Here is a 144,179-nt window from a genome sequence, read left to right as displayed (position 1 = left end):
GAGGATCATCATTTAGCCTGGAGAAATAGTTTGCTGCTTTATAAGAAAGCCCTCCGCAAAGCCAGAACATCTTACTATTCATCACAGATTGAAGAAAATAAGAACAACCCCAGGTTTCTCTTCAGCACTGTAGCCAGGCTGACAAAAAGTCAGAGCTCTGTTGAGCCAACCATCCCTTTAACGTTAACTAGTAATGACTTCATGAACTTCATTAGAGAAAAAATTACCAATAATCATCTCACAGATGTAATATTATCTACAGCTACTTTTAGTACCATTGATATTCATTTAGACTCTTTTTCTCCAATTGATCTTTCTGAGTTAACTTCAATAATTACTTCCTCCAAACCATCAACGTGTCTTTTAGACCCCATTCCTACAAAACTGCTCAAACAAGTCCTGCCATTAATTAATGCTTCAATCTTAAATATGATCAACCCATCTCTTACTCTACATTACCTTGGCCTCCAGTAACACTGTGAGGAACCTTGGAGTCATTTTTGACCAGGACATGTCCTGCAATGCACATATTAAACAAATATGTAAGACTGCTTTCTTCCATTTGTGTAACATCTCTAAAGTTAGAAATATCCTGTCTCAGAGTGACGCTGAAAAACTAGTTCATGCATTTATTACTTCCAGGCTGGACTACTGTAATTCATTATTATCAGGAAGTCCTAAAAACTCCCTGAAAAGCCTTCAGTTAATCCAAAATGCTGCAGCAAGAGTCCTGACAGGGACTAGAAAGAGAGAGCAGATTTCTCCTGTATTGGCTTCCCTTCATTGGCTTCCTGTTAAATCCAGAATTCAAAATCCTGCTCCTCACATACAAGGTCTTAAATAATCAGGCCCCATCTTATCTTAATGACCTTGTAGTACCATATCACCCTATTAGAGCACTTCGCTCTCACACTGCAGGCTTACTGCAGTGTGACAGCAGGTTGTTTGCACTGAATAAATGGCTTATATCAGCATGTACTGACCACTCAGTGCATTTTATCAACAATTTTAATATTTTTTGGGAGCGCAGGCATCTGTTTAAAGCAAATGGATTTAATTTTAACAAGTCAGGGGTGAAACTGTTCACCTCCAACCTGTTTTATTCCATACGTCATCCATCTGTGCTTGGTGCCAAGGCTGAGATAAACGAGGAGTTATCTCATAAAGAGGAACAAACAGTACTCCAAGAACAGACAAAGCCCAGCAGAAACCTTGAGGAGGAGCCTCATCTGCCCCCGCCCCGGAAGAGCTTCAGAAAGGAGAGACATCAGAGGCAAGAAGAGGGGTCCCTATTTGCCTCCAACTCTCTCAACAACACCAACGACCAGGACCAGGTCCCCCAAACCCCTGACAGGCCATCACCCTCCTCCCTCTCCCTTTCTCCCTCCTCCCCACACCTGAAATCCACTGAGGAGATGATGGAGCGGGTCAATGCTGGGCTCAGATCTACCCCCCAGCCCAACCCCTTTTTGTCCCCCATAAACCCCCCACCAGAGCAGCCAAAGGTTCGCCATCGAGCCCCGCCCTCAACAGAGCAATCGAAGTTACATCGCCCAGCCCCGCCCCCCTTAGTTCCACCTTACCACCTTCATGCTCTGTCTCCACAGTCTGATGTGTGATGTGTGGAGGGTCCAGGCTGTGAGGATTATGACAGTGGTGACTTTTCCCAGGAGAAGCTGGGACCCTGTTTACTAGAAGGTTTTAAAATTTCTGTACTTTTAGGTGACAGAAGGAGACGTGTGGCCTGGTCAAAACACAGAGAGCTGCACTCTATAAGAGCTTTAAATATAGTAAACATACCTTCTGTGCCACAGACTGCTCCCAAACACGAGGGGGCAAATATTACCTCTAAAACACTTAAGTTGGCTTTATTAAACGTTAGATCTTTAGCTGGGAAAACATTTTTAATTAATGATTTAATCACTGAGCACAGCCTTGATTTTATGTTTCTAACTGAAACTTGGTTGGACCAAAGTAACAGTGGAGCTGTTCTCATCGAGACGACCCCTCCTAACTACAGTTTTATCAGTGAGGCCAGGGTGAGCAGGAGAGGAGGAGGGGTTGCTGTCTTATTTAATGAATCATCTCAATGTAACCAGCTATCTCCTGGAAGTTTTCAGTCTTTTGAATATGTGGCGTTACAGCTGAAGGCCCCATCCAAAGTTGTGTTTCTTAATGTTTACAGGCCTCCCAAATACTGCACAGACTTTTTTAATGACCTCAGTGAACTGCTGTCTGTGATCTGTGTTGATTTCGACTGTGTAATTATTGTTGGGGATTTTAACATCCATGTGGACAACCCTCAGGACAAAGGGACTAAAGACCTGAGTAACACTCTGGGCAACTTTGGGCTGACTCAGCATGTAACAGAGGCCACACATAATAGAGGACACACTCTTGACCTACTGATCTCCAAGGGCCTGAGCATTTCAAAGGTTACTGTCAGTGGCAGCTGAACTTCATTCGACCATGGCCTGCAATGACTTTGCCAAATTCTTCACAGAAAAAATCCAAAAGATTAGACAAGCAATTGGTACATCAACAGCAGATCCAGGATATGTACTGTGTCCACCAAAAAACTGTTTAAACACCATCAAACAGTTTCACCCTATTAACAGCAAAGACCTGGAGGACATCTTAGGTCAACTGAACTCCTCCTCTTGCTGTTTAGATGTCCTGCCAACAAGTTTTTTCAAAAAGGTCTCAAAGACTTTGGAGTCAGACCTGTTACAGATCGTAAACTTTTCTTTAATATCAGGTGTGTTTCCAGAACCACTAAAAACTGCTGTAATAAAACCTATACTGAAAAAGGACAATCTTGACAAGACACAAATGAATAACTACAGGCTGATCTCAAACCTCCCATTTTTAAGTAAGATCATTGAAAAAGCAGTTTCTCAACAGCTCAATTACTTCTTAAAACAGAATAACTGCTATGATGCCTTCCAGTCAGGTTTTAGACAGAACCACAGCACTGAAACCGCTCTGACCAAAGTGTTTAATGACATATGTCTGAATACAGACAGTGGAAAAATGTCAGTTTTAGTTTTACTGGATCTCAATGCAGCATTTGATACAGTTGACCACAACATATTACTCAAACGACTGGAGAACTGGGCAGGTCTTTCAGGAACTGTACTAAACTGGTTCAAAACATACTTAGAAAACAGGAAATACTTTGTATCAATAGGTAACTTCACATCTGAGCAGACAAGTATCACATGTGGAGTTCCCCAAGGTTCCATCTTGGGACCCCTTCTGTTTAACATTTACATGCTCCCACTGGCACAGATTATAAAGAACAACAAAATAAACTATCACAGCGATGCAGATGACACACAAATATATATCACAATGTCACCAGGAGACCGAGGCCCTGTACAGGCTCTTGGTAAATGCATTGAGGAAATTAATGACTGGTTGTGCCACAATTTTCTCCAGCTAAACAAAAACAAAACTGAAGTAATAGTCTTTGGAGCCAAAGAAAAACGATTACAGGTCACCAGAGAACTTCAATCTATACACCTAAAAACCACCAACCAGGCGAGAAATTTGGGTGTAGTGATGGATGCAGACCTAAACTTAGAAAAACACATTAAGACAATAACAAAATCAGCTTACTATCACCTCAAGAATATATCAAGGATAAAAGATCTGATGTCTCAACAGGACCTGGAAAAACTAGTCCATGCATTCATCTTTAGCAGGCTTGATTACTGTAACAGCATCTTTACAGGTCTACCTAAAAGATCAGTCAGACAACTACAGCTCATTCAGAACTCTGCTGCTCGAGTCCTCACTAAGACCAAAAAAGTGGACCACATCAGTCCAGCTCTGAGGTCTTTACACTGGCTGCCTGTCCGTCAGAGGATAGACTTTAAAGTTCTGATGCTGGTTTATAAAGCTCTGAATGGTTTAGGACCAAAATACATCAGTGACCTCCTGACCCAGTATGAACCTTCCAGATCCCTCAGGTCATCTGGATCCGGTTTTTTATCAGTTCCCAGAGTCAGAACCAGACACGGAGAAGCTCCATTCAACTTTTATGCTCCATATATCTGGAACAAACTCCCAGAAAGCCTCAGATCAGCTGAAACACTCCGTTTATTTAAATCCAGGTTGAAGACTCACCTGTTCTCAGCTGCATTTGAATAAAACACCAAATCCACACTTTTAAGCTTAAATTTCAAAACTTACATTTTAACTACTGATTTTATCTACTGTTCTGATTTTATCTACTGTTTTTTTTAATCAATTTTAAATCATGCTTTTTATTTGTTTTTGTTTTTTAATGTCTCTGTAAAGCACTTTGAATCACCTTGTTGTTGAATTGTGCTATATAAATAAACTTGCCTTGCCTTGCCTTACTTGTTGTTCCTAGAGTATTTAAAAGTAGAATGGGAGGCACAGCCTTCAGTTTTCAGGCCCCTCTTCTGTGGAACCAGCTTCCAGTTTGGATTCAGGAGACAGACACTATCTCTACTTTTAAGATTAGGCTTCAAACTTTCCTTTTTGCTAAAGCATATAGTTAGGGCTGGACCAGGTGACCCTGAATCCTCCCTTAGTTATGCTGCAATAGACGTAGGCTGCCGGGGGATTCCCATGGTGCATTGAGTTTTTCCTTTCCAGTCGCCTTTCTCACTCACTATGTGTTAATAGACCTCTCTGCATTGAATCATACTTGTTATTAATCTCTGTCTCTCTTCCACAGCATGTCTTTATCCTGTCTTCCTTCTCTCACCCCAACCGGTCGCAGCAGATGGCCCCGCCCCTCCCTGAGCCTGGTTCTGCCGGAGGTTTCTTCCTGTTAAAAGGGAGTTTTTCCTCCCCACTGTCGCCAAAGTGCTTGCTCATAGGGGGTCATATGATTGTTGGGTTTTTCTCTGTATGTATTATTGTAGGATCTGCTGTACAATATAAAGCACCTTGAGGCAACTGTTGTTGTGATTTGGCGCTGTATAAATAAAATTGAATTGAACTGAATTAAATTTAATTGAATAACATCAAGTTGAAGAAGCTGATAAGCTGATAATACTTAGGTAGTGTTAGAAAAATGACCAACAACATTATCCACAGCAGCAGACTGGATTGTAGTGCCTCTTGTGCGTAAACCTCTCAAAGCACACTGGAAGATGGAGTTATTCAAGAAATGCAGACAGAATTCATGATAACGTTTTTCAAACCTGATGCATCATTTTGGTCTTCTGTTGCTGCATGGTCAGTTAATTTTGGATGGAACATGATGAATATTTTGTTCTCAACAGAGACATTCCTTGTCCATGTACGTTAACGGGAAAGAAAGAAATGCATCCTTTTTGTTTACTTCTTTTTGTTGAGTTTGTTTACCTGCTTTTTCTTGTTTTATCTGTGTTTTGTGCTCACAGAAATGTTTTTCTGACATTTCTGTGGATACTACACACGTCTCTATTTAAATACCAGGCCTGGCAGCAGTTTCCCATGAAACTGAAGAGACATGTCTCCTGTCAGCTTGCTGGATGAACAGTGATATGTGTTTATGCTGAAGAGATATCCACACATCCAAAAAATGAATCAAGATAAATGTTGAAAATTTTGCAGCATGTGAAGCGGATGCTTTAACAAAGTCAAATAAGAATTAAATTCTGAGCTCAAAGATTACCATGTTCACACTGATGGTAAATGGCCTGTATTTATATAGCGCTTTAATAGTCCTAAGGACACCAAAGCGCTTTACATATCCAGTCATCCACCCATTCACACACTGGTGATGGCAAGCTACATTGTAGCCACAGCCACCCTGGGGCCCACTGACAGAGGCGAGGCTGCCGGACACTGGCGCCACCGGGCCCTCTGACCACTACCAGTAGGCAACAGGTGAAGTGTCTTGCCCAAGGACACAACGACCGAAACTGTCCAAGCCGGGACTCGAACCGGCAACCTTCCGATTACAAGGCGAACTCCCAACTCTTGAGCCACGATCGCCCCAATTACTGATGTAATTGTCATAACTATACTTCTTTAGTCATCCTACACAAAGGGAATACTGGCTGGGACATCAAACTTGGTTGCTCAGACTGATCATACTGTGTGTCTTCCACTGCACGCTACACAAGAGTATACCAAGAGAACTCCCCAGGACAGAAGGTGACCCAGTACAATTGTAGAATTTTGACAAAACCACTTTGAGACTACTGTTTTCAAGTCACATAGTTTTGTGAGCATGGAGTATTTATTTGTAATTCAATGTCCTCTGTGTAGTACGCAGTGATTCCAAGAAACATTTAGCAGCATCTGTTCTCTTGGTCACAGGGCACAAATATTGTGTAAGACTAAAAATGTTCACTCGCTATGTTGCTGTGGAGGAGTGCTGCCATCTAGTGGCAAATACAGAGCCCTAAGGAAAGAAGGCATTTAAATATAACAGAAGACGAAGAGGCTATGAGAATAAAGCCCTTTTTGGATAAATCGAATGTATATTTTTGAAGAATAGGCGCAGACTGTATTCAGTCCTGTTACAGGTTGCTTTGTGCTATACCAATGGTGAAAAACAACTTACACCATCTGACTGATCTGAGTGTCACTCAGTCCTTGTTGCACTGAGATCTGATATTCAGCCTGTGTCTTATTAAAAGAACTATCAGCATTTATATAAGTCAGTTGCTCTTTCATTTCACTGATACTGTAGAAGTTAGATACTTTTATCTCAACAACATAGCATGAAAAAAACTGCATGCAGAATTTTCCGAACACTGTTTTGTAGTGTTCTCTGACAACTATCAAAGAGGAATTCTACACTATATACGCACTATATACTATATACAATCTGGTGTAAAAAAAAAAAAAAAAAAAAAGTAAATATGTAAATAAATACATGGGACTGTGTTATCGGTGCGTGTGTGACTTCAGGGTGGTTATGGTCTTTGGGAGGAAACTGTTCTTGAGTCTGTGGGTTTTTGTGCTGATGCACCTGTAGCTCCTCCCTGAGGGAAGCAGGATGAACATGTTGAAACCAGGGTGGGAGCTGTCTTTGATGATGTTTTGCTGCTCTTCTGAGGCAACGGGAGGAATAAATGTCCATCAGGGAGGGGAGAAGGCAGCCGATGATCTTCGGTGCTGCCTTGACTACACTCTGAAGCCTCACTCTGTCCGTCTTAGTGCAGCTGTCGTACCTGTGATGCAGTAAGTTAGCAGGCTCTCAATGGACGAGCAGAAGAAGGTCAGCAGCAGGTTGGAGTCCAGCTTGTACTTCCTCAGGACCCTCAGGAAGTCCTAAAGATCCCGTTTGGATCTTTAGCTATCAGAATTGTTGTCTGAAGGCCAAGAAAGATGCCAAGCGGATTTACTTTACCAAGTGGATCATCATGGCCTTGCCATATTGGTCCATTTGATTGACCTTTATTATAATTATGTATTTATTTTATTTGAAATTTGGTTGTTACAGATGGGACAGACATGACTGGGGGATAGGACAGGGAGAAAGAATGAAAGAAAGAGAGGGAGAGAAAGAAAAACAGAGGGGAGAAGAGATGGTGAGAAAGGGGGGAAGAAAAAAAAAGAAAAACCAACAAAACACCTGGATCACCTGTATGGAGATAAGAAAAAACAGAAGAGAAAACAAACAAAAAAGAGCAACATAATAAATGCAACACCATCACAATAAACTAGCTAACAGTAGATAACAGATACTAAATATTACATGTTGTTGTGTAGCACGCAAGATTGACAGCACACAATGTGCTTTGAGGTAGCAGCCAAGAAAGATGTAGTTTGTATCTGTGAACACCTGTGTGCACACCTGTGTGGATCAGCACGCTTGTATTCAAAAGGTTTCTCCATGTAACGATCTGCTAGGGAGTGTAGAGAGCCATAGCCCCGTCCCCCAGGGCAAGAAGCAGGTATGGAGGAGATCCAGGCCCCAGACATCCAGAGGCCCCAGAATACGAGGACCACCCGGGGGGCAACCATGCCACCCTCCTGGGAAGAGCTCAGGAGAGCCCCAAAAGAGCGGTCACCCAGCAGCCACGGAGCAGAGGCCAGAGGGGGTTGCAGTGACGTGCCCGCGGGCTGTGCCAGAGAGGACCGGGCCTCAGGCCCAGAGGCCCGGTCTCTGGGCCTGAGGCCCAAGAACCACCAACACACCAACGTCTGAGGGCATCAGCCACTGGCAGGGAGTGTGGTGAGGGGAGATAGGCCTCCATACCTCGGAGAGCCTGAGATGTTCCCAGAGAGGTGGAGTCTAAGACCCAAGCTGACATATAGACACAGACGATCAGGCGCACGCAGGCACAAACGTGCATTCCCACCCCCATATACACAAGCAAATACTCGGCACTCACCCGACGTGGAGACAGACACAAATAGACACTGTACACACATTCACACTCCCCAAACATACTCTATATCCCAGGTCCGGGTACCCCTGCCCGGACAGAGGAGATGTAACCCTTCTCTCTGGGGTGGAGGAAAGCAGACCGCCTCCTTATCTGCAGTAGCAGGGAGGCCCCAATCCAATGGCCAGCACCTCCTCCCAGCCCCACAGCCCCGACGGTTAACAGAACGGGGGTGAGCTGTTGTGGTGTTTCAAAGTGGGCGAAGAAGATGTTTTCCTCTGCCAGCTGCACTCTCAGGTTTTCTGTTTTCACAGTGCAGCCTCTGTGGTTGATGAGGTCTTGTACTCCCTGCCACACTTCCCGTGTGTTGTTGCTGGACAGGTGGGACTCGATGATTCTTTTGTGGTCTGACTTGGCTTTTTTAATTCCCCTTTTCAGGTCAGCTCGAGCAGCCCTGTACAGAGCTCTGTCACCTGACCTGAAGGCTGCATCGGGGGCTTTGAGGAGTGTGAGGGTTTTTGGTTTGGGAAAACCTGAATGCTTTTGTCCACAGTCACATTTGCAATACAGAACTTGATATAGTGCAGTACTGATCCTGTGAAAGTTTCTAGGTCCTGGTGTTCAAATATGTCCCAGTCTGTCTGTGTGAAGCAGTCCTGCAGTTTGGAGAGAGCATTTTCAGGCCAGGTTTTAACAGTCTTTGTGGTGGACCTAGCACTGCGTCTGAGGGGGGTGTTGGCTGGGAAGAGCGGGAGGGAGAGGTGGTCGGACTGGCCGAGGTGGGGGAGGGGTATGGCTCTATATGCATGCTTGATGTTGGAGTAAACATGGTCTAGTGTCATGGTCCTGAGTCGCTGACCCAGCATCTTGAGTTTGTTGTTATTATTTTCTGGGGTATTCTGATTTTGTATTCTGTTAATTACTCTGGCAAATTCCTGCTTTACTTTGTAGATCCATGTGTGACTTCAGTGTATTCTGCTTGTCTCCCTGTCATTAGGTTCAGCTGTGTGTCATTTCCTGATGTGTGCCATTTCCTGATTATCTTGTGTGTGTGTATTTATAGTGTGCGTCTACCTCTGCTCCTCGTCGGTTTGTCTGCGTTAGTTGGTGTTTCTCCGTGTCTCTCTGTTCTCATCTTGTGTTCCTCTCCATGTTGCGTGTTCCAGCTTGTTTAGGTTCGTGTCTTTGTGCAATCCTCGCCACCCTTTTTTCTGTTATATTTCACCCATTATAAATAAACGCTCACTTGCATCTAGCCGTTTCCTGCATATTGGGTCCTTTTTCCTACAAACACCACACGGCTTGCCCCGGCGCCCGTGACAGTACGAACCGACCACAGTATGGACTCAGCGGATTCGGTGCGGAGCGTCGCTCACTATTTTATGGGACCCGGCTAGGCTAGAGGGCCTCCATGCTGCCGTTCATCACTCGCGACCTACCCTTCAGGCCACTCCTCTGTTTCCTCCACTCAGACGCCTGTGCCCTGGTCTCGAGGAAAGTGCTCAAGAGAGCACCGGGAGGACTACTTCGAGCCCGCGAGCAGCCAGCTCATGCCAGCACAGGCGTTTTATAAGATTTTGGGGATTATCATTGTTCCACCCAGTTCACCCAGCGGTCCCATGTCGCCATATCACCCCACAGCCAGATTTCGAGACTTCAGTGCGGCTGGCTGTGGTGAGTGTACAGGACACTGATTATGTTGTTTTGGACTTTGTACTCAGGGGCTAAGTGTTTTGTGACAGGGGCTAGTACTTACTGTAATTTCCTCGTTTCACCTGCTCCACTTCTGTCAGTGCAACCTGTTCAGCCATCCTTTCAGTCAGCCACTCAGGTTTTACCCTACTCAGCTGCCCAGCAGCCATCAGCTCAGTCAGCTGCCCAACCTGACTGAGCCTCCCAGCCTATAGCACAGCCATTAGCCTCCCGAGTAGCTCAATTATCTTTCCAGCTTCCTGCCTCGTCATCTGTTTGGTCTACAGTTTTGCCACCTATGTAACCACCATCCTCACCTGCCTCTGTACTGGAACCTATGGCAATACAACCCTTTAAGGACTGCTTTTCTAACTCCCCTTCAGAGCAGAGAGACAAACATATTAAAACTGAATTGGTTCCTGAAAAGCTGGCCAGTTTAGAGACAGTAACTCGCTCCAGGGCCTCCCCAAGGGCTGAGTTTCCGCTCTCAGCTATCTCTGGACCCCTGGAGGCTAAGAAGCCAGCTGAGGACTGGACCCGACTGTCGCTGCTTGAGCAGGGTCAGTGCTCTGCGCAGCTGCTGCCTGCCTCATGTGTGCCAGAGGCCCCCGTGCCAGCTGGTTTTGCCTCGTGTGTGCCAGAGGACTCCGTGCCTGCTGGTTCTGTGACTGTTCCCGCTGGGGGGTCCGAGGAACCGTTTCAGCCTCCTCCTCCTCTTGGGGGGGGGGGGGTCCGAGGAACCGCTCCAGCCTCCTTCTTCTGCTGGAGGGCCTGAGAAGCCGCTTCAGCCTTCCGTCTTCGCTGGGGGGTCCCAGGAACCCGTCCAGCCATCGCCGTCGCCTGCAGCTTCTGCTGGGGGGTGCAAGGAGCCTATCCATACAGCGCCACCACCTGAGGCTTCCATGTTGTCGCCTGCAGCGCCGCCACCTGCGGTCTCCAAGAATAACGAAAAGGCCAAGGCAGTGCTCATGATATGAAAGAGGAAATGGATTGACAATGGTATGAGCGACAGACGCTTCGTAACATCCGTGACTCACTGCTGATGCTCCCCAGCGTTAGCAAGCGATGTGGAGGACTCTCACCCCCTCTGCCGTCGGTACCGGAGGAACTCCATCACCGTGATCCACTCTGGAATCTTTCGAAATGGAAGCGCTGGAGAAGTGGACATATACGTGGCACGTGCTCTGGGAAGCGTGTGTGGGTCAGACCTCGGATGTGGCGGATCCTTACCATTGGCGACCCTGGCTTTTTAGGACTATTTGCCCTCAAACAGCGCTTCCTTCTTCCTGTTTACCCGACGTTATCGGCGCACGCTCACCTGACGCAGTTTTATTGGTCGCCATGCCAACAGGAGGTGGAGCGAATATAAACAACTTGCAATTACTGCATATCCAACCTGCTACCACGGATGGACAGAGAGTTAAATTAGCGCTCTTAAATGCAAGATCTGTATCAAATAAAACTTATGCACTTCGGGACTTTTTTGGTACTCATAAGCTGGACGTCATGTTCCTAACTGAGACATGGCTGGTGAAGTGCCACCCTTGCTGGAACTTTGCCCCTCCGATGCCAGTTTCTTCAGCTCCCCCAGGTTGTCTGGGAGAGGGGGTGGGGTAGCCTCTATCATGAAAGACTGTTTTAAATGCAAACAAATACAAAATCCTGGTATTTTTACCTCATTTGAGTCCCAGCTCCTGACTTTAAGCTGTCCTGTGGTTCTAATTATAGTCATCTATTGTCCACATAAATATAATGACTTGTTTATTTTGGAATTTTGAGACTTCTTGACATGTTTCATCGCTCACTATGAAAGGATTCTTATAGTGGGGGACTTTAATATTCATCTGTGTTGTGAGGATAAACCCCTGGTCATATTAGCCCCGAAGCATTGCTTGGAGTTAAATTACATCTACCTGATGTGTTGGACCCTATTTTTACCGAGGAGTTATGTGTGGACACCTTGACTGCGAACCTTAATAATACACTTCTTGAACTACTGGACTCTGTTGCTCCTGTAAAGAAGTTAAAATGTCAAAAAAGGAACCCTATGCCCTGGTTAAATAGGAGCTCTTAAATTTGAGAAGAAATTGTAGAAAAGCAGAGCGTCACTGGAGATCTTCCTGACTAGAAGTATCTGTCCAGGCTTGGAAGGACTCATTGTCTTTTTTTCAATGAGCGATGTCGACAGCGAAAGCAAATTATTTCTCAAATCTCATCATGAGTCATAAACATAACTCAAAACTCTTATTCAACACAGTGTCGCAACTTACAGAGACTAAGTCAACTTTGCTGTTCAAATTTGACAGCTCATGACTTTCTTATGTTTTTCAGAGACAGGGCTGAAACACTTAGGAATCAGATTACTCCCTCCTCGAGCTGTTCATTAGACTACTCAGCTGCTTTGCCTGTTGGTGCTGATAAACTGTTCTCTGACTTCAAGGTTATTTCCCTGTCTGGATTAACTAAGGTTGAAACGCAGCTTGATCTTTTACAGGTCTACAGATGGTATCAAATGCAGCTGCTCGCATTTTAACAAAAACTGGGAAATTTGAGCACGATACCCCTGTGCTGAGATCTCTTCATTGGCTACCTTGTCAGGTTCGAGCAGATTTTAAGATCCTGCTGCTCACCTACAAGGCCTTAAATAGATTGGCACCTTCATACCTCTCGGACCTTTTGTACTTTTATGTTCCATCCCGTGCTCTACGATCTCAGGACTCTGGCCTTCTAAAAGTTCCTAGAGCCTGAAAAAAGACTATTGGAGAGCGTGCTTTTTCTTATCGTGCCCCATTTTTGTGGAACAACCTCCCTCAAGATATTAGGCAGGCATGCTCTGTGGAGGTTTTTAAAACTAAGTTGAAGACCCACTTGTTCACTCTATCCTACATGTCTTAATTCTGTGCCTTTTAGTTTTTAAATTCTTATTGTTTTTAACCTGTATTGTGTTTTTTACTTGTTTTGCTATGTATCGCTTTTATTTATTTATCTTTTTAGTTTCAAATAGCTGTACAGCACTTTGTTTGAAAGCGCTTTATAAATAAAGTTATTATTATTATTATTATTTATTTATTTATTTATTTTATTTTTTTGTAGTAGAATTCCAAAAATTATAGCAGAGCGCTGGTGTTTAGAATACGGTTAAAGAAATATTAAAAAAAAACAGATAACTGAATGATTTCTGGACAGGCTGGAGTGTTCACTACTGGTTCGAATGTTTCTGCTCCTGGTGAAAATGCTTTCTTTCCTCCTTGTATAATAAGATTTTTATGTTAGTTTTAATTTAAAGTTATAACACATATGAACATTAGAGAAATACAGACAACCAAATGATTCTGTTCAAGACATGTTCCGGTGAGATATTAAACTCCGATGAATCTATGCAATTGTGAAACTTAACTTTAATATAAGCCAAACCAATTTTGCTCAGGAACAAATAAATCTGTGAAATAAACATCTCCCGATAGATATAACCTGCTTGAATTATGCCCGGTATTTAACCTCCACTGAGCGCTAAGACTCAGCAGGGGTTTTGAAAACTGTGTGCTGAGAGCTCAGGACACTCATCTTGTAGCTGACAGTTAGCAGAGCTCTTTGATAGAGCAGCATGAACTGACGTCTCTGAAAAGATCGGAGCACTTTTGATAATAAGCTCTATCTATTAGTATCATTAAATAAATAATAACGACATTAAATAATTAAATAAAATTGGAAAAATAGTGTGAATAAATAATTGAATAAATATTTAAAATTGACATTTAATTATTTATATAATCAGTTAATTAATTATTTCCAATTTTCATTAATTTATAACACATTTAATTAATTATTTAACGTATTTAAGTGATTTTGGCCCTCCATACCATTCCGGATAGATGTGACAGATATGTTGGGTGTAATGTTTTACTGCAGACAGGGCAAAATGTGAAACAGAAAACTAAGAAACTCAAGGAGTTTAATGAGTATAATAAGCTTTATAACGGGAACCTTTGTTGAAGCCTTTCAGTTCCTTACTTTCGTTATCTGCGATATATACCGTTCACAATAGATGATTGGGGGTCGTCTCCGGAGAGATGAGCGGAAAAACGACACATCCGGGGATTCTGAGCGTACTCGGGCGGCGACTGATGACGTTGACTGATCGGGATTGGGCTGTGGGTTTGTTACAGTTGTCGGCTTTTCTAACTTCAACGAAACACCAGCTGACGTGTGCTGGTGGTAAATTGTTTTTGTTTAGGTGTTTGTTGCTGTTGTTGTGTTTTACTTAGTTTATTTAATCAGAAAAAGATTAATGTAACTTCAGAGGAAGAAGCGGCAGCGTTTGTTCAGGAAGTTTCGCATTCATTAAACTTCTCTTCAAACTATGGCGTGCGCGGGGAACGGCATATCAGGTAAGCTTGCCTTACCGGCAGATTACTTCTTGTGTCATTGTTGCCTTTTACTTCGCCTGCAGTGTAACTACGGAGAACACGTTTGGGGCTGACCTGTCTTGTTTTTACTCTTCCACAGATGAGAGAATCGGGGAAGCCCTGATCAAAGAGTGAGTTCCGTTCTGTGCTTTCATCGTTGCTCTTTTCCCGGTCGCTTTGCTTTTTAACCACCTACCACAAAGTGGTCAGTAATGTTTTACAACAAATCTTTTTTGGATCCTTAAGTTGTTGGAGCTCAGTAAAAAATGATTACGATTTTCGGGTTACACTGCTTTTCTTAGTAACTAAGAAAAGCAGTAAAATTATGTCTTTCATTATTAAAACAGTTGATTGGCTATAGAATTATTCAGTCATTAGACATTTTTAAAACATATTTATTCCTGTGTTAGTGAATAGCTCATGTGCAGATATTGTATTTATTATAACACATAATAATACATTTTAACCTAACCCTGTTCAAGTCCTTATCTGAAGTTTCATTTTCATCTTACAGGAACTGCAATTATCTTTTCACCGTAAACTGCACCAGTCATAAAAAACTGTGTGTCATAGAATTATTGGCCTTTTTCTACAGGCTAAATATAGATGTCAAATCTCTTAACATATCTAATATAATTTGTAGTATTTGTTGATGCATGCTCAATCATCCAGGTACGTAAATCCCAAAAGGTTGATTCTGTTCATCTGGACGTTTTCAGTGGGACAAATGTTTCGTCACTCATCCAGGTGACTTCTTCAGTCTGCAGGTTTCCCGGTCCATTCTTCATTCGCTACGTCCAGATGAACAGAATCAAACTTTTGGGATCATTTGTAGTAATTGTACAGTACTTCATATTCCATCCTGACATATATACTATCCTGGAATCAGTTATTTATTGTTTAGAACATCTTTTGAAATACCTTTAAAAACACTCTTTGTGTGAACTAACACCAGGGTTTGACTACACAACGAATTTATGTTGATGAGGCTGACATGCCAACTGCAACCTCCCTGGTGTTTGGACATTTTCCTGCATTAGATACATTTGGGAACATTGATCCTATCCCATTTTCCTGCATCTGAGTCCTAATCCTAAAAAGCCTTTGCTCCAGGGCTATTTCTTATATCAAACGCATATTGATTTTCATTCATCCTCCTGTCTTTAATCTGAATTGCCTCTCTGTTTCATGAAACACTTTCACACTTATATTGGATTATATATAATCGGTGCGCTCTCAGAATGTTGGTTCTTACTGACAACTGGCTGCACCTTTGTATATAAACTAGCGCACTGTTAGTAGATCACCCTGTGATTGTGACATCATAGTAATTTTCCTCACTTAGTAAATCTGTCTAATAGCATATACAAAATTAAGTACATATTATTTTCTAATATTTACCTGCTTTGTAGTTCCTGTAACTACAGTAACATTCTTTCGACCATCACTTATCCCAGCTGAATTTTTAAGTAAAAATTAATTTATGTTAATCCTGTAGAGGGCAGTACAGCATTAGTAATGAACACTGATTATGCAAAACCTTAAAGTAAACCTTCAATTATAAAAGGTCACTACTCACAAGACTTAGAGCCCATGTCCATTCAGTGCAGGCCCTTTTCTAGCTACCTTGTGAGGGCGTCCATATTGCTGCTGGGGACTTTAATAAGGCATGTGTGAAATCTGTACTCTTCAAATTCCACCAACATGTGTCCTACTAGTGGGACAGATCCGCGGCGAATGCCATCACTAGCAACCTCCACAGAGCACTGAGCCATCTGTAGAACAGGAAGAGCTACGTCAGGATGCTCTTTGTGGACTACATCTCAGCATTGAACATCATAATCCCAGACATCCTTACCATCAAACTACCTTCAGACTCCCCTTGCTACCTGCTCCTCGATCAATATCCCCTTTTAGTAGCTACTCCAGCAGTCCCCAACCCCCGGGCCACGGACCGGTACTACTCCATGAGTCGTTTGGTACCGGGCCGCGAGAGTTGAGGCTCGGGTGTGAAATTTATGGTTTTCAGGGTTTTTATCATTAACTCGCTTTCCCTGGGTCTTTTCCCGTGCTGTAGTTGTGTGTCTTATTTTGAAAGAAATATGTACGCGTTACCATAGCGACCAGAGAGCATTGAGGGGCAGAGAGGAGGATGTTACTCTCAATGTTGTTGGCGCATTTCAGGAGGAAGCTGCTAAAAAAGTTACACAATTACACAGTGAATTTGTGTTTATTATGATATTTACAAAATACCACAGTTTTTGTCTTGGTTGTATCATTTTATTTTGGTGTATTTATCCTCCACACCTTAAAGGCCGGTCCGTGAAGATATTGTCTGACATTAAACCGGTCCGTTGGGGAGATGTTGGGGACCGCTGATCTTCTCGGATCAACTGGTTTTCCATTACAGAAGAGCACTGTAATGTGCATGGCTGTCGTCATAGCAACACGTCAGAGTGTCCCACGACGTAAATAACATGCGACACAAGCGCTACAGCAAAGGTGGATTTCAAGGCAAGAATATATCTGCTGCTCGGTCTGTGGGGATCAAGGTGTTGTTTTTCAGCCATTTCTCTCGTTTCCAGGTTTCAAAAATGACGGTTTTGATTTTCGTGAGCGGGACGCATTGACTCATGACTTTTTTAGTACCTGCTCACCCGGGAACCAGGTACTAAAAAAGTACTTGGTACGAAGTCAAATATGCTGATGACGCCACCGTGGTAGCGCTCATTTCTGATGAAGATGAGATGGCGTACAGTAGCTGTGCAATTAGCGATGCAATCACTGTATTTTATCCAATAAAATAATCTCTTTTCCCAAGCACATCCAAACAGTTCACAACATCTAATCACATCAGCTGATTTGTGTTATTGCTTTGTGTTCATACCTAAATACTAAGAGAAAGATCACGTGTGTCCTCATTAAGACAGTGATTTGTGCTGGTGATATAAACCTACAGGCCTGTAGGTTTATATTGTTAATCTTTAATTATGAGACAGTGTGCTTCAGAGTAACATGAAAACAATGTAACAAGTAGTATAATGAATTTCTGTCTCATGGGTGTAACTTACTGCATTCCTTTTAAGATCTCTGTAAGATGTGTAATAACTTTTTTTAGTAACGACGCTAACACTGAAGACAACAAAGAGGGGAAATGCGTCTAACGTGAACAAACATTTGACCACGGAGTCTTTGGCATTCTGCTTAGAGGATACAAATGTAATCTTTACTAAAATTGATCACAGTATGTCTAGTAAGGCAGATTATGGACATCGTGGGAGGGGGATTTGATATTTAGTGGACTGGGGGAGGTATGGGTCAGAGGAGTGTTCCTAGCTTCCATATCACAGGCCGAAAACCAGCAGACCTGAAAAACACTCCCCCTGTGTTCCACCTGCAGACAGCGTTTACATTAAAATCTGCCTTTGGTGACTTTTTGGCAGCAGCTGTGACATTCAGCAGTGCCCTCATCGTTTTGACACACAAAACAAAAACAATAACTACAGTACACACTAACTACACAAGACAGCACAACCCACTAACTACACTCTAAACACTAAACGCCACAAATCTCTCTCGTCTCAAAACTCGCTATGGATATCGCTCGCTTGCTCTCCCTCGCCACCATCACTTATAAACTTTCTCCTCTTCCTAAACAACCAAATGTCACAAGTTGCCATATTATTTTTTGATTGGTTAACATGGTACATTTTTCCACCAATAGGAAAGGGATGTCACGTGTTTTTGTTTTGTTGTGCTTGCGAGCGTTGTCCTTAGAAAATGCACTTTTAACCGTTTCTTTCCACAGTAAATGTGTAATGTAAAGTGTCAAAAACCTTAATGATTCTGAGTGGGAACACTGTTTAGCTAATATTAGTCTAAGAAGCCATTTTAAGCTCAGAGTTAGGGTCACGGGTACCTGCTACCTAATTGTGTGTTCTCTAACAGAGTCATAGAGGAAGAGCTGAAGGATGTGCCCTCAGAGGATGTCCCGCCTCTCACTCCACTGACTGTGGAGGTGAAGACTGAGCAGGAGGAGAAGCTGGTCAAGCAGCTGAGCAAAATGATACGTATCGTCGGTGACAGAGTGCAGCAAGACCAAGAGTTTCAAGAGTGAGTTTTTCATCCTCATGTTAGGAGACTGCTTTAGTGCAATAATACTGTAGATTATTGGATAAATGCAACAGATTAATGTTGGCTCAATAAGCATTTACAGCGTATAGTTTGAGTGTTAAGTAGAGATAAGTAGACGCCCTGCTGATGGAAGTTGTGGTGTACAGAGAAGTGTTTCATGTCTCTGTCATAAACTAAAAACGTCTGTCAGTCAGAATGCAATTTTAAGGGCTTTAAGTGTTTTCAAAAACAGGTTGCTTAAATTGTGGCTGTTCTCTTATGCTGTTCTGTTGCAGTGTGATAGATGGTGTGGCTTCTGGCTCTGGCTCCAAGTCAGAGAGATTCAGACAAGTGGCAGACAAAGTGTTTGAGGACGGCATCACCTGGGAGAGAATCGCTGTGCTCATCTATGTAGCCGGCAGGCTTGCTGTCAAGGTGAGTTGGTTTCAGTTTCCAGGACACCTGAGAATCTAAAGCAGTCGTTATTGTTTTAGTGATTTCATTGTTATTTTATCATCATTAGTAGGGATGGGAACTGAGAACCAGTTTTCTTCAAAAGCAGTTCCCGGTAGTTCAGGTCCTTTGAGTTGTTATTCAGCTTGCCTATCAATTCTGCTTATGAGTTCTGTGCTACAATCAGCTGATTTCAGTTTGTGTGCCAGAGGAGCAAAACAGTATAGTAGTCTACAGTAGGTCTGCAATGATTTACGGCATAATGGATGATGTCGACTATAAAAATGTGAATTTTATTGTCAACACATCATAGACTAATACCACGTAAATGTATTTTTGTAACTGCAGTACACTACAGGAAGCTATTGGGGGAGTAGCGCTTATATTGTCTGCCAAGACTGCACCAAGAAGAAGGCACGATCTGATATCCTCGTGTCGGTGTTGTTCCCACATCATCATAATAAATGTTGTTCCATGTTCAACATTGCAAGTGACCAGTCACATTGTTGTGACGTCATACTTTTGCGACGTCTTAAAAAAAAAAAAAAACTTGTGAGGAACCGCCGCTGTCCGCCATTCCAGCAATTTGAATTCTTTGCATTTCAGGATACTGTTCTTTAATAAACGGTAAGCATTATACATATTGTCCTTGCAAAATTCGAATTTCATAAATAAACGAATCGCTTGGCTTGCAAAAAGTATGACGTCACAACAATGTGATTGGTCACTTGCAGTGTTGAACCTGGAACAACATTTATTATGATGATGTGGGAACAACACCGACACGACGATATCAGATCATCATCACAAACAGCAAAACAGGAGGACAGAAGAAAATGGAAACTGAGATTTAAAAAAATGTGAAAGCATTTTGCAGAAAATAAAGTTAAATGCAGAATGTCCAAAGCACTGCCCCCTGGAGGTGCGACGTAAGCTTTACAGTCAGTGCGTCACATTGATTCTTTGTTTATGTTAATGTCTGTATAGTAATGTTTATGTTAGCATACCTGCTCTTAAATTGGCTGTAACTATAATTAAATTGCATAGTCACAAAGGAGGAGAGAGGAGGGCAAGCAAAGAGAACCCAGAGAGTTATTTAAAACTTCCAACATGACAAGAAACTCATTTCTCAGAATTAAAGTTGACCTCATGCACCTGTGAATGATTTAGCTTAAATTGCTTAGTGTACATAAGTACCACAACTATTGCCTGCAAAATATCCCAAATTTATGGAGATGTAGGTCTCACTGAGACACAAAATCAGTGAAAGAGTGTTGTATGATACTGAGAACTGATAAATGACATTTCAGAAGAAGAGCTATAAAATGTTCCAAATGAACAGTGTGTCCATAGTCCCACGTATCCAGTGTGACACACCACTCTCACCCATGTTTCTTACCTTGTTTTGGGAGACGGTTGCAGTACCATAACTTCACCTGTGTGTTCATCCATCAGATGGTCGAGGCTCACCTCCCTCAGTCGGTGAGAGAGGTCCTTACCTGGGCAGTGAACTTTTTCAAAAACAATCTCCTGGGCTGGATTCAGGAACACGGAGGTTGGGTACGTTATACACCAATATATCTTCACTGTCTTTTTCCCTGAGACCCCATGTTTGAGATTATACACAGGTGTAGATAAAGTACTGCATATTCGTTTTCGTTTCTTATTTGTTTCTGTACAGCGGGTTGTTGCATTGAGAGACCCCGTTGATGCCAGCATGAAAATTTGGAGTTGCCAGCTTATGTTTGTGTGTATATACAGTGGCTTGCAAAAGTATTCGGCCCCCTTGAACTTTCCCACATTTTGTCACATTACAGCCACAAACATGAATCAATTTTATTGGAATTCCACGTGAAAGACCAATACAAAGTGGTGTACACGTGAGAAGTGGAACGAAAATCAGACATGATTCCAAACATTTTTTACAAATAAATAACTGCAAAGTGGGGTGTGCGTAATTATTCAGCCCCCTTTGGTCTGAGTGCAGTCAGTTGCCCATAGACATTGCCTGATGAGTGCTAATGACTAAATAGAGTGCACCTGTGTGTAATCTAATGTCAGTACAAATACAGCTGCTCTGTGACGGCCTCAGAGGTTGTCTAAGAGAATATTGGGAGCAGCAACACCATGAAGTCCAAAGAACACACCAGACAGGTCAGGGATAAAGTTATTGAGAAATTTAAAGCAGGCTTAGGCTACAAAAAGATTTCCCAAGCCTTGAACATCCCATGGAGCACTGTTCAAGCCATCATTCAGAAATGGAAGGAGTATGGCACAACTGTAAACCTACCAAGACAAGGCCGTCCACCTAAACTCACAGGCCGAACAAGGAGAGCGCTGATCAGAAATGCAGCCAAGAGGCCCATGGTGACTCTGGACGAGCTGCAGAGATCTACAGCTCAGGTGGGGGAATCTGCACAAAGTTGGCCTTTATGGAAGAGTGGCAAGAAGAAAGCCATTGTTAACAGAAAACCATAAGAAGTCCCGTTTGCAGTTTGCCACAAGCCATGTGGGGGACACAGCAAACATGTGGAAGAAGGTGCTCTGGTCAGATGAGACCAAAATGCAAAACGCTCTGTGTGGCGGGAAACTAACACTGCACATCACTCTGAACACACCATCCCCACTGTCAAATATGGTGGTGGCAGCATCATGATCTGGGGGTGCTTCTCTTCAGCAGGGACAGGGAAGCTGGTCAGAGTTGATGGGAAGATGGATGGAGCCAAATACAGGGCAATCTTGGAAGAAAACCTCTTGGAGTCTGCAAAAGACTTGAGACTGGGGCGGAGGTTCACCTTCCAGCAGGACAACGACCCTAAACATAAAGCCAGGGCAACAATGGAATGGTTTAAAACAAAACATATCCATGTGTTAGAATGGCCCAGTCAAAGTCCAGATCTAAATCCAATCCAGAATCTGTGGCAAGATCTGAAAACTGCTGTTCACAAACGCTGTCCATCTAATCTGACTGAGCTGGAGCTGTTTTGCAAAGAAGAATGGGCAAGGATTTCAGTCTGTAGATGTGCAAAGCTGGTAGAGACATACCCTAAAAGACTGGCAGCTGGAATTGCAGCAAAAGGTGGTTCTACAAAGTATTGACTCAGGGGGCTGAATAATTACGCACACCCCACTTTGCAGTTATTTATTTGTAAAAAATGTTTGGAATCATGTATGATTTTCGTTCCACTTCTCATGTGTACACCACTTTGTGTTGGTCTTTCACGTGGAATTCCAATAAAATTGATTCATGTTTGTGGCTGTAATGTGACAAAATGTGGGAAAGTTCAAGGGGGCCGAATACTTTTGCAAGCCACTGTATATAGAGATTGACAGACCACGTGACTTTCGCGCATTGCATGCCGGAAACCCGTGGCAAAACAATCAAAGTACCGCATCAAATGCAAGCATTTGCAGCACCACAAAACGTTCATTCGCCGGTTTCAATACCTTCTTGCTTTTTCTTTGCCCCCCAAAAGAGGAATGTACAAAACAAAGGAGAACAATGCCGGTCCGTACAAAGACAGACTCGACGAAAAGGCAAAGAAAAGGTACGAGGAAAAAATCAAAGGAGTGAAAGGGTCAGACCCTTACGAGCACACAGAGTGGACAAAAGACGTTAGCGTGCTGCCCAACTTTCACCACGCTCAGATTTATAATTATACGGTTCTTGGAGTGAGTGCATACACTCATGAAGTTTTTAGTAACTTCAGGTCACTGCAACAAGCCCAGGTACAGTTTACCGACGGATGGGTACAGGACCTTGAAATGCACCGTGTAGAACACAAGACCATCGTACGTATCGTAAGTTTACCAGTCTCACAAATCGTCTTCATAAATACACATTCGTTAACCGTTTATTAATATAACCTTTGAGCTCAACGGTAATTAATTAGTAGTGGAAATAATTTCTGGTACGCATTACAGAAATGTAGCAGTGACAATAATATTGTATGTTGTAATCGTACTGGGCAATTAGTGATACAAAAAACTGTTTTATCCTGTGAATAAAAGTATACGTTTTTGTCAATGTACCGTGGTAATAACAGAAGCGAAACGCAATATTCTGTCAGTACAATTCACTATTTATGCACAATAAACAAAGGAGCATAGCGCGACAATTTCTGTTCAGCGCCAGACTTGCTTGTAACCTATATCACCAATTATGTTATGAAAAATGACGTATTAACTACTACAAAACACTGACCTTTGTGGAAATGCTTGGAGCAGACTAACATGTGAGCTGGAGTGTTCTGGGACATTATATTTGGTCTTTGAATGGCTGCAATCCAGGCCATCGGTCGGCTCTTTTTTACTTCGGAAACATGGCTTGAACAATTTCTCTTCAACGACGTAATCCAATAACAACCGATCTCTTTACCCGTCGGCTTCCCGTGGCTGTCATGCGACCGGCTATTGCAGTTAATAATACAACAGCTTCTTGCCATTTTTTGTTTCTTTTTATCGCTGTGTAACTGATTTCAATTGAAAGCCTGCTTGCGCTAGTACCTCTTGCCACTGATACCCACAATCCTTTGCGGTTTTACCCCTCAATGACGTCACATTTTCAATCTCTATACCAGTCAGGCATAGTATTATAACGACTTACATCATATTATGTTGGTCAATGGCATGTATATGATCAAGTAATATGTCTGCTGAAAGCAAAGATCTCAGAGATTCTTCCCATAATCTTTTGAAGACCATAATCAATCATTTTTTGAAAAACATCATCATTAATTCAGTCTTTGTTGTCTTGCTTCCAAAACTTAAATCCACTCCGTTATGACCACATTTCCTGAAAACGCCATCCAAATGCTAAACGTCAGGTATTAATATGTAAATATGGACTGAAGGTTTGCAAATGTCACAGTTTTCGTTCTTGTAATGTAAATTATAATATCACATAAATACACTGTAAAACTCCTAGCTTCGTCTTTACTGAAACCTCTGTAATCCTGCTCTGTTTCACTTCAGAAGCATCAGTCTTTGCACAAATAATGCCCATATGCTGATTCATGGTTTGCTTGAGTTTTTGTCGACTACAGCATATTTTCTAAGGGGCTGAAAAAATAGTTCATGCATGTATTACTTCTAGGTTGGACAACTGCAATTCATTATTATTAGGCTGTGTTAAAAACTCCCTGAAAAGCCTTCAGGTGAGTACATTGCTCCAGATTGTGTCCATGTAGAGGAGGTGGCTGACATGTGCACCAGTCTGTAATCAGTAACCAGTTTGGGGACGTCTAGTCTTACAGTCTCAACACACTGCTCTGTCTACCAGGAGCTTTTCTCGGTCTGGTTTTCCTCTGGTGTTTCTGCCAGTTCCTTTCTGGGTCCTGCTCATGTATTGAGCCATGAGCCTGTTCAACTTGCGCTGTCCTTCATACTTAAGACTCTTTCTTGCATGGAGATTGGCCACTCTGATGGGTCTGGATCCTGGAGTTACGGGTTGCATCCTTCTCCACTATGCTCCTCCAGTATTGCTCTCTCTACTGATCTCCAGCCTCGGTGGGGCTGCTGTTCTCATATTGTTCCCCAGCCAATGAGAGCACACGTCGGACGCTTCAGTAATCACAACTGCTGTAGTGGAGATCAGCTGGTTGGTTTCAGTGATAGTCGCATTACAGATTGTGTAAATTATTTACATTTATTTATTTATTAATAGGTACCTTTAAAGACCCTCAATGGCACCTTGAAAACTTTGTGGACATATCGGCCACACTGAGTGAGTGTTTTGTATGACACTGAGAACTGATAAATAATATTTCAGAAAAAGATCAAAGATCACAAAGATCTTGTCTGACATGTTGTTTTTCCCTTTTCCAGCTGCTTCACCAGCTCCTTGTTGCTGCTTCCAAGCTGAAAAGCACAAAAATCTGAGTCAGGTCCATAAAACCAGTTATACTCAGCCATAAGTATGGTTATGTCATTTTATAGCACAGGAGCTCACCATTGTTATCAGTTACTAATGTTCACAGTTTAAAGCCCAAACGCAGCCTCTGCCTACCTGTATTCCATTATTAAGTTGGACAAAAAACATTCCCATAATGCATAGCATTGATGATGTCACAATCCCCATCTGCATAGCGGCTGCTGCACTGCATTATGGGACTTGTATGAGTGGTGTGGCTGTGGCATGCTTTCTCTCTGTATAGTTCATACATTAATAATTCACATATGAATTTCAGTCACAGGTTGGATACAGATATATTCGGCCTGCGCACCTTGACATGTCTGATCTAAAGGAAATTTTTCAGTCTAATTTTTTGTGGTCATATATACAGTATTTTATTTTGAGGAGTTGTTTTATGTATTTTACTTTTGAGTATGTTTATAAGTTACACATAGATCTTTAGTGACTGATGTTGCACAAATGGAAGCAATGACTATGTATGTGTATGTCCACAGATCAACAGCTTCTCAGAGTTGGCAGCTGCATCCATCCAGAGGGTGTCGTCAATGAGCTCTCACAGCTACGGCCTTATCATCATCTTCCTCGCTGGCATGTCTATAGGAAGCTTCATCACCTGGAGGCTGACCAGACAGTCCTGAGTCTGACACACACACAAAAACATTCATATTCGGGACCGGAGTCTCTAGTCTGTTTTTGAACACATTGGTATAATGTCTCTAAACCACTCAGCTCTTCTTTTCAATCTTCTCTTATCTATGCAAACAAAACTGAAAATCCAAAAACAGCAGTGTTGTGGGGGGAAAAGTGTTTATTGTGTAACGATGCAGGGTCTTCTGAACCAAATGACCTGGTCAGACATCCTGTTTCTAGTCAGAGGAGGAAAAAAAGTGAAAACCTTTTTTAAGCATTTTCAGGTTACAGCTGCTGCCTGCTGAATTTGACTTTTGGCAATATAGTGTACATGAGAAATGATGATGGTATTTAAAGCACTTTGAGTGCGCTGGGAGAGTAGAAAAGCGCTACATGAGAGTCAGACCATTCACCATTTATATGTGAGAGATGGAGACAGAAATAAAGTGTTGCACCGCCTCCATCTGGGGTCTTGTCTGGTATTGTAGATGCAGCCTTTAAGGACCATGTGCTTAGAGCCATGATTAGTGCCTCTGTGCTGTCCTTCAGTCCAGCTTGGTCCAGCCACTGGTAGGATTTCATGATATCAGCCACTTCTTCACCTGCCATGCAGGGCCTATCCCTTTCTCAGGTTTCACACATCAGTTGTAGTACTCATGAATCTTTGCTGTTTCATCGTGGATAGTGGTTCTGACATTCACTAGTCCTTGGCCTCCTTCCACTTAGCGTACAGTTTCAGGGTGCAGACTTGGGGTGAAACCCTCCATGCATGGTAGGAACTTCCTTGCCTTGATGTCAGAGGCATCGCCTCCTTTAGCCTGCTTATTATCCCAGCAGTGTACCTGACGATCGGCAGGGTGTAGATGTTGATCTTGGTCTTCCCATTCAGCTAACTCCTCAGGACGTGCCTTACTCTCTGCAGGTATTTGGTAGTTGCAGCATTCCTACCGGCCTCTTCATGATTCCCATTTGTGTGGAATTCCCAGGTACTGTTCTCATTGTCTGCGATGTTGCCTTCTGGTAGTTCGATTTCCTCAGTTCTGACTTGCTTCCCTCTCTTTGTTACCGTCAGACTATGTTTCTCCAGTCCGAGTGACATTCTGATGTCATTACTGTAAATCCTAGTGACATGGATCAGTGAATCACTCATATATACTTCTTATATACTGCAGTCAAAGCACTTCTTATTACTTGACATATTCACCCATTCACATTCATTCATACAATAATTTTTTTTCTACGTAAGGGCTTTCTATCCAACACTCATACACATTTATACTCAGATGAATGCACTAGGCGTTCGTATCTTGCACAAGGATATGCATATATGTAGAGCTGGGCGATAGAACGATAATGATTTGTATTGCAAAATACAATTTTTCTCGATAGAAAAATTAAACTATTGCGATAGGCCTCATCTCTCTTGCTCTCTTAAAAAAAAAAAAAAGAACAGCCAATCCAAATTAAGTAGCGCAGAGCCGAACCAATCACAGCCGCAGCGTCACGTCACGTGACTTGTTACGTACAGCACAAGTTCCAAGCCGCACATGTGTATTTGTTTGGGAAGCAGCCAGCCGCCGTGCCACCCGGGTAATGGAGGAAATGAGTGTGCCGACTAGAGAAAAATCAACCGAGAGCGTGAGCGAAGGTTACCGAAGAGAAAACAGATGCTGGCTCCAATGCCGGAGAGATTGTCGAACGGAAGGGCCATAGAAGTTCCGTAGTGTGAAGGTATTTCGGCTATTTCAAGTCTGACAAAAAACAGAGTAGCGCACTGTAAATTGTGCCGAAAGCAAGTCTGGAAATACAATAAACCGGTGCATGCTCAATCTCTGACTGAAAGCGCCAATTCGTCATTCGGCTTTTGTCAGACTAAAGTTTATTTATTTTTATATTTATTTTATTTATATATATATATATATATATATATATATATATAAGAATGTTCAGTTAGCATCTTTATTTTAAAACTGTTTGAAAAGCTAAGCTATACAACAAGGAGAGATTGAGAATTTCCTTTTAGTTCTCAGTTTATTTGATATTGACAAAAGTTAGTCAGTTTTCTCTGTTCTTCTGTAAAACAAACTAAGATTTATTTTTAGAATTAATATTTTGTTTCTAAGTGGAATTGACAATTTAGTAGTCTGTTTTGTTTGTTCTATTTTGAAACTTAAACGCTTTAGCGGCTGCCTTTTGTGTAGTTTGCAATATTTGCCTTTATTTATCTGAAACTGAAGTCTCATGTTCCTTAAGTACATCTACCCTGTTGAACTTATTATGGAAAATAAATATTTAAATCAAAACAAGCTGCAGATTATTTCACATTTTACTTGTGAGCAACGGCACATTTAAATCTTACAAATATAGTTATTTGGCTTATATGGTGATATATATCGTTATCGCCTGAAATGAAAAAAACATATCGTGATATGAAAAAATCTTATATCGCCCAGCTCTACATATATGTTGAACCATCAAACTTCCAGTTAGTAGTTGACCTGTTCTGTCTCTTACAGCCCCAGTGTTATGTTCTGTTTTTCTGCACTGTCAGTATCAGTATCAGACAGAGTGGAGTCATACTTTTCAATGTGCTGCTTTATTCTGTCATTAGTTCCATGTCCTTTCCTTTTATTACTGTTTGTACATATTTTGTATGTCAGAGACAAAAAGCCAGTGTTTTTCTTTTTCTGTATTGCTTTTAATGAGAAAAAAACATAAATAAAGCCTCGATAAAGGACACCGCTGTGTATCTATCTCTTCAAGTCTGAGTATAATGATAAATGACAGAGTTGAGCCTTGCTTGTGATGTCTGCCACAAACTGAGCCGAACTCCAATTCTCCTGTTTCCCTAAGGATTGTGAAGGTTAACACTAAGTCGTCTTTGTTTTTTCAGAGAAAGGGAAATTTTGCTGTGTCCAAATCTTTTCAGAGAAATCTAGTTCTGAATGTGGACCCAAAAACTGTTGTACAACAGTATAACATGTTACAATTGCTAGAATTTTTTTGTACATTGAACTTCTTCCATGTCAAATTTTACCCATATCTTACTTGAACTGACCCCAGTGTGGGTCAGATCAAGGAAAATGGTGATTTTAGGAAATCTTAAAACTGTGAAATGATGTCTCACACTCCAAATTTGCCCAGCTTCCCAGAGAGATGGGGACCAGCTAGTCTTTAAAGGATCGTGGGGAATCTTCAAAGATTATAATACTAAAGCAGCATAAGCAGGAATATGTATGGGGTGCATAAGAGATCATACAGAGGTCAGAGGATCACAGACATGAAATCTGATCAGAATCAGAATCTCGTTTAGTGACCATGTATATGCGCAAACACATACAAGGAATTTAGTTCCAGTAGATGGTGACTCTCAAGCACAACAATGTAAATCACAACAATATGTAAATGACACAATACACACATATGTACGTGTATGTATATATATATATGGGGCGTCTGTATCCAGTAAGGGTCCTAAGGCTAGACCCCCTATGCTAACCGAGCCTACCGCAGACAAGTGCGATAGGAGAAGGATCGTTGAGTGCGAGAGGAACTGACCTGAAAGATAGGATCATGGCCAAGCTTTAAACCTGGATCCCTCGTAGCCGGTTACCAAGATAACGTGAAGTACCCTCAGAAGGTCTGCTAGATGATGTTAATGCAGCACTACGGATGATACCTACAACCACGATTACCGACACTAACAAGCTGATCTACAATACGGCAGCAGTGATCAGTGAGATGCTTGGCTACAAGTTGAACAGCCACAAGGGGCAGTACCCTCCATGGAGAAAGAGGCTAGAGGGCAAGATCAAAGTAGCACGAAGGGAGCTTAGCCAACTAACGGAGTTGCAGAAAGGCGCGACAAAGAAGGTGCATAAGAAATACAGCAAGCTGTCCATACCTGAGGCCTTGGAAACTGCCAAGGAAAGACTCACAGCCTTGGCCAGCCGCTTGAGAAGGTACACCAGAGAGATAGAAGGCAGGAGAATAAACCAGCTGTTCTCCACAGAACCAGCAAAGGTGTACTCTCAGTGGCAAGGGAACAATAAGAGAACAGCACCACCAAGGCTGGAGACGGAGCAATACTGGAAGAGCATATGGGAGAAGGATGCAACCCATAACGGCAATGCTCAGTGGGTAGTGGATCTGAGGGCAGACCATAGCGACCTCCCTGAACAGGGTCCAGTAACCATCACGGTGGCAGACATCCAAGAAAGGGTCTCCAGTATGAAGAATTGGACAGCACCAGGGCCCGACATGGTTCACGCCTACTGGCTGAAGAAGCTGACTGCACTCCACGAGCGTCTGGCAGCACAAATGAACCAGCTGCTAGTTAACGAGAGACACCCGGGACCGGTCCCATCCAACTACCGACCAATAACCTGCCTCAGCACCACATGGAAGCTCCTGTCAGGCATCATATCGGCTAAGATGAACAGGCACATGGGTCAATACATGAGCGGGGCACAGAAAGGGATTGGCAAGAACACCAGAGGCGCAAAACACCAGCTACTGGTAGACAGAACAGTCAGCCGAGACTGCAAGACCAGACTGACCAACCTGTGCACAGCCTGGATTGATTACAAGAAGGCCTATGACTCAATGCCCCACAGCTGGATACTGGAATGCCTAGAATTGTACAAGATCAACAGGACCCTAAGAGCCTTCATCAGGAACTCAATGGGGATGTGGCGTACAACACTAGAGGCCAACTCCAAGCCCATAGCACAAGTAACCATCAAGTGCGGGATCTACCAAGGAGATGCTCTGTCCCCACTGCTGTTCTGCATAGGCCTGAACCCCCTCAGTGAGATCATTAACAAGACTGGCTACGGATACAGACTACGAAACGGAGCGGTTGTCAGCCACCTCCTGTACATGGATGACATCAAGCTGTATGCCAAGAGTGAACGAGACATCGATTCACTGATCCACACTACCAGGCTATACAGCAATGACATTGGAATGTCGTTCGGACTGGAGAAATGTAGTCGGATGGTAACAAAGAGAGGGAAGGTAGTCAGAACTGAGGGGACTGAACTACCAGAAGGCAACATTGCAGACACTGAGGACAGTTACAAGTACCTGGGGATCCCGCAGGCGAATGGGAACCATGAAGAGGCCGCTAGGAAAGCTGCAACCACCAAGTACCTGCAGAGGATCAGGCAAGTCCTGAGGAGTCAGCTGAACGGTAAGAACAAGATCCGGGCCATCAACACCTACGCCCTGCCCGTGATCAGGTACCCTGCTGGGGTAATAGGCTGGCCAAAGGAGGAGATAGAAGCCACTGACATAAAGACAAGAAAGCTCCTGACCATGCATGGAGGGTTTCACCCCAAGTCCAGCACCCTGAGGCTGTACGCTAAGCGGAAGGAAGGAGGCCGGGGACTGGTGAGTGTCAGCACCACAGTCCAGGATGAGACAAGAAACATCCACGAATACATCACGAAGATGGCCCCAACTGACAGCGTGCTCAGTGAATACCTCAGGCAGCAGAAACCCAAGAAAGAGGAGGAAGGCGAGGAACCATCATGGAAGGACAGGCCCCTGCACGGTATGTACCACCGGCAGATAGCAGAGGTGGCTGATATCCAGAAATCCTACCAGTGGCTGGACAAAGCTGGACTGAAAGACAGCACAGAGGCACTAATCATGGCAGCACAAGAACAAGCTCTGAGTACAAGATCCATAGAGGCTGGGGTCTATCACACCAGGCAAGACCCCAGGTGCAGGCTGTGTAAAGAAGCCCCAGAGACAATCCAGCACATAACAGCAGGGTGCAAGATGCTAGCAGGCAAGGCATACATGGAACGCCATAACCAAGTGGCCGGCATAGTGTACAGGAACATCTGTGCCGAGTATAACCTGGAAGTCCCGAGGTCAAAATGGGAGATGCCCCCAAGGGTGATGGAGAATGACCGAGCTAAGATCCTGTGGGACTTCCAGATACAGACGGACAAAATGGTGGTGGCTAACCAACCGGACATAGTGGTGGTAGACAAACAGAAGAAGACGGCTGTAGTGATCGATGTAGCGGTTCCGAATGACAGCAATATCAGGAAGAAGGAACACGAGAAGCTGGAGAAATACCAAGGGCTCAGAGAAGAGCCCGAGAGGATGTGGAGGGTGAAGGTAACGGTGGTCCCCGTGGTAATCGGAGCACTAGGTGCGGTGACTCCCAAGCTAGGCGAGTGGCTCCAGCAGATCCCGGGAACAACATCGGAGATCTCTGTCCAGAAGAGCGCAGTCCTGGGAACAGCTAAGATACTGCGCAGGACCCTCAAGCTCCCAGGCCTCTGGTAGAGGACCCGAGATTGAAGGATAAACCGCCCGCAGGGGCGAGATGGGTGTTTTTTTTTTTTTTTTTATATATATATACGTACATATGCACACACACATACACAAAGGCGTATAAACCAACCACAAATAACCAATCTAAAGCTTATATACATAAAATACAGGATTACAGAAATGAAATGAATACCACAGAATGTACACAAGGTGTAGTTGCAGTCTAGCAGTGTGACAGTTCAACTGTTTAGGAGGGAGATGACGAGGGGAAAGAAACTGTTCTTCTGTCGGGTGGTCCTGGTCTGCAGGCTTCTATACCGTCTGCCAGAGGGCAGCAGGTCAAAGAGTCTGTGTCCAGGGTGTGAGGGATCTGTGATTTTCCCTGCCCGTTTCCTGGTTGCTGAGAGGTGCAGGTCCTGGATGGAGGGCGGGGGGGCGCCGATGATCCTTTCTGCTGCCCGTACAGTCCACTGCAGTCTTCTCCTGTCCTGTTTAGTGGCTGCACCATACCAGACTGGGATGGAGGAGCACAGGACAGACTCAATGACTGCAGTGTAGAACTGGATCAGCAGCTCCTGTGGAAGACTCTACTTCCCCAGTTGTCTCAGGAAGTATGAGGCAGCATGTTGGGACATCTGTGGAGTTTGCATGTTTGACTCAGTACTCTGGGTTCAAAGAGGGTCAGCACCTATAAATCGGAGGCTCTGGTCCTCAGCCAGAAGAGAGTAGAGTGTCTATTGTGGGTCAGGGATGGTTTGCTACTCATCTAGCAATTTTAGCAAGCACAGTCATGGTATGCCAAGAGGAGCACTGTAGACTCTCTGTGGGCTCTACTTGTTAATCTTTTCATTTTATTTATTTATTTATTTTCAACTTGGGTGAAGGCCAAGTTGACGAAATCAGGAGACGAAAGCAGAGGAATGGAAAAACAAAAGAGAAAAGAATGGAGTGGGGGGGAAGGGGGGGTCAAAATAATTAATTAATGAACAAGAGAAAACCACAGAAGAATAAATACAGTAAAATAAGCCATGAGAAGAAGCAAATACAATGTAGTGTGACAACATGAACCAAAAACCTAATGGTTCTCAAACTGAACTCAGATTCAAAGCCAAGGTAAAAAGTTACAAGATGGGATTTAAAAGACTGTGTAGACTCTGAAGTAGGAATATAAAGTGTATCATTGCCCCTTTCGGGTTATATTTGTTGGAGAGTTTGTTTAAATAGCTGGGCGTCATACTATTCAAAGTAAATAAAAGGCTCTTAAAATCAATACAAAAACGGACAGCGAGCAAGTTTAAATCTGCTAAACTGGACTGATGTGATCATGGCGTCTAATACCTGTTAAAGAACGTGCAGTGGTATTTTGGACTAACTGAAAATGATGGCAAGATGAGAATGGGGAGAATTGCAGTAGTCTAATCTACAGGTGATATGTTTTTCAACATCGTTTGGAGGAAGATAAGATTTTGCTTCGGCAATTCCACGTAACTGATAAAAGCTGCTCTTGACAACTGGAGACTTGCTTCTCTAATTTAAATGGGCAATCTCATAACACTCCAAGATTTCTTACAGTCTGAGAATGATGACAAACAAGTGGACCAAGGTAGGGTTGGGCCATATTATACTGTTCACGGTAATACCAGTACAATGTTAGGCAACGATAAGAAAATGAAATATCGCGATAGAATATGGGTAAAACGCACATGCGCAGTGCCTTTGTTTTCATACGCACATGGCCAAAAAATCATAGCGGTAACGGAGAATGAGAAGGGAGAAAGCGGATCGTTGAGTGAAACGGATGAACCAGAACTGGTTTGTAAAAATGGTGCAGCTTCAGTGATGTGGAACTGGTTTGGTGTTTGTCCGTCAGATACACAACAAAGCACTTTTTTTTTTTTTTTGTAGAACATGCAAGCGGGCCGTCGTTTGTCCGTATTTGTCGGACTAAGGTGCTCGTAAATCTGGGAGTAATCTGGGTCCTAAACTCCGTCCCCTTCAGGTCCCAAAGTCAAACGAACACTGCGGCATCACTGAGAGTTAAAAACTGTCTAAATTCTTTCATCTTTAATAAAACGATCAGCATTGCTGCATTACCAGGTGTAACAATTAAGTTTAACATCCAGGCATCCATGAAAACAGGATTTATTACATTTAACGGAGTTAGAAGTTAGCAGGAAGTTAGCGGAAGTTAGCTTGCTAGTTTTGGTAGTTACCTAAGCATGATACAGCATGTTCTGACTGAGAGATTTCTGAAAAAATTCAAACGTACAGCTCTGCTATCACTTCCAACATAAATGAAGACAGGAAACTAAACAGCAGTGACGTTTGTAAGGTTACTGAAGTTGGTCTAGGTGGTATATAATGATGTGCTACGCGATCGCTAGCGACACAGCTATGTTAGCATAAGATAAACAGTGAAGCTGGAGGATGAATGCTAACACTCTCCACTCGATAAAAGTTAACGTGAAGGTTCCTGATGGTTAGGGACAAATGCAATCGCATGGCAGGATGCTGTAAACGGACCAGTCCTGAGGTCCCATTGAACTACTGGCCAATAACCTGCCTCAGTATCACAGGGAAGCTCCTATCAAGCATCCTAGCGCCTAAGATGAACAGGCACATGGCTCAATACATGAGTGGGCCACAGGAAGAAATTGGCAAGAATACCAGAGGCGCAAAACACCAGCTACTGGTAGACCGAGCAGTGAACCGACTGCAAGACTAGGCTGACCAACCCATGCACTGCCTGGATTGACTACAAGAAGACCTATGACTCGATGCCCCACACCTGGATCCTGGAATGCCTAGAACTATACAAGATCAACAGGACCCTAAGGGCCTTCATCAGGAACTCAATGGGGATGTGGCGTACAACACTGGAGGCCAACTTCAAGCCCATAGCCCAAGTCACCTTCAAGTGCAGGATCTACCAAGAAGATGCTCTGTCCTCTCTGCTGTTCTGCATAGACCTGAACACCCTCAGTGAGATCTCTTACAAGACTGGCTATGGATACCGACTACAGAGTGGAGCAGTTGTCAGTCAACTCCTGTACATGGATGACATCAAGCTGTATGCCAAGAGTGAACAAGACATCGATTCACTGATCCACACCACCAGGATATACAAAAATGACAATGGAATGTCGTTTAGACTGGAGAAGTGTAGTCGGATGGTAACGAAGAGAGGGAAAGTAGTCAGAACTGAGGGGATCAAACTACCAAAAAGCAACATTGCAGACACTGAGGACAGCTACAAGTACCTGGGGATCCCACAGGCAAATGGGAATTATGAAGAGGCCGCTAGGAAAGCTGTAACCACCAAGTACCTGCAGAGGGTCAGGCAAGTCCCAAGGAGTGAGCTGAATGGTATGAAGAAGATCTGGGCTATCAACACCTACGCCCTGCTCGTGATCAGGTACCCTGCTGGGATAATAAGCTGGCCAAAGGAGGAGATAGAAACCACTGACATCAAGACAAGGAAGCCCCTGACCATGCATGGAGGGTTTCACCCCAAGTCCAGAACCCTGGAAGATGGCCTTAACCGACCAGCGGGGAATTTTTTTTTAATATATATTTTAAAATAAATTCAATTCAATTCAATTTTATTTATATAGCGCCAAATCACAACAAAAGTCGCCTCAAGGCGCTTTATATTGTACAGTAGATAGCACAATATTAAATACAGAGAAAAACCCAACAATCATATCATATGACCCCCTATGAGCAAGCACTTTGGCGACAGTGGGAAGGAAAAACTCCCTTTTAACAGGAAGAAACCTCCGGCAGAACCAGGCTCAGGGAGGGGCGGCCATCTGCTGCGACCAGTTGGGGTGAAAGAAGGAAAACAGGATAAAGACATGCTGTGGAAGAGAGACAGAGATTAATAACAGATATAATTCGATGCAGAGAGGTCTATTAACACATAGTGAGTGAGAAGGTGACTGGAAAGGAAAAACTCGATGCATCATGGGAATCCCCGGCAGCCTACGTCTATTGCAGCATAACTAAGGGAGGATTCAGGGTCACCTGGTCCAGCCCTAACTATATGCTTTAGCAAAAAGGAAAGTTTTAAGCCTAATCTTGAAAGTAGAGATAGTGTCTGTCTCCCGAATCCAAACTGGAAGCTGGTTCCACAGAAGAGGGGCCTGAAAACTGAAGGCTCTGCCTCCCATTCTACTTTTAAATACCCTAGGGACAACCTGCAGAGCGAGAGCGAAGTGCTCTAATAGGGTGATATGGTACTACAAGGTCATTAAGATAAGATGGGGCCTGATTATTTAAGACCTTGTAAGTGAGGAGCAGGATTTTGAATTCAATTCTGGATTTAACAGGAAGCCAATGAAGGGAAGCCAAAACAGGAGAAATCTGCTCTCTCTTTCTAGTCCCTGTCAGGACTCTTGCTGCAGCATTTTGGATTAGCTGAAGACTTTTCAGCGAGTTTTTAGGACATCCTGATAATAAAGAATTACAGTAGTCCAGCCTGGAAGTAATGAAGGCATGAACTAGTTTTTCAGCGTCACTCTGAGACAGGATATTTCTAATTTTAGAGATGTTGCGCAAATGGAAGAAAGCAGTCTTACATATTTGTTTAATATGTGCCTTGAAGGACATGTCCTGGTCAAAAATGACTCCAAGGTTCCTCACAGCATTACTGGAGGCCAAGGTAATGCCATCCAGAGTAAGAATCTGGTTAGATACCATATTTCTAAGATTTTCAGGGCCGAGTACAATAACCTCAGTTTTATCTGAATTAAGAAGCAGAAAGTTAGCGGCCATCCAGGTCTTTATGTCTTTAAGACATTCCTGCAGTTTAACTGCCCTCTCGCCCCTGTGGGTAGTCTATCCTCCAAGCTTGGGTCCTCTACATGAGGCCTGGGAGCTTGAGGGTCCTGCGCAGTATACAGTTATGCCGTTTGGGTTGCGTATTGCACCTGCTATATTTTAGCATGTCATGGCCAGGGTACTTGCTGGAATGAATAACTGCGATGCCTATCGCATCACTTACTTTAAACCTCACTAAATTTGAATTTGGCAAAGCTACAGTCACATACCTGGGAAAACAAGTGGGACAGGGATAGGTACGTCCAGTGGAGGCGAAAATTCAGGCTATTGTTGAGTTCCTGGCTGATTTCTGGGGATGTGTGGCTATTATAGAGGATTCTGTATAAACTTCTCTAATGTTTTAACTCCCTTCACTGATTTGGTCAGCCCAGCGAAACAGTTTCTTTGGACTCCTGCTTGTCAGAAACCAATTTGGGACTGCTTGTCAGCTCATACGCTTCACAAAGCATATGAGCGCATGAGAAACCAAGTTACCAACATATCACTACCACATTTCACTAGCTGGGACCACATCCTAGGTAACGATGGGCGATGAGGGATGAGGGAGTATGAACTGGTCCTGCGGTTTGGGGAAGGCCTCGAAGGGTACTGGCAACGGCTCCCAGGCCGGGCAGATCCCCATGTACTAACGAGAAGTGAATGAAGGAAAGGAAGAGAGGAGAAGAGAGGGAAAAGGGGGGGGAAGGGTGGGCCATGAAAATGAGAACAGCAGGTATTGGTGAAGGGGGGCTTTTATAGCCTGAGGCTGGAGTGGGTGAGAAAGAGGAGTGGTCCCACTCCTGAAATTCAGATGATATCTCCACAACAAACTGGCGGAGAATGACAGACATCAGTCCTCACATACACAGCAAAATGAGTAGATGCAACAGGTCCAGAGAAGCCTGAGAGGGCAGCTGGGTCCACAGGCACAACACAGCCCAGCCCAGCCATCTCTCACAGCCCTGAGAGATGGCTGTTTGCTTGTCGATATTCCAGGCTCCGCTTCCCTTGGTAATCTTCTAATTTATGGGTCATATATCAATTAACAGTATCCTCTGGTCTCATTCATAATCACTTTCATCACTCACCTGGAAGTCACTGCCCTGAGTGCTCCAATTGCCACGTGGACCACTGTTGGCTTCACCCCCCACATCTTCTCAAGTTCCTCTCTCAGACCTTGTTATTTCTCTAGCTTGGTATTTCTCCAGACTGCATAGAGGGTCATTAACACTGCCCAAAAAATCTTTGGCTGCCCTCTGTCACCCCTGGAAGCTATCCCAGTTCTTCCTGTCCCAGGAAAACCAGAGCCATCACAGCTAGGTATCTGATCATCAGCATGGTGTAGGTATTGATTGCCTTGATCTTGTTCTTTCCATTCAGCTGACTCGTCAGGACTTGCCTTACTCTCTGCAGGGATTTGGTTGTTGCGGCTTTCCTAGTGGCTTCTTCATGGTTCCCATTTGCCTGTGGGATTCCCAGACTACTTTCCCTCTCTTTCTTACCACTCGGCAACACTTGTCCAATTCGAATGACATCCCAGTGTCGTTGCTGTAGATCCTCAAGCGGTAGATCAGTGAAGTGAGGTTTAAATTCACTCTTGGCATACAGCTTGATGTCATCCATATAGAGGAGGTGGCTGACAATTGCTCCATTTCATAGTTGTTATCTATAGCCAGTCTTGTAAGAGATCTCACTGAGGGGGTTCAGGCCTATGCAGAACAGCAGTGAGGACAGGACATCTCCTTGGTAAATCCTGCAGTTAATGGTGTCTTGAGCAACTGGCCTGAGTGCCCTTTAGTTGTTGTTCGGCACATGCCCATTAAATACAGATAAAGGCTCTTAGGGTCCTGTTAATCTTGTACAGTTTACGCATTCCAGGATCCAGGTATGAGGCATAGGTTTTCTCGTAAGCAACCCAGGCGGTGCAGAGGTTGGTGAGCCTGGCCTCGGAGTCTGTTCTATCTAACAGTAGCTGGTGTTTCGCCCCTCTGGTGTTCCTGCCTAATTCGTTTTGTGCCCCGCTCATGTATTGAGCCATATGCCTGTTCACCTCAGCCACTATAATGCCTGATAGGAGCTTTCATGTTGTACTGAGGCAGGTTATTGGCTGATAGTTGGATGGGACCTGTGGGGATCATCTGGGATCAGGACTGTCCAGCAATCAGTTAGCCATTCTGGGTATCTAATCTACTAGCAGTTGGTTCATTTGTGCAGCCATGCACTCATGAAGTGCAGTCAGCTTCTTCTGCAAGTAGGCGTGAATCATATCAGGGTCTAGTGCTGTCCAACTCTTCATACTGGAGACCCTTTCCTGGATGTCAGCCAGTGTGATGCTCACTGGGAGGTTGCTGGGGTCTGCTCATAGATTCACAAGCCACTGAGCATTGCTGTTATTGGTTGCATACTTCATACTTCGAATATTGCTCCGGCTCCAGTCTTTTTTCCTGCCACTGAGAGTACACCTTGGCAGGCTCATTAGAGTGCAGCTGATTTATATACCTCTTCAAGTGGCTGGCCAAGGCTGTGAGTCTTTGCTTGGCAATTGTCCCGAAACCAGCTATAGCTGCTGTCTGCTAGGCCTCATCTTTGTAGTGGACCTTTAGACTACTTTTGTTATTGGTGTTATTTGTTTTGGGTCCAAAAAACGAACATGAAAGCAGCCAGAACGCTAAAGTTCTAAAATATAGTGTCCAAAAAGCAAACGGGTGACAGCACAGTGGCTATGGCAATCTTGTATCTACACATTATGCTGTAAAAATGTGACATGAAGATGTGTGCCTGAATGACAAATAATCATTAAGAAAAACAAAAAACAGGACAAATGTAAAAAATTTTGGCATTTGCTTTTAATTCTTTTATTAACTTTTTTAAATGATTTTTTTATTGTTATTTTGTTTTTAGTATTATTCTTTTTTTAAAGGATGATCTATCAATTCGGAAGGAGAGCTGCTCAGGCAAATCAGCATTCACAGCATTCATACTGTTTGACAGCAGATTTTTTTTTTCACAAATGTTGAATTTTCATAGTTTCACCTTTGTTCTTTTACATGTTTCAAAACTAGAAAAAGGTAAATAATTAACATTCCATTCAGATATATTTTATACAGTTCTTGATTCTTTTTCTCTTTCCATTGCAGTGACAACAAAATCAGATCCAAGATCAGCTTTTTAGAGTATAACCTAATTTATTAATGTAGGGAAGCCTCTCATCTTTCTGTTGCAGTCATCTTTCTTAGCTCTGCCTTTTCACTATCGACAAAAAAGCAAAAAAACAAAAAACAAAAAACAGAAAAGTGGAACTGAAACAACCTAAAGCAGATGCAGTTCTTTAAATAGTAATAGTATTTTAGCTGCTGATGTCTCATCATGAGGACAGAAACACAGAGTTTTGTGACAGAGTCCACCCTACCAAAAGAGAGACTGACGTTATTTTTTTGTACTTTCATGTTCAGAGACTTCTGAATTAGATGAGTCAACTATCTAAACCGTATTTGTCTTCAGACAGTGCTGCTGCCTCTGTGGCTTATAAATTACAATATTATATTATTTGTTGGTTACAAAATTTCTTTTAAAATCTGACACAAAAAGTAAGAAAATAGGACTGCTTTTTGTCAAAGGAGGGGAGGCTTCCCTTCACCAGGTCATTCGCATTATGTTAACGTCATTATTTTGATGTTTCTCATGCATGCATTTGGAATTAACCTCCAAAAATATAATACAAAAATACAGGAACAAGGGATGCAAAAAGAAAAAAAAGCTTCTTCTTTAAAATAACTGAAGGAAGGCATCAGGAAAGAAAGAGAACAAAGAGGAGAAGACGTTTAAGATAGAGGAAAGGCAAGGCGCATGGAATGGAGATGTTGCTGCAGAAAATATGGATTGAAGTTTTAGACCTTAACATGCTAAAACTGACACAAAATGTTCTCCATGCTAAGCATAAAAGTCTATTTCTTTTTTTTTTATCACTGTTTATGGTTTTAAGCTAGTGGACTTAATTATCCAAATAATATATCCTAATGGCACTAGGACAGAGTAACTAACCATGGTAAGTCTGTTTTTACCAGTTTATTTAAAAAAAATCTAATAAGGCTAGACCAGTTAATACAGCCAGTGTACAAAAATGCTACATCAAATCTAGCTAGTCAGATCATTTGAATATAAAATCTAATTTTGTTCCTTACAACACCGACATATAATTTTAGATCACTTTACCCAGACTTGGAGAGCTAGCCAAAATTCACTAAATATCCTGTGAGCAATCAAGCAATTATCTTTGGAAGTGGTGATGGTGTATTGACTTTACTGACTGTCAGAACTGCCTGTGTCTTATCAGTTTGCTGGTAAGCTGTAGATCTGTTTGCAAAAAAACCATTCACTATTGTATCCTGATACTGTCTTTTATTAGGCCTATGAATTTATAACAAGCCTGTAAGCTACATGGTGTGCACGACACCTCAGAGTGTCATTTCTCAGAGTGTCACAGACACCAGTATTTTAATGCTTCAGAAAAGAGAAACCACCACAATGAAGATTTTGGAATGAACATGTCTTCGTCTTGTCATATGATCTTTTGACTGACCAGGCCAACGTAGAACCTATTTGCCTTTCCCTCAACATTTTATTTGACTTTGTACTTCTTCTCTTGCACACTTAATTCGTGACACTTTTTGAACTAGCCAAAGGGTGCCTTCAATTAACCTAATCCTCCAAAACTGATAAGGGTGATATTTCTTTGTCTATTTGTTATAACACTTTTCTACTTTTTAGAAACATGTCAGCAACCTCGTTAATTCTCATTTCCATGGAAGACTGGATGCAGTACTTGATTATAATACATGTCAGACTGGCTACACTCATTAACCATACTGAAATGAAGAGAATTTAGAATCTATAACTATCCACGTTTTCTCAGTGTTGGCACTCGAAATCTGAATTCAGATCATGAAAGTCATGTATATCGGTTAGACTTGGTGAGACAAGCAAAAGGAGTTTCACCACAGTGTTGCAAAAAAAAAGTTTATCTAGTCCAGACCTAAACTGTCTTAATAATCCTGCTACCTCAGCCTAAAATATGAAACATATTTATGTAAACCTCTGCTCTACATGGGTTAAACTTTTGCACACAAGACCTTTTACCACACCTGAGCCCTGTCACACCACTCACTTTATAATTTTGTGTTCTTCTAGGATGGGGCCAAATGTACACTACACATTGAAATTTTAACCCATGTCTCAGCCCTGCTGGATTAACTAACCAAAAACCTGACTTAGCTAACTACTTAAAATACTTGTATAGGCTACAAAATTCATTATGGTTTGGGTTTAAAGCAAAAGCAGCACTATTGGCTAGCTTAGTGGTCCATCTGGGCAAAGGGACATTGTCTAGTTCAGTCTGCAAAGCATTCCTGTCGTACATGTTTTTATACACAAACACATCAATACCTACATATGTACATAACTGGAAATCCTGAAAAATAACATAAACCAGGGAGCCCTGTTCCATTATTACTTTATCCTAAGAACTTCCTATGTGTTTCTACAATCTCACAGTCTTTACTGGCTTTTAATGCTTCATTATGTTTTTAAGTGGGTTAGTGGACAAGTGGTGGCCTGGTTGACACAACATGGCTGATGAATTATGGGAGTGGTTGGCGATGGTGATGAGGTGATGGGGTAAAGCTCACTGTGATACAGGTTTGTGTTCATGTCCCAGAACCTTCCGAAGCATTTTTTCATACGTGTATGGATTAGACATCATTTTGGAAACACTGAAAAGCAAAATTTTAAAATATTCACAAACTGAAGATGTCAGAGAACCAAATATCACCACAAATTTTACTCGTCAAAGACCCATTATGCAGTTTTTGGACTTGTGTTAGTTTTGGAATAGAATCAAAAGTATTCCAAGCCTCTGGACATCAAATAAAACATCCAATCCAGTTTATTAGGGTAGCATAGAGGACCTATCAGGGCTTCTGTTATGCTACCTTCCAATCAAAAAGGCTTTGAGTAAAGAAGATCACGTCTCCAGTGAGTACAATTGGCATAAGTTTTAAAAACTAATGGATGGATGTTTATCTTGGTGTAGCTACAATACAGTACATAAAATCCCCTTATTCATTTTGACACGGCTGAAACTGAAATAATATACAGTGTTAAGCAAACAACTGATATAAAACACTGGAACCAATTCTTCTTATCCTGTGCAATATCACTAAAGACAGAGATGCTAGCGCATTGAGTTTAGTCAGAAAAATCTACTTGAAGCCTCCAAGTAAACTTCCACAGAGCCACATGTACTCACTGAATTCCTCAGATTTAGTGTATACTGCAGCATCCTAACATCCTGATGTTTTGATAGAATACTATATACCTGAGATACCCTGGGTTACCACCAAAATTAAGAATCACCATAAATTATATTGAAAAAAGTAACATTTATTATAAAACATATTGTTATTATCATCCATAACCTCAGCTTCAGCTACCATGGCTGCTAAGCAATAAATGATAAATGTATAGTTTAAATGGATATATACATACATTTTTATTAATCCTAAATATCACAGCAGTATTTCCAAAGCAGAGTCTTGCTATTGATTAGCAAGGCACGGGAGAGCAATAATCTAAAGATATAGTACATAAATTCAAATCTCTCAGGATAACGATCAATCATTTTTTTTCTACGTGGCCTCTAATTTTAGCTCTGTAGCTCTTATATAAGCAGACAGGTGAGTTTAGCGATTTCAGCAGAAAGTGCATGCTTGCTTGCCTTCAAACAAACAGATTTTTTCAAATGTTTCAATTTTGACATTTTTCATAGGAAACATGTTTTTCATTATAATGTTTTGATTTGATGTTTGGTGTCCTACTGTATGTCTGCCATAGAATAAAAAATCTACTCACAGAATTTGAGGCCTCAGGCATCGCCATGTAAAAGCCCACTCCTACCCCTCCATCTACCCCAGTCAGAATGCAGTCAGACACTTTAAAGAAAATAAGAAGATGAACATGGTCATCTTTTTCTTCTGTTAAAGTTTTGGGCCTCTTACTGATATTTTTAACTTTATTTATTGTCTCTTTTTTTAGTTGTTTTTAGTTCTCTTTACAGTTATTATGAGCCTCCAACTGTCATTGTAGTCATTATCATCATCACTGTAGACTCTCTGGGTCTATTTGTGGGTAAGGGGTGTTCTATTTGTCTTTTTAGTTATTAAAATCTCTCTTTAGTTGTTTTGTACGCCTTTGTAGTTGCCTTTTTTGTCATTTCTTTCACGTTCATAAAATAAGAGATTCTAATAATAATGTAATGCAGCTCAGGAGGTGGAGCAGGTCATCGACTAATCGGGAGATTCAAACCCTGGCTCCTCAGCCTGCATTTCAGATATACTTGGGTGAGATGATAACCCCAACTTGCTCTTCACTGCATCGATCAGAGTGTGAATGTGAGTGAATGTTGGATAAAAACACTTAGGCATGGGAAAAAATAGCTTCTGTTATCAGGTGAATGAGGCATGCTGTATAAAGCGCTCTGAGTGCTCGAATAGAAAAGCGCTATACGTATGAACCAGTCCATTTACCCAGCATCATGAGCAAAAATCAATGTATAATAGAGACAATACAGACCAATTCATATGAATGAAACAGTATAAAAATGAGAGGCACAATTAAAATCCAGATAATTTAACAAACACATATTTCTTATAATAATCATTTTTCTATCTATCAGAGGAGCATGTCTTACACTTGTGCATACTCTGCTCCTATAGTGTTTCACCAGACTTTGTTTGACTCAAATAGTGTATTTTGGCACAATTCTCTTTAAATATTTCAAACAACAGTTTTCCCAACCTCTTTTTACTTATTAACTTGTAGCCTAATTTTTCAGTTGCTACACTATTTGCTATGACAGCCTACTAAAAATATCATAAATGGACTCATCAAGCGAGGTCATTAGTAGCCAGTACCTTTGCAGGCTGTTTTTTTCCAAGAACTATGGAAACTCCAGGTATAAGTTTTATGAAATGGGCTCATGGATAAGAGTAATATAAATATAGTGATTACATATTTCATTCAGTCAACAAATATTCAAATATGCAACTTGAGAAACTCCACTAAGGTATTTCTTTTTCTTTTTGTCCCTGAACCATTGTGAAAATTAAAGAAAGAGGTTATTCCAGATCAAGACAAAAAGATACACCAAATATACCAGGGACTAACAGTGATGATGGGGTTGTGTATTTCTCTTAAAGAGTCATTTGTCCAAGCTACACCATGAAATCAAACATTTGCAGATGACATCTTTCAGTATCTGTCAGACTGTCCCCCTCATGAAGTGTTAATTAACACTTGATGAGTGAGGCATTGTGTACCTTTTCATCTGATGAAGTCATCTGATCAGCTTGGATTACTTTGAGAGTATGTACAAACAAACAAATAAAGCAACAGTAGACCTTCTCCTAAAGTAACCTGAACCCCACACCTCTGATGGTTCTTTGGAAGGTCCTCAAGACCTTGGAAGCAATATTTAGGTCAAGGACAAAGTTCCAACTAAAAGAACAACATAACCTTTTCAGTTTGACTGCACAGGATAATGACATCTTTGAATGGACAACTTTCAGTCCTGTGTCCGGAAACAGTAGTGATTGTAGAGATTAACAGCTAGGGAATCTAGAGAGGCTTCAATAAGAAGAAGAAATAGTAATAATAAGAAAAAGGCAGAATAGCAGCCAGGTGAAAGGTTGAAGCAATAGCAGAATAAATACTTGCAAAAGTTGAAAAGGACTCCTCTTGGATTTAAGAAAGCTATATTATTGGGTGTCCTAAGACATCTTAAAGAGAACTACACAGGGTTCACCTTTTTTTTCTTAATGGTGTTTTACCATGTTAATCAAATGGATGAAATCGTTATTCCTACACACTTATCTGTACGCATTCTATTGCATATAACGTAACATTATTACATTTTCACACACACACAAAAAAAAAACAGTTTCTAGCCCTGTTATTCATGAGAGAAAAGAGTGACTTGCAAAAGTCATGCACATTATTCATGCTGATAAACAATGTCAGAAAAATGAATTTCTAATTTGCAATCGTTGCCATTTTTTTGTCCCTCAAATAGTTTCTAAAAGATGTTTGCCTGCTCAGTTTCACACCTCCAAACAGATATGGTGTGTATGGTCTCCTTTTTCTCTGAGAGGAGGGTGCTCATCCTCCTCCACCATGTTTTCTTAGCTCCTTAGCAGTAAGTAGTTAAAACGTATCTTGGATGATAGTGATACTACCATTACACTAACAATGCTGAAAGAAAAATTAACTATGCCCCCCTCCCCCCATTAATACAGATTTCCATGCAGATTTTCTAAAGGGGAGGAGCAATAACAATGCAGAGATGCAGCTAAGGGTGGCGGGGGTACTCGGGTAAGATACCATAAAATCTCAAGAAGGAACAAGTGAGAAAGAGGGCCTATCCCATGGCTATCTTCAGTGATGCCTGAAGACAGCCATGTGACATTATGGCCAGTTTAGTGCCTTTGAGTGTTTCTGTTCATCTCAACTAATGCATCCATCCAAGTGTCTGTCGTCTTTGGGTTACATCATTCGAACTAACATGCTGATGTGTTGCTGAATTTCAAGTCCCAAGATGTTGTCTCGATGCCTCCTGGGAGATTCAGCTGGTATAAAACATAAATGACTGTGTGATGTGCATATAAGTGTGAAAGCTGCTGTTTTTTGATATGTATGACTTGACTTCAGCTTGCTGTTTCTCAGCTGAGATTAACAGGGCAGCCTAGTAGTCGCTGGACATCGTGATAGACTCCCTCACCTTGCATAGTGCTTTGAGTGCCGAAATAATGGATGATTCCTGGGAATCAGTCGCAGTTTATGCAGTCTCTTGAAAAAAAAAGGTAAGTAAAGCAATATGACAACTAAATTACATAAAATTGTGACTAAAACACCGAAGACATCCAGAAGACACGAGGTTTCCACATACAAGACCATCGGGCAGGAAACCCTCTGGCAGCTCAGCTGAGAGACTCTATGTAGCCATTCGCTCTGGAAATCAGTTCAGAGGATGTGAAATTGTTTGGTCTTCCAAGTTAATATGGCTTACATTTACTAACAGCCACTTTCTCCATTAGGTTGCATGTGATGATGGAACTGTGAACACCATTGTTGTTCTTCTCTTTCTCTCTATCTCCCTCCCAGTTTCTACGGTGAATCCCATCAGCAGAGACAGACGAGCAGCAGTTTACAGTTAATAGTTTTCCTCTTCTTGTAGAGGAATGGGTGAGTTTGTTAAAAACTCAGCACTGAAAGGGAAAAAGAAAAGAGAATTTTGTGAGGAGATGAAGTAAATGTGTGACACCAGATCTTGGAATAGTCAGTGTGGGGCATCAAAAAGCCTAAAGGCAACAAAATGTGTTAAAGAAAACAATGAAAATGGATGAGCTTTCCTAATCATTTCTTTCAATGTCTTTTTTTATGTTTCAGATTTTACGTGGACCAAATATCATTTACTCATTCATTGTAATGATGCTAATGGGTAAGTAATGCTTTCTTTGCTTTTGGGGTATTTTGGCAACACCAGCAGTTCAAACTTATTCCTAAACCTTGAAAAATGTTATTACCATGGTTACAATAAATCCTTGATTGAATTTATATAACTGAATATACACACACAGCAACTACCAGATATAACAGTAAGTATGTAACTGGCAAACCTGATTTTTAGCCTGTTAATATGATTGTTAAGAATGAAAGAATTATTGTGGGTTATTGTATTTGTCAATAACAATTAATTTAATGTCTTTAAAGACAAATATCAGTGTCAGAGGAAAAACACAATGATTGCTAAAAAAAAAAGAAAAACGGCATTTATCCTAAACTGATTGGAACAGAAGTTACAAACTAAAGTTGTGATTTTAAAATATTTTTCATTGAATTCTGCTGTACTTGCACATATAATAACCCTTTTAAAAGACAAAGATTTGAGAAGATTTACAAAAATATACGAGGGGCAGAGAATTACTGGACTAAATGACATAATTAGTTCCACTTTGACCATTTTCAAAAGTATCACGTTAATAGAATATATCGTGATATATTTTTCTGTAAAATCTGAACTTTTACTTTTGGTGCCTAGCGCACAGTTTCCTGATGCAGGAATTTGAGCTGATATTTATATCCATGCTTCTATTGCTGTTTTGTTTGCTTCTGTTTTACGATGACTAAAACAAAGAGCAAACTGCTTCTGGGTGATTCTCTCAGACAGGCTCCTGTTGGACCTTTTTTGGGAAAAAAATGACCTATAATAATTATTTCTCTAATGTCTTAGTCCAGTAGATGATTACTTACATATTTCAGAAATACAATTTCCCACCTCAGGCATTATTAAGCATTCATTTCTCACTAAACTTCACTTTGAATTCAACCCTAATCCAAACAATCTGCACCATGAGTGATCATGATTTATTCATTCTTGGAGAAACAATCAGGGACATTATGATAGTTTTGGGGTTGATGGAATGAGTAATATTTCAATATGATATCAATTCAATTACCAATGAAATATAAGGCTCAGCAACAATGGGAATGAATTTATTTGGATCTTTAAGGTTCAATATGTTTTGTATTTTTCTTAAAGTTTTCTCTCTTTTTTTAAGTACATGGTTGAGTTTTGCTTTTTCTTGATACGTTTTGAATTTCTGAACTCTTTTTACCCTCCAAAAATTGTCGGTTGCCTTTCCTGTGGAAAACTAAGTACACCCCATGGTTCAGTACCTTTACAACAACTTTCAAGCAGCTGTAACTTAAAGTAATTGCCTTTATCAGTCTTTCACATTGTTCTCAGGGAATTTTGAACCATGTTTCTTTATGGTGTTGCTAAAGTTTACGTAGGTTTGCAAAACCTTGGTTCTTTTCCTTTTCAGCCATTCTGATGTTGATTTGTTGGAAGCAACCCTATTTGGGCCAGGATTTAGTTATCAGACATAAAAACTTGACTCTAAAATACTTGCTATATACAGTGGGTGGGACAATTGTTTGATCCCCTGTTGAATGTAAAAAATTTGTTTAAAAAGAAACGGACATTCTCTAATTTCTATGGTCATTTTAATTGATAGAGACAGAATATCAATCACAAATCAAGAAAAACTCCATGACTTATATTTTCTTCTTCTTTAACCTCTCCTTTGTTGCCTTGGTTGCATTGCCACATTTCCCAAACTTAAGATGGGTCTGTGTGTGTGCCTTCTTGCAAAGGAGGACCTTGTAAGATATATATCTGCTATAAGATAGGGTAAGCACTTTCCGTGGACAATCTTGTCCCTGACAGGTGGTGGAAAGGTTGGAATGAAATAATCTGATTATGTGGATAGGTATGCTTTAGTCACATAAACCGAAAGTAGGAGTATCTGTCATTTTTTTTGATTGATTGATTGATTGATTGATTGATTGATTGATTGATTGATTGATTGATTATAATCTGTGTGCCACAACCACCAACACAACCAATTTCTGGGAGCAAGAACTCTGCCTTGACTGTAGGCGATCAAATATTTATTTCATTCAATGACATACAAATCACGCGGTGAATGCGGTGTGGTCAGTCTCCACTTTGGTCTGTCGGTCCAAGTGCATAAATTTATGTGATCTGTTCAGATGCAACTTTGCAAACCTAAGCCATACTTGTCTTGATGCATGCTCAATCATCCAGGTAAGGAAATCCCAAAAGGTTGATTCTGTTGACCTGAACGTAGCGTTTTCAGTGGAAGAAACGTTTGGTCACTCATCCAAGTGACTTCCTCTGTGGTCATTGATTGATGGCCTTTGATCAATGAGCTTTGATCAGTGGTTGTTGATGAATGGTCATGCCAATTTGCATATTAATGATCAAGGAACTGACCTCCCAGCCCGTTGTTCCTTCAGTGGGCTGGTTTCAGTCATTATGTAAATGTACTGTTTATAAGATTGGGGAAACCTGCAGTCAGCTGAGACTGAAGAAGTCACTTGGATGAGTGACGAAATCAACTTTTTGGGCTAAGCCACGCTTTTCCCTGCCAATCATTACACGCCATACTTTAACATTTAATCTAACAGAAGCCTGTGGAGTCCGACGTGTATGTCTGTATTTGCAGTTACTAATGTCTTTCCTTTTTGAAATGAACAAACACTTGAATGCTCCAGACCAGCAAATTGAGAACATTTTATAGAGGTGGTCACGCTGTTGACACTGAATCGGATTTGATTAGCAGCACCTGGCTGTTAATTACTACTTAAGCAGAAATCGGTGTACTTAATTTTTCACATGACTGTATCGTATATCTCTCACTTAAGTCGCTTTTCTCCTTTTCCTTGACTCGGTGTCCCTTTTCAACCTCACGCATTCGCTTGGAATTTATTTTTCCATTCTCTGTGGATCTGCATTCCTTTTTGCTCTGTATTGTTTTTGCCCCTGTGCTGCTGATTTTTTAGTGTAGTGTAGTCGCTGTGAGCGTTCCTTTAGCATTACCTATTATCTATGTTAGACAATAGAGAAAGATTTGTTTGTGATATGTTTGATCTCCAGTGTTGGCTGTAAAAAAGTTGTTTGTACATTACGGAAACTGAAACCTGACACATCAAGGCAAGGAAATAATAGCCCAAACACACTGAAAAGCAAAGGAGAAAAAAAGATTTCATCACAAAGCTTACAGAGTCCAGCCAACATGCAAGGACACTGATACCACAGAGCATGAATGTCACACATATTTCTTTCTGTGACCCACATACACACAGATATGTAACAATATGCAGAGGTCTTTGAGGGGACTATTTACACCTCTGATGGAACAAATACTTATACGACAGACAAGAAGCTGTGAGACACTGAGCTCAGAGACTGAAACTGAAATTGAAGAGATTCAGCGCTCAAAGCAGAGGACTGCAGCCAATCAGGACTGGATTGGAATTCAGACTAAGAACTGAAAGCAGAACATCTCAGCTGATGTGTCCCGCAAAGCACAGACCAGACCTTGGCCAAATAACAGTAGTTTTGGAATTTTTAAAAATTAATCCCACTTTAACCATCAGACATGCAGTGTTTGCCTTATTTATTAATTTGGCCGCAGTTCGGCCAAATGACAAACTATAAGTCACCTGCACCTGTGTGGGATAGAATAAGCCATAGTCAGTGTTCACAAACACTCTTTGACCCAGGTGTGGTGCTCACAAAAGGCTATGAAAAAGAAAGATGAGAACAACACAATATAAAAAACAAAGAAGATAACACAGTGTCACACCGAAACACAGTATGTGAGGAAGTACACACAAGAAGCAAACAGTGCAAGAGAGCAATAGTGAGGGACACATTCTTACATGGAGAAGCGATTTGTGCTTCTTTCTTTCCTCCTCCAACACTTTCTGTGTTGCCCAAACTTTTCCTCCTCCATCTCCTCTCTTTGATGCTGCTCAGCTGACAATCCACTCAGAACACGAGTTTTCAGCACATTTGTTCATCTGCATCTGTTTACAACATATCATTACCCTCTTTTTTATTCTTTTTATTGTCCATTCCTATCTTCATCCTCAGCGAAGTCCACTGTCAGGCCAATAGTTTTTGTTTTTCCAATGCGAAGGTGCTCTAATTTACACATTTTCCTTTTTGGCTTCAGTTTTCTGGCTTGAAGAATGGATGGATGGTGTCCCATAGAAAGTGAGATACAGTTACTGGGACAGAGAAGAAAGGTGAGGAGAAATACAAGGAGAAGACAGGGAGCACATTCGGAAAAACAAAGCAAGGACAGCAGGTTTGTAGAAGGAACCGTAAAACAGAGCACATGGTATTCACAGAAAACCTTTTTCAGTGTTTTTTTCTAGTCCTTCAGTTTGTCATATCTGAGAATGCATGGGTGACCAGATACAGATGGGCACAGGTTAAGAGAGCTATACCTGAGTAGATGGAGGAAACACAGATCACAAACATGACACAAAGAAAAAGCCAGCGACAATTCACATGAAACACTCTTCAATCTCTAACTTTTGAGCGTTGCTCCAGCAATAATGGTTCTCACTAGGAATTCACAAATCTTGAGACTTTTAAAACAAAGCAATCAAATAGTCTGTGGTTCATCCAGAAAAACAAAGGGCTTCTATACATTACAAGATACAATGAACTACTTTCCTAAGACCAGTATAAATCTCCATCATTTTTAAAAATTTGTCATCTTGGCTAAATTATATTGATAGGATTCTTGCATGTGTTAGTCATGTATTGATTACGACTGACTGTAGATGTGGCCCCTTTGACCAATCAAATCCATATATTTATGGATTCTATGACAGGAATGGCTTCATGGACTTTCTTTTCCTCTTTACTGGGAAAAGAAAGAAGCGACATCAGGTCACTGGGACATCAAAAGAAGGAAATTGTTTGTATGCTGCTGAAGGAAAGATGGATAATTAGGAATTGCTCTTTGTTCAGAAGGTGCAGCGAATTATTGCATTACAGAGACATGTGTCTTTTGGACATATTACAGTTTACAGAACAGGAAAGGGCAGATGGAAACGACATGACGTGGACACAAAATTAAGGTGCAAATGAATGAAAAGATGAACGGGGAAAAATGGAGCTGAAACAATGATGGAAGAAGCTGGATTTTTTTTAGCATTAGTTCACAGTTACTGTTACTTTTTTTTGCATATATCTGATAAGTACACAGCTTTCAGAACAGCTCTTTGTGAACGGACAAGCTAAAAAAAGAAGAAAACGCTACAATTGTTAATGTTTACCTTGTAAGTCTCTCAAGAGTGATAAGAAAGCAGCAGTAGAAGACCTACTAGAGACATAACCCCTCCCCATCCTGCAAAAATAAACTTTCCCACCCTCACCCTGCCCTATTACAGTACCTAACTTGGCCTGGTCTGACCAGTATCATCGTAGCATCTAGTCATGCATAATGTCCATCGACCTCTTCCTGCATTCAAAGAGGTGACCATTTTTTGTGTTGCATGCTTTTGTTAGTGCATATGTAAGTACCTCAACATATACATCCACACACGTGTGGTAATCTAGACAGTGCCATTAGGCTTGAGACTAAAACTTTATCAAATTAGTATCCTTATTGATTGTGACAGAAACCCATGCAGGTTTATCTACAACACAAACTTTACATATATACACTGTCACAACAAAAGAAACCAAAGGAGAAAAGTGACAGATGCACTCTGCACAAATGGATGCTGGGAAAAGGAGAGGATGAAATGAGGTGTGTAAATGTGTTCCTGGTTTTCACGAATCCCCCAGTGGACTGAAATATCCAAGTTATTCATTACTGCACCACAAAGGGTTTGAGCATCAGGATAAACGAGAACAACAGAAAACCTTGCCTGACATAAAACACATATAAGAATAGCTACACACTTTGAACAAATCTGTACATCGCTTTCTTGCCAACGGCAGCTTGAGCAGTTGTGCCTGAAAAACAGCCAGCAGGTGATAAATGAAGTTAGCTTAGCATAAATATTCAAAACTGGGATGCAGTTAGCCCTATACAGACAGACAAAGCCACTAACACCTCTAACAAACCTGAAAATTAACCTGAAAATAATAACAAGCTGTCATCATGTTACCACACTATATTAGGTAATGAAACTGGGAGTTATTTTCCTTTCCAGTCTAAGGTAAGCTCAGACTTTCTAGCCATAGCTCCAAACTTAGCAGCCAGACTATAGACTGCTGTGGCAAGAAAGTGAACACACATTTAAACATAAACAAGATATTTGTTTAAAAAAACAAACAAACAAAAAAAACATACTTGAGCATTCAAACATGATGTCTATAAGCAGGGCTCTCACCTTCTGTAACTCACAGTCTGAAAATAAAAAGGTAACAGGAAGGACATACCTCCCACTGTACACTTATTTTGGTGCAATTTTCTAAATACTCTCTGAATTTTAAAGCAAATTTGCATCATTTTGATTTTTCTTTGATGTTTATACAAATGAAAAATTCTATTCTACTTTCTGCTGGGAGAGAAAAAAGGAGAGAGCAAGAGATGAGCACAGGGGAATCAAAAAGATACAACTTAACCAACAGACCGTCTTTTTCCAAATGCAGTCAAATACATTTTTCCACAAAAATCTTCATCAGGAATCAAGAAGAACATGTGAGGGGAGATATGTTCTTCCTTGCTGAATTTATTGGCTTTAGTACAGAGGTAGCTGCAGGTCTGGGCACGCATGCACATAAAAACACTGATGCGGACTTTGTCTAGATTGTGTTTTTTCTTTGTCCGTCCTTTGTTTGCTGTCTTCTTCCTGTGTGGTTTTTGGCATCTGCTTTTCTTCTACCATGGGCTGTCACTCCAGTAGCCGTTCACTGTACCTCCTACCGAGCAGCCGCAGCCAAAAACAAAGAAGAGATGGAAGGACAGGAGAAGAAGGGTAGGATGGGGTTCAGGAGTAAAAGACAGGCAAAAACAGGAAAAGAACAAGAAGCGAAATGGGGAGAAAACTAAAAATATTGCCACTGGCCACATTAGAGTCAGTGATAGTAGTGATGGTGCAGCAGCAGTGATGGTGGTGATCTGGTGAACATAAGCCTAAAGAAAACTATGCTTCAAACGCTCAGGTGCAGCTGCAATGTCTGGAGCTTTTATAGATAAATCCATCCAGCTATTTTCCTAAGCATCAGGGGTGCTGCAGTCTTTTCCAGCTGTCACAGGGAGAGAGGCAGGGAATACCCCGGAAAGGTGGCTAGTCTATCGCAGGACATTTTTCCACGTACAGAGAAAGGAAAGAAACAGCTTTTTGGAAGATTTGCTGATTTCTTTCCTTTCTTCCAGTAAGTTCATGTCTTCACTGTAGTCAGGGTTAACCCCTACAAACTAAAAGTCACTGCTTCAATGTGTTTCTTTTTATCTACACATAAACATGAGAGCATGCATTTTGTGGTGATGCAAGGGGACAATTAGCTTACAGTCCTGTCAATTTGTTGACCCCAGTCTGGTGAAAAACAAAAACAAAGAAGCTTTCTTTGTAGTGTTCTTTTTGAAAGTAGTTAACAAAGACAAAGAAACAAGAAAGTGATCATCTCTGATGGCTCAAGCAGATGTAATAAGATCATATAGCCCAATGATATATTTATATATATCTATATATGTGTGTGTGTAAAATTTCAGACCACAGGGAGCACTTATCCCTAGCCCTTGTCCCTGCTGCTTTGTACTTTTAGCTGTGTAAAACTTGACATTCTATAATGTTTGTCCTACATTTATTATGTATAATGCGTTTGTAGCTAGCTTTACTGCACAATAGTGCTTGCATGGTTAAATCAGCATAATGTACAATTCCATTATGGGAAAATACATTATATCTGTACATTATAACTCCTTACTGGTAGGGACAAATGAAAAACCACAGTACTTTGTCCACCATACTAACAGGTCCTTCTATATTAATTACCAGGAAGCAGGAGAAAGGGCACAAGGGCTCAGAAGCTGGTGTTGGAGTTGACATATATGGGAGCCTGTCTCTTTTCGGCTATATTAAATGGTTGATGATGTGTTAGCACATCACCTTCTACAGCAAACATGACTTTCAAATTTAAGTTGCAGAGGAGCTACAGTAAGGGGCATTTAAATACAAAATATGTTTGCTTCTAAGTCACTTATAGGCTAGTGTATATTCTTATTCTGGAGTAAAAACACACATGCTGCTGTAATATGTTGGTGTCTGTGTGTCACTGTATGCATTCTTAGGCTTAATATTAGAAGATTTCTAACTCCTCTTAGGTACCAAGGTTAAAGTGTTGATGTACAAGTGCAGGTGAAATACAGGCAAGGCGTAGCACAGGAAAAACTAGAGGTAAACTAACTCTTCTATTATTCTACTGTAAACTAAACTCTATTCGTGTTAGTAAGGCAAATTTGCCACATTTATTTCAGTAAGGTTCAGCTAATCTTTCTTGAAATTATTAAGTGGGGCCTCTAGGGGCTCCATGAACTTGCATTTATTGTTGTTTCAGATCAAGAACAAAACACAAGGCATGAATGCAGAATGACAGAGCGGCCTGGACAAACTGTAATTCCTGTGTGTAGGCTTTTTTTTCCATGCAAAAAAAAGCAAAAACAAATAATCAGACAAAATTTTTTTTCTAAATGTTACTGTTGCTGCTGTTGTTGTTAAATTTGGTGGCTATCTGTGGGCTATGCTACAAGATTGAAGGGATGGGTGAATGACATCGCCTGAGGCCAGGCGGCTCAAAGGGTTCAAAGGTGGAATTGGTGATGGGAGTGAGGCGCAGCGGGGCGCCTGTCATTCCAGAGATGTTATTGAGGCTACGTGACTTCTCATAACCTGTGGCTACATGAGAATGGCATGCACAGGTAAAAGGTTATGAAGGGTCAGTCATAATAAGGTATGAAAACATGAGCATTTTTATGATGAGGCAGATAGATGGAATGGTAGAAAATATTGCCAAGATTTATATTAATAAATGTTATGAGAGCATTGCACATCATTTATAGAACATATCAACCATTTTTTACAGTGACAAGAATTTGTAAATGAAACAAATAATAGTATAAAAGGAAAACATCAGAAAATAGGGAACATTTTATAGGCCAAAGGAGGATTTTTGGGAAAACAAAAAAACAGACAGATGAATGGAGAGACAAACAGATGGACAGACAGACACAGACAGACACAGACAAGACAAAACAGGAATATGTGTTACAAAAATTAACTGTCATTGGCCAAAATATCTATACCTACAGAGGGAATTAGTCCAGTGGAAGTAGACAAGGCCCTTTGATGCAAACACACAGCATTTGTATATGTGCGCATGCTTTGCAGTACACAGGTGGTAACACATTGTATTCAGGAACAAAAATCACTGCAAGGCTTAGCTGTTTGATGATTTTGGGAAATTCGGAGCAGCTCATTTAGGTAAATCATCTGAAGCTGACCACAATCAAATATACATATAGTCTACCACTGTGTTTAAAACACATCTGGATCTCAGTTTCCAGGGGTTTTAGCCAGTCTACTGGCAATAAACTGCTGTTAACGGTGAATCCGTCAGTTAGAGAGAAAGACAGACAGAGGGCAAAATCCTTTGTGAGTTCAGGGTCAAAGTATACTGCTAGTTTTAAGCTGATCTCATCTATGTTATTTGATGGTTTCTTTTTAAAGTGTGTCTAAATCTTTCTAGCTGAAGTTAATTTTGAATAAAAAAAAACAACATCACAAGCAGTCTGGCAAGTGTGTTGGGTGATGACATAAGATCACATTGGTATGAGTTAGTAGTAATGTCTCTGGCCATGAAAATGAGGTTACAGAACTAGATGTTTGCTTTTATGTCTGTAGTGAAGTTTCAGATCAAGGTTGGAGTGATCAGCACAAAATTCTCTGGAGCAATCTAAAATAGAAGCTGTGTTGAAAGGAGTTCAGAGGTGTATAAGGAGTAGGCACACTTAATTTTAATTAATCTAATATTTATGTGGAGAGACATTGAATTTTCACCTCTGTGAATCACCGCCTTACCATGGTGGAGGGTTTTGTGTGCCCCAGTGATCCCATCTGAGCACATCCTGAAGAAGCTACATGGCCATGCCCTCTGGTAGGCCCACCACCCAAAGGAGACGCCATAGGGATCGGGTGCATTGTGTCAGGTGGCTAGCTATCGAGGCTGGTTATCAAGGCTGGGACTCCTTCGAGTCTGAGCTAGTGTGTGAGGTATAATGACTAGGTATAGTTGGGCTCAACTCAACGCACAGCTCAGGTTCTGAAAACAGTCTCCTGGAGAGTGGCTGGACTTTGTTCCAGTCTGGAGTTGCCATCGGTGAGAAGCTGTGGAGTTGCTGTGTGGGGTGCTTGAGCATGCTGTATCGGGTGACTTTGTTGTCCTTGTGGGTGACTTCAGTGCTCACATTGGCAATGACTGCGAGACCTGGAGGGACATGACTAGGAGGAATGGCCTCCTAGTCAGGTTTCAGGTGCCTTCACCTGAAACCTGTGCTGATAATGACCCACACCCTTTTTCACACATTGGCTCATGTGACAAGACACATGAATAGTGGGTCAATTACCTTCTTAAGGGATAACTTCCACTAGGGTTTAAATACCTTGTTCTCTCCACCATTTTGTCTTAGAACTGAAGAAGCTTCTCAGATGAGAGGTGAAACGTCTTCAAGAAACTTAAAGAAGTCCAGACGCTTTTCTTTCCAAGCTCCTTAGATTACCATGACTTGGATGACTGAGAACTTACACAGACATATGTACAAATAACAGTTTTTTTAATGAACACCATGTTTGAAAATAAGGATGTCTATAAGGGCACGTGGGACCAGAAACCCTTGGTCGCAGGTCAATGATCTCTTTGTAATCTTATCATTGGGTCTGCATTTTGGACACATTAGTTGAAGAGAGGAGCTGAGCTGTCAACTGATCATGAAGTGGTATTGAGTTGGATCAAGTAGTGGGAAAAGATGCTGGACAGTCCCAAAACCCCTAAATGTATTGCAAGCTTTTGCTAGGTGTTCCCAGCTTTAACTCCCACCTCCAGCAGAACTTCAACAGCATTCTAAGGGAGGTTGGGGACATTGAGTCTGCACCTCCATTGCTGAGGCTGCCGGAAGGAGCTGCAGCTGCAAAGTGGTTGGTGCCTGTCATGGTGGTAAGTCCGGAAACAGATGGTGGACACAGGAGGTGAAGGACACAATCAAGCTGAAGAAGGAGTCCTCTTTAACTTGGTTAGCTTCTGGAACTTCAGAAGCAGCTGATGGGTACCGACAGACCAAGCAGAATGTGGCCTGTGAGGTAGCTGACGCCAAAATTAGGGTATGGGAGGAGTTTGGTGAGGCCATGAAACTGCCTCAAAGGGATTCTGGCAAACCGTCAGACGACTCAGGAGGGGAAAGCAGTGTGCTATTCATGTGGTTTTTAGTGTGGGTGGGATGTTGCTGACTTCACCTGAGGACATAGTTGGACTGTGGAAGAATACGCCGAGGACCTCCTTAGTCCTACTGACACATCTTCCGTAGAGGAAGCAGAGCCTAGACACGAGGTGGATGACTCATCCATCACAGGTAGCAAGGTCTCTGAGGCAGTTAAACACCAACTTCCTAAAGGTTCTGGATGTTGTAGGGCTGTCCCAGTTGACACACCTCTACAACGTTGTGTGGAGATCTGTGGTGCTGCCTCTGGACTAGCAGGTCGGGGTGGGGGTCCCCATGTTTAAGAAGGGGTACAAGAGGATGTGCTCCAGTACAGGGGGATCACACTCCTTAGCCTCTCTGGAAAGATCTATGCTAGGGTACTGGAGAGGAGAGTTTGGCCGTTAGTCAAATGTCAGATACAGGAGGAAAAAGGTGATTTTAATTGTGTAAGTGGAACACTACACAGAGATTACATCTCTTGGTTGGCCTGGGAATGCAATGTTCCACTGGACAATCTCAACAAGCTAGATGGGGAGTGGGAGGTCTAGGTATCCTGGGTTAGGCAACCAGGCCCCAGATAAGCAGAAAAAATGGATGGATGCATGAATAATGACATTTTGCATATTCTATAGTTCACCATGATCACTGTTATTAGTAGTAGTAGTATTGTGAGTTAACGTGTCAATATTTGCAGATGAACTCTAAATATTCCTGACACTGCAAGTAATCAAAACACAAGTGGTAGGTAATTTTTTAATATGAATTTTTTTCCTTCTTTTTTTTTCTTTTACAAAGTAAATAAACATTATTTCTTTCAGTCCCGTACAATGTTGTTTTGTTTTCTAAACAATTTCGTCTGTGATATGTATTGAGAGTGACATGTAAGTATTAAGAGATACCTGTGATCTCAGGACACACTATGCAAAGTCAGCACTATTTCTAAATTTCTACAGACTCACCACAGGCTCACCGTAGGCTTTGTGTTGGGTCACACAATTCACCTATTTATAATGTAATTGATTATAGTATGATGTAATCCCACCATACCAATTTATTAACCCGGCTGGCTGTGTGCGTATAGTAAAAACCATTCTTAATCAACACATTGGCTTTTCCTCTACTTAAATAAAAGAACAGCGCCACCAAGGATCGAGACAGAGCAATAGTGAAAGAGTATATGGGAGAAGGCTGCAACCCATAAAGGCAATGCTTATAACAATCACAGCGACCTCCCTGAACAGGCTCCAGTAACCATCATTCACACCTACTGGCTAAAGAAGCTGAGTGCACTCCATGAGCACATGGTAGAACAAATGAACCAGCTGCTAGTAGATGAGACACCCAGAATGGATAACTGAAGACCGGACAGTCCTGATCCCCAAGGATCCCCAGAAGGGACTGGTCCCATCCAACTACAAGCCAATAACCTGCCTCAGCACCACATGGAAGCGCCTGTCAGGCATCATAGCAACTAAGATGAACAGGCGCATGGCTCAATACATGAGCGGGCCACAGAAAGGAATAGGTATACCAGAAGGGCAAAACACCAGCTCCTGGTAGACAGAACAGTTGCTTGAGATTGCAAGACCAGAATGACCAAGCTATGGCTCAATGCCCCATACCTGAATCCTGGAATGCCTAGAACTATACAAGATCAAGATCCCAAAAGAGTTCATCGGGAGCTCAAAGGGGATGTGGCATACACCACTGGAGACCAACTTCATGCCAGTTGTACAAGTCGCCATTGAAGGGTGGGATCTACTAAGAAGATGCTCTGTCCCCACTGCTGTTCTGCATAGGAATGAACCCCCTCAGTGAGATCATTGACAAGACTGGTTACGGATACCGACTATGGAATACCTGGTATATATCTTGATGTCATCTATATAGATGTCATATAGATGACATCAAGATATATACCAGGAATGAACAAGACATTGATTCACTCATCCATGCCATGAAGATCTACAGCAACAACACTGGAATGTCATTCAGATTGAAGAAGTGTAGTCGGAGGGATTGTTGGAGGGAAGGCAGTCAAAACTGACTGGATTGAACTGCCAGAAGGTAACACTGAAGACACTGAGGACAGTGCAGAGGGTCAGACAAGTCCTGAAGAGTCAGCTGACGGGAAGAACAAGATCTGGGCTATCAACACCTACGCCCTACCGGTGATCAGACACCTTGCTGGGATTATAAGCTGGCCAAAGGAGGAGATAGAAGCAACTGACGTCAAGACAAGGAAGCCTCTTACCATTCAACCACCAAGTCCAGCACCCTGAAGCTGTACGCTAAGCGAAAGGAAGGAGGCCGGGGACTGGTGAGTGTCAGCACCACAGTCCAGGATGAGAAAACAAGCATCCTGATGAGTACATCAGAAAGATGGCCACAACTGACCATGTGCTTAGAGAATACCTCAGGCAGCAGCAACCCAAGAAAGAAGAGGGGGAAGATGAGGAGCCACCATGGAAGGACAGGCTGCTGCACGGTATGTACCACTGGCAGATAGAGGAAGGGGCTGACATCCTGAAGTCCTACCAGTGGCTGGACAAATCTGGACTGAAGGACAGTCCAGAGGCACTAACCATGGCAGCACAGGAACATGCTCTGAGCACAAGATCCATAGAGGGTCTATCACACCAGGAAAGACCCCAGTTGCAGGCCGTGTAAGATTTCACTGAAACAATCCAGCACATAATAGCAGGGTGCATTCATGGACGCCATAACCAAGTGGCCGGCATAGTCTGCCTTCTAGAGAAAAGTTTTCTGATCAGATGGACTACCTCCAGGTCTTTTAACTGCTCTTAAAATCACCAGATAAATGATTAAAACATGGAAATCATTGGGTTTTTCAACAGAACAGTCTTCAATCTTATTGAAATTTTGAAGACGCACTTAAAAGCTGAGTCCATGCACCCAATTATTGTCTTTTTAAGTTATGAAAGATATACACTGTACAATCATTCCACCCTGGAAAACAAGAAAATCATTAAAAGGCCAAATATACCATGACATTCATGCCCATGATGAGTGTATTTGACTTCTGACCAGGTTTTCTGTGAGACATCATATCAACTCCTACAACAAATATAGTGGGGAAATAATTATTTGAGTCTCCAAATTTGTTAGTTTGCTCACTTACAAAGAAATGCACAGCCCCAGGTTTTTGTGGTAGTTTCATTTTAATGGAGGGAGACAGAAAATCAACTAAAAATCAGTCAGCCAGTTAGTCAATCAATAATCAGTCAGTCGGTAGTCCTGATCTCAACTTGTTACGTGTATTAGGACATCTATCCAGAGAATGAATTCCTTCCATTCCAGCTTCTCCACGCTATGTGCAAGGCCAAAGAACTACCAAAGGATGTCAGCGACAACATGTATGTGGGACATGCACAAGGCTGGGATGGCTTACAAGACCATCAGCAAGAAGCTTAGTGCATTCAGAAATTCAGAAGTGGATAAAATATAAAGTGAATCGATCACCCTTAGTCTCAAGCTCCATGGAAAATCTTGCTTCGGGGGTTAGGATGATCATAAGTAAGTGGAGGTTTCATGTTAATGATCTGAAGGCAACTGGGACCACAGTCACCATGAACACCACTAGTAACAGACTAAGCTCTGATGGACTGAAATCTTGCTGCCAGAACACTGAAAATAGGTTTGGATTGGCCTTGTAGAATGACAATGACCCAAAACATACTTCGAAGGTGAAGAAAAAAGTAAAGGACTAAAGAAGAAGCATATTCAGGTCATTAAGTGGTCTAGTCAGTCTCCAGAACTCAATTCTAGGGAGATGGCTGAAATTCAGGTTGCCAAGTGGCAGTCAAGAAATCTAAAGGATATAGAGAGTTGGATTCAAACTAAAAGAAATGCCTTACCACTGCCAACGAAGGTACTAAATCATCAAGTACATAGTTATGTTTTGCTTGGGGATTAAATATCTATTTCACTTAGTGGCATGCAAATCAATTTCTAACTTTTATATAATGATTTTTTTTCTGGATTTTTGGTTGACATTCTGTCTCTCTCCATTAAAATGAGACTATTCATGTCTGTGTAAGTGACCAAAATTCAATATTCAACAAGGGATCAAATAATTATTTCACCACCCTCTAAAACAGCAGCACTGCTCCTCTCATACACAAAGGAGAAACAGAGAGCTGATTAACTGGAATCAATAACCTAAAGCGACCTGTAATTGCCTCAAGACGACTGTTGTGATTTGGTGCTATATAATTGATTTAAATGGCTCCCTGATAAAGACAGCTATCATAAGATTGTTCTTTTTTGTCTTCTGTTTTACAAATGATTCTGATCATGAGCAGCAGTGTGTATGACCAAAATCTGACCTATTAATAGAAGAAGAAAGGCAAAAATCTATTGTTGTGTATTGCTTACAAATTTTAAGACAATCAAAATTCAGTGCCAGCTTCTACCATAGCACTCATATAGCACAGGCTAGCTGAAAGATGCTGAGCCTCCATAATGAGAGTCTAACTGCAGTTTGCACTGCAGATCTTCCACTATTTGTCGTTGTGGTGTTTTTCAAAGCCTTTGAAGCTAGGCCATCTTGTTTTATAATATATAATATAGTGCCGGTTATCAAATGACCTTAATTTTTTACCTGCTGTGATATCACTGAGTAATCACACCTTGCTGTCTTTTATAATAAAAGATGTCACTGGCAATGTAATTTAGCAATGGCATCAGAAAATGTGCTTGGTATTCCTATTGCTAAATATGTGAAAATATGTGGAAAGTAATTAAAAATGTCTCTGGCATGATAAAGTAGAACAATGTAATGCAATCATCTGTAACATTCACAATGAAATGTCCACAGTGCAGGAGAGCCAGCCTGTGAGGCACCTGGAAATTCTTCAAGCACAACACATCATGTGTCACAAAAGCACATAATTCCACTCCCAAAAGTGGGAAGATAAGATGTACAGTCAAAAGATAGTCAAAACAAAAATCTTGACTTAAACTTGACTCGAGTTTTAGTGTACAAAAAAGCCCCTTGAAAACAAACTGTGAAAGGGGGAGAAAATGTAGATAGCAAGCAACCAAGGAGGAAAGTCGCTCAGCTGACAGTGACACAAATGTTGGCCAAGACAACTGCATGTATGATAAAAGTCCAGAAGAATCAAGTGGTCAGATTGCTGGTAGAGTGTAATCTAAAACATACCAAAATACTGATTACTTTTTGAGGTTTCAGAAGATGAACTTGAGGCAAGATTCTTGAAGAGAGCCTAGCTGGAGTAACCAATGAATGAAGAAATCTCTCAAAGAGAGATGTTGTGAAAGTTTCCAATACCAATCACAGCTGGTGGAATAGCTAGATGGGAAAACCAGCTCATCTTTCTGTTCTCTCTTGAAAACCATGAAAATCAGCTTGTTGACAACATAATTTTCATTTCCATGGGAACACAACAATCTAGTGTTTATATAATGATTGTTTAAAATAAAAAGACTTAATCATCAATTAAAAACTGGCTCAAGTTACCCCATTCTCCCCAACATGTGGAGCACATGGACAGACGTGGCTTCTAATTGATAAGCATTTTATGTATTTATTAGAAAACACAGTGCTCAGAACACTGGGAGGTTTTATACAATAACCAGAAAGGGAGGTCACAAATATCTAACTCCAATATATATTTATAAGCATATAAAAAACATCTCCCTTTGCAGGCATTCACCTTATTGCAACTTAAGCCTGCATGTCCATTTACGCTTATGAGAGGCAAATCGTGATAGTTGCATGGATATTGCTTTGCCATGACATTGGGTTGTTTATACAGACACGATGGAATTACTGGTTTTATTAACTTCAGTGTTAACCCTGGGTTTTCAGTATTACAAAGGCAGGTCTCTGTGATAACTGGTGCTGAATCATTTCTGAGCTGATATCCATGCTTGTGTGACGTGTTAGCCTGACTATGTAAAGCGAAGCATATTGGAAGGCTATCCTGTGAACTTGCTTCGTATTATGGCCTGCCATCTTCCCTGGCTAACTAGCCACTGGTCCACAGGCAGGAACTACCTGGGTTAAATAATGTGAAATCATGCCATGATCACATTTGACTAAGTTTAGCTGATTGTTTACCAGTTAAACCAAGTCTAAACTGGGCCTACAGGTATATAGCTGTTAAAGTAAGCTAGCTTGAAACTTTGAGGCTATTGAGGACCAATAACAATAATAATAATAATAATAATAGTAATAATATAATAATAATAAAAACTATGGTTATTCTGCTATATGTCTGGCCCACCAAGCAGTATTATTAGTATTATTTCTCTTTAAATACTAAGCAAGCAAATAAACATGGGCTTACATTAGCAATGTTAGCAGTGCTGTCATGGTGACTTGCTGTACATACCTCAATTCAATCAGACTTTAGTAACACAACGGAGGGGGAGGGACTGAGGAGGATAGCCTGAGAATGGGATGATACACCAGTGTTAGAATGAGATGACAAGATATAAAGGAGGAGGGGAGGGAAACGGAAAGAGGGGAGGTACTTGGGATGACAGGAAAAGGAGGAAGGGGTGATTGAGTGCAGTGAAAGAAATGGAACAAGCTAAATACGTTTTCATAGCCATCTTATTATTCTATTACTTTTCATGTTTACTTACACCTGAAAAAACAGTTTTGGTCTCAAAACTTAGTTTCTCGCTTTGGTTACAATTGTACAAGGATTTAGTGTTTTATACACTCACGTTATATTAAATTTTAAAATGATCCATTATGACACTTTGAAGTGGGTGTCATGATGGGAACTGTTGGTAACTGTAAGTGCTCTGTGTTAACTACACTGCAAACCCTAAAAGGAAAATGAATATATTCGGATTTTTAGGATCGTCCCTGGCTTTACTTTACCTAACTAGTTTCACATTTTACAACTGACAGATTACTCTGAACTGGTAATTAAACATGCATCTCACTTACATTTTGAAGGCAACTCTGCCACTTGAGTACAACACATCCTACAATACATTCTGCTATTTCCCCTGTAAGAGTGAAAAAATCAAAGCACTTCCAAGCTTTAATCTATTTTTTAAGAGTCATGTGGATGTTAAAGAGTTTATTTTTTGAGCCCTGTTACATATTCCTGGTCTGTAATGTGCATACTAATATTAGACGTTCACCTAAAAGTTCCCAGTCAGTAGATAAACCAGTACGACAGCGTGACAGTTTGACAGTGTGTCTGTTTTTGCTTACTGAGCTAGCCATTGTGTTTTCAAACTGACAGCCATCCCATGAGACTCCTAAAAATATATATACAACATACATACATGTTTTATTTTCAACTGTGAGGATAGTCTAAGGAGCTTGGAAAGAAAAGCGTCTGGACTTCTTAAAGTTGCTTGAAGACGTTCCACCTCTCATCCGAGAAGCTTCTTCAGTTCTAAGGTCAAATGGCCGAGAGTCCCAGATTTAAACCCTGTGGGAGTATCCCCCCAAAGAGGGACAAAGGACCCCCTGGTGATCCTCTAATCACATGAGCCAAGGTGTGAAAGCAGGTGTGGGACCTAATCAGCCAGGGTTTCGGGTGAGCTCATTGTGAAACCTGGCCCCACCCTATCATGTGAATTCCTGAGGTCAGATGGCCCAGGATGTGAGTGGGCGTTAAGGCGTCTGGGAAGGGATCTCAAAACTGGATTATAGATGGCAGACAGTTGGTGTCGTAAACCACCGCCTCTGTTCAAAGATGGTCGCTCACAGTGGACATAGATGGCCTCTTTCACTCCTCTTTCAAACCATCTGTCCTCTCTGTCCAAAATGTGAACATTGGCATCCTCAAAGATTGACCTTTATCCTTAAGATGCAGATGGACTGCTGAGTCTTGTCCTGTGGAGGTGGCTCTTCTATGTTGTGCCATGCGCTTGTGAAGTGGTTGTTTGGTCTCTCCAATGTAGAGGTCTGGGCATTCCTCGCTGCACTGTACAGCATACACCACGTTGTTAAGTCTGTGTTTTGGAGTTTTGTCTTTCGGGTGAACCAGTTTCTGTCTGAGTGTGCTGCTGGGTCTGAAGTACACTGGGATGTCGTGCTTGGAGAAAACTCTCCTGAGTTTCTCTGATACACCGGCTACATAGGGAATGACAACGTTGTTGCGTCTGTCTTTCTTATCCTCCCTCGCTGGTGTCTGATCTTCTTTTCTGTGCCTCTTTGCTGACTTTATGAACGCCCAGTTGGGATAACCGCATGTTTTGAGTGCTTCCTTTACATGTGTGTGTTCCTTCTTTTTTCCCTCAGGCTTAGAGGGAACATGTTCTGCCCGGTGGTGTAGGGTCCTGATTACTCCAAGTTTGTGTTCCAGAGGGTGATGGGAGTCAAAAAGGAGGTACTGGTCCGTGTGTGTGGGCTTCCGGTAAACTTCAATGTTGAGGTTGCCGTTTTCTTCAATGTGCACAGCGCAGTCCAGGAAGGGCAAACAGTTATCCTTTGTGTCTTCCCTGGTGAACTTGATGTTTTTATCCACGGCGTTAATGTGCGCAGTGAAGGATTCCACTTCTTGTGTTTTGATTTTGACCCAGGTGTCGTCTACATATCTGTACCAGTGGCTGGGTACTCTCCCTTTAAAAGAGCCAAGAGCCTTCCTTTCTACTTCCTCCATGTAAAGGTTGGCTACAATAGGTGACACGGGGGAGCCCATGGCACAGCCATGTTTTTGTCTGTAGAAACCCTCGTTGTACTTGAAATATGTAGTGGTGAGGCAGAGGTCTAACAGTGTGCAGATCTGATCGGGTGTGAAGTTGGTCCTGTCTTCCAAGGAGTTGTCTTCTTGTAGTCGTTTTCTGACAGTCTCCACAGCCTCCGTGGTGGGTATGCAAGTGAAGAGAGAGACTACATCAGAGGACACCATGGTTTCATCTGGATCCAGGGTAAGTTTCTGGACCTTGTCGGTGAAGTCGGTGGAGTTCTTGATGTGGTGTGGGGTGTTCCCCACCAGAGGTGCAAGGATGGTAGCAAGGTGTTTTGCAATGTTATAAGTGGCTGAGTTTATGCTACTGACTATGGGTCTGAGAGGGACACCTTCCTTGTGGATCTTAGGAAGTCCATAAATGCAGGGTATGGCATCCCCTGGATAAAGGCGGTGATATGTGAGGCGGTCGATGATTTTGTCCCTTTCAAGATCTTGAAGGCAAGCTATAACTTTATTTTTGTAGCTGCTTGTGGGGTCTCGCTTTAAGGCTTCGTAGGTATTGTTGTCACTGAGGAGAGTAGTGATCTTTGTGTGGTAATCCGTTGTGTTTAGGACTACGGTGCACCTTCCCTTATCCGCTGGTAATATAGTGATGTTGTGGTCTTTGCTCAGGGAAGCGACGGCCTTCTTTTCTTGTAATGTGAGGTTAGACGGAGGGACTTTCGCACTGGAGAGGGTGGCTGAGACTTTCATCCTGATTTGCTCTGCTTCTGTCTGTGATAATTTGTTGATCCGTATGGCGGTTTCTGTGGCTGTGATGAGGTCCACTATGGGCAACTGTTGCGGAGCAATGGCAAAATTGAGTCCTTTGGCTAATACGTTCTTTTCAGGTTCAGTGAGCTTCCGGTCTGAAAAGTTCTTCACCCATTTTTCCTGACTGTCCTCAGGTGTATGTTCTTCTCTGAGTTGTGTAAATTCATTTAGAGGATCACCAGGGGGTCCTTTGTCCCTCTTTGGGGGGATACTCCCACTGGGTTTAAATCTGGGACTCTCGGCCATTTGACCTTAGAACTGAAGAAGCTTCTCGGATGAGAGGTGAAACGTCTTCAAGCAACTTTAAGAAGTCCAGACGCTTTTCTTTCCAAGCTCCTTAGACTACGATGACCTGGATGACTGAGAACCTTCACAGACAAACTGTGAGGATAGCTTTTATCTGTGATGGTTGAACTGGATTAATGAGGCTCGAGTAAGGCAAAGAACAGAGCATGAACATGAACATGAGGGGAAAAGCATGTGATGGTGGAAAGGGGGGCGGAAGGAACAGGAGGAACAGGAAAAGGAAAGACTTTGGGGTTGAGGAAGAGTACACATTGGGAAACAACCAAGTAAAATATATAAGTGCCCCCCCCCCCCCAAAAAAAACCCAAAAACAAACAAACAAACCAAAACAAACAAACATGTCAACATGTATTTCACTGTATAGCTGTTTAAAAAAGGTTCCAAATGAAAAAATAAATATTGATTAATTAAATATTGATTAACATACATGTTTGAAGAGCACGAGCACATGTGGATGTGTGATTGTTAGGAAACCATATTTGTATTAAATACAAAGATAGAACATGCATGCATGCATGTAACATGTATGTACTGATGTATATGACTTGTGACTAGCTGACTGAGAGGTGATGACAGAGAAGATGACCTTAGCAGTGAGACAAAAGCCGTGTGAGCACAGAGGCATACTTTAAGACAATAGCAACAGAGATGAAAAACACAAAGATATAAAGAACATGCAGAACAATAACAGACAGTAATCAGTAAAATAACAGAACACACAACAGTTAATGCGACCCAAATGCAGCTGACAATATTTCACTGAAATAAAATCACTGGGAAGATGTGAGGAAGCACAAAAATGAAAGGAAGTATAAAAAAAAACCAAAGAAAGCCATCAGTTTATTTACCCATTAGTTACATACTGGACCAAAGTTGTTCTTAGTAATGATCAATCTAATCATGGCTAATTGATTCAATATTCGTTTTAGACATTAAGACATTATATCTGCTAAAGCAAGGCATGCTAACGATGTCTGCTACGTATGATGGGTTTCCACAGCAAAATATTTTGGCTGGTGTAATCATTGCATCGTTTTTTTGTTTCATTTTGTTCTCTTTTGCACCTTGTTTCTTTTTTATAATTTAGTTTCCTGGTTTGAACTGAAACTGAGAAAGTTTGAGGCTGTATAGTGATAGAGAGACAGTGTTATGGTGTTTTAAATTAAAATGCTTTTAAAATTGTTCATGAGTTCTTATTTTGAACACGTTGTGTTGTTGTGTTACTTATGGTAAAATTAAGATTTGGTCACTTTGGTGACTCTTTCCAATGTGTTTATTTCCCGACATACCTACCTACCTATTTGCAAGAATATGACGATCATCCAGTTTATTAGGTACAAATGTTGATTGCTCATTAATGTAAATATCTCATTAGCACATGGTAGCAACACCATGCATTTAGGCAAATAGACAAGTCAAACTGATCTGCTGAAGTTCAAACCAAGCATCAGAACAGGGAAGAAAGGTGATTAAAGCTTCTTAAATGGGTTGATCTGACTATTCCTGCTAATGTAATGGCATCGCACAACGCAACACAACATCTCTAGGGTTTACAGAGAATGGTGTGAAAAGCTGAAATAAAGGGGCAGTTCTCTGAGCTCGCTGCTTTGTTGATGCTCAAGGTCAGAGAATTGCCAGACTGCTTTGAACTGAAAGGACGGCAGCTGGAACTTAAATAACCTCTCATCACAACTAATATATGCAGAAAAGCACCTCTGAATGCACAATAAGGCATGCTTCCAAGCAGCAAAAAACCAGGTGCCACTCCTTTCAGCTGAGAACCAGAAACTAAGACTACAATTTGCATGGGGTCACTGAAATTGCCAAACTTGCATTTTGTAGTTCAGATTACCAAGAGTCAATCATGGAGCCTTAACCCAAATTGCTTTGCTGCACCAAGTCCCGCAGTTCCTCTGAACATCGTTTCCTTTGGTCTAGTTGGCCAACAAGAAAAAAGTGGAGCGATACAGATAAATAGTCATTCATGACGAGGGTTTGGGGGGGGCCTTTGCAGCCATTTCAGAATGTCTTCCGTTCGTCCCACACATCACAACCACAGAGCCAATTGTTTTGGATTAAATGACTTTTTTAATATTAAGGATGGCAATAAATCCCAATAATGTCAGCAGGAAAGAGGCAGGGAGAAAGGAAGGACTGTTGTAAAGGCATTAAAAGAGACTTCTGGAGGCACTTTAAGGACAAAAGCTTAGCAACACAGTTGCACATATTTTGAAATATGTGCAACTGTGTTTCTCTTGCCAAGGATCTTAATAAGCTGCATTGTAAAAAGGCTAGAAAGGACAAAGCGCAGAGGCTAATTTTTTCCAAAGCCCTTCGAAGTTGTTCTCATACTTACCTGAATATTGGAGCATGCATTATTTTTAGGATTCGAGTTTTGTCTGTCTTTCTTAACTGCCTGCCTGCTCATTTCTCTAGAAGCTACAAATTTGTGTCTTGGTGTTAATCAGTCCACTGTCTCGTTAGGTAATGTGGCCCTTCGAAGCACGCCAGCAGTCAGTGTTTCAGCTCAGCCTGTTAGAGAGTTCGAGTGGCTCAGCAACTGTAAAACAACAACACAAACTTTTTCGAACCTGTTTGTGTAATCTATGTCCAAAGTTGTTTTCTGAGGGATCCAATAAACTGCAAACAAGTAAATTATCAAACAAGCATCTCCCACTGTAGTCTCTGCAGGCTGTGCTGTCATACTAATCAGAGCTTAGTTTCACAGGACAGGACAAGGGAAACCAACCAACCACCCGATCGGCATCCATGTGTCACTAGCCTGGTAGAATAATGAGACAACCAGTACACAGCAGCTATTTTCACTCTGGTACTTTTCCAAGAAAATGATTTCTTTAAATTAATGTCTTTACATATTGAGTACTTTTGTGCAGAATTATGGCTTATTGTCACTGAAGACATATTTTATTGATCTTGACTACGCTGTAGAGTCTGCAAATCAAATCATAAAGTTTTGTAAAAACATAAAGCAGAAGAAATGGGACTTGTGGCACCCTCCCCTTATCTGTAAGTACCAGAGTGAGAGGAGAAGGAGGAAGAAGAGGAGTAGGAGGAGGGGAAGACAGCTACACACAGAATACAGGCAGACGGAGAAAAAAGGATGGATGTAAAATAGAAAAAACAGAAACAAATAGAGAAAAAGACAAACAGACAGATGATAGTGTGACACAGTTCACTATGAGCCCACAAACAAGTACATGACTTTATGCAACCTGGGGAAGGAGACAGTAACATCACAACAACAAAATAACAACAGCAGCATACTTCTACCTTTCAGGCCCACTAATTACCTGTTTTGGTATCAATCAACACACTGCAGGTGTAAAAATGGAAGGTGTAGCTCTCTCACACAAAACACAGGACATGCGTTTACTCCCGCAGTCATGCTCTGATTCTTATGCAGTATGTTTACTATGTTAAACTGTGCTGAAATTGTGTGAGCTGCTCCTGACATGAATTTATATTAAATGCTGTCTTTTGAGTGTCACATGGGGAAATTTTGCACAAACACATATTGCAGTCTGTAGAGGAAGTTTTAGGCCTGCAGATTTTGATTATTTTAAAAATCAAGTGTTCTACTGATTATTCTATTAATCAGATCAGATCAAAATTAATTTGTCTTATGAACAATATTAAATATTCAAAAGAAACAATGACACGCCTTCTAAAATTATCTGCTCATTGGTTTCCATTTTAGAAATTGCATTAGTTTTAACAGTTTAACTGCATACAGTATACATACACAAATGCTACAGCAATAGTGGAGCCAGGACAACAGGTCAGGGGGAGATATCACTCCCTGCCCCCACCCGACTGGGTACCAAGCCCCAAGTACAATGGAAGAAGAAGCATTGAGTGCAAAACGAACTGACTTGAAAGACGGGATCATGCCAAAGCTGGCAACCTGGATCCTCCATAGTCGGTTACCAAGATTAGGTGAAGTATGTGAAGGTCTACTAGAAGATGTGGATGCAGCGCTGTACCATCACTGAGACTAATCAGCTGATCTACACTATGGCAGCAGTGATCAGTGAGATGCTTGGCTACAAGTTGAAAAGCCACAAGGAGCAGTACCCTCCATGGAGAAGGAGACTACAGGCTAAGATCAAGGTAGCACGGAGGGAAGTTAGCCAACTATTGGAGTAACAGACAGGTGCACCAAAGAAGATGCCTAAAAAGTACAGCAAGCTGTCCATGCAGTACTGGAAGAGCATATGGGGGAAGGACACAACCCATAATAACAGTGGTCAGAGGCCTTTGGGTCTAAGAGCAGATCAACTGCACCTCCCGGAACAGGGTCCAGTGACCATCACAGTGGCAGATATAAAAAGAAAGGGTCTCCAGTATGAAGGACAGCACCAGGCCCCGACATAATTCATGTCTACTGGCTATAGAAGCTGACGGCACTTCATGAACACATGGCAGCACAAATGAACCAGCTGATAGTAGATGAGACACACCCAGAATGGCTAACTGAAGGCCAGACAGTCCTGAACCCAGAGGACCTCCAGAAGTGTTTGGTACCATCCAACTAGGCAATAACCTGCCTCAGTACCACATGGAAGCTCCTGTCAGGCATCATAGCAGCTAAGATAAACAGGCACATTGGTCAATACATGAGCGGGGCACAGAAAGGGCTTGGCAGAAATACCAGAGGGACAAAACACCAGCTCCTGGTCGACAGAGCAGTCGCCCAAGACTGCAAGACCAGACTGACCACCTGTGCACCTCCTGGATTGACTACAAGAAGACCTATGACTCAATGCCCCACACCTGGATCCTGAAATGCCTGGAAATGTGCAAGATCAACAGGACCCTAAGAGCCTTCATCAGGAACTCAATGGGGATGTGGCGTACAACACTAGAGGCACAAGTCACCATCAAATGCGGGATCTACCAAGGAGATGCTCTGTCGCCACTGCTGTTCTGCATAGGCCTGAACCCCCTCAGTGAGATCTCTTACAAGACTGGCTACGGATACTGGCTACGGATACCGACTACAGAACGGCGCATTCGTCAACCCATCTCTTCTATATGGATTACATCAAGCTGTATGCCAATAGTGAATGAGGCATTAATTCACTGATCCACACCAGGATATACAGGTTTAATGTTGAAATGTCGTTCGGATTGGAGAAGTGTAATTGGATGGTAACAAAGAGAGGGAAGGTAGTCAGAACTGAGGGGATCAAACTATCAGAAGGCAACATTGCAGACATCAAGGACAGTTGAAAGTACCTGGGAATCCCACAGTTAAATCGGAGGCATGAAGAGGCCGCTAGTAAAGCTGCAACTACCAAGTACCTGCAGAGGGTCAGACAGGTCCTGAAGAGTCAGCTGGATGGGAAGAACAAGATCTGGGCTCAGGTACCCTGCTGAAAAAAAAATAAGCCGGCCAAAGCAGGAGATAGAAGCCACCGATATCACCTCAAGTCAAGCACCCTGAGGCTATATGCTAAGTGGAAGGAAGGAGGCCAGGGACTGGTGAGTGTCAGAACCACTGTCCAGGATGAAACAACAAACATCTATGAGTACATCAGGAGGATGGCCACAACTCACCATGTGCGTAGTGAATACCTCAGGCAGCAGAAACCCAAAAAAGAAGAGGAGGAAGCAGAGGAACCATCATTGAAGGACAGGCCCTTGCATGGTATGTATCACCGGCAGATAGAGGAAGGGGCTGACATCCAGATATCCTACCAGTGGCTGGACAAATCTGGACTGAAAGACAGCACAGAGGCACTAATCATGGCAGCACAGGAACATGCTCTGAGCACAAGCTCCATAGACTCTCAAGGTCAAAATGGGAGACACCCCCAAGGGTAATTGAGAATGACCGAGCTAAGATCCTGTGGGACTTCCAGATACAGACCGAAAAATGGTGGTGACTAACCAACCGGACATAGTGGTGGTAGACAAGCAGAAGAAGACGGCCGTAGTAATAGATGTAGCGGTACTGAATGACAGCAACATCAAGAAGAAGGAACACGAGAAGCTGGAGAAGTACTAAAGGCTCAGAGAAGAGGTCAAGAAGATGTGGAGAGTGAAGGTAACAGTGGTCCCAGTGGTAATCGGAGCACTCTGTGTGGTGACTCCCAAGCTAGGCAAGTGGCTCCAGCAGATCCCAGGAACACCATCGGAGATCTCTTCCTATTTTCTTTAATGCAAAAATAAATACATAATCACAAGTACAGTAACATCAAATAAAATAAGGCATACATACAAACTAAACTAAGGCACCAAATATAAAAGCCCTCTTCTTGGAAAGCTTTATTACATAACTAGGAGGCAATTAAGAGTTTTGACCATAGGGCTACTGTATCTCCTGGATGAGGTAGAGTTTGTGTGGTTTTTTTTTGTGTGTGTAATATTTTATGTTAATCTATCTAAAATAATGTTACCAAAGCTTTGAAATAAATTTATTCTTGTACATTTAATTCAATTCATTTTTTTATACAACGCCAAATCACAACAATAAATGCCTCAAGGTGCTTTAAATGCCCTTTTTTAGACTCACCCCTGCTTCAGGTATCACTGTGGTAGACAGTAAGACAGCTGCCGTGAGCCTTCAGCATGCTGCCTAATTCAAACATTGTGCCAGATTTTTAAGACTAAAAAGTCCCACCAGCTTTTTCCCTGTAAATGTTTGTATCGGAATTAGAGTAAAAAAATAAAGATTATGTAGACAGTTTTTTATAACTGAGTTATTTGAGTTACTTGATGAATCCTTGCAGCCCTAGGAATTACGAAAAAACAAAAAACTTGTTGCCGGAAGACAAGTCATGTCAGGGCATGGGAAGGACCAATACTGTTGTCAGTCTGCACAACAAATAGGGATATTTAAACCTACTAGTGCTAACTTGAGGCACAGCTAGTACCAATACATCGAAGAACTCATAAGCTTGGGTCAGTAGGTGAACTGTACCTGTCAGGTGAATGAGTAGCAGTACTAATTTTGCTACATGGAGCTGATGAAGTTTTAGCAGATTAGTAAAACATTGTGCCATTTGATGTTTTATTAAATGTTGTTTAATTTATGTATTTTAAAAATCTAAGAAATAATTAAATCCATGGTAACATGTCAGTTTTCTTTTCCATTTTGTCACAGGTCTCGCTTCCCTAACATGGGCATCAGCATTTACACTCTCAAATTATCTACTGAAAGGCTGCATTCCATTTATGAGAGTCAATAAAACTTGCTCCAGTATTGTTTACCGGATAATAATCTTCTATAAGGATTGTAGTGTATGTATTTAAGTTATGCCAAAAAGTAAGGACATTTGTCTTTGGCCAATTATTTCTTTGTTGTAATTATGCTTCTTGGCCATAAATGTTATATAGTTAGTAAAACTGTTTACTTCCCCTTAGATGGTGCCACATTTGTAGGGATTTTTGGGTTGAGCAACACAGCTGAATTTGTAGGTTGCATCCATGAAAAGCTTTCCAAATCTTGTCTGCCAAATCCAAACACTTTATTCTGGTATTTACTCTTGTTTTGAGCTTCTGATACCCAAGGTTTGGACAATCAGGTGCCTAATTAGCAGCACCTGTGCATGGAGCCTGCTACAGTGGTCAGTTGGATTGTTTGACTGATCTGGATAGGGCCCATGCCACAAGGCAACTTCAAACTGGTGTTCTCCAAAATCAAGTTACAACATTATCACTAAGTGGCTCCTAGAAACATCTCCAAATTAAAGAACAAATTACTTACTATAGAGAATGCCAGACACAGGAGATGGAGTGGGCTAGTCAAGAAGACAACACTACCCTGTTATGAACAGTAGGCAGTCATTTACAGACTGGCAGTTTGGATTTATACGCTTCACTGCAATATGTTCACTGAAACCTGAATATGAACATGGAGGAACATTATGGTCAATGATGTTTCTGTCTATGGCCGCTGGATCATAGGTCTAAAGTGAATGCTGTGCTGATTGCTGCACCGATAAGGTAACAGCTTTTGGTGGAGGGCAGTGTGATGGTGTGGAGGTTTCTCTCCCTCACTGGTAAGAAAAGGCTTGTCATAACTGGAGGCAATCTCAATGCAGAGATGAGATTCTATAACCTGGGTCATACTGCTACACTGCCAAACTCTGTTCTAATGACAACGGTCACTCCAACAGAACAGAGCTCTTCTTCCAGAATGGAGAGAATGAAATGACCTACCTGCAGTCCTCAAACTTGTTGAACACTTGTGGGATCAGTTTGGGCATGTTGTCTGTGCCAAAGTGACTAACTAGACACTTGCAATAAGAGCTGGTTGAAGAATGGGACGCCATCCCACTGAAGTGCGTGACCAATTTATTAAATGATTAAATTGTCAGCATGTCTTATTTCTTCAGTCATCAATTATCCAAACCAATGAACGACATCAAACAAGAGTCAACAGCAGAACAGGTTGTCTGCCATTGGTAGAGAAGTTACCCCCACACTTAATCCTGCTGCTCAACTCACAAATACATTTTCCTTACACATGTGGCACCGTTTCAGGGGAAACAAACAGCTGTATATGATTTATTGCCAGGAAGCATTGTTAAAACAAGAAAGAATCAACCAAACACAAATTGTATTACTTTCTGTGCTGAGTTTATGTCTGTATGTACACTCTGTGTACATCTCCACCATTACAGTGTACCAATCTGAAGTAAACAGCACACAAACACTGTCCCACATATAGAAATTTTTCACATCTACAAATGTGATGTTACATTCTCCGTTTGCATTTGCTCCTCTCATTGTCAACATACATCACCCGTAGACAACTTTACAGTCACCAGAATTTGTATTTGGAATTGTGTTCAAGTCACAGCTAAATATGTCGTGATGAGACACATCAACCAAAGCCTGTCAACAATTGTCCATGTGGTGGGTTTTGGCTAGTAATAATAATAATATTGGTCATAATACTACTAATAATACTAATATGTATTTCACGTGTTTAACAATTTTCATTTTTATTTGTTTTCCTCGTGAATAGGGATGGGTATCGTTTAGGTTTTATCCGATACCAGTACCAAACCGGTACTTTTGAAACGGTGCCGGTGCTTAAACGGTGCTCGAACCGGTGCTTAAAGAATGGAGAACACACACTTTGTCCAAAAACCTCTCATGTTCAGCTGTTTTTTTGTAAAAAGATAACAATGTTAGCCTTTTCTGCAGCTATAGGGCATATATGGTATCACTCTTGGCTGGAAGCAGTGCTTAAACAATGGAAAAAACACAAACTTTGTCCAAAAACCTCTCATGTTTAGCTGTTTCCCACTTTTTCTTTGGTCATTTTAGCCTTTTTGGCCAGGGTGAAGGGAGTATCTGCCATCAAACAAAAAGACAGCTGCATGTACAACAGTGTTTGCTAGTTCACCTTACGTGCATTAATTTAATAATGTGGTTAGCCTACTCAACGTAAATTACACACGAACAACATTAAGCTACTCACGCAGAGAAGAACGGCTGCTGCAAACTCATCATTTCTGCTACACTGGCAGGGCTAGGGGCCAGGACTCTCCTCTTCGGGTTCTTTTAAAAAAACGCTATGCGTCGCCAGGTGTTTCATCAGATTGGAGGTGTTACCTCCTTTGCACAGTATCACCTTAAAGCACTTGTTGCAGGCTGCTGAGTTTGCATCTTTTGCTGTGAAGTACAGCCAGACTTTTGACCGCTTCGAATTGGGCATTTTTAATCTGTAGCTCTGCTCTAAAAGAACGTACGTACCTGGGCCCGCCTACTACGCTTGCAAAGGTAAAATGATTGGCTAGAATCCAAAGTGTATGACATCTCAGGAAAAAAAAGCACCGAAATAAAGCACCGAAATGTGCGCTGCTTTTCGGTCTGGTTACTACCGTTTATGTCAGAACCGGTGCCATAATGGCACCGGATACCGGTACCCATCCCTACTTGTGAAAAAACAGAAAGTGACTCTTTTGAAATTTAAAGGAACATGGGAGCTGAGCTTACTCATACAGTGTTATTTAATTCTTTCTATTTTATAGCCTTTTACTAGTATCTTACTATCTCAGTTCTCAGAGAAGCTGAGCTTCTGAGCTGGTGCTCCGTTAGCACCAGGTTACTTGAGACAGCTGTTATGGTATGTAAATAAAATAAAATTGAATTGAAGTCACTGACTCCTTACAACCCTCAACATCTGTAGCAAGATCTTGGTTCGCATCACCAGCAATAAGTTGGACTCAACTTCTGCTCATAACTTTTATGGATAGAATTTGCAGGTGTAACCACGTAACGGAGGGTCTCAACTTTGGTGGCCTTGGGATTACGTCTCAGCTCTTTGCTTTCTCTTGGTCTCATCAAGCTTTAACAGGTTGACTGACAGATGGCTTGGTGTCACATCGGCCTGTGTGATGAAGAGGGAGGTGAGTGTAAAAGTGATTTTCTTTGTGGCACTTCTGCCAGTTGTGCACCTCTTGATTTTTGTAACCTGGGACTTTGTGCCATGGCTGCTGCAGCTGGGCTGAAGACATGAATTCCAAGGACCTCAACACCTATAGGCCGGTGGCTCTGACATCCCACCTGATGAAGACCCTGGAGCGGCTGGTCCTGGCACAGTTTCGGCCCCTGGTGAGCTCATCACTGGACCCACTTCAGTTTGCCAACCAGCCTGGCATTGGAGCGGATGATGCCGTCATTCACCTCCTACATCGTTCCCTCTCTCACCTGGAGACCGCTGGGAGCACTGTGAGAATCATGTTCTTTGATTTCTCCATTGCCTTTAACAGCATTATTCCCACAGTCCTGAAGGACAAGCTGGAGAACTCAGGAGTGGACCATCACCTCACTACCTGGATTTTGGACTACCTCACCGACCGACCACAGTATGTGAGGACTCAGGGCTGTGTGTCGGACAGGGTCGTCTGCAGTACGGGGGCCCCACAGGGAACAGTTCTGGCTCCGTTCCTCTTCACCATCTACACTGCAGACTTCTCCCACAACTCCACCCAGTGCTTCCTGCAGAAGTTTTCTGATGACTCTGCAATAGTCGGCCTCATCACTGATGGGGACGACAAGGAGTACAGAGGACTGACCCATGACTTTGTGGACTGGTGCCAGCTGAACTACCTCCAGATCAACACCAGTAAAACCAAGGAGCTGGTGGTAGACTTCCGCAGGCACAAACATCCCCCACTGCAACCACTGAACATCCAAGGTATGGACATTATGACTGTGGGCAGCTACAGGTACCTTGGTGTTCATCTGAACAATAAACTGGACTGGACTCATAATTCAGACGCCCTCTACAGGAAAGGGCAGAGCAGGCTGTACCTGCTGCAGAGACTCAGGTCTTTTGGAGTGAAGGGCCCACTCCTGAAGACCTTCTATGACTCTGTGGTGGCCTCAGCCATGTTTTGCCGTGTGGTCTGCTGGGGTGGCAGCATCTCTGCTGGGGACAGGAAGAGACTGAACAGGCTGATCCGGAGGGTCAGCTGTGTTCTAGGATGCCCTCTGGACCCAGTGGAGGTTGTGAGTGACAGGAGAATGGTGGCTAAGCTGTCATCCCTGTTGGACAACATCTCCCACCCCATGCATGAGACTCTGACAGCACTGAGCAGCTCCTTCAGTGGGAGACTGCGGCACCCACGGTGTGGGACGGAGAGATTTCACAGGTCTTTCCTTCCAACTGCTGTCAGACTCCACAACAAAAACTTCACAACTCACCAAACACACACATCCACATATGTGCAATAGCAAAAACACTAAGTGCAATTTTTTTCTGACAACATTGTATTTTATTCTGTTGTATATAGTATCTTTTTCTTATTATCTTATCCTGTCCTATACACAAATGTACAATCGTGACAGTTTGTACTGCCATTTTAATTATATTCCACTACAGAAGCTCAGAGACATGCAGATACAGTGGCTTGCAAAAGTATTCGGCCCCCTTTAACTTTCCCACATTTTGTCACATTACAGCCACAAACATGAATCAATTTTATTGGAATTCCACGTGAAAGACCAATACAAAGTGGTGTACACGTGAGAAGTGGAACGAAAATCATACATGATTCCAAACATTTTTTACAAATAAATAACTGCAAAGTGGGGTGTGCGTAATTATTCAGCCCCCTTTGGTCTGAGTGCAGTCAGTTGCCCATAGACATTGCCTGATGAGTGCTAATGACTAAATAGAGTGCACCTGTGTGTAATCTAATGTCAGTACAAATACAGCTGCTCTGTGACGGCCTCAGAGGTTGTCTAAGAGAATATTGGGAGCAACAACACCACGAAGTCCAAAGAACACACCAGACAGGTCAGGGATAAAGTTATTGAGAAATTTAAAGCAGGCTTAGGCTACAAAAAGATTTCCCAAGCCTTGAACATCCCACGGAGCACTGTTCAAGCCATCATTCAGAAATGGAAGGAGTATGGCACAACTGTAAACCTACCAAGACAAGGCCGTCCACCTAAACTCACAGGCCGAACAAGGAGAGCGCTGATCAGAAATGCAGCCAAGAGGCCCATGGTGACTCTGGACGAGCTGCAGAGATCTACAGCTCAGGTGGGGGAATCTGTCCATAGGACAACTATTAGTCGTGCACTGCACAAAGTTGGCCTTTATGGAAGAGTGGCAAGAAGAAAGCCATTGTTAACAGAAAACCATAAGAAGTCCCGTTTGCAGTTTGCCACAAGCCATGTGGGGGACACAGCAAACATGTGGAAGAAGGTGCTCTGGTCAGATGAGACCAAAATGCAAAACGCTATGTGTGGCGGGAAACTAACACTGCACATCACTCTGAACACACCATCCCCACTGTCAAATATGGTGGTGGCAGCATCATGCTCTGGGGGTGCTTCTCTTCAGCAGGGACAGGGAAGCTGGTCAGAGTTGATGGGAAGATGGATGGAGCCAAATACAGGGCAATCTTGGAAGAAAACCTCTTGGAGTCTGCAAAAGACTTGAGACTGGGGCGGAGGTTCACCTTCCAGCAGGACAACGACCCTAAACATAAAGCCAGGACAAGAATGGAATGGTTTCAAACAAAACATATCCATGTGTTAGACTGGCCCAGTCAAAGTCCAGATCTAAATCCAATCCAGAATCTGTGGCAAGATCTGAAAACGGCTGTTCACAAACGCTGTCCATCTAATCTGACTGAGCTGGAGCTGTTTTGCAAAGAAGAATGGGCAAGGATTTCAGTCTGTAGATGTGCAAAGCTGGTAGAGACATACCCTAAAAGACTGGCAGCTGGAATTGCAGCAAAAGGTGGTTCTACAAAGTATTGACTCAGGGGGCTGAATAATTACGCACACCCCACTTTGCAGTTATTTATTTGTAAAAAATGTTTGGAATCATGTATGATTTTCGTTCCACTTCTCACGTGTACACCACTTTGTGTTGGTCTTTCACGTGGAATTCCAATAACATTGATTCATGTTTGTGGCTGTAATGTGACAAAATGTGGGAAAGTTCAAGGGGGCTGAATACTTTTGCAAGCCACTGTATTCAGAGGGAGATGTTGGAACAATTTATTTACTGCAGAGTTTCCAAAAAAAACACTTGGCTTCTGTTTTGATTTATTCTCCTCTTATATTAGCGCTTATGTAGTGATATTGTCTGAGTGGTGACACCTGTTGTTCAGAAGAACACTGCAGCTTTCTGCACCTTAATGGTGGATGTAAATACAAGTGAAACAAGCAAAGCGGACATTGCAGAGGGAATACTGGGGCCTTTATAGAGAGGAGAGCTTGGTCATTGAGAAGGGGGTCAGATTAAAGATCAAAAAAGAGGAAGAGGTGACTGGGGAGAGGGAGGTCTGGGCGTCTCTCCTTAGACATCTGCCCCTGAGACTTAAACCCATGTAAGCGGCAGAAAATGGAAGGATGGATGGAAGAAATGTAATTACGTACATGTAAGGATGTGTAAGGATAGGCATGTAATTTGTGTCAAGAGACAATGCAGGATAGCTCCCCAAATTCTGGGGAGCTATCCTGGCTGTAATTAGCTGTAACGAGATGTAGTGGGCCAATAATGGCTTGATAAACACAGCTGATAATAGTTAGCAGTGAAAATATATTAAATCACATATTTGTAATATGTATAAATTATATGTGCATTCTTTCCATGTGCATATAATTTATTTACACACACAGATTGAATTTCCAGTGTAATTCATACGAAAACACACAAACACATACAGAAACCATGCATATGCCCCAACATATTTACTATGTGATGCTGAATCACACTTAAAAGCTTTACAATAACAAAAACACAGTGTGTGTGTGTTCCTGTCTAGCTATCTTTGTGAGGACCGAAATCTGCATTCTACTATACTTGTGAGAACCAACAGTCACTTGTGAGGACACACAAACCAATCCTCACAAATTGAAGGCATTTAAAGGCATTTTCGAGGCTCAAAATGTGGTTTTAGTATCAGAGTTACAATTAGGTTATGGTTAGAGTTAGGCATTCATTTTTAATGATTAGGGTTAGGGTAAGGGGCTAGGGAAAGCATTATGTCAATGAAGGTCTTCACTAAGATAGCTGAACGGGCTTGTGTGTGTGTGTGTGTGTGTGTGTGTGTGTGTGTGTGTGTGTGTGTGTGTGTGTGTGTGTACGGGTTCGTACTATCCTGGTGGGGACCAAAATCTGACTTTTACTATCCTGGTGGGGACTTTCTGCACCGTGGGGACCAAAATCCAGGTCCCCTCGGGGTTGAAAGCAATTTTCACACTCAAAATGCGGTTTTACTGTCAGGGTTACAATTAGGTTATGGTTAGGTTTAGGGTAAGGGTTAGGGTTAGGCATTCATTTTTAATGGTTAGGGTTAGGGTAAGGGGCTAGGGAAAGCATTATGTCAATGGGATGTCCCCACGAGGATAGCAAACCAGACATGTGTGTGTGTGTGTGTGTGTGTGTGTGTGTGTATTGCAAGGTTTTATGTTGTGTGATCTGATGTTAATGTTGACTCTGGTATCTATTTTTTGCAAACAAATTTCAATATTGTATAATTTCACCTTCTTCTGTATCTTCCTCATGCTCGTTGGGAATGCTGTCCCTCCTCCAGTATGTGTCGACGGTTTGTGCTAGCAACAGCACCCTCCTGTGACTAGGAGCTGGTACTACTGTTGATGGTGCAGCAGCAGCAACCTCAAAAGGTAATGTGTCCTTAATTTGACACATTTTGCTGCATTAATTTTTCGCTTTTATGCCAAAATTTTTAAGCCAAATTACAAGTTCTGTCCTAATTTTGGTAGGTTAGCTATTCCTGGGAAGGTTCACCACTGTTCCAAGTTTTCTCCAGTTGTGGATAGTGGCTCTCGCCATGGTTTATTAGAGTCTTTGTTGGTTTGTTTGAGTCCCAGAGCACAACCCTTTCCCGTCTGATAGATTTCAATAACTTTGTTTCTCAGCTGTTTCTTTAGATTTGATGTGGCTAATTCAACTGAGCTCAGCTTTCCAAAAACATGTGGTTAATGACATAATTTACAAAGGGGGAATTACATACATTTGAATAGCTTTTCTGCTGTAATATATACAATCATCATTTAAAAACTGTGCATTTATTCCAGTTTCTTTGTCTATTAAAATTGTGGCAGATATGAAAAAATCCGTACGGGGGCTTTTTCACAGCATTGTACTTCACATTAGTGGGATTTTAATATGTGTGGAATAAAACTGAACTGACTGTAAAGGTTTCATGAAATACGATAAATTGTTTTGTTTAGTCCACTTTAATCTATTTAAATCTACTATGGTAATATGGTAATTTTTTCTAATGTCATCATGGGTCTAACCTGCCATAATCCAGTTTAGCTATTCTATTATTTTCTGTTTTATTCTATCTGAACCTCAAGGTCCCTGTTTCAGTTGCTCCTGTTTTTTTTCTTACTTACTTCTCTTTATTATTATTATTGTAGAGTGTTTATTTTAAATAGCTCTGTCTCATACATGTGGGTTGAGAGAGTTTTTTTCCTTCTGTTATTTTCAGTGAAGAATGGGATCGGGGTGGAGCAGCTACACACCACATGCTTTATTTACTCCAGGGATCAGCTGATCGCCCTGGTGACACTGTTTTACATTAACTGCTCAGATTCTTTTATATAGTCCGCTTTCTGCGAGACGAGTCTGCAGATGTTGCATCACCAGACTCGTCATTTTCAACAAATGGTTATCTCTGTTTGCCAGTGTGTCGTGTGGTCTGATAAGATTGTGGGCCTCGGGGGGGGGGGGGGGAAAGGTCTCTATCTTGTACAAATGCATATTCGTATCAATATTATCATCAGGCAACAATGGCACTACTTTCATTAAAAGAACAAAACAAAAACACGCCGTCCACCTGACCTCAAAGCTCTGTGTTTCTGTAACATAAATAAGGAACCAACATTTCCCTACGACATCACTGATCTTATCAGACTTTACCTCTATATATCCTGTTCACTCTGTCAGCTGTTAAACTCCGGTTGCTGATTAAAGAAATACACCAACAATGGTCACAGTTTAACATGGGCAACTCAGGCTCAATGTCACGAAATGTCACAATATTCTGCACAGAATAAGCAGATGTACCTTGTTCTGTCACCACAGAGCTTCTGGAGATAGTGTTTACCCTCAGAGTGACTGATCTGATTTAAAAGTAATAAAGGGAATTTAAAAGGAGGGAGGACCCTGCAGCATATCAGTCAGCGTAGAAACAGGCCATAAGTTTCAGGAACCAGGCTGGAATCATTTTTGAGTGGCGTTTACATGGCTACTTGTGTTTCTTTTGGTTTCTGACCAGGTACTCCAGCTTCCTCTCACAGTCCAAAGACATGAAGCTAATGTGGTTAGAATAACTGGTAATGGGGAGAGAGAGAGGACGACTGCCATGATTCATACATCGGGGAATCCAAACAATCTCTGGCTAAGTGGACAACACAGAAGAATTAATTCATCAGGCCATTTACACCTACAGGCCAGTGGACACTCTTTCAATGATGAGGATGTACACATTCTGGAAATGGAGGAACGCTGCTTTACGTGAAAAGGGAAAGACCATCTCTAAATCGAGGAGGGGGCCTAGGATAAAGACATGCTGTGGAAGAGAGCCAGAGATTAATAACAAGTATGATTCAGTGCAGAGAGGTCTATTAACACATAGTGAGTGAAGAAGAAACACCCAGTGCATCATGGGAGTCCCCCAGCAGCCTACACCTATTGCAGCATAACTAAGGGAGGATTCAGGGTCACCTGGTCCAGCCCTAACTATATGCTTTAGCAAAAAGGAAAGAGCTTGCATGCATTTGTATGCCAGGGCAAGCGCTGGCATGCTTGCACTGACATGCTTGTGCTTGGCGTGGTGCAATGGGAAACCACTATTGTACAGCACAAGCAATAGAAATAAATGGGCTTTAGAGCACAGTGCTCTGTGTGCAGCGTCCTATGTCAAAGGGTCTATAGCCTCCCGAGAAAGACCAGAAACCCCTCCCCCACCTGTCACTTTCACTCTCGACCAGGTTCAGAGTAAAATGTGAAGACTCCACTCAGGCAGGTCTGCAGGACCAGACAGGGTGAGTTCCCCATGTCCTCAAGGCTCGTACCCCCCAGTTTTGTGGAGTCTTTATTAAAATGTTCATGCTGAACGTGAGTTGGTAGTGGTTCCCACTGCTGTGGAAGACGTCATGCCTCATTCCTGTACCAAAGATGCCACGTCCCAGAGGCCCCCAGCATTACAGGCCTATGGCACTGACTTCCCACATCATGAAGACCCTGGAAAGACTGTTAGGCCACATCTGCACCCTCTTCAGTTTGCTTACCAGCCCTGCCTCGGAGTTGAGGATGCCATCATATACCTGCTACCCCACAAGCATCCATCCTCTTTCCTTTCCTATTGACCCTCTACACCACAGACATCAGTCACTTAATGGACCTTCCTGCCGTGTTTAGAAATTTTCTGATGACTCTGCTCTGGTTGGATTCATCAGTGGGGGTAATGAAATGGAGTACCCAGTAGTGGTGGACTCCTTTGTTATGCGGTGCGAGCAGAATCATCTGCAGCTCCATGTGACAGAGACCAAGGAACTGATTGTGGACTTTAAGAAGACCAGAAAACTAGCTACCCCCTGTTTCAGGTGGTCAATGTGGACATAGTGAAATACCTCGCAGTACACATTGACTATAAACTGGACTAAGTTAAAAACACCACTGCAATCTACACGAAGTGCCAGAGTCGTCTCTATTTTCTGAGACAGCTGAGGTGATTTAACATCTGTAGGACAATACTCAGGATTGTCGAGTCCGTTGTGGCCAGTGCCATCTTCTATGCAGTTGCATGTTGGGGCAGGAGGTTGAGGGTCATGGATGCCAAGAGACTCAATAAAATGATGTGCAAGGCCAGTAAGATGGTGAGGTTGGAGCTCCCTAAAAGTAGTGTAGGAGAGGTGGAGGCTGTCCAAGATAAGGAGAATACTGGACAATACCTCTCACCTACTCCATGACATTCTGGCCGGTCACAGGCCAGTACAACGGGAGACTAAGATTACCCAAATACACCACTAACTACACAGGAAACTGGCTAGCTCGCTGTACGATTCCTCCATCAAAATCACAAGTACACACCCTAAACATCAAGTCAATATGATAAGAAGGGCAGCAAAATGTCACATATTTCTTTTTAATTTGTCTAATATACTGGGATATTTATAAGATCTATTTGTATTTTTTAGACCCTTTTTACTATATTTTGTAACTTTTTAACATATTATATTATTGAACTGAGTTTAGTTAGTTCCTGTTCTTGCTGTCTTGGATCAACTGTGACCACATAATTTCCTCTCCGACTTATGAATTGTTCTGATTCTGATTTTGAGCCTAATCTAACCTAATGACCAGAGCTCTAATGTACTGCATTAAGTGCACTACATTACATGCACTCTGATGTAGTACATGTAGTCTAGTTTAATATTGGAAGCTGTGAATCATTTTATGTGCATCAGAATGATTCTTACTTTTTGTTGTTGTTGTTTTCAAGAAGAAGAAAAAGAAAAAGAAGAAAACCCAACTTCTGATATCATAAGGTTACGACTCAGCACTGAAGGTGACTCAAGGGGTTCATTTCAGTGACAGTATGTTAGCATAGTGTAGTCCGGTGTAGTGAACTGTACTGTTTTTCTTCTAATTGTATTTGTATTGTATTTGAGCCATATTCAGTCAAATGATATCTATTGCAATATTTAATAATCTAATGTGGTTTAATTAACTTTAAAGGTATTCTAATCTTTGGTTCACTTATGCAGTTTAGTAGTTCAGGTTATTAAGGGTGCTCTGGGTTACCTCTGTGTTTCTGTGGTTTGATCCAGGAGAAGGTGGAATCCTACCGAGCTGTAACAGAGCCCCCTCCAGCTTGTGGCTAAGTATTTTGTAATTTTGTGTGTGTGTGTGTGTGTGTGTGTGTGTGTGTGTGTGTGTGTGTGTGTGTGTGTGTGTGTGTGTGTGTGTGTGTGTGTGTGTGTGTGTGTGTGAATCAGGGAAATACAGTGTGGGGGGTACAGGACGATTGTGAGAGAGTTTTAAAAAAGGAAGGTCAAGGAAAATTGTGTGGCAGGTCATGTTGGCAAAAGTTACGTTGGAAACAGGAATATAATAGGAAAATGAATGGATGAGGACAATCAGCAGACACAGTAATAAGCAGCAGCAGAAGGGGGCAAAGTAAGAATCATCGGATGGATGAATAATAGACAAGACAGTGGAGATGGGAAAGAAGAGAGTATGAGGAAGAGAGAAAGAAACAAAGAATGAACAGTTAATGAATTTCAGTGTAACAAAGTAAGAAAAATAAACTATGCAGTGAATAGATAAGAGTGACAGTGAGAGAGAGAGCAGAACAATGAAGCAGGGTGATATGGTGACCGAGAACACACTGAAACGTATTTGATCCATCTGTTCAGCAAGATAAAATATGAAAAATAGCACACTTACAAAAAAATGATCTAAATATATAGAACATGATGTTCGATATGTTTCTTACTGTGAACAAAGCCCAGAAGGAAAAGAGTATCCACACTAGTCTTGAGCCCTTTAGCTGGAGGACCATGTAAGGACACAAATCTCCACATTAGCTGTTTTTCAACCTGCCAGCTCCTCAGGCATAGATAGCCCAGTTATTCAAATGATGCATTCATACCTTGTGAATAAGCATTATGTGTGCTGTCTCTGCACATCTAGCAGTGGAAACACGTCTGAAGGGACTATTTCCTACTGTGGAATATATCCCAACATGATCCCAAATGACTCTGAGTCAACTCTGCTATCAGTCAGCAGGGAGGACATGGTGCACATAACATCTACCAGTGCCACCCACCAGCACCAAATTGGTCAACCTGGGGGAAATAGCCCTTTTCTCTGATAGTCTGTCACATTATATTTTGCTTGTGATCACTGTATATAAGTACAGACGACATAATTACAATTTGATCAAACTGTCAAATACTTGTTTTCCAAAGTCAGACAGAAACCCTGACGTATGCTGCCACTAGAGGTCCATGACAGGTAAACATATTTGCTAGTGTTATTTTAGTTTTCATGGGATTTGTTGACAGTATAAAAACATAAAGTAGCACCAGTATGTGCTGTGTAATACCTACCTGGAGAAAGAATTACAGTTGACATTATAATCCCTCAAAAAGAGTAGTGTTTCATAATGAAGCAGTTTAGCTGTGTGAAAAGAGATTGACACAAAGAGCTCTATCAGCTGTCATAAACAGTGTGAAGCATACACTGAAGGACAGTGTAGTACTACTAAGGGACTCTTCAGTCACCTCAGTGCAGAATATGAATACAATGATTTTTCAATTCATTGAATTCAGTTCAATGAATCAGTGATTACTTTTCTGGTTCAGCACAGTAAATCTAGTCACTCCAATCTCAGGGCACCAGACACTAGCGCCGCAGCGACCTCTGCAGTACAGATGGAGGACATACAAATTTAGGGAACTTCCTCTACAATCACATACTTGGAAAGCAGAAAGGAGAGTCATGTGTTACATGTGCCACGGACAGCGTTTGTGATCATGAACAGTCTCAAGGCAGTGAGACTGCAAAACTAAGCTTGCATTAAAAAGAATGGATGGAATGGGAATGTGATCAATTGTGTGCTTTAGGATGATTTAACTCATTTTATTTTAAATGACAACATCATGGCTTTTTTATTATTGCTTATGTTGGAGTAATCTTCTCTTAGTGTTGTAGTTAACTCAGTGTACGTGTGTATATATGTATGTATGTCTGAGAAAAAACATGTGATATTCTCACACACTATGCATATTGTTGCTTTAATCAATCAGGATCATGCACTGCTGTCACTCAAGTACCCCCCTCCCCTCTCTGCATCTTTTCCCCTCAGTATCCCCCTCCACCCCCTTACCTTTTCGAACGTTTCCGTCTGTTGTGCGCTGAAACTCCCCTGCGCTCAGCAGGAAGCACGCCCGGTCGTGCGGGTAGCGCTCACGGCTGGTGGTGGAGCCTAGCCCACCGGTAGCCGGGCTACGCTCATCTCCCAGGACCTGGTCGATGGTAGGACAGTCCTCATTGGCCAGAGCCGCAGCGTTAGCTGCTGCATCACCATTCTGCTTGGAGTCTGGTAAAAGAGGGAAGGAGAAGGCAGTTTAAAGATTATAGGAGTGACTATTATGGTAAATGGCCTGTATTTGTATAGCGCTTTACACATTCAGTCATCCACACACTGCTGATGGCAGCTACATTGTAGCCACAGCCATCCTGGGGCGCACTGACAGAGGCGAGGCTGCCGGACACTGGCACCACCACTAGGCAACGGGTGAAGTGTCTTGCCCAAGGACACAACGACCAAGACTGTCCAAGCCAGGGCTCGAACCAGCAACCTTGTGATTACAAGGCGAACTCCCAACTCTTGAGCCACGATCGCAACATTATTATAGCTGTGTGCTGTGATGAATTAAAACGTTTAATCTTTTAACGACATTTCTTATCTCTTCTATGGGGGTCACGTGCTCTGAATCAAGCTCTGTCTCCTTCTGGTTCAGCTGATAAGTCCAGTATTTGAAATCTTGGTGTAGTTTAGCCCCTCCCTCTACTGGAGGCTTCTTCCTGTTAAAAGGGAGTTTTTTCTTCCCACTGTTGCCAAAGTGCTTGCTCGTTGGGGGTCACCTGATTGTTTTTACTATATTATTGTAGGGTCTTTACCTTACAATATAAATTGCCTTGAGGCAACTATTGTTGTGATTTAGTGTATAAATACATTTTAAAAAATGAATTGAATTCAATTTAGCAGTAGTTTTTTTTTTAATCAGGCTTTCTGTTGAGAATTTTATAGAATTATTATTTATTTATTTTTAACCTGTTCATTTTATTTTGTTATTTTGTACCTTTTTATTCTCTATTGTGACACTTCATGTTCTAATTTATTTCTCTTTTTTGTGTACAGCCCTTTGTGACTGTCTGTGAAAAGTGCTGAACAAATATGTCTGTGAAGGTTCTCAGTCATCCAGGTCATCGTAGTCTAAGGAGCTTGGAAAGAAAAGCGTCTGGACTTCTTTAAGTTGCTTGAAGACGTTTCACCTCTCATCCGAGAAGCTTCTTCAGTTCTAAGGTCAAATGGCCGAGAGTCCCAGATTTAAACCCAGTGGGAGTATCCCCCCAAAGAGGGACAAAGGACCCCCTGGTGATCCTCTAATCACATGAGCCAAGGTGTGAAAGCAGGTGTGGGACCTAATCAGCCAGGGTTTCGGGTGAGCTCATTGTGAAACCTGGCCCCACCTTGTCATGTGAATTCCTGAGGTCAGATGGCCCAGGATGTGAGTGGGCATTAAGGCGTCTGGGAAGGGATCTCAAAACTGGATTATAGATGGCAGACAGTTGGTGTCGTAAACCACCGCCTCTGTTCAAAGATGGTCGCTCACAGTGGACATAGATGGCCTCTTTCACTCCTCTTTCAAACCATCTGTCCTCTCTGTCCAAAATGTGAACATTGGCATCCTCGAAAGAGTGACCTTTGACCTTTAGATGCAGATGGACTGCTGAGTCTTGTCCTGTGGAGGTGGCTCTTCTATGTTGTGCCATGCGCTTGTGAAGTGGCTGTTTGGTCTCTCCAATGTAGAGGTCTGGGCATTCCTCGCTGCACTGTACAGCATACACCACGTTGTTAAGTCTGTGTTTTGGAGTTTTGTCTTTCGGGTGAACCAGTTTCTGTCTGAGTGTGTTGCTGGGTCTGAAGTACACTGGGATGTCGTGCTTGGAGAAAACTCTCCTGAGTTTCTCTGATACACCGGCTACATAGGGGATGACAACGTTGTTGTGTCTGTCTTTCTTATCCTCCCTCGCTGGTGTCTGATCTTCTTTTCTGTGCCTCTTTGCTGACTTTATGAACGCCCAGTTAGGATAACCACATGTTTTGAGTGCTTCCTTTACGTGTGTGTGTTCCTTCTTTTTTCCCTCAGGCTTAGAGGGAACCTGTTCTGCCCGGTGGTGTAGGGTCCTGATTACTCCAAGTTTGTGTTCCAGAGGGTGATGGGAGTCAAAGAGGAGGTACTGGTCCGTGTGTGTGGGCTTCAGGTAAACTTCAATGTTGAGGTTGCCATTCTCTTCAATGTGCACGGCGCAGTCCAGGAAAGGCAAACAGTTATCCTTTGTGTCTTCCCTGGTGAACTTGATGTTTTTATCCACGGTGTTAATGTGCGCAGTGAAGGATGGTAGAAAGGTGTTTCGCAATGTTATAAGTGGCTGAGTTTATGCTACTGACTATGGGTCTGAGTGGGACCCCATCCTTGTGGATTTTAGGAAGTCCATAAATGCAGGGTATGGCATCCCCTGGATAAAGGCGGTGATATGTAATGCGGTCAATGATTTTGTCCTTTTCAAGGTCTTGAAGGCAAGCTATAACTTTCTTTTCTTTTTATAATCCAGTTTTGAGTTCCCTCCCCAGACGCCTTAATGCCCACTCACATCCTGGGCCATCTGACCTCAGGAATTCACATGACAGGGTGGGGCCAGGTTTCACAATGAGCTCACCCGAAACCCTGGCTGATTAGGTCCCACACCCGCTTTCACACCTTGGCTCATGTGATTAGAGGATCACCAGGGGGTCCTTTGTCCCTCTTTGGGGGGAAACTCCCACTGGGTTTAAATCTGGGACTCTCGGCCATTTGACCTTAGAACTGAAGAAGCTTCTCGGATGAGAGGTGAAACGTCTTCAAGTAACTTAAAGAAGTCCAGACGCTTTTCTTTGCAAACTCCTTTGACTGCTGAACAAATAAACTTTACTTACTTATAACACAAAATTAGAATATCTCAATGCCTGAAACAAAGATGTATGTATATATAGGCACAGATGATGTGCTGAACAGTCATGTCCTGTCTTACATCTTTCTTTCTTTTCTTTTTACTCATCTCCATGGTGTCACTAGAAGCAATGCCACAATGCAGCACACAAAACATGATCGATCAGATTTAATTGCTTATTAACCAAATATGCACTATGGTGGTTAACATTGTTGTCCTGTTCTCCTCATGTCTGTGAGGGTTCTCTCCAGGTGCTCTGCCTTCTCCCTCAGTACAGAGGCATCTAGTTACTGATCTTATGTTAATTGGTGTGTCTACAGCCCATAGGTGTGAATGATTCTCTCTGCATTAGGGTGCCAACAAACTGGCTATGTGTCTACACTCTGCCTCTCAACCTATAGAAGCTTTGACTACATGACATTGAGCTGGGTAAGTGGAAAAGGAAGGATGGATGACGACTGAAGTAGCTGGAAAACTGTTCTGGATTCTTCCAGCTTACTTTAACCACAAGCAGAGACAGTATCACATGAAGTGAAATGCTTTTTATTGTATTGAGTAACTGGTCATCTCACCAAATGTGATGGTTCACATTTGCATTAATGCAGAGTTCAAAATTCTGGAACTACTGTTCTCTATTGTAATATCTTTCAACACACTTTTTCCCTTTTTGTTTTATAATTGATTTTTTTAAAGAGTGTAACTTGTGTGTTATTCATATTTCCAAATGCATTTTTAAGTAGAATGAATCAATATGCTGAGCTTGTTTGGTCTCCCACTACTATCAACAAATAAGCTCCAACACCTTTATGTGGTGAGGTGGCATCTGAAGCTCTTCAACTCTGTGGCAACATGTTCTGACAGAGCATACAGACAGCCTCAGGACCTGTCTGTATGCTCTGTCACATCGATTTGTTAAAGATATTCTAACAGCCACGCTAGATGTCATCGTCAGGTCAACAGTGCACTTTCACAAAATAACTGAGTAATGGACAGAAAAGAAATCAAAGTGAGGACATCACTGGTTTCCTTTGCAGTTGCACAAATCAACATCACAATCGTGGATATGTTTGTAATGTTGCTATAGTTACACAATGCAATTTATTAGTTAAATTCAATTTCAATTCAATTTATTTATATAGCGCCAAATCACAACAACAGTCGTCTCAAGGCGCTTTATATTGTACGGTAGATTGTACAATAATAAAAATTAGTGCCACCTGCAGATTACCAATACTAATGAGAATCAGTCTGTGAGAAACGGCCCAGATTCAAACTTGCCCTTTGAGACTTAAGAATTTCCTAATAGCTGAAAATTCCTAACTCTAACCTTTTTCACCAGGGTCAATATTATTAGCCACATCAAACTGTCCATTTTATTGACAGCACACTGATGTGTAATGATGTGCGATAGGTTTGTCGTGCTCAAAAAGCTCAAAAACTGCGAGTTATCTTCCAATTTGCACAAATTAAAAGGGTTAGGGGATAACCCTAACCCTCATATCGTACAGAACAAGCCCGACAGAAGTTGGAAGCTGGGAATTGTAATCTTGTAATCAGATGAGATGAAACTAGAGCTCATCTAAGTGCTGCTTACGTTTGGAGAAATAAGAGTGTGCAACACATCGACCCCACAGTGAAACATGGCGGTGAGAGTATTATGGAATATTATGCTCTGGGGATGGCTCAGTGATTGTGGAACTGGGAATCTCGTTAAGGTGGAAGGAATCTTGAAGAAAGAAGGACATAATTTTAAAGGAAAACCTCAAGAGGTCAGCTGTAAAACTGTGCCTCGGTCATCACTTTGTCATACATCGCTCCTGATGAATAAGTACGGAAGACAAACGTGAATGTTACTGAACCGAAGACTAACGTCCTCCAGGACCATCAAATCTGAAGGAGCTTGGAAGATTTGCCAAAGAAGAGTAACAACAACAGGCTGATATTCACAACTGATTATTACTATCAATAATAATGCTGACCCTGGTAGTTTATGTTTTTTGTCAAGTGATTTTGTTCAATGTAAGCAGCTAAAGTAAAACTATGTTTAAAAAAAAACACCTTAAACAAGCTTGCTCTGTTTAACAACACTTAATCTTTCATAGGGGGATAATAATTCCGTCTTTATTTGGAAGAATGTATCATCTTTAAAGCAGCTTCACCTAAAGAAAACTTCCCCCCTCACATCCCTTCAAACTCCATAAGAGACTTGGCTCACCTCTGTCCAATTACTCACCTGCCCTGTTGATCTCAATGATCTCCTCCTGTGCTAATGGGCAGTCTCCAGTACCCATCATGCTGCCAGATCCCACCATGCCAGGCCCGAGCACATTTCCCATCAACCTGTGAGGAGATGCTGTCGCCATTGCCAGGGCATCTGGCTTACAATAGTTTGGGCTGCCTGGCTGTGGCGCCCTGGGGATGTGCTTGTTCCTCTTCTTGGGGAGTTTCTGCTTAGCCATGGCCAGGGAGTAGTACATGCCAAAGTTATTGACGATGACAGGCACTGGCATGGCAATTGTCAGCACCCCAGCCAAGGCGCAGAGGGCACCCACGAGCATTCCTGACCATGTTTCAGGATACATATCCCCATATCCCAACGTGGTCATGGTCACCACAGCCCACCAGAAGCCGATGGGGATGTTCTTAAAGTTGGTGTGGGCTGCAGCTGTTGGATCATCTGGGTCAGCACCGATACGTTCAGCATAGTAGATCATGGTAGCAAAGATGAGGACACCTAGTGCCAGGAAGATTATGAGCAGCAGGAATTCATTAGTGCTGGCACGCAGAGTGTGGCCCAGCACGCGTAAACCAACAAAGTGGCGGGTCAGCTTGAATATACGTAGGATACGGACAAAGCGTACAACACGCAGGAAGCTCAGAACGTCTTTGGCTGTTTTGGAGGATAGGCCACTCAGCGCCACCTCCAGGTAAAAGGGCACAATTGCCACAAAGTCTATTATGTTCAGGGCACTGCGGAAGAACTCTGCCTTGTCAGGACAGAAGATCACGCGTGCCATTACTTCAATGGTGAACCAGATGACGCAGACGCCCTCGACATATGTGAGCCAGCTGTCTGTGACCACCTCATATACAATCTGCAGAGAAGAAAAGAAGAAGAGAATTTTAGTTGATCTTATTATTTATTCATTACAACAGACACATGTCTGGCTTCTGACAAGTGGTTGTTGACCCAAGAACAACATTTTTGTGTGACATCGCTATCTCTTAGCAGATGCACCTGTGGTATAAATCCTGGATGGCTTCCTTCTCGGTATCGTATTCACACGGTTTTCAGAAAATGGGACCTCTGAACTTTCAATAATCCTCCGTCGCCTTGTGCTCAAGTTATCCTATTGACTTCGGTAATAATAACCCCAGTAATAATACCCCACTGGCTTTTTACGGCTAAGGGTTAGAAAAAAAAAGCAAAACCAAAACTGATGAGTGTGAGCATACATGCATATTGCCAACAATCTAATAAAAGTAATTTTAAAAAATTGGTAATTAGTAAAAATGAACACGCTAGCAAAATCCAAATCCAATGCAGGTGAAACACTTCAAATCACTGTTGGGGTTTCAGATAATATATCGCGGTCAGTATTGATGTGCTAAGCCGAGGACATCTTTGTCATTGTTTCTCTCGTTTACATTTTGCCTGTATTGGCAGTAGGGCGCTCTTTTGTGACAGAGTGACTGATGAACACTGTCTTACATTGTGCTCAAAGTACTTTACACAATGTGCCACACTCACTCGTTCACCCAAAAGCTATTTTCTACACGCTTTATGTCTAACATTTACACACAATCATACTTCAGTGAACACATCTTGCCCAAAGACACTTGGGCATGGAGACTGGACACTGGGGCAGCCAGGGATCGATTTTCCAATCGGTAGATCACTTGTTGTAACTCCTTAGCTACAGCTATCTGCTTAAGGCAGTTGCTACCACATGGTTATACAAATGTTAGCCAAATCACAAGCAGCATGTCTTCTTCATCTGTCCCTCCTGCAGATTGGTTGGCGACTCTGTTCTGGTAAACATTAAGCTAAAGACTGCAGCAATCATTGCTGATTATCTTCCAAGGGCCAGAGCATGTGACACTTGTGGTACCCTAAAACCGCTGGCTAAAAATAAACATAGATTTAGTAAAATGTTGTATTGTTGTGTATCTTGCCAAAATAATGTCAGATGCTGTAGCTTTCCCTGGCCCTCTCCCATTCAGACCAGGAATATATAGCTGCACGTTATTTTTAAATTGCTGGTTGCCTGAGTGGTGCCAAAGTGGGCTTTATAGATGATTGGGAAACTTTCTTGAAAACCCCGTAGAGCTGAGAGCAGGAAGCAGAGTTTTAGTCTTACACACCTCTCAGAAGCTTCTCTACTCTCATCAAACCAAAACTTGTACAAGATAAACAAAACATCATAGCATAAAAATATATAAAGAAAGAAGAATGTAGCATCATCAGCTGCAACAAAGGGTAAAATGATTAAATGTGGATTATGAAACATTAGGTCTCTTTCTTAGTAAATGATTTAATAACTGATCAACATATTGATTTTTCTCTGCCTTGAAGCAGCGGCTGCAGAGGAGTGGAAGCAGTTTTTCACACCAGCTTTTTAATCAAGCAAAGATCCAGACAGAGTTTTACTTCACCCTAACCTGAGAAACCAAAAAGCTTTGTTTTTTCTTGTTACCTATCGTTCACCTGGCTGTTACTGACACTCACTGTCTGATTTCTTAGAGTTTTAATCTGATTTAGTGGCCAGTTCAGATAAAACAATTATAGTGTTTTTTGCTGAAAACAACACTGCGTTTAATCCGTTATTTGACCAGTGGCTGTAAAGAATTGTAATTTCATAATTTAACACTGTTACAGAATTTTCCTGTTAATACATCAAAACTCAATAAAATTACAAAATAAATAGTCTGTAAACTAAAATGTCTTTTTGTAAAATAACATGAATAATAATCATTATTTCTATATTTTCCTACACAAAATGTGTTTATTTTTACACACAAAAAGTATGTAAAAATGCAGCCGCAAATTTAACATAATTTTATTTAAAATATAAAACTGTTTAATTCTACTTTTATGCAGCAAATATAGCTCTAAAATTTGATGTGCAGAGTGTAAAATGACGCAAAGAAATTAAAGTATAAATAAAAATTGTGGATTATGGGCAGTTTTACAAGGGTACTGTGTGGAATAAGAAGGTGAAGACTTTTCTTAAACAGCCAGCACAAGAGAAAATTCAGCAGAGGAAAATGGACCATTTATAGCTTTGTCCCAGGTGAAGGACAGAAAATGGACCTTACAAAACCATCTAGCGTTTACATTCAGGTAAGTACTGTGGAGACCGGGAAATTCTAAAATTGTTGTAAAAACATCAATAATAACTTTGAGGCAGGAAAAACGGACATTCACAGTCTGCAGCACATCTGTATATGCTGCATCTGCAAGGCCAGTATAGGCCAGTATACTCAAGCTAACTGGTAATAGCTTACTAATATAAAAAAACTGTCTTTATTCCACCTTGGCACTAAATCTTCATGACTAGTCTTCTAGGCATTATTAAAATTTTGAAACGTCCCTCTCTTGATATTAAGACAAGAATAGAGTTTCTAGCAAAGGTAAGGGCTGAAGTGATGCTAGCCATTTTAGCTTTTCGGCTACCTGCACATAATAGTTAGCATTCAGCACTCTTGCTTGGATTTCAATAGATTTATCTATTCAGGTGTCACCTGTTGTTTTTTCTATCAGCGGATTCATTTTAAAGCTGTTGGTGTCGTGGGGTAGTGAAAAGGTGAGTTTGCACCTTGTGCAACAGTAACACTGTTACAATTGAGACTGGAAACAGCAGGTTCCAAGTCTCACTTAAAAAATTGCAGCATGTTGAAATGTCTTATTTACTGTCAGCATCAGTTTTTATTTTCTGTGTTACAATGTAAGACTTTAAAGGGATAGATATGAAAAGTACTGCAGTTAATGTATCCTGGATGATAGGCTCAGTGTTCCCTTCATGTGGACCTTAGGTGTTTATTATTATCCTTACTTTTTGCTAGTCTTCTGTGTCTTGCATTTAATTTTGCTTCCTTTGTTCTATTTCAGGTCATTCTTTAACATCCTCTCATGTGCTTCCTGTTCTTCACAAAGTTTGGATTTTGCTGTTTAATTTTTCCCTCTGTGGATCTTCTGCATCCGAACTAAAGGTTTGTTTTCAGCTTAACCTGCTGGTGTCTAAGTACTGCATGTTCATGCCTCTCACTCCACACTTCATGACAAATCACAAATGTATATACTGTTGCACAATAAAATGCAGTCAATACCTCTGTTCTTTTATTATTAAGATGTAATATTATTACATATATAGTACGACTGCATATATACAGTTGATATAATCAAACATGAACAGTAGATTTTTGTATTTTTAATAGCAGGTACTAGTGTGATGACTAGATAACAAGAGTTCAAGGCTGAATCCATTCAGGGCATTTTTCTCATATGGTTTGGGTCCAGTCTCTGGATCTCCTTAAAGGGATGGATGCCAGTGTGTAATTTCATGCATTTTCAGATACTGCTATAATAGTATAAATATCGGCTTTAGCTTTTTAAGGGGTTTCAGGACCATCAGGAGCCATTTTGGGCTTTATTGAGAGGAGACCACTGCTCACACTTCTTAGTAGTAAACAGTGATGAAGAGGAGCAATGGCACTAACATGTTAGAGAGAGAGATGGGGAAGCTGTACTTTAAATAGAATCCAAGAGTGTGTGTGTTAGTCATATGATGTGAAGAGAGGGAGCCATGTTATGAGTTGACTGCTTGAACTAGTTCAGACTTCATTCAATGGTTATATCATTATAACACTGGGACATATCAACTCCAGGAATATTTTATATATTCAGTGAACAGTTGGTTCTCTTAGTCATGGTGGATAAAACCTTGATTAGGGTCCAGTCCAATATGGCCAAGCAACCAAGGCAGACCATCTCCAGAATGTCAGTGCTCGTGGGACGCTCCTGCTCAGCAACAATGACTGCCTAACAACACGGACACATTAAGGATAAAACATGAACCAGTGACAGCTGCTCAATCTGGCAACCAGGGGCGGATCTAGAGAACTTTTCTTAGGGTGGCATATGTGGGTTTTTAAAAAAAACAAAAACACACACACATATGCAGGTGTTACATGTGGTTAAAATTATTTAAATGCATTAAGTTTACACATTTCATATAAATATAGTCTATTACTGTTATTTTCTGTAGCCCACATAATTAAACATTTCAGTTACATAAAACATGTAAAGTTTGATGCTATGTACTGTATAGCCTGTATAATAAATAAGTATGTAGCCCAATAAGTATCAAATCCAGAGGACAGCATATGTTTCAGCAGAAAAACTGCTTAACTTTACAAAGATAAAACTCTATGTTATAATAGAAAGCTGATTCTGGTTATCTGAATGTGTTTTCACTGTCACTCATTCCTTCCGTCTCAAGACTAAAAACACAGTGTCCAGATGAACACACCTGACTTTCTGGGATTTGAGCATTCATCAAAACTCAAAGTTATTATTGGACAACGAGATGAAGGTGTGAACATTACCCATATATGCTCTCTGGACTGGACTGAAATGCCTGGTGGTAAGATCTCTCAAACTGTGGTACGCTTACCACTGGTGGTATGCAGGAAGTCTCCTACATATATTTAATTCTTAACCACAAGATCACTGAAATTGAGTTCGAACTATGTTTTTGTTCTTCTTGAAAAAGAAGGACAAAAACTTAAATTAGCCATTAGATTACAAGCTTACCAGGTGTAAGGTAAAAGGGTTGACAAACTAAGCTGGGATAGTAAGCAGAAGCTACCAGCACCAGTGATGGTGGCGACTTAGCAGTCATACCTGATGCCAGCAAACGGCACACAACGGTGAGTTACATCAAGTTTGGATTCTTTTGGAATGGGACAGAGGATGATGTGCATTGATGAAGATTCTTAGAATATTCTTTTCTTTTCTTGGGTTGGTTCTTAGTAATAAATGCATGAAACCATCACGTCCTACAGCCAAGCACACAGTGCTGAAAGGCAAACCAGCTGACTTTTTTCTGAGACAAAAGCAAAGTCAGCCATATAGATATATGCTACACCCAACGCCAAAGCACAATGAGCTTCATATTGTGTCTTTCTCCACACAGCAAAAGCTGGTACGCCACACGTCACTGGCAAACAGCTGTGTCTACCACCAGCCAGAGTTAACAGACATCATGTACTGCAGACTGCCTAACAGATTAACTTGATGCCTCTTTGCAACAACTTACTGTTGCTGCAAATAGCAGTCAGACCAAATGAACTTAAGAACATACTGACTGAGAACATTGAGCGCATTTGTTATTTTTCTATTCAGCTCAATAAGACTACAGATATTGCAAAAATGCATTAGATATGAAGATCAAAGCGCTGCTCAGAGGACCTTTTGGTCCATACAGAAGTAAGATGGCTTTCAAGGGGGATGATCCGTACAAGTCTTTTTAAATAGGATAGAGATGTGCAGATGTTCTTACAGGGCAAAAACGTCCCTTTATTCGATGTTTTTGAAGACATTCTGTGACTCGGTCAGCTAACATACCAGTCGGACATTTTTTCTCATTTAAAAGAACCAAACTTGGGGCTATAGGGAGTGTCCATCACTGCTTTTGATGTGCAGAACAACAACAAATACAATTTTTATTCCAAATAAAGGTCAAGACAGGCGATGTTTCAGGTTTCCCCAGTTTGGAGTTTCCTGTCTGACAACAACCTGATCCTCACTGTCAGAGACAGCATCATTGTGCACCTTGTCTCTCTCAGACAGTTCAGTGAATATTTCCCAGTGACAGCAGACGCGAACAGCAGAAGTGAGGAACCCGGAGCATGCCCAAAGAGCAGGAGGGTTTAATAGGGTTTAATAGAACTATCTTGTGATGAGACACTGAAGTTTGCTTTCAGAAATCAGACGTTTTTGACATTTTTGACTCTTAGACAAGGCCATGCACTTCCATTGGTGACCACATGTTCATGGGAGAAAAGTTTCTCTTCATATGCTAGAATACAGAAGTAGGTTGGATGCTGACTCCAGTGTGAGGCTGAAGCTGACCTTCCTTGATCCAAACATCACAGAACAGTGTTACAGAGCCATTCACACATGAGGAGTGTAGGCTATGTTGCCAATAGCTAAATGTTAATGTTTTGCCATGGCATGGAGCTGTTATTATTAATATTCCCACCTGCTGCGTGTGTGAATGCAGTATTAGAGCTGTTAGCCCCCTTTGCTGCGAGTGTTTCAATGCAGCTGTTATTATTGTCACTTGTCACACCCTGACTATGTGAGTGTTTAAATGCCATGCAGTTAATACTGTTTGAGTCAAATACAGCTGTGGCTGCTGATGGCAGTCAGTAATAAATAACATTTATATAAGACATAACATTGTCCCAACTATGTATGTAGTGAAGTTTTAGGCCGATGCTACTGTATTTGAATATCTGTCACATGAGTGGTACTTAAAGAGACATATATTTCCCAAGGTGGTACCTACTGTGGTTAGGCAAACCATGTCACTAAAACTTCACCGTACCTCTTCACGTGTCACGTTGCCAACGGTGACATTCTCTGTTTTGTTGTAGATGGTGTTGAAGACTTCATGGGTCTCCAGGCAGAATGTGGAGATGGAGAGCAGGATGAAGAAGAGTGAGGCAAAAGCCACATACTGTAGAGAAACAGTGACAAGAACAAGAACAAGAAAGGTGTTACAGTTTACTCTGTTTTTTCAAACAAAACATCAGGACATTATCACCAACTCACTTTAGTGCGCTTCTACCACAGGAGGGGGTGTCAACAACACACTGAAGCCAGTGTGGAGTAATCCTGTCGATTCAGTGCAAAGGTCCTGAGTGGTTCAACATATTTGAGAACACAGTCAGGAAGAAACAAAGGATGCAGAAAGTGCCCCTTCATTAAAGTCGTGTCCAAATTCATTGGCCGCATCTTCCTGAGGACCCGGCCTTCGCGGTCTACGTGGGCCGGGTCCTCAGAAGGTCAGGTAGACCAGAAGTAAACGGCTGTGAATTTGGACGGTCCAGTCTTCAGATTAGCGTCACCGCTGTTCTCGACCATCTCACACTTCTGTTTAATCAGTTTTCTGTTTGATGTTTATTCAGCTGTGTGAAAACCACCAGGGGGATTAATAAAGTTTTATTTTATCTAATCTAATCTAATAACTTTAATCTCAGCCAAACCGATTTACTCACGAACAAATAAAACACTGAAAAAAGCCAAACAATAACATTTTTAGGTTGTCTAAGTGACTTATATATTACGTTTAACCTGAGTAGCGAAAGACTGCGGTGATCTGAAAATGATGTGCCGGGAGTTGTGCCGTTCTCGGCGGCTCTAGTGACCCTCAAGCTCCCGGCTAGCTATCGAGCTGGTGGGTAACAGACGTCTCCAAAAACGTCGGAGCACTTTTGCAAGTATGTGATATCTTGATAAACCGAGCAGATATTTGAAGTTTACACAGCTACATTCTCGCCTGAAAATATGTTAAAAGTTTATTTTATGACCCAGAAAGATTAATAAGAGTAATTTTAAAACTTAGTAGCGGCCGCCATTGCCGGAAACTGGAGTTTGGCTGGGCCGCGCTATGAATTCTGTGATATGGTGGGCCACGAAGGACACACCCGGCCCATCCTTCAAATTCGGGGAAAAGAAGGACGCATTTGTCGGCTGCATTCGGAGGAGTCTACGAATTTGGACAGCCTTCGGCGCGTCGCTGTGACTTAATCTGTCTACAAATGCGTCCTCAGGAGGATGCAGCCCATGAATTTGGACACCCCCTAAGAATAGATTCTTGATTCATTCCGCTGAGATCATTTCTGATGAGGCTTCAGTTAGTTAGTCAGGTCCTGTCTCACAGCTTCATTTCTTTTCTTGATGAAGGACATGACACACTGTTCATGTGCTGTACATCATTTTTAAAACCTGCCTCCTCAGTCCTCAGTTTTTCAGTGTTTGCAAATTTCTGAAAGACACACTGCATACCATTCCTGTAAAGGATCTATGGTAAACATTGTGGCTGTACTCAGCTTGCTGCATTTGGTGGTGATCAATTGCCAGCTTATACACTGTGCACAGAGCATAGTCACAAATACTCCTTACAGCCCTCAATTGGATATTTGGTTTTAAAAACACACACACACACACACACACACACACACACACACACACACACACACACACACACATATTTATGTATATATGTCACAGTGTGAATGAGTGGGAAAAGTAATAAGCTCGATGATGGTACTGATCCATTGTAACATTTTTGTTACATTTTAGTAGTTTTAGAATCAGTCAAAGAACATGAAAACCACGTCTACACGTGTTCACATGTCAAACAGCAGCTCTCTGTAGGTCAATGATGAAAGTCAGTAATGTCATGCAGTTGTGCTTTTTCAAACACACACATGTATGTCATTTGTTTGTGTGTGCTCACAACGAATCACTACGTATCTGAGCATTTTCATCTGCTTGCTTTTTCTCAAGTCTGTGCCTTTGCCTTTCAGGTCAGTGATGAAGATGGACAGATGAAGTTTACTTCTAATCCGCAGGGAGCAAATCAAGTCCCACAGCTTATTATCCCGGACTAATTTAACACTGCTATCTACAGCTGCCCTGGATACATACACACACACACAGAGACACACACATAGAATAGCGCTTCCATCCCTTCAGAGGAAATCACACTGACTTGCATTCATTTTCTCCCTTAACCATTTTCTCAGCTCTAAAACTTACCATAACCATAAACCACCTTCAAAAGGATACACACTTTCCAGTGTTCAGTAACATGGATGCTGGATCAGCCTGTGTCAGTCACCCTGTATTGTCATTGTCAGCAAAACCATTTTACTTGGAGAGCAGACTCACTCAGCCACCAGCATACAGGAAGAAAGTACATTATAAGGTCATTTAAGTCCTGCTGCCAGTAGAACTTAAGTTATAAATTAATTTGCCTGTCCATGTGTGTACGCACCAAACTTGGTCATCCATGCCTTTATAGACGTTGCCTTGCACACTGGTGCACAGTCATGTTGGAAGAGAAAGGGGTCATCCCCAAACTGTTCCCACAAAGGTGGGAGCGTGAAATTGTCCAAGATGTCTTGGTAAGCTGAAGGATTAAGTTTCACTGGAACAAAGAGACTGAGCCCAACTCCTGAAAAAGATACCCCACACCATTATTCCACCTCCACTAAGTGCAGTTTTTCTGGCAACCACCAAACTCATCCATCGAATTGCCGTCTCTACTGTTTCAGAGTCCAGTTTCAGTGGACTTTACACCAGTGCTTTACTCTTGCATTGCACTTGTTGATGTAAGGTTTGGATGCACTTGCCATGAAAAACCAATTCCATCAAGCTTGTAATGCACTGTTTTTGAGCTAATCTGCACACCACATGAAGTTTGCAGGTTGTTGGAGTCAAATTGTTAAATGTTGCCATTATTGTACTTAAATTTGTAAGTCTTGGTTCAAACTATGATCAAAGACATTCCTCTGTTTCTGACCCCCTCCCCAGCCTGTTGAATGGTGGGGGAGGCTGTAGTGTTTTATTATAGGGACACGTCCTATGTGAAGGTTCTGTTTTCTTGTTTAGTAAACTTCCTGCCTTTATGACCCTTTTGTGAGCAGGAAGTCACACAAACACACCCCCATTTACACACACAGACACACACACTCACGTGCACATGCATACACATACACACACACGCGCATACATACACATACACTCAATGCCTTAGGGTTTATGACACACCATGGGGGGGGGGGGTTTACAATGGGTGTTTGTGTAAACTGTGTGTCACAAAAATAAAAGGCTACTGTGGGGTGATGGTTCTTCGAAGTGGTCTGACACCAAGGGCAGAAGGGCTGCTCTGAGATCCTTCCCTTGCTAGCAAGTAAAATCAATCGATCTCTGTTCGTCTTGCTTCGTTAACGGGAATAAGTCTCTAAAGCAGCGGGGCCTGTGGAAGCGCAGACTCAACACAGGTCTTTACTGATTGCTTCTGCAGAGAGTTGGTGGCCTCTGACCTCTATGGCTCAGCATACGCTGATCTCACTCTGTGCCCCTCTGTGGCCTACCACTTTATGGCTCCCATACCCAATCACGTCCTCTTTGATATAATATCACTATGAAATACTAGGAAATTTCACGACTGTTTGCACAAGGCAAGGCAAGTTTATTTATATAGCACAATTCAACAACAAGGTGATTCAAAGTGCTTTACAGAGACATTAAAAACAAAAACAAATAAAAAGCATGATTTGAAATTGATTAAGACAAGCAAACAAACAAACAAACACAAACAAACAAACAAACAAACAAACAAAACAGTATATAAAATCAAAAATCAAAACAGTAGATAAAATCAGGACAGTAGATAAAATCAGTAGTTACAATGTAAGTTTTGAAATTTAAGCTTAAAAGTGTGGATTTGGTGCTTTATTCAAAAGCAGCTGAGAACAGGTGAGTCTTCAACCTGGATTTAAATAAACTGAGTGTTTCAGCTGATCTGAGGCTTTCTGGGAGTTTGTTCCAGATATATGGAGCATAAAAGCTGAATGCAGCTTCTCCGTGTCTGGTTCTGACTCTGGGAACTGATAAAAAACCGGATCCAGATGACCTGAGGGATCTGGAAGGTTCATACTGGGTCAGGAGGTCACTGATGTATTTTGGTCCTAGACCATTCAGAGCTTTATAGACCAGCATCAGAACTTTAAAGTCTATCCTCTGATGGACAGGCAGCCAGTGTAAAGACCTCAGAGCTGGACTGATGTGGTCCACTTTTTTGGTCTTAGTGAGGACTCGAGCAGCAGAGTTCTGAATGAGCTGTAGTTGTCTGACTGATTTTTTAGGTAGACCTGTAAAGATGCTGTTACAGTAATCAAGCCTGCTAAAGATGAATGCATGGACTAGTTTTTACAGGTCCTGTTGAGACATCAGATCTTTTATCCTTGAAATATTCTTGAGGTGATAGTAAGCTGATTTTGTTACTGTCTTAATGTGTTTTTCTAAGTTTAGGTCTGGAGGCACAGGAGGCATCCTATCACTCAGGCTGGTGAGTGAGCTCCTTCGAGCGACCCAAATGGAAAAAGGAAATGATTTGGCTGGGCCACTTACACCAAAGTGTAATCGAGCCTGGTTACACCTACAGTATACTCAAGTCCTTTCACTGAAGGAAAACATATGCTGCATCATGAAATGAATAATTGACCTGCTTAAGACCCACAGCTTTCCAACAGTCTTGAAGGAGTTCCCAGAGATGCTGAGCACTTGTTGGTCCTTTTGCCTTCACTCTGTGGTCCATCTCATCCCAAACCATCTCCACTGGGTTTAGGTCAGGTGACTGTGGAGGCCAGGCCATCTGGTGCAGCACTCCATCACTCTCTTTGGTCAAATAGCCCTTACACAGCCTGGAGGTGTGTTTGGGGTCATTGTTGAAAACTAAATGATGGGATGGCATGTCGCTACATGTCCCCCACACCATCACACCTCCTCCTCCTCCATGCTTCACAATGGGAACCATCCGTGGACCATATGTTCACCTTTTCTGCAACACACAAAGACACGGCGAGTGGAACCAAAGATCTCAAACTTGGACTCATCAGACCAAAGCACAGATTTCCTCTGGTCTAATGTCCATTCCTTGTGTTTCTTGGTCTAAACAAATCTCTTCTGCTCGTTGCTCTTCCTTAGTCGTGGCTTCTTAGCAGCTATTTGAGATAAAGGTCTGATTCACACAGTCTCCTCTGAACAGTTGACTTGTGATTTCTGAGGCTGGTGACTCGGATGAATGTATCCTCAGCAGCAGAGGGGACTCTTGGTCTTGCTTTCCTTGCGGCGATCCTCATGTGAGACAGTTTCATCGTAGTGCTTGATGGTTTTTGCGACTGCACTTGGACACATTCAGTTCAGACACATCAGAGGTTTTATCAATTTTCCAACTGACTGACCTTCAGTTCTTAAAGTAATGATGGACTGTCGTTTCTCTTTACTTAGCTGATTGGTTCTTGCTATAATATTTATATTGCTATAATATAAATTCTAACAGTTGTCAAACAGGGCTGTCAGCTGTGTACCAACCTGACTTCTGCACAACTGATGCTCCCAACACCATTAAGAACGCAAGAAGTTCCACCAATGAACCCTGACAGGCACACCTGTGAGGTGAAACCATCTCAGGTGACTACATCATGAAAGTCACTGAGAGAAGGGTTTGTAGCTCTGTCAACAAAACTGGCTACTTTCAGGAATCTAAAATATATTTAGAGTTATTTATCTTTTTTTTCTTTGCTACATAATTCCATATATGTTTCTTCATATATTTGGTGTCTTCAGTTTGTATCTACAATGTAGAAAGTAGTAAAAATGAAGAAAAACCATTAAATGAGAAGGTGTCCAAACTTCTGATATATATACTACCAGTCAAAAGTTTGGACACACTTTCTCATTTCTCTTTATTTTTGTTACACTTAAATGTTTCAGATCGTCAAGCGTATTTAAATATAAGACAAGGATAAATTGGCAAAATTAACACTAATAAGCACAAAATGAAGTTTCTAAATGAAGGTGTTTATTATTAGGAGGAAAAAGAAATCCAAACCTAAGGCCCAGATCTGCCCAAGGATATGTAACATGCAGACTGCAGCAGTGAGAGATCACACCACCAGCCTTCAGATCCTGAGCTACATCGTTCACGCTAAAGTAATCTGTATACCTAAACATAGTACCTAAACATAGTACCTAAACATAGTACCCACCCAGGGAAAAACTCCCAAATAACATTGTGTCACAGGGGTGCAGGTTGGGTTCGTTTCTCTCTTCTTCAGGTGGATCATCCCGCGGAGCCCTGGATTTCTTGCTTATCCGACATGCACACCTAATTGTTATGTCCTTTGACAGCATCAGTAGAAGACTACCAGCTGAACCATCTGGTCTCTGCCAGATAGGTAAGTCGTAACGGTCGGACCTTAGTTCTCTGAATAACTCTGATGTGTTTTTCCTTGTGACTGGACTTCTTTAACTTTCTTGAAGATGTTTCACCTCTAGGTCAAGAAGCTTCTTAGAGGATGATTAGAGGAGAAACGTTTTCTGTGCACAGTCTATGACATAGATAGTCTCTCTGAGGCGTTTTCAGGCCAGCTGAGAGATCTAATCTCTCCGGTGCGTCCTGCGTCTGCCGTCCTCCCAGTGTGTTATGCCTGAAGCACCTCACCCAGGAGGAACTGTCTGCATTGTATAAAGCTTTAATTCTGTCAATTTGGGGCTTAAAATGATTTTAAAAAATGTAGAAAGTTTTATAACTTATGACACTGAAACAATCATAGTTATAAAACATGACACCACTGCAGAGGACCAGTAGGAAGGTTTAGGGTTCTTCCTCTAGTTTCCTGTGGATGAGCAGAGCGCGACATGAAAATGAAAGACTTAAAAATGACAGAGCCTGTTGCTTTCCTGGATTATAAGAGGAGAGCTGCCTTTAAAAGTGTGTGGTGGATGAATCGCACTTAACATGCAAGGCTACTCAGGCGGTGGTCATCAGTGGAAGCAGGACAGACATCCAGAGGTAGACAGTAAGAGCTAGGCAAGTCTCCTCACTCCTTAAAAGCTTGGATGCTTTGAACAAAGAGTCCAGTGAAGAGAAGCGCTGTCACTGGATGTGATGCCAGGCTGTAGCACATGAAAAATTAACTAATTCAACAGTAATATGATTTAACCCAGTAATAGGATTCAATTGGTAATTGTTAATTTTAACCCCTACAGGAAGCCAATTCTTGTGGAAGCTGTAAAGGTGTACTTTGGTTTTTTTACACACTGCTTCTGCATTCTGCCATAGGAAGAACAAGTAAAACAATCAATAATTAAATGTAGAATTAAGTCTTCAACCACCTGGCAGTCTCTTAACAATGTAAGAGTAGCCTAAGTGCACTTGTGTGAGTCATTCAGTCTAACTTGGCAGGCTGGCTTTGGGAAAGGACATTTTTGAGAGAGAAGTTCTTGCAGCTACAGTCAAAGTGAACACTAATCCTGAAATTGTAACTCTGTGATGGCCAAATGAAACCAGTCATTGTGGTTAAACCTGGGACTGCATTGTACAGACTTTCCAAACTGATAGCTGATGATTGCCATAACTGCAGCAGTGATGCAGCAAGAGGGATGTCCTCCCCTACACTGCACAAAAGACACAAACAGTGTCCCCTGTAAGGTGACTTCAGTACAAATAGCCTGGCTGAAGATTTGCATACTGTTTGCTCCCCAGCAGGAGGAGAATACAGCAGTCTGTTGGCTGAGATCCCTCTGCCTGCACAGACACACACATTTGAAGTTTTTCCGACGTGTGTGGCTAGGCCGTGTGGATATGTGTGCACATGTATGCGACAAAACGAATAGAAGGACATCACAGTAGAGGGTTAGGTGAGAGGCAGGATGCATGTGCTTTTATATCAGTGCTGCAGTGTACTGCTTCTCAGCATACTACAGAAGGTAGAATGTCTGAGCACACCTCCCTCTCTGAAATCCCTTTCTTACTCTCTTGTCACATTCGTGCTCATTTATGTTTTTGTTTTTCTGAAGCCCTCAACCTGTTTCCCTGCTCTTGACAAATGATGACATGCAGGGAGTGACAAAAGGGAGTTTTAAATCTGGTAGGGGTCATTTTTTATGACTTAGACCACAGTTTAGGATTTTCTCAAGTTTAATTTTTATTCTTCAAACTTGATCCTGTAATTTGAGCACAAAGCTGAGCGCAATGCTTTAAATAAGCGAATGTCTGTAATACATTTATCTTTATACCTTTGACTCGACACACGAGCAACCAGCTAACCTGGATCTCTGGTTCACTCTGCAGTTAAATTGTGATTTATGATGTGTTTCATCTGGACAGAAACTACAGGAACAATATCACATTTATATTTTAGAGAAATGTTTGATCTCTGTTCAAAACCTGAGATCTTGTTTATGAGTACTGGGTGGATCGATAAACCGTAGTCAACCAAGAAACGAGAAACATGCAGCTTGTGTTTTTGTAAAAGATGACTGTTACTGCCAACCAATCATTAAGCGGGTTTGTACTAGACTAGTAAGTTTGTAGGTTTTTTTTCTCCTCCCTTACTGTCCACGTCTGGGCTCTGACTCCACTCGCACCTTGCAGTTCTTCTATTTCATAATTTCCTTCCAGCGATGCCAAAAAATTGAAATTCTGTCTGAAAGGGTAAACCTAAAAGTGAACTTAACTTTAATCCATACCAGGCTGCACTTCACCTGTTGGTGTTTTTAAAAGGTTAAGTTGGTCATATTGAATTTGCAGTACATATTAAACACTGTTCCTCAGTGCACGGCGTCACACAGGTTCCTGAATGAAGGGCCCTCTACTTTGTCACCCTCCCTTCAGATTTCACCCTCTCCCCTTTCCTCCCCTGTCAGAGACAAACAGCACATCTTACAACAACTGCAGCCAACCAGCTGATCTTTGCGCAAACCTCTCAAATCACTCCTGATACTAATTGCTCTCCAGTCAGCAGCAGACGCATATGTAAGCAAAGCTACACTGCACTGACTCAGTGAGAAGGGGGAGATGGTGCTGGGTACAGGAACACCATCAATCAGATTCTTTTAGAGAGAAAACAAAGCAGACTTGACATATTTTCATTATAAAGCAATGGATTAAATCCCATCAAAAGATAGATTCCCAACAAAAGATCAGTTCAGGTGGGATGTGCACAGGTGGTGTACACTCATGTAAAAACTATCTACCACCAGAGTACAATAACTGACAACACGTTTCCTGGCATATTAATTGGTTGGTAACCAATCATCATTTGTCAGTTGTCTTTGACTTATTAATCCACCCGATACTTGTATGCAGTGTCATCTGCAAGATCACAGGTTCTTTAAAATATACATTTGATTATGTTCCTGTAATTTCTGTCCTTGTCCAGATGAAACATAGAGAGTAGGATAGGTAGTTCAAATCTATTGCAGAGCCTAGAGCTGCGTACTGTGCTATAATGACATGCTCCAATGATTATCCAAGGTACAGTGAAACAGGAAAGCAGTAGGAGGAAGGGTAGTTACAATGTCATGTGGCTCCGCCGCCCATCTGTACACTGGCTGCAGTACTAAAACAGCATAGAGTCATATCACAAACCAGCTAAATGTGTGATGGTTTCTACTCTGAACTGGTCAGTTACATAATCCAAAATGGGACTTGTCTGAGTAGATTTTACCAAGAAGATTCGTTAGTAATGAAACAATCTCAGTCGAGTTAAAAGTTGAGCCAAAAACAAAATAAAAAACGATAAGATTGAAACACCGGTATGCTTGTTCTCCTTCCTCTGTCCCCTCCTGCTCTGCTGAAGTGTTACTGCTACAAGCTGCAGACTGCTGCAGTGCCTCACTCAATGCAGAAGCAACTCCGATATACTAAGTAGAAATGACGGAGGTCTGCCAAATAGTGCCCCAGGCTGCCAAATCACAGAGCGGGACAAAATGACTGCAGGCAGACAGTGAACACAGCACACACATGAAGGATAGAATAGACCAGTGGTAGCACTGTCTATATTCCTGTATGAATTATTCACCAACATGACATCTAGTCTTGTTTCTATTACGAAATGCCAAAAATGTTATTCAGGTTCTTGTTATTCAGGTCCATAAACACTTTTATATATCCAGCAAACACAGAGTATTATCAGTATTTGGAGTTTTGAAGTCTAAATAAAAGTCCAGTGAAGAACAAAAATCTGTCTGATTCACACAATAACCACAATACTGTTAACGTTGTGTTCTCAGCAAATTCACATTTTTAGGCTGAAAAGCGGGAAAACACACTGAGGTGTGAGAGAGAGAGAAAGCAGAATTAAACTGACAGAATATCAGCATGGAGCCACTTTGTCACAGTGAAACCCAGTCATGATGACAAACCTGCAACCAGACTTCCTTTGAGGATAGACCCAGGCGGTCTAGAATCGCCCGGCGTTCCTCTCCTGAGGACCACAGCTGTTGCTGTGATGTGACAGGTGGACCACCCTTCACCCCATGCCACTGCATCACACAGTGGCCAGGTGACTGCAGCCCAGCCGCATGGAGAAGGAGGGTCCTAAAAGCAATGCTGCGTGACTTGGACATATCGCACATGTCTCTATACGAATTACTGCCCATTAAATCTGTTTGGACACACCTCAACATCCTCAAAGAGAGGAGAGTGGCTGAAATGTCTTCTCTGGTAAGTCTGGTGAAGGAAAGAAATCCTTCACCAGACAGATCTGATCTCTGTCTTGATGGTGCATTCACAGCCTGACATGTTACCTCAACATTCACCTCTCTGCATTTGTTCAGAAGGAGTTGGCTGAGATAATAAAAATGGGAGTAATAGAAGAGTCACTCGCATGTGGTGTAGCCCCATAGTTCTTGTAGTGAAGAAAGATGGATCTATGCAGCTCTGTGTTGACTACCGCAGAGTGAGTGAGTGGTCGCAGGGCCTACCCCATGCTCGTGGAACAGATTGCCACTGCTCGTTTTCACAACACTCATCAGTTTTGGCCTCATGGACCAAGTGCTGCGTCCACACACTACATATGCTGCCACCTACTTGGATGATGTCATCATTCATACTGACACCTGGACGAAGCATGTGCAGCAGGTTGCCGCGGTCTTACAATGTTTAAGGTCGGCGGGGCTCACGGTCAACCCGAAGGAGTGTGCAGTTGGATGGAGGGCAGTACAGTACCTGGAGTACCACTGGGGAGGTGGGCAGGTGTGCTCTCAGATGGACAACACAGCAGTCATTGCATCCTGTCTGCGTAAAATCTTAGGATAAAGGGTTCACCCTGGTTAAGTTGGGCAACGGGGGTATGTGGGGGTGGCTCAGCTGCAGAGGAAGGATGGGGCTGCAGGTTCAGGGGGCAGTGACTGGGTTGAATGGTCGACAGCTTGTAACCATTATTTAATCATGCCACTCCTATTTAAGGAGCACGGTGGGACTCTGAGAATGTGGTTAATCGGACAGTAGAAACAGCTGGATGTGTGCTGAAAAGCTGGAACTACAAAAACCACTAAGGTAGGTGTGTGTGTGTGTGTGTGTGTGTGTGTGTGTGTGTGTGTGTGTGTGTGTGTGTGTGTGTGTGTGTGTGTGTGTGTGTGTGTGTGTGGGATGGAGAAAGAGAAAGCAGAAATAACAGCATGATCCCTAGAGTTGTCGGGTCTCTTTTTCACAGTGGTGTACCACAGAACTTTCACCCATATCAGCAGCTCTTAAGATCTCATTTGCAGCTCTAACAAGCACAGTGTCAGTACTGTGATGGGGTCTAAAACATGACTGCAATTTTCCAAAGTTTTGACTTGAAGAGAAAAGTCACATTGATTGGGATCATGGATTTAAGTATGATTTTGGTCTTCTATTCATTGTAACCAAAAAGTTCATAGATTCTAGAAAGAATGGTGGACTCTGAAAATACATGCATTTATGTATGTGTCTGAGATATAAGTTATAGCTCCACTGACTGATTTAAGAACAGCACCTTAGGGACAACCAAAATGAGATCATCATAACGGAATATAGTACTATGGGGGGGGGGGGATAGAAAGAAGACACTACTGAGTCAAATATAAATACAGATATAATTCTTTCACACTATGATTACGGAACACATCTCAATGTTGTGTTCACTTTATTGTCATTGCATTATGTGCGTGGCTGCAACAGTGTGCAATGCCATTATTGAAGCCCTTCATATAACTGATGTCTGACATAGGACTTCTTCACATTTCCATATAGTCTATTTTTGCTTAGTTTTCCTATTTATCCTGATTGCTGCAATGGTCAACAGTGCCATGATGAAATAGCCTTGGGCTCCTAGGGGGTGGGGGGGTGGGGGTTCCACTTACCTCTTTCACCTTTATGTAGTCTGTAAAGTCTGTAAAATGCATGTATGTAATTATACACTACTATTACATTGAATCATTAGGTTTATTCTTGTTTAAAAGGAGATTTTTCTTCCCACTGTTGCCAGTTGCTTGTTTTTTTGTCTGATTGTTGGGGTAAGGCTCAACAATACAGGACAAAACCCTTACAATCAGAGCAAACTCTTGGGGAAGGTGGGGAGGATATACCCCTTTTTAACAGGCAGAACCAGTATAAGGGAGTAGCAGGTGTCAACTTGCTTGGGAATGCAGCGAAAAAGAAGATGAAATTTGTCAGTCCCCCAGTCCATCGGTGTAGGCCTACAGGAGCAAATGTAAGTGAATCACAATTAACTGTAGCTGAGCTGTAAATTTAGCTTAAAACTTAGCCTTAAACGTTAATGTTGGAGATTTGGTCTGTCTTTTTTGTTTGCCTTTATTAAGATGTGACTGGCTATTGTCAGATTACGTTATGACTGTAAACAACTTAAAATGTTCATGTGTCACCTATTCATTAAGTCATTTACAAACTCTTCTGCCCATATACAAAACTTTCTGTACATTGAAAATGTTCATACATCTCAACTTTGTTTTGTAGACTGACTGAAAACAAGATCAGGACACATTTCCTTAAAATAACAGAAAGGTTTAGATAGTTTTGGGCAGAAAAAGCATTCACTTGGGCTCTCCTGACTCCTACCGAGGCAGTTTTAGATTTTTCAGAGCAGTTTATTCTCAGTCACCAAAAAGCAGCTGACAGATAAACAGAAAACTGTGTTCTGTGGTTTTCAGGAAAACTACGAGCCGGGAGCTGCTTTTAAGGACATGCTGGATTTCTTTGAAAAGAAGATTGCCACAGATCCAGTTTTTGGGGACATTAAAGACACACCTATAAATCGAGCAGATATTTGAAGTTTACACAGCACCGTTCTGAAAATATCTTAAAAGTTTATTTTGTGACCCAGAAAGAGTAATATTTCAAACTCCGCCACTCTGTGTTCCTCTGCCACTGCCTCGTTTGAGTTTTGGACGAAATGGATTCTGGGATATTGCATTTCGTCATTTCGAGCTGATTGGAGACCAAAACAGCCAATCAGAGTTTTTTGCATCCAAGTCTGTGATTGGCTGGTTTTGTGGCACAAATATAACGGTGTACAGAAAGAGTTGAGCGCGCACAGGCAGAAATGTTGAGAGCGCAAGCAACACATTGCGAGCGAGTGCAAATGCAAAACCTGAGCGAGAGGGGCTGCTGTTGTGTGTGTGTGGATAATAGCAAACACTGAAATACAGTTTTTGCACGCAGCAATGAATTTTGTTCACTCAAATTTAGCTTTTGTTTGCTCAAAATAAATTTCTCCTCAAAATGCAACACTTGCAACTGCAAATTTTTTTTACCTGCACTCACATTTTTTTTTTATGTGTACTCAGTATAGTGGCACAGAAATAACGCCATAGTTACTGTGTCCTTGTATTGTGCTGCTGTCATTTGTTTCTATGTATAGGCGTGTGTGTGTGCATGTGTGGGGGTGCGGCTGTGTCAGGTACCTTCAGGGCTGGTGGGTGTGGCCCTGCCATCTGGATCATCACACACACCTGGAGCTGATCTAACATTGTCGGGGAGCTACATAGCAGTGTGCTACACTGTGTGTAGTTTTCCAGCAAGCCAGTAAGTGCTAGTTTGCCGCCATTGTGGAGTTTTCTGAAGGCTGCTTTTGTGTGTGTTTCCCAGGAGGATTTGTGGGAACGAGGAAGCAGCGGGTGGATGGTACGCAGGGAGTGGAGACACGGAACAGGAGTCAGGAACACACAGGGATTTATTGGTTGTCTTTATTTTCTGCACTGTAAATAAAACGCACTGTCATCATTACAAGAGTCCTGCATTTGGTTCCTCCTTTCCCTCATCCCCACGGGCTGCCAGCACAGCCGTGACAGTATTTTTGCTACTACTTTTACATTTGCAAATAAAAAATTACAATGTAGTCAAAGAAAAAGAAAGGTTGCATGCTGTGAAGAAGTGTTTGACCTGTGGAGGTGGGAATATTTTGGATCTATCTCGAAATTTTGAAGAGAGTAAGAATAATCTGAAAATCCTAAAGTCATTATTTTTTGGCAGTCTCTAAAAAGCACGCACTAGAATAGAGAAGAAAAAGATTACGCTGCAACATCTGTGGTTTATAGCATCCTAGGATATTGCAGATCCACTACAAAAGGAAGAAAACTGTCATGTAAAGCAAGTGTGGCATGCAGGGAGGGGACCCAGGATTCAGCAGGCAATATGCAAACTGGGCTGGGTGTTGCCGAACGGTCTTGGGATGTTTGGAGTGCTTGTGCTGGCCCCTGGTGGGTCGCCTGGTCTCTGGCTGGGTCCCTCCTTGTGGGGGTGGTGCATGCCTCCTTGGCCACCACGCCATGAAGGGTGCATTGGCCCATGTTGGGATGTCCGGTCTGCACCTCGAGGTCTCGTGGGTGTGGCCAAGTGGGTGGAGTGGGACATCCAGGTGAGTGTGCAACCATTGTCCCAGACTTAGACCACTTGTGGGGCAGTGGGATCTTCCCCGGACTCTGTAGTGCTCTGGCGTTGTTATTGTGGACTGTGAACCCATTTTTCCCATCTTGTGGTGAAGTGTGGGGAATGTGGGTAACTACTGAGGCAGTCATTTGCTGGCTCTCTCCTTCCAGGGGTAGTCTTCTACCTCCTGTTCTCACATATTCTGGCCCTCCCTCCTTCCAACTCATACAACATATCACTCACAGATGTAGGGTCTTTAGGGAGGGTTGTGGGTCACTTAGGTCACAGTGGGTTGGGCCATTCACGTGGCTTTGCTTGCTGTACTGCATGGTAACCCGCCCTGCTTTTTAATGACACTATAGTCATTACAGTTCACAACATATAGCCATTCATACAGGGTCTTGGGGGGCAGGTGGGTCACCAGGAGGCTGACGGCTGAGGCTGCTGCAGTGGACCCATTCATCCCTGCTGTGTGCCCCTTAATTTTTTCTGGAACTTAGACATTGAAGATTTTGGGGGTGGGGGCTTTGGTATTAAGTCCTACTGGTTACCAGTTGGGTGCTTGTGTTACATCTCCCCTCCACCCTTAATTTTAACAGCACTCTATTTTTTCTACAGTCACACTCATCCTGTATACTTTCTATACTCACACTCCACAACATAGCAGCATAGCACTTTGAACACTGAGTGGGGGGGGTCTTCCTACACCCCTGTTTCACACACCCTCTCTGGGTTGGGAGTCCACAGGTGGTTTGTGGTGCACTCTGGCTGTGTCCTGGTTCACTGCAGTTTGGGGGAGGCATCTGTATGGGCTCAAAATGTGGTCATAAATATTTTGTACTTGTACTTGCGTAAAAAAGATTTGTGTGTGGACTTAGCCAAAAGAAACCCTGCAAGTTACAAGTACGAATTTTTACCCTATTTTTCTTCCTTTCATCTGATTGGTCAATGTCATGTCAATCACAAATGTAACAATCCAATCAGAGAACAGATGGGTTTGGCTGTCGGAGGGACGCTTTTTTTGAACTGCAGGTCTTTGAAGGGAATAAATGCCCTTTTACATGCCAACCCAGCGTTTTCCTTCATCACCACGAAGGAAAACAGTCTGTGGTCGTCGGAGTTTGGTGATTTTTGTGTCACAGGTCTACGTGCTTAATACAGGGACTTCCACAGCCTTTTCAACAGCGCTGCGGACCGCAGGGGCGGGCAGTGTTTTGGAAATGACAGTCTTCATTACAAAGCTTTCTTCCTTATGAATTAGCATACATGTTTTTATTGAACATTTGAAGAACTAGCAAAAAAACCGAAACTCTTGTAGAGGACATAAAGTCAGAGATAGAAACGACAAGGAGCAGGTGCATCTAGTACAGGTAGAGCTGCTGCAAAAACCCACAGAGCCCAGCAGCCAGCGCAACAAATTCTGGATCCTTTGCTTTTAGTTAGCAGTTAGCATTAGCAGCACATGCTGCGTCCGATGTGAAAGGACTTTTATGCTGCGCACTGTGACTCACAGCAATGGTCCCGGGTCAGCCCTGACTTTGTGTTAAACTAATCCTAAAGTAATAATGGTATTTCTAACCACTGACATACCACAACTTTATCCTTTCAACAGCTGCTGAAAGTTAGGGGAGCTAGCTGCTATCGGATATTTATATAGAGATCCTCCAGCTTCAAACTGTATTACCCTTCAAGGACCTGCAGTTCAAAAAAGCGCCCCGCCGACAGCCAAACCCATCTGTTCTCTGATTGGATTGTTACATTTGTGATTGACATGACATTGACCAATCAGGTGAAAGGAAGAAAAATAGGGTCAAAATTTGTACTTGTAACTTGCAGGGGGGTTTTTTGGCTAAGTCCACACACAAATTCTTTTTACACATACAAATCTTTTTTACACACACACAAATTCTTTTTACACATACAAATCCTGATTTACAATTACAAAATATTTATGACCACATTTTGAGCCCATACATCTGCTCGCCTGCCCCTCAGTAGCAGCATCAATGTGTTTGCATGTGTCTTTTTGTGTTTTTAATAAGTGGAATCCGGGTGCCTTGGACCTCTTTCATGTCAGGGAGACTCTGCAGGTCGCTGAGTGGTTCTTGAGTGTCCGGTGCACTAGTACCCTGTTCTTGCAGTTCAAGACAGTACTGTATCATCTGTTCAGGCAAACAGACTTCTGGCCATTGAGGAAGCTGCAAGCTCTCAGTAGTGCGTGTACAAGTTAAGCCCTGGAAGGAAACTGCATCAATGCACAATGTTGGATGTCAGGTCAAGGTGGACATATCATCATTCCCAATCTCTGAGATTAGGTAACAAGTCCCAAGAACAACCTGTGCACTGAAGGCATTGAATGCAAGAGCAGCTGACCTGAAAGAGAGGACCAAGGCTAAGCTGGCTGACTACAAGACTACATGAAGTACCCTCTGAAAGTCTGTTTAAAAATGTAAATGCAGCATTATGGACAATCTGGACAGCAATAGGTCCTGGCAAAATTGACACCTACTGGTTAAAGAAGCTAACTGCACTCCGTGAGTGTCTGGCAGCACAAATGAACCAGCTGCTAACCACAGGCGGAACATTGATGACAAGACAAAAAAGCTCTTTATCATGCTTGGAGGTTTTCACTCCAAATCCAGCACCCTGACACTGCATGCTAAGCAGAAGGAAGGAGGCTGAAGGCTAGTACCCACACTCTCACATTCACGCCTATGGGCAATTTAGAATCACCAATTAACCTAATCCCTCTACCCAGATAGCAGACAGGTCTGGCCCGGATCTGGTGTCAAGCCGGTACTGCTGGCTGACTTCTGGCATGGTAAGTGGTATGTCATCCAGATATGGGCCAGGCCTGGCGTAGATGGCACTGTTTGTGTGATGGCATGCCACATCTGGCTCGATTGTGGTTTGGTTTATGTGGCCCAGGATCATAGAAAACAGGTCTGGCCCAGATCCAGCATCAAGCTGGCACTTCTGACTGACTGGTATCATGGCAGGGTGTATGTCAACCAGATGTGGGCCAGATCTGGCAATGATGGCAATATTTATGTTCCTATTTTCCTATTTTAGTTAGAAGATCCAAATGCCATGTTGCAATACTATACTGCTATGGTAGCCAACGTTTCAAATGCAGGTTTGACAGGTTTATGAGCCTGCACTTTATCCACAACCTAGTGACGGTTTACTCATGTTTACCACTGGGTGGCTGTAGCTCAGGAGGTAGAGCAGGTCAACTACTGGTCGGAAGGTTAGAGGTTCGATCCCTGGCTCCTCCAGTCTGCATGCCTGCAAGATACTAACCCCAGTTGCTCTCTAATGCTATCAGAGTATGAATGTAGTTAGGAAGCACTCAGTTTAGAGAAAGTGACTGTGGCATGTTCTATAGAGCGTTTTGAGTACTCTGGGAGAGAAGGAAATCACTGTCTGAACAGAGTTTCGTCATGTTACTTTTGCACTATTATATTCCAGCAGCAGTATTATTTGATATATTGATATACTGTTAATTCTGAATTATATAAATCATTCAATTCAAAATACATTTGCTGCATTACCTTTGTTGAGACATTCTGTGCTAAATACGGCACATGTTGTTATTACATGGCTTGATTAAGTTACACATCAGGCTGACATCTGGGGCCAGAGCTGAAACTGTTCTGGGCCAGCACAGGGCCACCAGTGTGTCTGCAACTGGCCTTGTGCTGGCCCATGAGTGGGCCACCTCTGGCAAACCTGATCCAGGCTACCAAAGGGCCGTCATTCTTTGCAGTATGCGGGTCATGTGTAAGCATACTGTGTGGGCCAGATCCAGGCCATACCAATTTTGCTATGTGGGATTAGTGTCAGAACCACTATCTATGATGCCTGATAACAGGCAGTTTTATTGCAATAGATTTTTTGGAAGTAAGACGCCAAAGGTAAGAAAATTCATGCTAGTCTCTTTCAAATATAAAATGTCATTTTGGTCTTCTTTTGCTGCTGGTTTTGGTTAGAGCATGACAAATCTTGTAGAATTGACATCTGTGCTTTTAGCAGAGACATCGTCCGTGAATATCCCAGGGGGTGAATGGAGGAATCCCCACTTTATGTTTACATCTTTTCGCAGAATCTGTTTACCTGCTCTTTAATAGTTTGTTGTTTTACCTGTGTCGTCATGGACATCATTTGTGGGCTTTTGGCTGAGATTCTGACATTTCTGTGGACCATACATGTCTATATTAAAATAACAGACCTGGCGGTACAGAGGTTTCCCCTCTGCTCCTATGTCATGCCTTGACTGAGACCAAGACTAAGTTTCAAAACAGACCCATCAACAAAAACTGCCTTCTACAGGAGCCATGGAATCAATAATAACTCCAACAACCCAGGTAGAAAGTATGTTTCTAGTTTTTTTCGGTGACAATATTGTGGGGAGTTGCAAGTTTCAGTTAAGTAATTTAAGTAATGTTATTGTTAAACTCGGGTGTTAAGCAGTCATATTATATTATATTATATTATATTATATTATATTATATTATATTATATTATATTATATTATACAGTGGGTAAAATAATTATTGAATACATCACCAACTTTCTCAGTAAATATATTTCTAAAAGTACTATTGGCATGAAATTCTCACCAAATGTTAGATACTGTTGACCATAATATTTTAGTATAGCAATTAGAGCACATACTGCACTGCAGTGGTTTGTATCATATCTATCTAATAGACTCCAGTTTGTTCCTGTAAATGGAGAGTCCTCTTCACACACTGAGGTTAATTATGGAGTTCCACAGGGTTCAGTGCTAGGACCAGTTCTGTTTACATTATACATGCTTCCCTTAGGCAGCATCATTAGAAGACATAGCATAAATTTTCACTGCTATGCAGATGACACCCAGCTCTATCTGTCCATGAAGTCAGATAACACACACCAATTAGTTAAACTGCAGGAATGTCTTAAAGACATAAAGACCTGGATGGCCACTAACTTTCTGCTTCTTAATTCAGATCAAACTGAGGTTATTGTACTCGGCCCTGAAAATATTCATTAGTTGGTTCATTAGAATTGTGCAGATGAGGAGTGTGATCTCCCTATAGTTGAAACACACCCTCTCGTCCCCCCTTGTTAAAGATGGGAACCACCACCCCAGTCTGCTAATCCAGTACCTCCCTGGATCTCCACGCAACATTGTAGAGGCGTGTCAACCAAGACAGCCCTACAACATCGAGAGCCTTCAGGAACTCAGGGCGAATGTTGAAGCACCTTTGACGGCAATTACAACTTTTTGCTCATTCTTCTTTGCAGAACCTCTCAAGCTCAAGGTTGAATGAGGAGCTATGGTGGAAAGCCATTTTCAGATCTCTCCAGAGATGTTCAATATGGTTCAAGTCTGGGCTCTAGCGGGGCCACTGAAGAACATTCACAAAGTGGTTTCAAATAAACTTTTTTCTTATTTTTGGCTGTGTGCTTAGGATTGTTGTCTAGTTGGAAGACAACCTTTACCCCAGTCTGAAGTCCAGATCACTCTGGAGATGGTTATTGCCAGCTCCAGAGTGCTCTGGACAGAGTGCTCCAGCAATGTACAGAGATATCCAGGATACTCTGTACATTGCTGCATTCATCTGACTAGTCTCCTAGTTCCTACTGCTTAAACACATCACCACATCACGATTCTGCTACCACCATGCTTCACTATAGTTATGGTATTGGCCAGGTGATGGGGAGTGCCTGTTTCCTCCAGCCATGATGCTTGGGATTCAGGCCAAAGAGTTCAATCTTTGAGTTCATTTGGAGACCAGAGAATTTTGTCCCTAATCTGAGAGTTCTTCAGGCATCTTTTGGCAAACTTCAGCTTATTGAGGAGTGGTGTCCATCTTGCTACTCTACCATGCAGGCCCGGCTGGTGGAGTGCTGCAGAAAAGGTTCTCCTGCCTTCATAGAACAACACTGGAGCTCTGTCAGAGTGACTGTCGGGTTCTTGGTCACAAGCAGTTGCTCATATTGGCCTGGCAGCCAGCTTTAGGTCCTGGTGGTTTCAAACTTCTTCCACTTACAGATGATGGAGGACATTGTGCTCATTGGGACTTTCAAAACTGTAGAAATTATTCTGTACCCTTCCTCAGATCTGTGCTTTGATACAATCCTGTCTTAGAGGTCTACAGACAATTCCTTGAACTTTATGGCTTGGTTTGTGCTCTGACATAGAAAGTAAGCTATGGAACCTTATATAGAACCTTATATATTGGACAGGTATGTCCAATCAACTGCATTTATCACAGGTAAACTCAAAACATGATATAAAAACATCGAACAGATCAGTGGAAACCTTTTGAGTGTTATGGCAAAGGCTGTGAATACATTTGTAAATGTTATATTTTTATTTTTGCTAGTTTTAATAAATTTGCAATAATTTTGTTACGTCCCCAAGAATAAGGGCAAGGGGATGAGGGGAGTAACATTCACTAGTTCCTCAAAGAAAACACCAAGCTTAGTTAACACGAGCAGAATACACCACAAAAGCTAACAACCCAAGACTGGTCCAGTCACTGATTGAGCAGCTGTTCACTAGCTCATCTACTGCTGGGTGGCTGATTGTCAGCCACCCAGCTAGAATTGATTAGGAGATTGACTCAATTGAGTCAGCTGACCACTGGCTCCTCTGAAGAGATGGGTGACAGTGTACAGTATCACAGAAGGGGGCAGTAGCAGGTGACAGCGTCAAGCTGGGAAGAGGTCGAGGCACGTCCAAAAACACATTTTGCCACAAGACTGCTGACCATCAGTATGACAGCCATCATTAACAGCTTTTCTTAAGCTTAACTTTTTCTGCCAGTTGGAAGCAAATGCCTGCTGCTTGCAATTTGGTTTCTCACAATCTGCAACAACATGTCCAGGATTGTGACAGAAGAAAGACAATTTCCTCACCCTGGGTCTCAAACTAGCATTGACCAAAATAGGCTCTGTGGCTGGTGTGGATCAAAATGGGAGGAAAGCTCATATGCTGCCGGATTTGTAATGTGAGCCAAGACATACTCGTCTGCCAACATGGCAGCCTGCTGCAAGGTAGATACCCTCTATTCATTTAGATATACTCTAATACACTCTGGCACAGAGTTTCTAAACTCCTCCACCAGCACTAGTTCTGTCATGGTGGCTAAATCGGTAGCCGTAATTTCAAGAATTTTTTTTTCACTTTTTCATTACAGGATATTGCGTGTCCATTTTGGAATAAGGCTGTAAAATGTGGGACAAGCAAAGTGTTGTGAATACTTTCCAGAACACTGTAGGTTTATATTTTGCTATTCGGCAATAAACATAATAGAGCTGAACGCTATTTGTTTTCCAGGACCATAAATACAGTGCTTTTAAAAGTATTGTATCTTTTTTAACAAAAGATTTGTCACACTTACATATTTCCCATCATCAAACAAATATTTAATATTAAACAGCATACTTTAAGCAGCCATAGGAAAAGGATCCCCATCATGTTCTTTCAGCTTAAGGGGGACTTGTATATGTGAACTTTCCTGCCTTCTTTTCTTGGACAATCTGAGAATCATTTTACCTCCTCCTGGTCAGAGTCTGCATAATGAAATCTAGCAAACTGGCTTAACCATTGGCTGACATAATTTGTGTTATAAAAATGCACTGATTTCATCAATAACACACATATATATAATGCTGACAGCAACACAACAACAGAATATTTTAACTAATTTTACAGAGCTATTCCAAGAAGGCTTTGACTCTTTAGAAAGTACAGTATAGTGGACTGTAATGATCCAGAATAGCTTTCACTTTTTGTGCCACACTCTGAATTACCTCCAATGGTAAATGTGGTCATCTTGAAGGGTTTATCTTTATTTTATTTTATTTTATTTTATTTTATTTTATTTTATTTTATTTTATTTATTTATTTATTTATTTATTTATTTATTTTATTTTATTTTATTTTATTTTTTTTTATTTTAAGACTTGGCAGTTTGAAAAGTTACCATCTTTTCCTTTACATGTAAACATGAAGTATCCTCAAGGCTGGTTGTGACAGAGCTAATGGTGCTGGTGTTGGCAAGTCCATTATTCTACAGAGCATTGAACACATGACAAATATAAGTGTCTATGAGCTGTGTCTGTACCTAACTATGTACATGTATGCAGATTATAGGGTTCTGTTATTTGTAATAGGACTGTAAGAACATAAGAGCATCATTTGTTTTGAATTACATATAAAGCAGCAAACAGTAAACGAGACAGAATTAGATATGGTTTAAGATATTTATCTCTCCCATTTACATTTAAACATTTCAACTCACAGAGTACTCGTATGTCACGTATGCTCACGTGTCACAGTGACGAGCGTACCTTAGGAATTCTATATCATTACAGAAAATCACAACCATATGTTAAGCTTACAAGTGTACCTCAAAGCTGGCAGTTGTGCTTGTCTCGTGTGTGTGCTCAGCCGTGTGTGTACTGTGTTCTGTGTGCATGTGTGAGGCTGTGTGTGTATACAGGTAGATTTGTGTGTGTTAGTTTGTCTGTCTCGGACTGAAGGAGAAAGGAACTCATCCCAACAACGACAGTAGATGTTAGATACTGCAGTCCACACACACACACACACACACACACACACACACACACACTCCGTGCACAGCACGTCACAACAGATCATTCTGCAGGAATCTGCTGCATGTATGGATGTACTGTATTAAATGAGCCTATGGGCTCACCGTTCCCATGCTCAGTTAGCTATTTTTGCATGTGTGTGTCTGTGTGTTTGTTCGTTGGCTGTTTTATTAACTCCCTACGAGGCAAGATCACAGCGGAGATCCCTCTGTGGTTAAATGTTTTATTTCTTGACGTGACATGAAATATAGCATGGTCCCCCTCCCTCTCACTCTCTCTCCATCACAGATAGGTGGCACAGACAAAAAGAAGTCTCTGTCACAGAATTATCCTGAAAAGCACCGAGGGGGGAGAGGGACCCTGGAGGATATATTGCCTTTACCACAGCAAACCTCCAGGGAGACATGTAGAAAGAGAGACATGGGTGGTAAAGGTTTATAAAAAGATGAAAGACACTGAAATGACAGAAAAGGGAAAAATGAGAACTGGAAAAATGCTGAAGCATGTGCTTGTGATTAAATATCATCACCTGGTTGTCACTGTTTTGCTGCAGATGTACTGAGACCCTGTAGGCATTAACTGTTGTGCTCCACATGGAGCTCACCTGTGAATAAAACTGGCTCAGTTATTGTTACTGGGAGAATCGACTGGGCCAGTTTCCATCCACTGACCACCTGTCTCACAGATCATGTTCATTTGAAGTCGACATTTTTAACACTGAGAATTATGTAAACTAATGATGATCAGTATTCTTTTTTCTTCTTATATGTAAGCCAATTTAAATGGTAGAACATGAGTTCTACTTTATCTTTCTTCGTTCATCAAAGTATTACACCTTTTCAGTACTATTTCACTTCAGGTGATATTTTTACTGTTCTCATTTGACATTTCAAGTATTTGGTTTTAGGAAACTTTTCTGTTTATTTATGCTTATTTATAAACTAACTTAGAAAAGTGTCATGTCATATGTCAAACATTCATGAAAGTATTTTGGCTACCATACTTTAAAACTATTTTAGATATTTCTAATTTTAGCAAATGATTTCAAATGGGACTTCCAGTATGGCGGTGAGCTGAGCGGACATGCGTTAACCTGCTCTGCTACCCTGTTGGCAAAATCCTGTTAATATATTGTACTTGAGTAGGTGAATCACCCCTATTTTGACAAATAAACTTAGGGTTATGCCGGTGACACAGAAGAAAGTCAGTCAAGGGCGGAACAAAACTCTCCAAGCTAAATTGTCGGATTTTACGAAGTCAAGGGCTAGCAAGGATTCATCAGCTAGCAGTGAGGCCATGGACTCCGGCGAGGCTAACGCTACCGGGACTCCAGAGGTTAATGCGCCGGACAGAAGCAAGGATATGGCGGCGGGAGAGTCCTGCCCCACGTCGGCCATCATCCTGACCGCTATCAACAACATGAAAACCGAGTTTTCCACCAGGTTTGACGGCATAGGTCCGCTATTGAGAAAGACATTACTGACTGTGTAGAGCGCGTCACAGAAGCAGAAACTAGGATTTCGACAACTGAGGATAACGTCGCCTCCCTCCAAACAAAAGTACAAGTCCTAGAAAATAAAAATAAAGATTTGGAGGACAAACTGCTGGACCTGGAGACAAGATCAAGGCGCTCCAATTTGAGGATGGTCAACTTACCGGAGGGAGCGGAGGGCGAGGACGCCTGTGCCTTTCTGGAGAGTTGGCTGCCGGATGCACTGGAGTTGCCGCTGGGGCGTACAAAACTAACGTTGGAGAGGGCTCACAGAGTTGGGCCGAGAACCCACAACAATCCTGCACCCCGTACGCTGATAATGAAATCTCTCAGCTTCAAAGATTAAGAATTGGTGATGAGAGCGGCTAAGACTAAAAGAGAAGTACGAGAACCAGATGGTGAGGTTTTACCAGGATGTGGCAGCAGGTGTCCACAAGAAACAGAAGGAGTTCGACGAGGCGAGGCACCAACTCCGCGCAATGGGACTCCGGTATGGCATCATTCCCCCGGCCCGGCTGATAGTGACATATAAGGAACGGTCCCTCATCTTTAACAACCATGTCGAGGCGGAGGGCTTCATCAAATGGATCAAGTCAAAAGAGGGGTCGGACTGATGGTTAGGATGCGATCTAAGTTTACAAAGCAGAAGGTAACATCTGACCTGAGAATAAGAGGAGCAGGATCGAGCCGAGCCGGTTCGGGTAGATCAAGCTATAACGTTAAATGTATGCTTGTGTCTAATAGCGCGTATTACAGTGCATTTTCTATCAGTTAGAGTCATGTTACACTCTATTGAGATACCCATTTCTGTCTTCTAATTTAAAATAAATAAATAAATAAAATTTAAAAAAAAAGATTAAGAGGCCGAACGTATTTCTGCAACAAATGTAAATTGGTCAACTTCAAGTAAGTGGGACTCAATCAAACCAGCAGACCACTTCTGATTAGTTTTGCTTAGAAATCTGATTTGAAATGTGAAATGTGATTTCACCTATGGCAAAGAGGGGTGTTTATGAATAGATAAGAATTTAATATCTAACCTTGGTGGCACAGGAGGCTATGGTTAATGTTATAGTTAATAGTTGGATTGTTCAGCTCTACTAGTTCAGCTACACGGTGTCATTCTTTGGTGGGACTGTTAATTGCTACCTGGAAGCTTTAATCATCTGGGGAAGGAAATCCAGGTTAAAAGGCCTGGATATGAGTGACGGTGAGGGTATTCGGGCAGTTTCTGTTGTTAGTAATAGTATTTATGTTAGCTTTCTGTCTTTTTCTTTTTGTAATTTTTTGACATATATTTTCACTTGTTTGGGGAATATAACAATCTACAAGAAATGTCTAGTGAGATAAAAATCAAAATCACATCATGGAACTGCAGAGGGTTACAAAATCTGAAGAAAGTTAAACAAGTCATGAACAGAATAACAGTTTTGCAGTCTAACATTGTGTTTCTTCAGGAAACACATCTGATGCATAATGAGGACTTGAAAATTAAGAGGAGGTGGAGAGGCAAGGTCTTGTCTGCATCGTTTAACTCTCCAGCGAGAGGGGTCACCATTTTGGTATACCACTCCAGGTAAAGTCACCAAAGATAAATTTGGACGTTACCTTGTCATTCAAGGGAACTTACTAAATGAATAAATTATCTTGGCGAACATCTATGCACCTAATACAGACGGCCCTATCTTTTTTCAAAACTTATTCCTTATGTTGTCCTCTTTTCCTGGTAAATGTGTGGTGGCAGGCGATTTTAACTGTGTACTAGATCCGGTGAAAGATAGGAGCTCGGGAACTGAAGAGTCTCACACCCGTAGTAGGGTAACTATACAGCGCATTATGAAGGAATTGAACTTAATAGATATCTGTTGGGAAGAAAATCCGGACGTTTTAAAGTTCTCATGTTATTCTGGTGCACACAAGTCCTATTCAAGAATTGACTTCTTTTTGATATCTGCAGAGTTGAGACATAAAATCAAGGAATGCTCCTATGAGGCTATCCTAATCTCGGATCATGCTCCCAACTCATTGGTATATCAGGACGCAAAGCTTGTGAAAGATGCTAGGATTAGGCGTTGCAAACAAAAATGGTTGGCGGACCCTGGTTTTGTCTCGCTTCTGGATGAACAAATTAGCCTCTACTTTGAAATGAATAAAACAGAAACTTCTGCAAGCATAAGATGGGAGGCTTTTAAGGCTTTTATTAGGGGCCAAATAATTAGCATCACTAGCTCTAAAGCAAGATTGACTTTCCAAAAGGCAAAAGAGTTAGAGACAAAAATAAAGGAATTAGAAAACGAATACTATCAAACAAGGTCCCCTGAAATACACCAAAATTTATTGCAATGAACTTTCTGCCTCAAAAGCTTTGGCCAGTCTGCTGCGACTTAAACAGTCCTTCTATGATCAGGGTGGAAAAACTGGGAAAGTTCTTGCATGGCGTCACAAGCAGCTCCAGAGTGAAAGGGTTATTATCTCACTGCAAAATGAGCTAGGAGAAATTATTGTGGATCCAGCAGATATAAATGAATCCTTCAGGAAATATGAAGATCTTTACAGTTCAGAAATATCTAATGACCAGTCGGGACTAAAAAAGTTTTTAGATAAGATAAATATACCCAATATACCAGAAGACCTTAGGGCTATTTTGGAGAAAGATATCTCAGTCGAGGAATTATCTGCTGCAATCGATAGTATTAAATCGGGAATAAAACCCCGGACCAATTGCCTCCCAATTGAAATTTATAAAAAATTTAAATATAAACTGTTGACTCCAATTTTAGAAATTTAGTTTACATAATCCTTTCAAAAGGGCACCTTACCACAGTCCTTGAGAGGAGCATTAGTTACTCGGCTCCCAAAGGCTGGCAAACCACACAATAAATGTGAAAACTGTCTGCTTAATGCAGACACTTGAAAATACTTTGTAAAATCTTAGCCAAGAGAATCGAAGAAATACTACCTAAGATAATTGGGAGGGGTCAGAATGGATTCATTCGGGGCAGACAAGGATTCCACAATATCAGAAGGATTCTGAACATTCTTTATGACCAAAAGGGGGCTCGGGACACTGCTTTACTGTCACTTGATGCTGAAAAAGCATTCGACAGAGTGGAATGGCCTTATTTGTTTGAGACTCTGGGATGCTTTGGTCTGGGAGAAAATTTTTGTAATTGGGTAAGATTACTTTTTAAGGAATCATATGCACAGATCCTGACTAACAATAATATCTCAAAAACCATAAAAATAAATCGAGGGTGTAGACAAGGGGACCCTTTGTCCCCAGTGTTGTTCATTACGGCAATCGAGCCTTTAGCTATTGCAGTGAGATCCCACGATAGTATTTCTGGTGTAACAATAGGACAGACAGAACATCGCTTAGCCTTGTATGCAGATGATTTAATTATTTTTCTTAAAAATGTTAACAAATCCATCCCGGCTCTGCTAGAATTGATTAAGGAGTTTGGTAAAATTTCTAGTTACAAGATCAATAAGTCTAAAACATCCATTATGTTAATAAACCAATTAGATCGGGAAAACCCAACCTCTGTTGTCAAAGGAGTTTGCAAAGAAAAGCATCTGGACTTCTTTGAGTTGCTTGAAGACGTTTCACCTCTCATCCGAGAAGCTTCTTCAGTTCTAAGGTCAAATGGCCGAGAGTCCCAGATTTAAACCCAGTGGGAGTATCCCCCCAAAGAGGGACAAAGGACCCCCTGGTGATCCTCTAATCACATGAGCCAAGGTGTGAAAGCGGGTGTGGGACCTAATCAGCCAGGGTTTCGGGTGAGCTCACTGTGAAACCTGGCCCCACCCTATCATGTGAATTCCTGAGGTCAGATGGCCCAGGATGTGAGTGGGCATTAAGGCGTCTGGGGAGGGAACTCAAAACTGGATTATAGATGGCAGACAGTTGGTGTCGTAAACCACCGCCTCTGTTCAAAGATGGTCGCTCACCTCCCTCTTCCCGCTCCGGGCCTCCCTCTTCCCGCTCCACCACAATCACCCACACATGCAGGGCCTTGGGGTAGGGGTGTGTCACCAGGGTGCAGAGGAGACATCCCCCCCCTCTGTCCCCTTCTGGCTGCCTCTGCCTCAATTTTATCCCACAACTTAGACATTCACATTACTCACACTCTCATTACACATACATATAGGATCTTGGAGGTGGGCACTCTACACGGATTCCAAACTACCATCAGGGTGTACACCTCACCCCTGGCGTCGTTGCCCACCTCTCAATTTTAAATACATGTAGACATTGAGGGCTAGCAGGAGGGGCTATATGCTTACCTGCTGCTCTGGCAGGTGGCTCCATGCCCTCCTGGGTTTTAAATGCACCTTAGAACACACATACATCAACAGTACATATGAGCGGGTGGAGGGAGGTTTGGAGTCTTCCTACACCCCCGTTCTCTGCGGCCTGCTGGAGCAGGGGGGCTAGGAGGAGGAGTTGGCCGTCCGACTGGGGTCTGGTGTGTGGGGCCTCCCTGCTGCTGCGGAGTCGGGGCGGTCTGCTTCTCCCCACCGCAGGGAAAAGGGTTACACAACCTGAGTCTGGGTGCAGTTTCCCCCTCCAGGGGCAAGGGTACCTAGACTCGGGGCTTAGAGTACGCTTGGGGAGTGTGATTGTGTGTACAGCGTCTCTCTATGTCTGTCTCCACGTTGGGTGAGTGTTGAGCAATTGTATATGAGAGCATGAGGGTGGGAATAGATGTTTGTATCTGTGTGTGCCTGTTTGTCTGTGTCTATATGTCAGGTTGGGTATCAGACGCCACCTCTCTGAGGACATCTCAGGCCCTCCAAGGTTTGGAGGCCCATCTCCCCCCACCACTTCCCCTGCCGGTGGCGGACGCCCTCAGACATCGGTGCGTTGGTGGTTCTCTGTCTCCGGGGGTGGGCGCCCAGGTACCCACCGGCTCACTCCTTGGCGGCTGCTTATTGGGGCCTGGAGCCTGGGGCTCGCTCGGGCCACTTTGGGGATGGGGTGCCCTCGGCCTCACGGCCCGGGGCTCGGCCACTCAGGCACAGCTGGCTGCCGGCGGAGCTCACGGGCACGTCACTGCAACCCCCCCTGGCTTCTGCTCCGCGGCTGCTGAGTGACCCCTCATCTGGGACTCTCCTCAGCTCTTTCTGGGATAGTGGCGCGGCTGCCCCTCTGTTGGTCTTCCTTGGTCTCTTGTGTTCTGGGGGCCTCTGGATGTCTGGAGTCTTGATCTCCTCCATACCTGCTTCATGCCCTGGAGGTCGGGGCAGTGGCCCCCCACACCCTCTAGCAGATCATTACATGAAGGAACCTTTTAAAAACAAGCGCGTTCATGCTCACAGGTGTACACACGGGTGATCACACACACAAATTACACCCTTTTTGGCTCCTACCTCAAAGCACACTGTGCGCTGTCGATCTCACGTGCTGCACAATAATGTTTAATATTTAGTATTTACTGTCATATTCTCATATATCATTGTGATCTTGTTTATTACTCTCGTTTTCTCCTGCTTGCTTTCTTTTTTCTTTCTCAACAGGTGATCCGGGTGATCGATATATGTATTTTTTGTCTGCTTATTCTGTTGGTTTTTGTTTTTTGCCCTTTTTCCCCGTCCCTCTTCTCAGGTTTTTTTCTTTCCCTCTTTCTTTCTCCACATTCTCTCCTCCAGTCAAGTCTGTCCCGTATTCAGCAAGTGAAAATAAAATAAACAATAAAAAGTTGAATCAAATGGACCATTACGGCAAGGCTGGGATGGTCCATTTGGTAAAGTAAATCCGTTGGGCATCTTTCTTCGCCTTTAGACAATAATTCTGATGGCAAAAGAACCAAACGGGACAGGTTAAAAAAAAAAAAAAAAAAAAAAAAAAAAAAAGATGGTCGCTCACAGTGGACATAGATGGCCTCTTTCACTCCTCTTTCAAACCATCTGTCCTCTCTGTCCAAAATGTGAACATTGGCATCCTCGAAAGAGTGACCTTTATCCTTAAGATGCAGATGGACTGCTGAGTCTTGTCCTGTGGAGGTGGCTCTTCTATGTTGTGCCATGCGCTTGTGAAGTGGCTGTTTGGTCTCTCCGATGTAGAGGTCTGGGCATTCCTCGCTGCACTGTACAGCATACACCACGTTGTTAAGTCTGTGTTTTGGAGTTTTGTCTTTCGGGTGAACCAGTTTCTGTCTGAGTGTGTTGCTGGGTCTGAAGTACACTGGGATGTCGTGCTTGGAGAAAACTCTCCTGAGTTTCTCTGATACACCGGCTACATAGGGGATGACAACGTTGTTGCGTCTGTCTTTCTTATCCTCTCTCGCTGGTGTCTGATCTTCTTTTCTGTGCCTCTTTGCTGACTTTATGAACGCCCAGTTAGGATAACCACATGTTTTGAGTGCTTCCTTTACATGTGTGTGTTCCTTCTTTTTTCCCTCAGGCTTAGAGGGAACATGTTCTGCCCGGTGGTGTAGGGTCCTGATTACTCCAAGTTTGTGTTCCAGAGGGTGATGGGAGTCAAAGAGGAGGTACTGGTCCGTGTGTGTGGGCTTCCGGTAAACTTCGATGTTGAGGTTGCCATTCTCTTCAATGTGCACGGCGCAGTCCAGGAAAGGCAAACAGTTGTCCTTTGTGTCTTCTCTGGTGAACTTGATGTTTTTATCCACGGCGTTAATGTGAGCAGTGAAGGATTCCACTTCTTGTGTCTTGATTTTGACCCAGGTGTCGTCTACATATCTGTACCAGTGGCTGGGTACTCTTCCTTTGAAAGAGCCAAGAGCCTTCCTTTCTACTTCCTCCATGTAAAGGTTGGCTACAATAGGTGACACGGGGGAGTCCATGGCACAGCCATGTTTTTGTCTGTAGAAGCCTTCGTTGTATTTGAAGTATGTTGTGGTAAGGCAGAGGTCTAACAGTGTGCAGATCTGATCGGGTGTGAAGTTGGTCCTGTCTTCCAAGGAGCTGTCTTCTTGTAGTCGTTTTCTGACAGTCTCCACTGCCTCCGTGGTGGGAATGCAAGTGAAGAGAGAGACTACATCAGAGGACACCATGGTTTCATCTGGATCCAGGGTAAGTTTCTGGACCTTGTCGGTGAAGTCGGTGGAGTTCTTGATGTGGGGTGTTCCCCACGAGAGGTGCAAGGATGGTAGCAAGGTGTTTCGCAATGTTATAAGTGGCTGAGTTTATGCTACTGACTATGGGTCTGAGTGGGACCCCTTCCTTGTGGATTTTAGGAAGTCCATAAATGCAGGGTATGGCATCCCCTGGATAAAGGCGGTGATATGTAATGCGGTCACTGATTTTGTCCTTTTCAAGGTCTTGAAGGCAAGCTATAACTTTCTTTTTGTAGCTGCTTGTGGGGTCTCACTTTAAAGCTTCTTAGGTGTTGTTGTCACTGAGGAGAGTAGTGATCTTTGTGTGGTAATCTGTTGTGTTTAGGACCACGGCGCACCTTCCCTTATCCGCTGGTAATATAGTGATGTTGTGGTCTTTGCTCAGGGAAGCGACGGCCTTCTTTTCTTGTAATGTGAGGTTAGACGGAGGGACTTTCGCACTGGAGAGGGTGGCTGAGACTTTCATCCTGATTTGCTCTGCTTCTGTCTGTGATAATTTATTAATCCGTATGGCGGTTTCTGTGGCTGTGATGAGGTCCACTATGGGCAACTGTTGCAGAGAAATGGCGAAATTGAGTCCTTTGGCTAAAACCTTCTTTTCAGGTTCAGTGAGATTCCGGTCTGAAAAGTTCTTTACCCATTTCTCCTGACTGTCTTCAGGTGTGTTTTCTTCTATGAGTTGTGTGGGTTCAGACTGAGGAGTGTGGGTTTTTGAAAGCAAGGTGTGAAATTTCCTGCGTTGTCTTTCTTTTCCTTTAGAGTGTTGGGCCCGCTGAGCCTTGTCCACAAACTTGTAAACCTCTTCTAGGATTGGAGAGGGTAGAAGGGTTTCCAGTTCCTGCAGAGTCTGGCTGATCTTGATCTGGAGGGCATCTATAGTGAAATGGACCTGTCTTATCCTTTCACTTAAAAGGTGATTTTGTGCTCTCTGTAGAATCAAGTCTGCTCTGTGTCCCCTGACAGTGGATCCAAGGCGCAAGCTCTTAGGAACAACTCTGCTTTGTCTGCATCTTAGGTTGAAACGAAGGTTTCCTTGATTCCCTTTCATACTCCCGTACCAGTTGAAGGGTGTTCCTCCCAAAATGTACGGCAATATGCCAACCTCTGTTGTTACTCAATTTAAGGTCGTCAATAGCTTTACCTATTTGGGCATCCAAATTGTTCCTTTGCTTAAGGATATCATAGAAATCAACTATAATTCAGTTATGCAAGATGTCTCAAACTCTCTGGATAGATGGACTGCTCTACCAATGTCATTAGTGGGGAAAATAAATACTCTCAAAATGAATATACTCCCTAAACTGTTGGACTTTTTTCAAAACTTGCCTCTGCCACCACCAAGCAATTTATTTTCTCAACTGAGGACACTCTTCATCAAGTTTTTATGGAAGAATAGACGCCCCAGGTTGCGCCTATCTCTATTGTATCTGCCTTACGACAGAGGAGGGCTTAAATGCCCAAACCCACTATGGTACTACTCGGCAGCGCAGCTGAGAACACTAATATTTTACTATTCAGAAGAGAATGTGCCACTGTGGATAGAGATGGAAGGGTATGCGCTGAAGTTGCCATTTCCCATTTACCTGTACTCGGCTAATCTTAAGAAACTCAAAAGAAACACCAAGAATTCCATGGTCAAAAATATGATTGCGGTGTGGCATCAAGTTAAGACTCACCCCAATGAAGTTAATTCACTCTCAGTATTCAGCCCGATATGGGGAAATGATCATTTCCCCCCAGGACGGGGTGAAGGGGGATTTAAAATATGGGCTGAAAGGGGGTTACAAAAAATAGAAGATCTTTACAATCCGGATAATAAACACTTACTGTCCTTTGATGAAATTGTTGTCAAGCATGACATAGCCCACAGCCAGTTCTTTAGATATTTACAGCTGAGAGATTTTATTAGAACACAGCAAAACCAGTCCTTGTCCATTCCTGGCCTATCAACACTTGAAGAAATGATGGTGAAAGATTGCCAGGAAAGGGGCTTGATTTCTAAAATCTATAATGAACTGGTGGCTGCCTCTACAGAAATGTCCATAAAGAAGCTTGAGTCCTGGAGAGAGGACTTACAGGAGAACATCTCCATTGAAGAGTGGGAGAGGGCTTGCGCCAGGACACAATCACAAACAGTGAACACTCGTTTATATCTCTTGCAGTACAACTGGTTAATGTGTACGTATATGACTCCAGTCAAACATAGCGCTTTCTACAGTACCATCCCGGATGTTTGTATAAAATGCGATGAGGAAAAGGGCACACTTCTCCATTGTTTGTGGCAGTATCCTGAAATTAGGAAATTCTGGGAAGAAGTGAAACAATGCACTGAAGAAATATTAAAAATAAAAATGCATTTAGAACCAAAACTTTTTCTGCTGGGCATCTATCCAGCTAACTGTAATATAACAAGGAAACATCGCTTATTTTTAGACACAGGGCTGCTGATGGCTGAGAGAGTGATTGCCATTGCTTGGAAAGAGGTGGATAGACCGAGAAGAAGTAAATGGATTTCAGAGTTAACATCTACTCTGCCCTTAGAAAAGATCACCTACACAATCAGGGGTAAGCAGCGATGCTTTGATAGCATCTGGGGATCCTTCAAAAACTTCCTTGCTAATAAAGACTTGCCCCATTTGGTGGAAATTTTTGGGGAGGATTCATAGGTGGCCCTCTGCAGTCCATTTGGGAATATGTTTATTGCTTGACATTGAACAACTACTTTCTAATTTACATACAACGTATACCTGTGAGTGTGCATAATTTATGGTGGGAGATGCACACAGTTATTCCCCACTTTTCCCTTTTTTTCTTGTTTGTTTGTTTTGCTTTTGTGTGTTGTTTTTGTTGTTTTGTTGTTGCTGTTTTTTTCTCCTCCTTTCCTATGTGGTGGTATGTGCATAAAGGCAGTGTGTGTAGCTTGTAGCTTGTAGTTTATGTAAGTTTAGCTACTTGTTTTGTTATGCTTGGTAGATGTGTACAATGCTATGTTCAAAATAAATAAACACACTGTTGGAAAAAAAATGATTTCAAATGTTTATGTAAATATTTCTCCCAGGAATTCTGACAACCTCAGTCTGGATTTTTTTTCTAAAGTATTTTTATCCATCTTCAGTCATGAAAAGATGAAAAAAAATCCTGATTGAGGTCATAATTCATGCATGACAGGGTTAAATAACAATAATTACAATGACACATCATACATCTGTAGTAACATTAAACGACCAGTGGGTGGCAGAGTGTGGAGGGACACATCAGAGTCCGATGTAGTGCTTTATGTGCAGGTATACCATCAACACTGACACAAGCACAACAAACAGCCTTTGCATAGCTGTCCACTGTAGTGACCACTATAGTGAAAGGGCTAAATAAACTTTGGGACTGCATCAGCGACACAATCTAGCATAAAAAATTTGCCAAATCAAAAAAGTAGAGCTACCTGCTGTCGTGAATAAGGCTGCAGCATTTTCATGGATGTCTCACGTATTGTTTCAGTGGTTTGTTTTCACAACTTTTACATCAACTTAACAATTCAACAATTCTTCAGCGGATGAATGACAGCATTAGCAGAAGTTGATAAGTTTGTTTACTTTTAAATAGGAGGTTAATAAAAACTATTACTAATTACTTTTTATTGAACATCTTCAGTGTTAGCTGTAAATGGAACAACATCATAAAGAGACTATTTTTTCCTTTCTGCTGACATAACAATAACATCGAAGAACAAAACGGGCAGCTGTGGCTCAGGAGATTGTCTGAAGGTTGGTGGTTTGATCCCTGGCTCCTCCGGTCTGGATCTATCCATGAAGCAGAATACTGAACCACTGAAGCATTTATCCAAGTGTGAATGTCAGACAAAAGCACTTAGGGACAGAAAAAAAGTGCTTGTGTGATGTGTGTGAATAAGCTGAATGAGCCTCATAATAGAAAGTGCTTTGGGGCTTAAATACAGTAGGAAAGAGCTATAAGTACTAGGACCAAAATGACACACTGCTACAATGAACTCTGTGTGTAGCAGCCTAGCAAGTGTGTGAAAGTGAAGCTCGTGTGTGCATTTGCTTGTCTTGTTGAGAGATTGGGGGAAGAAAAAAAGTAAAGAATGAAAGAAATAATGGGGGGGGGGGGGGATTGCAGTGGCTCCATTCTCTTTTGCTTCTTTTTATTCTGCTGCTGAATTCACCCTCAACCAAAAACACCTCACATTCTGTAATTCCCTCCCCCTGTTTGTGCCTCTCTCTCTCTCTCCTACTCTGCAGCAGACTACAGCACAGTCAGCTACTATGGGGACTGCAGTCTTACGCTATAGCACAAGCAGAGAGCTGGGGGTGGGGGGTTGAACGAGGTGGGGGAGTGAGAGGATATGGGGGGGAGGGTTGGTGAGAAGGGACTGAATAGCAATAATAAGCAATATAGCACTCATCTCTGATTATGTAGCACAGTAATAAACCACAGTGAGCTGTCAGTGTGATGACACGAGAGAACGAGATCGGAGATGGACAATGTAGACTGTGAAGTAGAAGACAGACAGAAATGGGCAAACCTGGCACCTTTGCAAATATAATACACATACTTAAGGGACAGACGCCATAGGACAACAACTTATGCCGTCCTGCTTTTCTTTGTCAAATATTTTTTTGAAAAAACGTTTAAACCTTCATCCTGAAACAAGCTAATCGGCTAACACGGAGCCAGAAGCTGGACTTTAGCTTACCTGAGTATTGCTGCTGCACTGACCATCTACCTTCCAACCCAATCTTTTTGTCCCAGTGCTGGCACCAAAACTATTGACTGCAACACTTTCAAAGTCACTTCCACTGTCACACTGATGCTGTCCTAACTCCCTCAACCATGACATCAGCTTGTCTTTTTTTGTACTATCACCCCTCATTATTCAGTCACTCGTTTGCTGCCATTTACATTGCAGACCTGTCCATTTTTATGGTACTTCATGCATCCAAAGGTCCTCATTCCTGCGATATCTACATATAAACGCAACACTATGGTTAAGAAAAGATCTTGGTTCGTATAAAGTTTTTGTCTGCACAAACTGGGGTCCCCTGTATAGACATGAGGACCATCTACAGCCAGACTGCCTGCTTTTCTGCATAAAGGGCACTCTGTGTCCTGCACTTACACTAAAAGTTGCAGAATCATTCTGTTTGACTGTATTTTGTGAGGATACTGGGTTGGAACAAGCCTCTCTGAACTGCAACACTTGCATAAACTGAGTGAGATCCTCTTTGACCTATACAGCAGACAGACTGATAGAAATGTTCACCTATATCACTGTAGACATCTGATTGCTGTTTCACATGTGGATAAGGTGCTGGACCACAGCTTGGTTACAGTTTGATTAAATTAATCAAGCAGCCTTGTCTTCAGCTTGAGAAAATAACGTCTGAAAAATTATTTATTTACTGTAGTAATCTAACAAGTTTTACTTGAGTTTTTCACAAAAACAACACCTGTGGTTTTTACAAATTAAATCTCAAGCCACTTTGGTTTGTGCACTGGTGCATTGCAGCATTTGTCAGAAGCTGATTTGCCTTAATTCTACAAAAAGTTCAGAGTATCAATCATCACAACGCAGCTCTCCTCGAAATGACTGTTGCATTGACACTATAAAAACCAAGAGAATTCCATCAGATAGCTTTGCTGACATCTTATAGTTTTCTCTAATCAGCAGAACGTTCAGTAAACTTAAAGTGGGTAAAGAAGCAGTATATTTAAAATACAATACTCTAGATAGTAAAGCCCACTTTATGGTAAATAGCCTGGTTCTTATTCAGCGTCCTTCTAGTCACCACTCTATACAAAACGCATCATTTACCCAAACACTGTCTACATGTAAGTGCTTTCTCCCTCTGATAAATACACCACAGAGCAGACTGGGCTTCAGTGTCTTGCCCAAGAATACTTTGGCATGCAGACTGGAGCAGCCAGGGATCGCACACTTAACCTTCCAATTAGAATGTGACCTAATCTAGCTCCTGAGCTAGTATAGTTTCTCCTCTGTGTTGAAAAGCAGACTGCAGACCAGCTGCACATAAACATCTTCAAACTGCTTTGGTGCCAGCCAAAAGGTTTAACATAGTCTCACCTTCCACAAAATATTCTCATCTGGCTTTGATATGTAACGAGCTTCTTGGTTAAGAAGCTCGTTACATATCAAAGCCAGTTCTTTTCACCATGATGTTGTGATGTCATACTGTCAAACAAATCTTTTTTTTTCAATCACTGGATTTAAGAACTGCACCAGATTCAACAGGAGGCAGTTTAGATGGAATTTAATTCAATAACAGTGAAAACTGAAAATGAAGGTAAGCTCCTGTTCTCTCGTGGTCCCACGTGGACCCCCGTGTACTCTGTGTCCACACAAACACCAGCTGCAAGTTCAGGTTAGAAGGCCATTTGTTGTTAGTGGTCTCTTTGTGCTCCTCTCTTCTACTTCCACTTACTCCCAGCTGCAACTTGGAACAGGAACTGCCCAAAAAGACTCATTGGCTGTCCTCTGCCACCCCTGGAGGCCAGCGCCAGATCCTGCTGCCTCAGGGTCCAGGCCATCACAGGTGACCCATTGCACTCCCCCTACCACCTGTTTGACCAGCAGGTCAGCAGCTCAGGTCAATCAGGTCCCACACCACCAGACTCACTAACAGCCTCTTCCCCTGGGCCATTCAGACTGTTAACAAGCACTATCCCCCCACAGCCCACCCCTGCCCACCCACCTCACCAACCTGAGCCATGGTCTCAGTATCCTTCATCACTCAGGCTACTCACACATGGACTCTATTTAGACCAAGTCTTTTCTCTGGACTTCTCCAAGCACTTTACAACTATTTTGTTCTAAATGTGTGCCTTTCTCTTCTTTTTGTGTATGTCCCTCTTCATTGTAAATACTTCTCATGTTTGTTATTTATTCCTGCTGTCTGCTGTGTATATTTTATTCTGGTACCGCTGGTTTTGTTGTACATGCACAATGACCAAAAAGGGCTATTCTATTCTATTCTATTCTATTTTTGCATTCTGATATTTCTCTTTCTATTAAAAGACAGCTCAGTTCTTGCTTGATTGTAAGGGCATCCTTTCCTATTTTCTAGGGCCTTTGACTTCTGATTGTGATAAAAACTCCTACATATACACAGCACGTTGAGATTACTGTTGTAGGTCATTGGTGTTATATAGTATAAATAAGCTACAAAGCTGATCTTCTGACTCATTATAGTCAGGACAGAACATTTGAATCATTTTGAAGTGAGTTCCTGGGAGGCAACAACATTTAGAAACAGACAAAGCAGTTGTGAACAACACTGGAGCAAGAGCAGTACCTAAACTAAAGTCTATGTAAACTACATGTACACATGTACTGAGACAAACCTCTAGGATGAAGTGTGAGGATGCACAGCTGACGTTCCTTTATTACATTTTGATCACTTTATTCATAGAGGTGACCTCTAGACTGTTGAATAATTTTCACAAAGTATGGATTGACAAGAAATAGATATGGAAAAACATGTCTGATGTACTATAGACATTCAGGGTGGATGCACACTTGTGAAACATTTGTGAGATGGATGGGCTGATGCGCACTGAAAAAATGGTATCAGCAGGAGCCACAATCCTCATGCAAAATGATTCATGACAAAGATCAAACGTATACCACTGTGGCTTTTTTTTAACCCGCAGAGAACTGAACGTCCTTTCATCCTCCAACAGTATCCGGAGAACCTTTACGCGCAACAATGCGCAGTGGCCAAAACAGTGCCAAACGCATGAGTTGCAGAGCCCGCACGAGAAAAAGGGAACACAGATTGAACGTTACACTTGCCACTCACCCGAGCATATTTGGAGGAGTAGGGATCCTCAAACAGCGCCCACATCCTGGGCTGCCACACCTCCCACCATGTCGCCCTGCGGCCGTCCTCCTGCATGCACAGACGTTTCAGGTCGCCATCCGCTCCGCCGGTGAGTGCAGGGTCGTCCTCGGGTGGATCCGGTTCGGGGGTCTCAAAGCTGTCCAGGGCTTCTTCTGCATCACGGTGCTGTCGGTAATTCATCCAGCAGCACGCCTCCACGTCCGTCTCATCGATGCCCCAGAAGGCAAGCTCTTCCTCGAAGAGCGGCCCGCAGACATCGTTGGGGCAGTGGAGCTTGCCGGTACGGTAGTAGTTGAGGATGAAGGCGAAGGTGGCCGGGTGGCGGTCAAAGAAGAACTCGTCGGACTTGGGATCGTAGTCGAAGTTGCTGTAGGCGTCGGGCTCTGTCAGCCAAGACAAGCGCGTCCCCGGCAACGTCTTTAGGGTGCTCCGGTAGGTCTCGTGTCGAATTCCACCGCAGTTGATGACGATCTTCTCGCTATCTGACGCCGAGCAAGTCATGGTGCTGGAGCATCCTTCGGTCGGTACGTCCGACTGCTGCTGCTGCGGCTACTGCCTTTCCCCATCCACCGTCGGTCAGCGATCTGTATGCTTCTGTTATACTGTACCGCCAACAAGGAGACACAGTGCCAAGTGAGAGAAGGAAAGGAAGGAGGAGTCAGCCTCTCTGCCTCTCTAAGAGAGAGAGGGGGGAATCTGCAGGCGCGTGTATATGTACGAAAGAGAGAATGTGTGGGATGCGGATTTTATGAATCAATAGGTTTCCCCGCTGATTGACTGCCTGCCTGCGCGATTGATTTACTGAGTTCGTGTGATTCAAATCGTTTGACGATGTTGAATTCGCGACCTCCACATGAATACCTGAACATGAATACATTTGCTCTTATTCTCATCCTGTGGGTCTCTGCAGCCTTGTACTTATGCAGAGAAATCAGATGTATTGAACTAAGCAGCAGAGAGCGAGAGCATGCACGTGATCATTTGCTTCTTTTTTTTTCCTTCTGGAAATGCTGAAATACTGATGGGCATCTAGACATTAGCATCTCTGTATGCCTGCTGAAACAAACCTTATTCAGGAATTTCATTTATTTAGTAAGTTTTGCTTTCCTGGTGTCCAGCTTTCCACCACATACTTAAAACTGGCTGCAGGAGAATGCACTCTGTTATGAGAGCCAGTAACATTAGTGGCACTGAATTATTGTTGCATGGCTCTTGTTTTCTCTCTAATTTACAGTTCTGACTTTGAGAGGAAGTGGTAAACCTCACTCTGGCTGACTGATCACAAACAATATATTTAAAAAAGAAAAAAAAAACCTTGTGTGTTTCTCTTATTTTGGGGTTTTCCTTAAACACGGACAGTAGGTATTTGGAATCCTTAGCCAGGAAAATCTGAGCATCAGCCTCTTCTATACCTGAAAATCTGTTGTATTTCTATGCAGTAGTTTATATGTTTTCTGCATCAATTTTCGGTAAAAGTATGTATTAATGTACAGTAAATGAAAACATGTATTGGAATATAACCCAGTTAGGATTGATGCTATTCTCTCCCACTTTGAAATAATTATTCTCAGTGGATTTAATTCAATATTGTCCCTGCCAAGTCACACATGAAGAGTAGAACAAGATGATATAAATTCAGGCTGCTTTTGTCTCCTTTGTTTGTGAAGTAACCTAATTAAATTTGTACCAGTCACTTGTTCATGTCAGTTTGATAGCCCACGTGGGTTTCAGCAAAGGTTTGTAATGTTTAGAACTTGCACATTCTGAATATGTCACATGTTACCAGTTTTTTTGGAATGATGAATGACAGATATCATTAGACTGCATATAAAATGGAGCCTTCTGTTCCTCTTTTCAGGTTTCAGTATTGGGGTAGATCACCAATCCATCACAGAGCTTACACACAGACAATCATTCACTCTCACATTTACAGCTATGGGCAATTTGGAATGGCTGGTTGCCCTAACCCCACTAACTGCACGTCTTTGGACTGTGGGAGGAAGCCAGATTACCTGGCGAGAACATGCA

The 144,179-nt window shown here is 42.2% G+C and overlaps 2 protein-coding genes across 6 annotated transcripts; one reads left to right on the top strand and one right to left on the bottom strand.

Annotated features, from left to right (window-relative positions):
• The first annotated feature begins 14,160 nt into the window (after positions 1 to 14,160).
• On the top strand, positions 14,161 to 27,562 carry LOC134625233 (apoptosis regulator BAX-like). Its single transcript, XM_063470432.1, has 6 exons — positions 14,161 to 14,389; positions 14,508 to 14,538; positions 18,356 to 18,520; positions 18,817 to 18,955; positions 20,429 to 20,533; positions 25,382 to 27,562. The coding sequence occupies exons 1-6, from the start codon at positions 14,362 to 14,364 to the stop codon at positions 25,523 to 25,525; spliced, it is 612 nt and encodes a 203-aa protein (XP_063326502.1). The 5' UTR covers positions 14,161 to 14,361; the 3' UTR covers positions 25,526 to 27,562.
• An 18,147-nt stretch (positions 27,563 to 45,709) lies between these two features.
• On the bottom strand, positions 45,710 to 142,803 carry LOC134625766 (potassium voltage-gated channel subfamily C member 1-like). 5 transcript variants are annotated; one of them, XM_063471036.1, is made up of 6 exons: positions 142,110 to 142,803; positions 102,205 to 102,336; positions 94,824 to 95,685; positions 89,700 to 89,912; positions 87,611 to 87,686; positions 53,564 to 54,003 (listed from the first exon to the last, which is right to left on the bottom strand). In XM_063471036.1, exons 1-6 carry the CDS (start codon positions 142,650 to 142,652, stop codon positions 53,976 to 53,978), a joined length of 1,854 nt encoding a protein of 617 aa, XP_063327106.1. In that variant the 5' UTR covers positions 142,653 to 142,803; the 3' UTR covers positions 53,564 to 53,975. The 5 variants fall into 5 exon arrangements, with proteins under 5 accessions (XP_063327110.1, XP_063327106.1, XP_063327109.1 ...); XM_063471037.1 differs by lacking the exons at positions 53,564 to 54,003; positions 87,611 to 87,686 and adding exons at positions 55,942 to 55,979; positions 88,921 to 88,990; XM_063471040.1 differs by lacking the exons at positions 53,564 to 54,003; positions 87,611 to 87,686 and adding an exon at positions 45,710 to 46,948.
• Positions 142,804 to 144,179: the final 1,376 nt, after the last annotated feature.

Source organism: Pelmatolapia mariae, linkage group LG4 (genome assembly GCF_036321145.2).
Source record: "Pelmatolapia mariae isolate MD_Pm_ZW linkage group LG4, Pm_UMD_F_2, whole genome shotgun sequence".
NCBI lineage: Eukaryota > Metazoa > Chordata > Actinopteri > Cichliformes > Cichlidae > Pelmatolapia > Pelmatolapia mariae.
Note: the sequence above shows the minus strand (reverse complement) of the source record. Positions and strands in the feature narration are given on the sequence as shown.

Coding starts and splice junctions, on each gene's coding strand:
- LOC134625233 (XM_063470432.1), top strand. CDS start 14,362: ATGGCGTGCGCGGGGAACGGCATATCAG. Junction 14,539..18,355: donor GGGGAAGCCCTGATCAAAGA/GTGAGTTCCGTT, acceptor GTTCTCTAACAG/AGTCATAGAGGAAGAGCTGA. Junction 18,521..18,816: donor CAAGACCAAGAGTTTCAAGA/GTGAGTTTTTCA, acceptor GTTCTGTTGCAG/TGTGATAGATGGTGTGGCTT.
- LOC134625766 (XM_063471035.1), bottom strand. CDS start 142,652: ATGACTTGCTCGGCGTCAGATAGCGAGAAGATCGTCATCAACTGCGGT. Junction 102,337..142,109: donor ACTCCTCCAAATATGCTCGG/GTGAGTGGCAAG, acceptor GTTTCTCTACAG/TATGTGGCTTTTGCCTCACT. Junction 55,980..89,699: donor AGACGGAAACGTTCGAAAAG/GTAAGGGGGTGG, acceptor ATTCTCATGTAG/CCACAGGTTATGAGAAGTCA.